Source organism: Lepidochelys olivacea (assembly GCF_965140295.1).
Source record: "Lepidochelys olivacea isolate rLepOli2 genome assembly, chromosome: 28".
In the NCBI taxonomy this organism is placed as follows: Eukaryota; Metazoa; Chordata; order Testudines; family Cheloniidae; genus Lepidochelys; species Lepidochelys olivacea.
Window position 1 is genome coordinate 5965442 of NC_140438.1, and position 134014 is coordinate 6099455.

Sequence of the window (134014 nt, forward strand, 5' to 3'; positions counted from 1 at the left end):
GTTTCAGGACGCCCCCTATGAGTGCTGCGCCGTGGCGGGGAGCGGGGGGATCCTTCATAACAGCAGCTGTGGCCCCGAGATCGACCGGGCCCCGGTCGTCATCAGGTAACGCCGGCTGGCGGGGGAGCGGGGCCGGATGGGACCGGGGGGTGCACAGTGTGGAGATCTGGGGCTGGGGCATCGGGGGCAGTGCGGGTATAGGGTGAGGAAATGAGGGTATGGAGGTTCAGGGAGAGTGGGGCACAGTGGGAGGTAAAGGGAGTGGGGGTGCAGTGGGGGACACGGAGAGTGGGGTGCAGTGGGGGTTTCAGGGAGAGTGGGGTGCAGGGGGGCTCAGGGAGAGTGGGGCGCTATAGGGGGTTTAAGGAGAATGGGGTGCAGGGGGGACACGGAGGGTGGGGCACTACAGGGGCTTTAAAGAGAGTGGGGTGCAGTGGGGGAGTCAGGGAGAGTGGGGTGCAGTGGGTGACACAGGGAGAGTGGGGCACTATAGGGGGTTTAAGGAGAGTGGGGTGCAGGGGGGGCTCAGGGAGAGTGGGGCGCAGTGGGGGTTCAGGGAGAGTGGGGCGCTATAGGGGGTTTAAGGAGAGTGGGGTGCAGGGGGGGCTCAGGGAGAGTGGGGTGCTATAGGAGGGTTCAGGGACAGTGGGTCTCAGTGGGGGGCTCAGGGAGAGTGGGGCACAGTGGGGGCTTCAGGGACAGTGGGGTGCTATAGGGGGTTTAAGGAGAGTGGGGTGCAGGGGGGTTCAGGGACAGTGAGGTGCAGTGGGGGGCTCGGGAGAGTGAGGCAGAGTGGGGGGCTCAGGGAGAGTGGGGTGCAGTGGGGGACACAGGGAGAGTGGGGTGCAGTGGGGGGTTCAGGGAGAGTGGGGCGCTATAGGGGGTTTAAGGAGAGTGGGGCGCAGTGGGGGACACAGGGAGAGTGGGGCGCTATAGGGGGGTCCAGGGAGAGTGGGGTGCTATAGGGGGTTTAAGGAGAATGGGGTGCAGGGGGTCCAGGGACAGTGGGGTGCTATAGGGGGTTTAAGGAGAATGGGGTGCAGGGGGGTCCAGGGAGAGTGGGGTGCTATAGGGGGTTTAAGGAGAATGGGGTGCAGTGGGGTTCAGGGAGAGTGAGGTGCAGTGGGGGGCTTGGGGAGAGTGGGATACAGGGGGGTTCAGGGAGAGTGGGGTGCAGTGGCAGGAGTTCAGGGGGAGTGGGGCACATTGGGGAGGCTCGGACAGTGGGGTGCCGGGTGCGGGGATCGTGGTGCAGGGCAGGGGGTCAGGGAGAGTGGGGCGCAGTGGGGGGTTCAGGGACAGTGGGGTGCTATAGGGGGTTTAAGGAGAATGGGGTGCAGGGGGGTTCAGGGAGAGTGGGGCGCAGTGGGGGGCTCGGGGAGAGTGGGGTACAGGGGGGTTCAGGGAGAGTGGGGTGCTATAGGAGGGTTCAGGGACAGTGGGTCTCAGTGGGGGGCTCAGGGAGAGTGGGGCACAGTAGGGGGTTCAGGGACAGTGGGGTGCTATAGGGGGTTTAAGGAGAGTGGGGTGCAGAGGGGTTCAGGGAGAGTGAGGTGCAGTGGGGGGCTCAGGGAGAGTGGGGTGCAGTGGGGTTCAGGCAGAGTGGGGCGCAGTGGGGGGCTCAGGGAGAGTGGGGTGCAGTGGGAGGTTCAGGGACAGTGGGGTGCTATAGGGGGTTCAGGGAGAGTGAGGTGCAGTGGGGGGCTCGGTGAGAGTGGGGCGCAGTGGGGTTCAGGGAGAGTGAGGTGCAGTGGGGGGCTCGGGGAGAGTGGGGTACAGGGGGGTTCAGGGAGAGGGGTGCAGTGGCAGGGGTTCAGGGGGAGTGGGGCACATTGGGGAGGCTCGGACAGTGGGGTGCCGGGTACGGGGGTCGTGGTGCAGGGCAGGGGGTCAGGGAGAGTGGGGCACATTGGGGGGTTCAGGGACAGTGGGGTGCTATAGGGGGTTTAAGGAGAGTGGGGTGCAGAGGGGTTCAGGGAGAGTGGGGTGCAGGGGGTTCAGGGAGAGTGAGGTGCAGGGGGGGCTCGGGGAGAGTGGGGTACAGGGGGGTTCAGGGAGAGTGAGGTGCAGTGGGGGGTTCAGGGAGAGTGGGGCGCATTGGGGGACACAGGGAGAGTGGGGTGCTATAGGGGGTTTAAGGAGAATGGGGTGCAGGGGGGTTCAGGGAGAGTGGGGCGCAGTGGGGGGTTCAGGGACAGTGGGGTGCTATAGGGGGTTTAAGGAGAATGGGGTGCAGGAGGGTTCAGGGAGAGTGGGGTGCTATAGGAGGGTTCAGGGACAGTGGGTCTCAGTGGGGGGCTCAGGGAGAGTGGGGCACAGTGGGGGGTTCAGGGACAGTGGGGTGCTATAGGGGGTTTAAGGAGAGTGGGGTGCAGAGGGGTTCAGGGAGAGTGAGGTGCAGTGGGGGGTTCGGGGAGAGTGGGGCGCAGTGGGCTCAGGGAGAGTGGGTGCAGTGGGGTTCAGGCAGAGTGGGGCGCAGTGGGGGGCTCAGGGAGAGTGGGGTGCAGTGGGAGGTTCAGGGACAGTGGGGTGCTATAGGGGGTTCAGGGAGAGTGAGGTGCAGTGGGGGGCTCGGGGAGAGTGGGGCGCAGTGGGGTTCAGGGAGAGTGAGGTGCAGTGGGGTTCAGGGAGAGTGGGGTACAGGGGGGTTCAGGGAGAGGGGTGCAGTGGCAGGGGTTCAGGGGGAGTGGGGCACATTGGGGAGGCTCGGACAGTGGGGTGCCGGGTGCGGGGGTCGTGGTGCAGGGCAGGGGGTCAGGGAGAGTGGGGCACATTGGGGGGTTCAGGGACAGTGGGGTGCTATAGGGGGTTTAAGGAGAGTGGGGTGCAGAGGGGTTCAGGGAGAGTGGGGTGCAGGGGGTTCAGGGAGAGTGAGGTGCGGGGGGGGCTCAGGGAGAGTGGGGTACAGGGGGGGTCCAGGGAGTGAGGTGCAGTGGGGGGTTCAGGGAGAGTGGGGCGCAGTGGGGGACACAGGGAGAGTGGGGTGCTATAGGGGGTTTAAGGAGAATGGGGTGCAGGGGGGTCCAGGGAGAGTGAGGTGCAGTGGGGGGCTCGGGGAGAGTGGGGTACAGGGGGGTTCAGGGAGAGTGGGGTGCAGTGGCAGGGGTTCAGGGAGAGTGGGGCGCAGTGGGGGGTTCAGGGACAGTGGGGTGCTATAGGGGGTTTAAGGATAGTGGGGTGCAGGGGGTTCAGGGAGAGTGAGGTGCAGTGGGGGGTTCAGGGAGAGTGGGGTGTTATAGGGGGTTTAAGGAGAATGGGGTGCAGGGGGGTTCAGGGAGAGTGGGGCGCAGTGGGGGGTTCAGGGACAGTGGGGTGCTATAGGGGGTTTAAGGAGAATGGGGTGCAGGGGGGTTCAGGGAGAGTGGGGTGCTATAGGAGGGTTCAGGGACAGTGGGTCTCAGTGGGGGGCTCAGGGAGAGTGGGGCACAGTGGGGGGTTCAGGGACAGTGGGGTGCTATAGGGGGTTTAAGGAGAGTGGGGTGCAGAGGGGTTCAGGGAGAGGGAGGTGCAGTGGGGGGTTCGGGGAGAGTGGGGTGCAGTGGGGTTCAGGCAGAGTGGGGCGCAGTGGGGGGCTCAGGGAGAGTGGGGTGCAGTGGGAGGTTCAGGGACAGTGGGGTGCTATAGGGGGTTCAGGGAGAGTGAGGTGCAGTGGGGGGCTCGGTGAGAGTGGGGCGCAGTGGGGTTCAGGGAGAGTGAGGTGCAGTGGGGGGCTCGGGGAGAGTGGGGTACAGTGGGGTTCAGGGAGAGTGGGGTGCAGTGGCAGAGGTTCAGGGGGAGTGGGGCACATTGGGGAGGCTCGGACAGTGGGGTGCCGGGTGCGGGGGTCGTGGTGCAGGGCAGGGGGTCAGGGAGAGTGGGGCACAGTGGGGGGTTCAGGGACAGTGCGGTGCTATAGGGGGTTTAAGGAGAGTGGGGTGCAGAGGGGTTCAGGGAGAGTGGGGTGCAGGGGGTTCAGGGAGAGTGAGGTGCAGGGGGGGCTCGGGGAGAGTGGGGTACAGGGGGGTTCAGGGAGAGTGGGGTGCAGTGGCAGGGGTTCAGGGGGAGTGGGGCACATTGGGGAGGCTCGGACAGTGGGGTGCTGGGTGCGCCCCCCAGCTCTCCGGTCGGTCATGGGCTCACCGGGGGATCGGGGCAGAGGAGTCCCAGCCCCCCGGCTCTCCGGTCGGCCATGGGCTCACCGGGGGATCAGGGCAGAGGAGTCCCAGCCCCCCGGCTCTCCGGTTGGCCATGGGGTCACCGGGGGATCGGGGCAGAGGAGACTGAGCCACGGGACGGCCGTGGGAGGGAACGGGTCTGGCGCTGGGGGACGGGCCGTGCCAGGACAGCGGCTGACGGGGGCGTCTCCCCTGCCCGCAGGTTCAGGGGTCTGACATCCCTTCGCGGAGGCGGTGGGCACCTACGGGGCCCCGCTGCTCCTCATCCCGGCCTTGAGCTTCGCCGGCATCGGCGCGGTCCCGTTCCAGGCCCTTTGCACCCTGGAGGACTTCGGCTCCCCGGCCTGGGCCCTCTTCATGAACCTTCATGAGATGGGCCAGCACCTCACCCTCCTCGGCTCCTGGCCCTTGCCAGTGACTCCGAGGGGCGGCCCCTACCCCACCACTCCTCCGACAAGCGGCCCCCCAAGTCGGGCTTTCACGCCGTGCCCGCTTCCTCTTTGCTTACGGCGTCCTGCCCTACGTGAAGTGGAGCCAGAGGCCAAGAGCCTCCCGGCGTCGGTGGGGATCCCCCTTTCCTCAGCCCCAGGTCCCCATCAAATCCCCCACCCGCCCGGGGCTGTGGCCACGCTCCAGGGCCACCGGCAGCTATTTGGACTGATCTGCACCCCACAATTCCCCGCCAGCCTCGGCGCCCCAAGGCTCCCGCCCCCAGTGGGGACCAGCCACGGCGGCTGCCCCTCGCCCCTCCGCCCACGCTGGGTGTGCCGGAGACATATCGCGCCGGCTTTGAAAAAACGTGCACGGCCACGGTGAAGCAGAACGCTGTGAGGCATCGACCACCGTCCCCCGGGACACGGGCTAAGGCCGTCTGCAGCCGTTACGGCCGGCGATCACAAGACGGCGGGTGCCGGGAAAGGGAAAGGGCCGTTTTCGGAGCGCTTCGGCCCATCGCAAATACGCAGGTGGGGTGAGCAAAAGGTCACCCCAAAACCTGAAGGGAGGGCAAGCCGGGCTAGAAACCATCCCTAAGTGACGCCTGCAGACGGCTACTCCGCGACCGGGGCTCGTTCGTCGACCTTCCCTAAGTGACGCCTGCGGACGGCTATCCCGCGACCGTGGCTCGTTCGTGGACCTTCCCTAAGTGACGCCTGCGGACGGCTATCCCGCGACTGCGGCTCGCTCGTCGACCTTCCCTAAGTGACGCCTGCGGACGGCTATCCCTTGACCGCGGCTCGCTCGTCGACCTTCCCTAAGTGACGCCTGCGGACGGCTATCCCGCGACCGGAGCTCGTTCGTGGACCTTCCCTAAGTGACGCCTGCGGACAGCTATCCCGCGACCGGAGCTCGTTCGTGGACCTTCCCTAAGTGACGCCTGCGGACGGCTATCCCGTGACCGCGGCTCGCTCGTCGACCTTCCCTAAGTGACGCCTGCGGACGGCTATCCCGTGACCGCGGCTCGCTCGTCGACCTTCCCTAAGTGACGCCTGCGGACGGCTATCCCGTGACCGCGGCTCGCTCGTCGACCTTCCCTAAGTGACGCCTGCGGACGGCTATCCCGCGACCGCGGCTCGTTCGTCGACCTTCCCTAAGTGACGCCTGCGGACGGCTATCCCGCGACCGGAGCTCGTTCGTCGACCTTCCCTAAGTGACGCCTGCGGACGGCTATCCCGCGACCGGAGCTCGTTCGTCGACCTTCCCTAAGTGACGCCTGCGGACGGCTATCCCGTGACCGCGGCTCGCTCGTCGACCTTCCCTAAGTGACGCCTGCGGACGGCTATCCCGCGACCGGGGCTCGTTCGTCGACCTTCCCTAAGTGACGCCTGCGGACGGCTATCCCGTGACCGCGGCTCGCTCGTCGACCTTCCCTAAGTGACGCCTGCGGACGGCTATCCCGCGACCGCGGCTCGTTCGTCGACCTTCCCTAAGTGACGCCTGCGGACGGCTATCCCGCGACCGGAGCTCGTTCGTCGACCTTCCCTAAGTGACGCCTGCGGACGGCTATCCCGCGACCGGAGCTCGTTCGTCGACCTTCCCTAAGTGACGCCTGCGGACGGCTATCCCGTGACCGCGGCTCGTTCGTCGACCTTCCCTAAGTGACGCCTGCGGACGGCTATCCCGCGACCGGAGCTCGTTCGTGGACCTTCCCTAAGTGACGCCTGCGGACGGCTATCCCGCGACCGCGGCTCGTTCGTCGACCTTCCCTAAGTGACGGCTGCGGACGGCTATCCCGCGAACGCGGCTCGTTCGTCGACCTTCCCTAAGTGACGCCTGCGGACGGCTATCCCGCGACCGCGGCTCGTTCGTCGACCTTCCCTAAGTGACTCCTGCGGACGGCTATCCCGCGACCGGAGCTCGTTCGTCGACCTTCCCTAAGTGACGCCTGCGGACGGCTATCCCGCGACCGCGGCTCGTTCGTCGACCTTCCCTAAGTGACGCCTGCGGACGGCTATCCTGCGACCGCGGCTCGTTCGTCGACCTTCCCTAAGTGACTCCTGCGGACGGCTATCCCGCGAACGCAGCTCGTTCGTCGACCTACCCTAAGTGACGCCTGCGGACGGCTATCCCGCGAACGCGGCTCGTTCGTCGACCTACCCTAAGTGACGCCTGCGGACGGCTATCCCGCGACCGCGGCTCGTTCGTCGACCTTCCCTAAGTGACAGTCTCTGATCACCTCCACCTTGGCTGGTTCCGGCTTTAGGCAGCCGCTCCCCACCCGATGGCCCAGGTAAGATACTTCAGCCATCCCCTGTGACGAAGTGGGACTCTTCTTAATGTTTCCTCTGAATAGTGTGGGGGTGCCTCAGTTTCCCCTAGGCAGTTCTTAAGTATCTAGGTGGTGGGGTAAGGGTGTATGATCATTGCAGAGCCCTAGAGGGCCGGTGTGTGCAGGGGTCTGGACACAGAGAATGGCCGACACCCTGTTTCCTGGCAACTGATGGCCTGGGCCCTTCCCCCCTGCGAGGTGAGAGCTAAAGGGTTGGAGAACAAAGGAATCAGGTGACCACCTGGCCCAGGAAAGGAACAAAGCCCAGAGGAGGAGGGGCTGGGGGGAGTTTCAGTTTGGGGCTGGCTGGGACATGGAGTGAAGTGCAGACGTGGTTGTCTGGCTCACTGCCCCCCAGAATGGACCCAGCTGAGGGGTCCCGTTCTCTGCACCTGCAAGCTCTGTTTTAGACCATGTTCCTGTCGTCTAATAAACCTTCTGTTTTCCTGGCTGGCTGAGAGTCCCGTCTGACTGCGAAGTTGGGGTGCAGGACCCTCTGGCTTCCCCAGGACCCCGCCTGGGCGGACTCGCTGTGGGAAGCGCACGGAGGGGCAGAGGAGGCTGAAGGCTCCGAGGTCAGACCCAGGAAGGTGGAGCCGGGGGAGCTGTGTGTCCTGCAGACAGGCTGCTCCCCGAGAGGAGACTTCCCCAGAGTCCTGACTGGCTTCATGGGGAGCAGTTCCAGAGCATCGCCCGGGGACTCCGTGACATCCCCACCTTGCACTTCTCCGCTTTTACAGTCAGCCCAGCCCCCTGGAGTCGGTCCAGCACTTGTCTAACCTGGGACACGTGGTCCTCCCAGGTCTGGCTAAAGACACAGATGTCATCAATATACGCCACGGCAAAACTCTCCATCCCCCTCAGTAGCTGGTCCACCAGGCGCTGGAAGGTGGTCGGTGCTCCCTTGAGGCCGAAAGGCAGGGTCAGGAACTCATAGAGCCCCAGAGGGGTGATAAAGGCCGATTTCAGTCGGGCATCTGCATCCAGCGGCACTTGCCAGTAGCCCTTTGTAAGGTCCATGGTGGTGAGGTACCGAGCGCCTCCCAGCTTGTCTAGGAGCTCGTCCAGCCTGGGCATGGGGTAGGCATCAGACACGGTGATGGCCTTGAGCTTCCGATAGTCCACACAGAACCGGACCGACCCGTCCTTTTTGAGGACCAGCACCACCGGTGAGGCCCAAGGGCTGGCCGACGGCTGGATCACCCCCAAAGCCAGCATGTCCCGGACCTCTCTTTCCAGGTCCTGAGCAGTTTTCCCTGTGACTCGGAAGGGGGAGCATCTTATCGGCGGGTGCGACCTGGTCTGCACCCGGTGGACAGTCAGATTAGCCCTCCCAGGCGGCCTGTAGTTTGTTCTTTCTCACGGGGATGAGAACCATCACCGGATCCCCGGTGGCGTAGGCACGGGCCCGCGCCGTGCGGTCATACCAGACCTTCTGCTTCCTCTGGGCTCTGGCCAGATTCTCCCTGGCCAGGCCCATGAGTTCAGCCAGTCTCTCTCGGAAGATCAGGACATACTCCACCACTGACTCTCCATCGGGAGTGGCCTTCCCCTCCCACTCGTCTCTCATCAGGTCCAGGGGGCCCCTCACCCTCCTGCCATATAACAGTTCGAAAGGCGAAAATCCGGTAGACTCCTGGGGCACCTCCCTGTATGCGAACAGCAGGTGCGGTAAGGACTTGTCCCAGTCCTGCGGGTGCTGGTTCATACAGGTTTTCAGCATCATCTTTAGCGTCCCGTTAAACCTCTCCACCAGCCCGTTGGACTGGGGGTGATAAGCTGAGGCCCAGTCGTGCCGGACCCCACATTTCTCCCACAAGCACCGGAGCAGGGCCGACATGAAGTTGGAGCCTTGGTCTGTCAAGACTTCCTTGGGGAACCCCACTCGGCTGAAAATGGTCAGGAGCGCATCGGCCACGGTGTCGGCTTCAATGGAAGCTAAGGGCACTGCCTCGGGGTAGCGGGTGGCAAAATCTACCACCACCAGAATGTATTTCTTCCCCGACCGGGTCGTCCTGCTGAGAGGCCCCACGATGTCCATGGCCACCTTCTGGAAAGGCTCCTCTATGATGGGCAAAGGTCTCAAAGCCGCTTTCCCCTTGTCCCGGGCCTTCCCCACCCTCTGACAGGGGTCACAGGATCGGCAATACTGCCGGACCGTGGTAAAGACCCCGGGCCAGTAAAAGTTCTGTAGCAACCTCTGCCGGGTGCGCCGGATTCCCTGGTGCCCTGCGAGGGGGATGTCATGGGCCAGGGACAGGAGCCTGCGGCGATACTTCTGGGGGACCCCCAGCTGCCTCCTGATCCCACAGGCCTCCACTTCCCTTGTGGGAGCCCATTCTCGGTACAGGAACCCCTTCTCCCACAGGAACCTCTCCTGGCAGCCTCTCCTCATGGTCCGTCCCACACTGAGGTCGGCCAGGTCCCTGAGCTTCCGCAAGGAGGGACCTTTCCTCAACTCGGCCTGGAACTCAGCAGCTGGGGCAGGGACGGGGCCCGGTTCCCTCTCGCTGGCCAGGTCTGAGGCCTCCGCCTCTCTGAGCCGTGCCCCTCGGCGCTCCCTCCCCACCAGGGTAGGGTCCTGCGCCTCCGGTGTGGTACCCTCCCCAAGGTCAGGGCGCAGTGCCCCTCGCCGGCTCTGGCTACGTGTCACAACCAGGGCGGTCTGGGGCTTGCTTGGCCAGTCCTCTAGGTCTCCCCCCATCAAAACCTCAGTGGGCAAATGGTGGTGTACCCCCACATCCTTGGGGCCCTCCTTGGCCCCCCATTTCAGGTGTACCCTTGCCACGGGCACCTTAAATGGGGTCCCGCCCACCCCTGTCAGGGTCAGATAGGTGTTGGGCACCACCCGATCTGGGGCCACCACCTTGGGCCGGGCCAGCGTCACCTCCGCGCCCGTATCCCAGTATCCACTGACCTTCCTCCCATCCACCTCCAGGGGAACAAGGCACTCTCTCCGGAGGGACAGCCCCACGCCCACCCTGTAAACTGAGCACCCTGAGTCCAGACCCTCCTGCGCAGGTGATAAACTGGCAGCCCCCCTTCCCTGGGTCGTCTGCCCCTCGTCCAGCTGGGTCCCTACCCAGTTAACCCTGGGTAGGTTGGGTCTGCTCAGTCTGTCCCTGAGCCCGGGGCACTGGGTCCGTACGTGGCCTCTCTGGCCACAGTGATAGCAGCTCAGGTCACGTTGGTCCCCTCGAGCGGGTCGGAGGGGCCCGACGCCAGGCGTTCCCCTTGGGAGGGGGTTCTCCCTATTTCCCCGCTGGGAGGCCCCCTGGTGACCCTCTCTCTGCATCGGGGGGGCCTGTTCTTTTGGGGCTCCTCCCGGCTACCCCCTGACCGACTGTTCACAAACTCGTCGGCCAGCTGCCCTGCGTGCTGGGGGTTCTCGAGCTTTTTGTCCCCCAGCCACAGCCTCAGGTCGGACAGGCACTGATCATACAGTTGCTCCAGTACGATTAGGTCCAGCAGGTCCTCTTTAGCTCGGGCCCCAGCTGTCCACTTGCGGGCATACCCCTGCATCCGGTTGGCCTGGTGTAGGTAGGTGACCTCAGGCGTTTTACGCTGACTCCGGAACCTTCTCCGGTACATCTCGGGGGTCAGCCCAAACTCACGGAGCAGGGCCTGCTTGAACAGTTCATAGTCCCCTGCCTCCGCCCCTGTCATCCGGCTGTACACCTCCACGGCTTTGGGGTCCAGTCAGGGGGTGAGAAACTGGAGCCTGTCTGCAGGGTCAACCCTGTGCAGCTCACAGGCATTCTCAAAGGCCGTCAGGAAGCTATCCATGTCCTCCCCCTCCTTCCGCTGGGCCAGGAAGCACTTATCAAAGCTCCTTGCAGTCTTGGGTCCCCCTCACGCACCGCAGCCGGGGCCCCACTGCTCCTCAGCCTGGCCAGCTCCAGTTCATGCTGTCTTTGTTTCTCCTTCTCCTGACGCTCCCTCTCCTTCTCCTGACGCTCCCTCTCCTTCTCCTGACGCTCCCTCTCCTTCTCCTGACGCTCCCTCTCCTTCTCCTCCTGCTCATGTTGACGTTGTTTCTCCTCATGTTGACGTTTTTCATGATCCTCCAGCTCCCTCATTTTCATCTCCCTCTCCCATTCCAGCCGCCTCCGCTCCAGGGATGGGGAGCTCCGCCGGGAGGATCCCCTGCTGGCTGCCGGGGTCAGGGTGCCCTCGGTATTCACTGGGCTTCCCCCAACCCCTCCCCCAGGCATAGGTAGGAAGGGTCTCGGGATGTCCTGGGCAGCAGTCTGACCCCTCCCAGCCCGGTCAGGCCCCAGGGCCCACGCTGCGTCCCCCAGGCGGCTTCCCTCAGGGACAGGGATCGGGTCATCCAAGCGATCCCTCTCCTCCAACTGGGCAATCAGCTGTTCCTTGGTGGACCTCCCGATGCGCAGCCCCCTCTGCCTGCACAGCTCCACCAGGTCGCTCTTCAGGCGTTTAGCGTACATCTCCCTGCTGGCCACTCGCAGGCCGGGCAGCTTCCCACGGTTTCCAGGAAAAGCCCCTCGTGTGCCAGTCCTTCTTGAGGTCACCGACTCTTTGCCAGGGTCGAGCTGCAGACTCCTCCGCCCCTGGGACCGCTCGCTGCAATCCCCCGGGGGACCCTGTTACTGCAAAAGTCTTTCTCTCTGGTCACACATTCCTAGGGGTTAACCGCCCCCCGAAACCGTCTCTCTCTGAATCTTCAGCACGCCTGGTCCCCGTCAATCCCCCTTCGTTTTACTGCTCCCCAGTCACTTACTGCAGGAAGCGCCGTTCACGGGGTGCAGTAGATCCCACCGCTGCCACCAGCTGTCACGGAGTGTGGGGGAGTCCAGGCCCTGCACCCCTCTTCCTGGGATCCACTGAGACTCTCAGCCAGCCAGTAAAACAGAAGGTTTATTGGACAACAGCAACACAGTCCAAAACAGAGCTTGTGGGTACCCCCAGGACCCCTCAGTCACGTCCTTCTGGGGGAGCAGGGAGCTTAGACCCCAGCCCTGGGGTTCCCTGCGTTCCTCCCCCCAGCCCCAAACTGAAACTAAACCCACCCCGCCGGTTCCCTGCTGCAGCCTCCGTCCACATTCCCGGGCAGAGGGGTCAGCCCCCCTCCCCCTCCCGGCTCAGGGGACAGGCTCTCAGGTCTCCCACCCCCACGTCAACACTCCCCCCTCCCTGCTGCGTCACATCCTCACACCTGCGAAGAACTCCATTATGGGTGGAAAGGGTCCGGCCCCCTAAGTGCCCGCTACGACTGCCGCAGCCCCAGGGCAGCCTGCACCCCCAGCCCCCCCGCACCCCGACCCGCTGCCCCAGCCCTGAGCCCCTCCCGCACCCCGAACCCCTCAGCCCCGGCCCCACCCGAGAGCCTGCGCCCCCAGCCGGAGCCCTCAGCCCCCCACCGCACTGCCCCAGCCCTGAGCCCCTCCCCCACCCCGAACCCCTCAGCCCCGGCCCCACCCGAGAGCCTGAACCCCCAGCCAGAGCCCTCAGCCCCCCAACCCGCTGCCCCAGCCCTGAGCCCCTCCCGCACCCCAAACCCCTCATCCCCAGCCCTACCCGAGAGCCTGAACCCCCAGCCAGAGCCCTCAGCCCCCCAACCCGCTGCCCCAGCCCTGAGCCCCTCCCGCACCCCAAACCCCTCATCCCCGGCCCCACCCGAGAGCCTGCGCCCCCAGCCGGAGCCCTCAGCCCCCCACCGCACTGCCCCAGCCCTGAGCCCCTCCCCCACCCCGAACCCCTCAGCCCCAGCCCCACCCGAGAGCCTGAACCCCCAGCCAGAGCCCTCAGCCCCCCAACCCGCTGCCCCAGCCCTGAGCCCCTCCCGCACCCCAAACCCCTCATCCCCGGCCCCACCCGAGAGCCTGAACCCCCAGCGGGAGCCCTCAGCCCCCCACTGCACTGCCCCAGCCCTGAGCCCCTCCCGCACCCCAAACCCCTCATTCCCGGCCCCACCCGAGAGCCTGCGCCCCCAGCCAGAGCCCTCCGCCCCCCCAACCCACTGCCCCAGCCCTGAGCCCCTCCCGCCCCCCTCCCACCCCTTATCCCCGCCCCCCCCACATCCCCTCCATATTGGGGCACAAAACAAAATTCATTCCACACACGGACATAAAACATTAAAGAGAACATGCCCCCCCCCCGCGGGGGGGGTGGTGTCCCTGCCACCAGGGACCGGCCCCGCTCCGGGTGTGCGTCTGCAAGCTTTGTTTCTCTGCGTGTGAACGCAGCCAAGTGAATTGGTTTCGGTCACTATTTCATTTGCCAAAACCAGGCCGTTTGGGGGCCGCCGAACCCCTCCGTGGCCGGGAGCTGGCCCCGCGGGCTCGCCCCCCGCCCGCAGAAACCACCCGGCGAAGAGACGGGGGACAAAGCCGCCCCCTTCCGCCGGGCCGTTCGCAAAGAGCCGAGCGAAGGGTGGATCGCGGTGGGGGGTGCTCGGAGGGGCCCTTGGTTTCCCCTTCCCGACCCGTCCCACACCCAGTGCCCCCCGGCTGTGTGGGGGGTAGGGGGCACGCCTGCCTCGGGGTGGGGTGTTCTTCCCAGTGGGAAGTAAAGGCTGGGGGCCCGCTTAGCACAGACCTGGGTTCCGATCCTGGCTCTGCCACAAACTGATCTTCCGCTGGTCCCTTCGTGCCTCAGTTTCCCCAGTTGTTCCGGGTTTGGCCCACACTGGGAAGGGGCCTGGTAGCGTGTGTGTTGGGCGGGGGGGGGGGTCACCGCCCAGCAGCTAGGCTCCTCCACAGGGGCTGCAGGGCCAGTGGGCTCCCGCTGGAGGGGGGCAGGGGTCACATCCCAGGGGCTACCCCGCTCCCCAGCACGGCTTCGGCTCTGAGCAATCGCTGCTGCCTGCCGCCGGCGGGGACCAGTGCAGAGACCGGGCCAGTAACACCTGGCACTGAGGGCAGGTGGGGTGAGGTGCCCTGGGGCTTGGGATGCAGGACCCCTGGGTTCTCTCCCCAGCTCTGGGAGGGGAGTGGGGTCTAGTGGTCGGGGGGGGGGGAGGGCGCGCTAGGAGCCAGGACTCCTGGGTTCTATCCTCAGCTCTGGGAGGGGAGTGGGGTCTAGTGGTTAAAGCAGGGGGGAAGTGGGATCCAGGAACTACCAGCCCCCCCATGCTCTAACCCCTAGGCCCCACTCCCTTCCACCCACCCTCACGCAGTTCCTGGGGGTACAGCTGGGCCTGAGGGAGGGAAGAAGTTACCCAGCAAGGAGAAGAACCCTGGCACCCTGTGCAGGGCCTCTCCTTGTTGTGGGGGATACCTGAGCTGCCCCTTACTGTGTGCCTCAGTTTCCCCTCCCTCCATGCAACAGCGTGAACTCTCAGTTCTAGGGGGGGAGGATGTATCTGTGCCCCTCCACTTGGATCTAGGCACCCCCCACCCAGTGCACTACGGGGCTGGATCCCTGGCCCACCCCAGTGAGCACAGAGAAAACACACAGGGTCTCGGGGATGGAGAATTTATTGACAGGCAGGCCCAGGGCCCCCCAGGATCAGACCCCCCCCAGGCAGCAGGATAGGGGCCCCCCAAAACAGCAGGATCAGGGGCTCCCCGGGATCAGCCTCCTCCCAGGGCAGCAGGATCAGGGTCCCCAAAGGTTGGGGTGAAGATCCAGGATCCCGGGCAGGGCTAAACCGTCCACTTCAGGCACCTGCACAGAGAGACAGAGATTGGGGGGCGGGGTGAGATGGGGGCGTTGGCCGAGGCCCCCCCAGGGCGGGGTGGGAGCAGCAGAGAGACCAGAGGGGCTGGGGCTCGGCCTAGGGCAAGAAGTAGCATTAACAGAGAGCCCCCCAATACCTCTCCCAGGGACCCCACTGCCCGGCAACCCCCTCCCCAGCCCCGGTGCCTCCCTGAGCACTCACCTGGTCTCCTGGGGGGGGTCTCCCCTGAGAGGTGGCTGAGGGGGGTCACCCCGGTCTCCCAGGAAGTACCTGGGGGGAACAGCAGGGGTCTCCCCTGGGAGGTACAAGGGGTATCACCTGGTGTCCTGGGAGATACCTGGGGACGGTGGGGGTCTCCCCTGGCCTCTGGGGGTTGCGGGGGGCTCCCCGGGGCGGTGGTGAGGTCCCCAGAGTCCCTGGGGGCAGTGAGGGGCTCTCCGGGTCTCCCCGGGGACAGCGGCCGGGGGGGCCCTGGGGGGTGCCCGGGGGGTCCCGGCAGGGTCGGCGCCCTGGGGGGTGCCCGGGGGGTCCTGGCGGGGTCAGCAGCCGGGGGGGGGTCCTGGGGGTCCCGGCGAGGTCGGTGCCCTGGGGGCCCAGCGGGGTCAGCGGCCGGGGGGGGCCCGGGGGGGTCGGCGGCCGGGGGGGCTGCCCGGGGGGGCCCGGCGGGGTCGGCGGCCGGGGGGGCTGCCCGGGGGGGCCCGGCGGGGTCGGCGGCCGGGGGGGCCCTGGGGGTCCCGGCGAGGTCGGTGCCCTGGGGCGTGCCCGGGGGGCCCGGCGGGGTCGGTGCCCTGGGGCGTGCCCGGGGGTGCCCGGCGGGGTCGGCGGCCGGGGGGGCCCTGGGGGTCCCGGCGAGGTCGGTGCCCTGGGGCGTGCCCGGGGGGCCCGGCGGGGTCGGTGCCCTGGGGCGTGCCCGGGGGTGCCCGGCGGGGTCGGCGGCCGGGGGGGCCCTGGGGGTCCCGGCGAGGTCGGTGCCCTGGGGGGGTGCCCGGGGGGCCCGGCGGGGTCGGTGCCCTGGGGGGTGCCCGGGGGGCCCGGCGGGGTCGGTGCCCTGGGGGGTGCCCGGGGGGGCTCACCGGGTCTCCTGGTGGGTGCAGAGGCAGCGCACGGAGCAGTAGCGGGCCCCGCAGCTGACGCAGGTGTAGTGGGAGGGGAGGCCGCAGACGGTGCAGAAGTGGCGCTGGGGCAGGCTGGAGCGGCCCGCGCAGGCCGTCAGGTAGTTGGGGCCCTCGCCGGTGCTCAGGTTCTGGGGGGCAGGGAGAGCGTGAGTCCCCGCCGGCCCCCCACAGACCCCGCCGGCCCCCCACAGCTCCTGGATACACGTCTGCCCCACAGCCACCGCTGGCCCCCCTGTGCCTTCACCACACTGCTCCTACCCCGCAGCCCCCCCATGCTTCCCCCAGCACCCCCTTACTCCTCCTCACGCTCCAGGCCAGACCTCCCTCCCCCACGAACACACAGTCCAGGCCAGGCCGGACGCCCCCCAACCCACACACACTGTGGGGCAGGACCACCCCCCCCACACACACACACTCAATCCATGGGGCTGGGCCAGACCCCCCCACACACACTCCGTGGGGGTTCCCTCTGGGGGTGAAGACATCGTGGGGGGGGCCTTATTCCCTCTGGGGGTGGCGAGATCGAGGGGGGGGCCTGATTCCCTCTGGGGGTGGAGAGATTGAGGGGGGGGGGCCTGATTCCCTCTGGGGGTGGCGAGATCGTGCGGGGGCATTATTCCCTCTGGGGGTGGCGAGATCGTGGGGGGGGCCATTATTCCCTCTGGGGGTGGCGAGATCGTGGGGGGGGCCAGTACTCCCTCTGGGGGTGGCGAGATCGGGGGGGGGCCAGTACTCCCTCTGGGGGTGGCGAGATCGAGGGGGGGGCCAGTACTCCCTCTGGGGGTGGCGAGATCGAGGGGGGGGCCAGTACTCCCTCTGGGGCTGGAGAGATCGAGGGGGGGGCCAGTACTCCCTCTGGGGCTGGAGAGATCGAGGGGGGGGGCCAGTACTCCCTCTGGGGCTGGAGAGATCGAGGGGGGGGCCAGTACTCCCTCTGGGGCTGGAGAGATCGAGGGGGGGGCCAGTACTCCCTCTGGGGCTGGAGAGATCGAGGGGGGGGCCAGTGTTCCCTCTGGGGCTGGAGAGATCGAGGGGGGGGCCAGTGGACCCTCTGGGGCTGGAGAGATCGTGGGGGGGCCAGTACTCCCTCTGGGGCTGGAGAGATCGAGAGCAGGGGCCAGTACTCCCTCTGGGGCTGGAGAGATCGAGAGGGGGGGCCAGTACTCCCTCTGGGGCTGGAGAGATCGAGAGGGGGGGCCAGTACTCCCTCTGGGGCTGGAGAGATCGAGAGGGGGGGCCAGTACTCCCTCTGGGGCTCGAGAGATCGAGAGGGGGGGGCCAGTACTCCCTCTGGGGCTCGAGAGATCGAGGGGGGGGGGCCAGTACTCCCTCTGGGGCTCGAGAGATCGAGGGGGGGGGCCAGTACTCCCTCTGGGGCTCGAGAGATCGAGGGGGGGGGCCAGTACTCCCTCGGGGGCTGGAGAGATCGAGGGGGGGGGGGCCAGTACTCCCTCGGGGGCTGGAGAGATCGAGGGGGGGGGCCAGTACTCCCTCGGGGGCTGGAGAGATCGAGGGGGGGGGGCCAGTACTCCCTCGGGGGCTGGAGAGATCGAGGGGGGGGGCCAGTACTCCCTCGGGGGCTGGAGAGATCGAGGGGGGGGGCCAGTACTCCCTCGGGGGCTGGAGAGATCGAGGGGGGGGGGCCAGTACTCCCTCGGGGGCTGGAGAGATCGAGGGGGGGGGGCCAGTACTCCCTTGGGGGCTGGAGAGATCGAGGGGGGGGGCCAGTACTCCCTCTGGGGCTGGAGAGATCGAGGGGGGGGGCAGTACTCCCTCTGGGGCTGGAGAGATCGAGGGGGGGGGCAGTACTCCCTCTGGGGCTGGAGAGATCGAGGGGGGGGGCAGTACTCCCTCTGGGGCTGGAGAGATCGTGGGGGGGGGCCAGTACTCCCTCTGGGGGTGGAGAGATCGAGGGGGGGGGCCAGTACTCCCTCTGGGGGTGGAGAGATCGAGGGGGGGGGCCAGTACTCCCTCTGGGGCTGGAGAGATCGAGGGGGGGGGCCAGTACTCCCTCTGGGGCTGGAGAGATCGGGGGGGGGGCCAGTACTCCCTCTGGGGCTGGAGAGATCGGGGGGGGGCCAGTACTCCCTCTGGGGCTGGAGAGATCGAGGGGGGGGGGCCAGTACTCCCTCTGGGGCTGGAGAGATCGAGGGGGGGGGCCAGTACTCCCTCTGGGGCTGGAGAGATCGTGGGGGGGGGCCAGTACTCCCTCTGGGGCTGGAGAGATCGAGGGGGGGGGGCCAGTACTCCCTCTGGGGCTGGAGAGATCGAGGGGGGGGGGCCACGGCAGGAGCCAGGCGGGCTAAGGCTCGGAGCGGTGTGGGGCCAGGGGGCGGAGGGGCTGAACCCCCGGGAGAGAGTGGACCCCCCAGAAGGGCGGTCGCTCTGAAGGGGGTGCCCCCCGTGGCCCGCACGGGGCCGAGAGAGAGCACGAGTCCTGAGAGTCCGTGACACCCGCCCCCCCACACACCCGCCCCCCGGCCCCCCCATGCCCCCCCCTTCCAGGGGCCACCCAGCCCCCCGCGCGCGCCCCGGGGCCAGCCCAACCTGCTCCTCCAGCAGCGCCTGGAAGTTTTTCCGGAAGCGGAGTTTGAAGTGATCTCCCCGGGTCTTCTTCTTCTTCTTCCCTGGGGGGGCAGAGCCGCCTTTCGAACCCGCCCCCCCACCGCTGCGGCCCAGCCCCACATTGACAATGAGGCTGAGAACCACTGGGTCAGAGAGAGACCGAGACCCCCACGCCCGGGGCAGAGAGATGAGTGAGCCCCCCAAACCCCAGGATACCATCGTGGGCCCCGTCCCCGGGGTCGCAAGTCCTACAATCTATCCCCCACAGCAGCCCCCACCCCGGCTCTAACCACTAGCCCCCACTGCCCTCCCAGAGCCGGGGAGAGAACCCAGGCGTCCTGGCTCCCAGCCACCACCCCCGGCTCTAACCACTAGCCCCCACTGCCCTCCCAGAACCGGGGAGAGAACCCAGGCGTCCTGGCTCCCAGCCACCACCCCCGGCTCTAACCACTAGCCCCCACTGCCCTTCCAGAGCCGGGGCGAGAACCCAGGCGTCCTGGCTCCCCGCCACCCCCACCCCGGCTCTAACCACTAGCCCCCACTGCCCTCCCAGAGCCGGGGAGAGAACCCAGGCGTCCTGGCTCCCAGCCACCCCCACCCTGGCTCTAACCACTAGCCCCCACTGCCCTCCCAGAGCCAGGACGAGAACCCAGGCGTCCTGGCTCCCCGCCACCCCCACCCCGGCTCTAACCACTAGCCCCCACTGCCCTCCCAGAGCCGGGGCGAGAACCCAGGCGTCCTGGCTCCCAGCCACCCCCACCCCGGCTCTAACCACTAGCCCCCACTGCCCTCCCAGAGCCGGGGAGAGAACCCAGGCGTCCTGGCTCCCAGCCACCCCCACCCTGGCTCTAACCACTAGCCCCCACTGCCCTCCCAGAGCCAGGACGAGAACCCAGGCGTCCTGGCTCCCCGCCACCCCCACCCCGGCTCTAACCACTAGCCCCCACTGCCCTCCCAGGTCCCGGGGCGAGAACCCAGGCGTCCTGGCTCCCAGCCACCCCCCCCGGCTGTAACCACTAGCCCCCGCTCCCCTCCCAGGTCCCGGGGCGAGAACCCAGGCGTCCTGGCTCCCAGCCACCCCCACCCTGGCTCTAACCACTAGCCCCCACTGCCCTCCCAGAGCCGGGGAGAGAACCCAGGCGTCCTGGCTCCCAGCCACCCCCACCCTGGCTCTAACCACTAGCCCCCACTGCCCTCCCAGAACCGGGGAGAGAACCCAGGCGTCCTGGCTCCCAGCCACCCCCACCCTGGCTCTAACCACTAGCCCCCACTGCCCTCCCAGAACCGGGGAGAGAACCCAGGCGTCCTGGCTCCCAGCCACCCCCACCCTGGCTCTAACCACTAGCCCCCACTGCCCTTCCAGAGCCGGGGAGAGAACCCAGGCGTCCTGGCTCCCAGCCACCCCCCCCGGCTCTAACCACTAGCCCCCACTGCCCTCCCAGAGCCATGGAGAGAACCCAGGCGTCCTGGCTCCCCGCCACCCCCACCCCGGCTCTAACCACTAGCCCCCGCTGCCCTCCCAGAGCCATGGAGAGAACCCAGGCGTCCTGGCTCCCCGCCACCCCCACCCCGGCTCTAACCACTAGCCCCCACTGCCCTTCCAGAGCCGGGGAGAGAACCCAGGCGTCCTGGCTCCCAGCCACCACCCCCCGGCTCTAACCACTAGCCCCCACTGCCCTCCCAGAACCGGGGAGAGAACCCAGGCGTCCTGGCTCCCAGCCACCCCCACCCTGGCTCTAACCACTAGCCCCCACTGCCCTTCCAGAGCCGGGGAGAGAACCCAGGCGTCCTGGCTCCCAGCCACCCCCCCCGGCTCTAACCACTAGCCCCCACTGCCCTCCCAGAGCCATGGAGAGAACCCAGGCGTCCTGGCTCCCCGCCACCCCCACCCCGGCTCTAACCACTAGCCCCCGCTGCCCTCCCAGAGCCATGGAGAGAACCCAGGCGTCCTGGCTCCCCGCCACCCCCACCCCGGCTCTAACCACTAGCCCCCACTGCCCTTCCAGAGCCGGGGAGAGAACCCAGGCATCCTGGCTCCCAGCCACCACCCCCCGGCTCTAACCACTAGCCCCCACTGCCCTTCCAGAGCCGGGGAGAGAACCCAGGCGTCCTGGCTCCCAGCCACCCCCCCCGGCTCTAACCACTAGCCCCCACTGCCCTCCCAGAGCCAGGGAGAGAACCCAGGCGTCCTGGCTCCCAGCCACCCCCACCCCGGCTCTAAGCACTAGCCCCCACTGCCCTCCCAGAGCCGGGGCGAGAACCCAGGCGTCCTGGCTCCCAGCCACCCCCACCCGGCTCTAACCACTAGCCCCCGCTCCCCTCCCAGGTCCCGGGGCGAGAACCCAGGCGTCCGGGCCGCTCGGGCGCACCGGTCTCGGCGTCGTCGTCGAAGTGGGGCAGGCGTTTCACCAACTGGGGCAGGTTGGCGTGGGGGTCGTCCTGGAAGTTGTCGTTCTCCAGCGCCTCCAGCTGGCGGTTCAGGCGGCGCTGGCGGGTGGCCCGGTCCAGGATGCGCCGCTGGCCCGGGTCCTGGGACCGCACTGGGGGGGCGGGGGGCAGAGCCACGGGTCAGAACCAGCCCCCCGCCGGCCGAGGGCCTGCCCCCGCCCCCCCTGCCCCGCTCCCCCAGACCCCCTGCCCCCCCACGAACCCCGCCCAGACCCCCTGCCCCCGCCTCGCTCCCCCAGAGCCCCCCAGACCCCCTGGCCCCGCCCCCACAACCCCGCCCAGACCCCCTGCCCCCCGCCCCCCCCTGCAACCCCCTCGGCCGCCCGGCCGGGCGCCCGCCCCGCCCCCACGAACCCCGGCCGGGCCCCCTGCCCCGCTCCCCCAGACCCCCTGCCCCCGCCCCCCCACAAACCCCGCCCAGACCCCCTGCCCCCGCTCCCCCACGAACCCCGCCCAGACCCCCTGCCCCCGCCCCCACGAACCCCGGCCGGGCCCCCTGCCCCCCGCCTCGCTCCCCCAGAGCCCCCCAGAGCCCCTGGCCCCGCCCCCACAACCCCGCCCAGACCCCCTACCCCCGCCCCCGCCCCCACGAACCCCGCCCAGACCCCCTGCCCCCGCCTCGCTCCCCCAGAGCCCCCCAGACCCCCTGGCCCCGCCCCCACAACCCCGCCCAGACCCCCTGCCCCCCGCCTCGCTCCCCCAGAGCCCCCCAGAGCCCCTGCCCCCGCCCCCCCTGCCCCGCTCCCCCAGACCCCCTGCCCCCCCACGAACCCCGCCCAGACCCCCTGCCCCCGCCTCGCTCCCCCAGAGCCCCCCAGACCCCCTGGCCCCGCCCCCACAACCCCGCCCAGACCCCCTGCCCCCCGCCTCGCTCCCCCAGAGCCCCCCAGACCCCCTGGCCCCCGCCCCCCCAAGAACCACGCCCAGACCCCCTGCCCCCCGCCTCCCCACGAACCCCGCCCAGACCCCCTGCCCCCGCCTCGCTCCCCCAGAGCCCCCCAGACCCCCTGGCCCCGCCCCCACAACCCCGCCCAGACCCCCTGCCCCCCGCCTCGCTCCCCCAGAGCCCCCCAGAGCCCCTGGCCCCGCCCCCACAACCCCGCCCAGACCCCCTACCCCCGCCCCCGCCCCCACGAACCCCGCCCAGACCCCCTGCCCCCGCCTCGCTCCCCCAGAGCCCCCCAGAGCCCCTGGCCCCGCCCCCACAACCCCGCCCAGACCCCCTGCCCCCCGCCTCGCTCCCCCAGAGCCCCCCAGAGCCCCTGGCCCCGCCCCCACAACCCCGCCCAGACCCCCTGCCCCCCGCCTCGCTCCCCCAGAGCCCCCCAGACCCCCTGGCCCCCGCCCCCCCAAGAACCACGCCCAGACCCCCTGCCCCCCGCCTCGCTCCCCCAGAGCCCCTGGCCCCGCCCCCACAACCCCGCCCAGACCCCCTGCCCCCCGCCTCCCCACGAACCCCGCCCAGACCCCCTGCCCCCGCCTCCCCACGAACCCCGCCCAGGCCCCCTGCCCCCGCCTCGCTCACCCAGAGCCCCCCAGACCCCCTGGCCCCGCCCCCACAACCCCGCCCAGACCCCCTGCCCCCCGCCTCGCTCCCCCAGAGCCCCCCAGACCCCCTGGCCCCCGCCCCCCCACGAACCCCGCCCAGACCCCCTGCCCCCCGCCTCGCTCCCCCAGAGCCCTCCAGACCCCCTGCCCCCCGCCTCCCCACGAACCCCGCCCAGACCCCCTGCCCCCGCCTCCCCACGAACCCCGCCCAGACCCCCTGCCCCCGCCTCGCTCCCCCAGAGCCCCCCAGACCCCCGCCCCCCCACGAACCCCGCCCAGACCCCCTGCCCCCGCCTCGCTCCCCCAGAGCCCCCCAGACCCCCTGGCCCCCGCCCCCCCAAGAACCCCGCCCAGACCCCCTGCCCCCTGCCTCGCTCCCCCAGAGCCCCCCAGACCCCCTGGCCCCCGCCCCCCCAAGAACCACGCCCAGACCCCCTGCCCCCCGCCTCGCTCCCCCAGAGCCCCTGGCCCCGCCCCCACAACCCCGCCCAGACCCCCTGCCCCCGCCTCCCCACGAACCCCGCCCAGGCCCCCTGCCCCCGCCTCCCCACGAACCCCGCCCAGGCCCCCTGCCCCCGCCTCGCTCCCCCAGAGCCCCCCAGACCCCCTTGCCCCCGCCCCCCCAAGAACCCCGCCCAGACCCCCTGCCCCCGCCTCCCCACGAACCCCGCCCAGACCCCCTGCCCCCGCCTCGCTCCCCCAGAGCCCCCCAGACCCCCTGGCCCCCGCCCCCCCAAGAACCACGCCCAGACCCCCTGCCCCCCGCCTCGCTCCCTCAGAGCCCCTGGCCCCGCCCCCATAACCCCGCCCAGACCCCCTGCCCCCGCCTCGCTCCCCCAGAGCCCCCCAGAGCCCCTGGCCCCGCCCCCACAACCCCGCCCCCACAAACCCCGCCCAGACCCCCTGCCCCCGCCTCGCTCCCCCAGAGCCCCCCAGAGCCCCTGGCCCCGTCCCCACAACCCCGCCCCCACAACCCCGCCCAGACCCCCTGGCCCCCGCCCCCCCAAGAACCCCGCCCAGACCCCCTGCCCCCGCCTCGCTCCCCCAGACCCCCTGGCCCCGCCCCCACAACCCCGCCCAGACCCCCTGCCCCCCGCCTCGCTCCCCCAGAGCCCCCCAGAGCCCCTGGCCCCGCCCCCACAACCCCGCCCAGACCCCCTGCCCCCCGCCTCGCTCCCCAAGAGCCCCCCAGACCCCCTGGCCCCCGCCCCCCCAAGAACCACGCCCAGACCCCCTGCCCCCCGCCTCGCTCCCCCAGAGCCCCTGGCCCCGCCCCCACAACCCCGCCCAGACCCCCTGCCCCCGCCCCCCCAAGAACCCCGCCCAGACCCCCTGCCCCCGCCTCCCCACGAACCCCGCCCAGACCCCCTGCCCCCGCCTCGCTCCCCCAGAGCCCCCCAGAGCCCCTGGCCCCGCCCCCACAACCCCGCCCCCACAAACCCCGCCCAGACCCCCTGCCCCCGCCTCGCTCCCCCAGAGCCCCCCAGACCCCGCCCCCACAACCCCGCCCAGACCCCCTGGCCCCCGCCCCCCCAAGAACCCCGCCCAGACCCCCTGCCCCCGCCTCGCTCCCCCAGAGCCCCCCAGACCCCCTGGCCCCGCCCCCACAACCCCGCCCCCACGAACCCCGCCCAGACCCCCTGCCCCCTGCCTCGCTCCCCCAGACCCCCAAGAACCCCGCCCAGACCCCCTGCCCCCGCCTCGCTCCCCGAAAGCCCCCCAGACCCCGCCCCCACAACCCCGCCCAGACCCCCTGGCCCCGCCTCGCTCCCCCAGGCCCCCTGCCCCCACCTCCTGCCCCGCCCCCCCGAGGACCTCGCCCAGACCCCCTGCCCCCCGCCCCGCTCTCCGAGAACCCCCCAGAGCCCCCCACCATCCCCATCCGCTCCCCGCTACCTGCCACCTTCTTCTCCACCATGCTGGGGCCGGGCTGGGGGGGGCCGGCGTCACTTCTGGGAGCCGCCCCCCGCCGCCATCTTAGGCGGGGCAGCCCCGCTTCCGCTTCCCTCCGCTAGGTCCCGCCCCCTGCCGCCGCCATCTTAGCCAGGGCAGCCCCGCTTCCGCCTCCCCCCGCTAGGCCCCGCCCCCCGCCGCCGCCATCTTAGCCGGGGCAGCCCCGCTTCCGCTTCCCTCCGCTAGGCCCCGCCCCCCGCCGCCGCCATCTTAGCCGGGGCAGCCCCGCTTCCGCTTCCCTCCGCTAGGCCCCGCCCCCCGCCGCCGCCATCTTAGCCGGGGCAGCCCCGCTTCCGCCTGCCGCCGCCATCTTAGGCGGGGCAGCCCTGCTTCCGCCTCCCCCCGCTAGGCCCCGCCCCCCGCCGCCGCCGCCATCTTAGGCGGGGCAGCCCCGCTTCCGCTTCCCTCCGCTAGGCCCCGCCCCCTCGGTGCTGCGGGGGCGGGGATCTGTTCCTGGTCCCCCACCCGCCCCAGCTCCTGTGGGGAGGAGCCAGGGGGGCGGGGGCTCGGTCAGCGGGGGCGGGGCGGGGCGGTGTCTGGACAGGGCCCGTCTACACTGACCTGGGCTGGACGCCCCCGCCTAGTGCCCCCCAGCGCCCCTCCCCCCCAGCACCCGAGTCCCGGCCCCCCCATCCAGAGGGGTCCCCCCTCCCCTGAACTAGCCCAGCCCCCGGGCACCCCCCCCGCAAGGGCTTGTTACAGCCACTGGCCGGGCGTGGGGGGGGGGACGCACCAGGCAGCCCCCCAGCCCAGATCTGCCCCCCCCCGCCCTCCAGGGCGCTTGGGGGCGGCCCCCGGATCTTCCCACGTCCATCCTGGGGCCGGGGCGAGACCCACGTGGACCCAGCTCGGCCCCCCGCCCCGACGGCGTGCGGAAGGGGGGGGTGCAAGCAGGGTCCCCCCCCACACACACACACCCCCGTCAGCGGGGGCACAGATCTCCTCTGGGGCCGGGGCGGGGAGAGCGAACTGCTCCGGCCCCGGGCCCGCGGACCCAGCTCCTGCAGCCGGCGGGGGGGTGGGGGGCACAAACGGGGCCCAGTGATTCTGGCCGTGCCCCCCCCCCGCCCCCCGAGAGGAGACGGAGGGGCGCTGACAGGCGTCAGCAGCCCCCCGGCTTGCCCCGGCCCCGTGAAGGCCCGAAGCCCAAGCATGCCGGCGCGGCGGGCCTTGTCTACACGGCAACGTGCCACTGTGGGGGGAGGGATTTTCACCCCCCGCCCATGAGAGCCCACTCCTTTCCCAGGCCCAGGAGGAGAACCCAGGAGTTCTGGCTCCCAGCCCCCCCACTCTAGCCACTTGCCCCCACTTCCTTCCCAGAGCTGAGGAGAGAACCCCGGAGTCCTGGCTCCCAGCCCTCCCTGCTCTAGCCACTTGCCCCCACTGCCCTCCCAGAGCCGGGGAGAGAACCCAGGAGTCCTGGCTCCCAGCCCCCCCTGCTCTAGCCACTTGCCCCCACTTCCCTCCCAGAGATGGGGAGAGAACCCAGGAGTCCTGGCTCCCAGCCCCCCCTGCTCTAACCACTAGTCCCTGCTCCCCTCCCAGAGCTGGGAAGAGAACCCAGGAGTCCTGGCTCCCAGCCCCCCCTGCTCTAACCACTAGTCCCTCCTCCCCTCCCAGAGCTGGGAAGAGAACCCAGGAGTCCTGGCTCTCAGCCCCTCCCCCAGCCCCCCGCCCCCTCCCAGTACCAAGGAGGGAACCCAGGAGTCCTGGCTCCCAGCCCCCCCTGCTCTAACCACTAGTCCCTCCTCCCCTCCCAGAGCTGGGGAGAGAACCCAGGAGTCCTGGCTCCCAGCCCCCCCCTGCTCTAACCACTAGTCCCTGCTCCCCTCCCAGAGCTGGGAAGAGAACCCAGGAGTCCTGGCTCTCAGCCCCTCCCCCAGCCCCCCACCCCCTCCCAGTACCAAGGAGGGAACCCAGGAGTCCTGGATCCCTGCCCCCCAGCTCTAACCACTAGCCCCTGCTCCCCTCCCAGTGCCAAGGAGGGAACCCAGGAGTCCTGGATCCCTGCCCCCCAGCTCTAACCACTAGCCCCTGCTCCCCTCCCAGTGCCAAGGAGGGAACCCAGGAGTCCTGGATCCCTGCCCCCCAGCTCTAACCACTAGCCCCTGCTCCCCTCCCAGTGCCAAGGAGGGAACCCAGGAGTCCTGGATCCCTGCCCCCCCAGCTCTAACCACTAGCCCCTGCTCCCCTCCCAGTGCCAAGGAGGGAACCCAGGAGTCCTGGATCCCTGCCCCCCAGCTCTAACCACTGGCCCCTGCTCCCCTCCCAGTGCCAAGGAGGGAACCCAGGAGTCCTGGATCCCTGCCCCCCCAGCTCTAACCACGAGCCCCTGCTCCCCTCCCAGTGCCAAGGAGGGAACCCAGGAGTCCTGGATCCCTGCCCCCCAGCTCTAACCACTAGCCCCTGCTCCCCTCCCAGTGCCAAGGAGGGAACCCAGGAGTCCTGGATCCCTGCCCCCCCTTGCTCTCACCCACCAGCCCCACTGCCCCCTCATTCCCCAAGTGCCCCCTTTTCCCACGCTCCCCTCTCTCCCCCTAGGAGTTCCCCCCCCCTCATATTTCCCTCCCTGCCCCCCAAGGGGTCCCCATCCCTCACGGCCCCCCGCCAGACCCCTCCTCCGCCCCGCCCCCACTTTTTGGCAACGTGGCAGCGGGAACCAAAAACTTCCCTTTCTTCTGCCCCCGCTTTTCCAGCGTTTTCTCGGTCGGGAACTTTGCAGGCCGGGGATTGGCCGGCGGGGAGGGGGGCGCGGGGGGGGGGTTGGCTGAGGGCGGGGCTCCTGCTTTTGGGGTGCCCCCCCAGCGCCCCACCCATGCGGGTCCCGGCGGAAGGGGGGAGAGGGGCGGGGGGGGGGCCGCCCCCAGTCTGGGAGGGGCGCAGAACCCGGAGGGGGGGGCAGCTCCCCCCCCACACAGACACTGGGGGGGGGGGCTGGGAGGAGCCGGGCTCGGATCGCGAGAGCTGCGAGCCCGGGCCCCGCTCAGAGCTTCCCCGCCATGGAGCCGAGCCCGGCCGCCCTCCTGCCCCTGGCCGCCCTGCTCCTGGGGGTCCCCGGCAGCGCCCCCCGGGACCGCCCGGCGCTCAACGCGGGTGAGCCCCGGGCAGGGGGGATCGGGGGGCGGGGGATACGCGGGGTTAGGGGGGAGATCGTGGCAGGGGACACGGGGGGGTTAGGGGGAGATGGGGGGCAGGGGACATGGGACATGGGGAGGAGTGCGGGGGGGGAGATTGGGGGTTGGGGACACGGGGAGGGGCGCGGGGGGGAGATCGGTGGTTGTGGACATGGTGACGGACACGGGGGAAGGCGGGGGGATCGTGGCAGGGGACATGGGGGTGTTAGGGGGAGATCGGGGGCAGGGGCCACGGGGAGGGGCGCGGGGGGGAGATGGGGAGTAGGGGACACGGGGAGGGACACGGGAGAAGGCGGGAGGATCGTGGCAGGGGACATGGGGGTCTTAGGGGGAGATGGGGGGCAGGGGACATGGGGAGGAGTGCGGGGGGGGAGATCGGGGGTTGGGGACACGGGGAGGGGCACGGGGAAGGTGGGGGGATCGGGGCAGGGGACACGGGGAGGGGCGCGGGGGGGAGATCGGGAGTTGGGGACACGGGGAGGGGTACGGGGGAAGGCGGGGGGATCGGGTCAGGGGACACGGGGGAGTTGGGGGGGATCGGGGGCAGGGGACGCGGGGAGGGGCATGCGGGGTGGTGGGGGGCCCAGCTGTTGGAGGGGGCTTCCCCGGAGGGCTAGGTCGGCCAGGGAGAAGCGGGGGATCAGGCACACAGAGAACGGGGGGCAGAGGGGGAACCCCATGGCTGCCCCGAGGCCAAGCGCTTGTGTGCCTGGCTGGGGGGGCAGGGGGGGACCCCCCCCCGCTCCATGGGAGTCGTGGGCAGGGCTGGGGGGTTCACTCTGCCCAATCCTTGGGACCCCTGAGTTGCCGGCCATTCTGAACAGAGACCCCACCAGAGACACTGGGGTACGTGGGGTTTTCCTGGCTCCCAGAGCCGGGCAGAGAACCCAGGCGTCCTGGCTCCCAGCCCCCCCTGCTCTAACTCACCAGCCCCCACTCCCCTCCCAGAGCCTGGAGAGAACCCAGGCGTCCTGGCTCCCAGCCCCCCCTGCTCTAACTCACCAGCCCCCACTCCCCTCCCAGAGCCTGGAGAGAACCCAGGAGTCCTGGCTCCCAGCCCCCCCTGCTTTAACTCACCAGCCCCCACTCCCCTCCCAGAGCCTGGAGAGAACCCAGGAGTCCTGGTTCCCAGCCCCGCTGCTCTTTCCCGTGGGGGTCCAGCCTTTCTCGGGGGGCTGTGGGGGGCCCCATGCCGGGACCGAAGGGGGAACGGGGGCCCCCGTCTCTGTCTCAAGCCCAGTCACCAGACCTGGCCCGGGCGCCACCCTCTGCTTCCAATTAGCGGCCTGGCGAGGGCCGGGCGCCGGGAATTTGTCCCTGTTGTTCACGCGTAGGACGGTAACGGCTGGACGCCCTGCCGGAGAGGGGGGCCCCGGCGTGCCAGGGGCCAGGTGGACTCCTCCCCCCACTGAGATCGGGACCCCATCGCGCCGGGTGCTGCAGACGCCCTGAGCCAGTCCCTGCCCCGTGGAGCTCACAGCCTGACCAGACAAAGGGGGATGGGGGAAACTGAGGCAGCGTGTAAGAAAGGGCCTTTTGTGACGTCCCCCGCAGGGCAGCGGCTCACCCAGGACTAGAACCCAGGAGTCCTGGCTCCCAGGGCCCTGCTCTCACTGCTAGGCCCCACTCCCCTCTCAGAGCCAGGGAGAGACCCCAGGAGTCCTGGCTCCCAGCCCCCTGCTCTTTCCTGTGGGCAGCAGGGTCGGGGCGCTGCCCTGGCTAGGATCAGACCCCCCAGGTCCTGCTGCCCAGGCAGCCTGCCCCCCAAAGTCTGGGGGAGCCCCTGCCTGCGGCTCAGGGCCAGCCCCAGAAGAGGGGGTGGGGATTTCACCCAAACCCCCCGGCGCTGGGGACCCTCTGGGAGCCAAGCCCTGCTCAGCTGGTACAGAAGGGGGGGTCCAGTCCTTTTCTGGGGGCCATGCGGCGCCCCATGCCGGGACCGAGGGGGGAACGGGGGCCCCCGTCTCTGTCTCAAGCCCAGTCACCAGACCTGGCCCGGGCGCCGCCCTCTGCTTCCAATTAGCGGCCTGGCGAGGGCCGGGCGCCGGGAATTTGTCCCGTTGTTCACGCGTAGCACGGTAACGGCTGGACGCCCTGCCGGAGAGGGGGGCCCCGGCGTGCCAGGGGCCAGGTGGACTCCTCTCCCCCCCCCATGACCGAGATCGGGGCCCCATCGCGCCGGGCGCTGCCCAGACCCCCCCCGACTGAGATCGGGACCCCGTCGCGCCGGGTGCTGCAGACGCCCTGAGCCAGTCCCTGCCCCGTGGAGCTCACAGCCTGACCAGACAAAGGGCAAGGGGGGAAACTGAGGCAGCGTGCAAGAAAGGGCCTTGTGCGATGTCCCCCGCAGGGCAGCGGCTCAGCCAGGTGCCCAGCCCAGGGTCCGACCCGCTGAGCCATCCGCTTCCTGCCCTCCACTTCTTTACGGGGCAGCCCTCGGGAAAGCCCCTCCCACCCATTGTGCCTCAGTTTCCCCTCCCTTGAGGCATGGCAAGGGGGGTAGAGGGAGGGGCGGGGGGGTGGGAGAGCTGGAATTTCAGGGCCCAGCGCTGTGAGGCCTCATTGGGTGCTGTTGTCTGAGTGGGTGATGTGTGTCCGAGGCCCTGCACGGCTGCCCCTGGAGGGGGATTCTCCAGGATCAGGGAGTCTGCCAGCACCTCCCATTGGCCGCAGCCCCCAGGGCAGGTCCGGGGATCCAGGACTCCTGGGTTCTTCCACTTGAGGGCTGGGGGGGAGTGAATCCAAGGGGAGTGCCGGGGGGCGTGCAGGGCCAAGCAGGGTCTATGGGGGGAACTAACCAGAACCCGGCACCTTTCTGCCCCACAGACAACCTGCTGCTGATCACAGCGGCCACGGAGCAGACGGAGGGGTACGAGCGATTCATGCACACCGCCCGCTACTTCAACTACACCGTCAAGGTGAGACGGACCCGCCCCAGAGCTGGCCGCATCTCGGCGCCGGGACGGGGTCCCTGTGTAACCAGCCGCCCCACCCCAGAGCTGGCCGCATCTCGGCACCGGGACGGGGTACCCGTGTAACCAGCCGCCCCACCCCAGAGCTGGCCGCATCTCGGCGCCGGGACGGGGTACCCGTGTAACCAGCCGCCCCACCCCAGAGCTGGCCGCATCTCGGCACCGGGACGGGGTACCCGTGTAACCAGCCGCCCCGCCCTAGAGCTGGCCGCATCTCGGCGCCGGGACGGGGTACCCGTGTAACCAGCCGCCCCACCCCAGAGCTGGCCGCATCTCGGCACCGGGACGGGGTACCCGTGTAACCAGCCGCCCCACCCCAGAGCTGGCCGCATCTCGGCGCCGCCCCACCCCAGAGCTGGCCGCATCTCGGTGCCGGGACAGGGTCCCCGTGAAACCAGCCGCCCCGCCCCAGAGCTGGCCGCATCTTGGCGCCAGGACAGGGTCCCCGTGTAACCAGCCCCTGCACCCCGCCCCAGAGCTGGCCGCATCTCAGCGCCGGGACGGGGTACCCGTGAAACCAGCCGCCCCACCCCAGAGCTGGCCGCATCTCGGCGCCGGGACGGGGTCCCCGTGAAACCAGCCGCCCCACCCCAGAGCTGGCTGCATCTCGGCGCCGCCCCACCCCAGAGCTGGCCGCATCTCGGTGCCGGGACGGGGTCCCCGTGAAACCAGCCGCCCCACCCCAGAGCTGGCCGCATCTCGACGCCGCCCCACCCCAGAGCTGGCCGCATCTCGGCGCCGGGACGGGGTCCCCGTGGAACCAGCTCCCGCGCCCCACCCCAGAGCTGGCCGCATCTCGACGCCGCCCCACCCCAGAGCTGGCCACATCTCGGCCCCGGGACGGGGTCCCCGTGGAACCAGCCCCCGCGCCCCGTCCCAGAGCTGGCCGCATCTCGGCGCCGGGACGGGGTCCCCGTGAAACCAGCCGCCCCACCCCAGAGCTGGCCGCATCTCGGCCACGGGACGGGGTCCCCGTGGAACCAGCCCCCGCGCCCCGCCCCAGAGCTGGCCGCGTCTGGGCGCCGGGACGGGGGTCTCTCTCACGCCCCCTGTCCCCGCAGACCCTGGGCCTGGGCGAGGAGTGGCGTGGGGGGGACGTGGCCCGCACGGTGGGGGGCGGGCAGAAGGTGCGCTGGCTGAAGGAGGAGATGGCGAAGCACGCAGAGCGCGAGGACCTCGTCGTCATGTTCGTCGACAGGTACGGCGGGGGGGTGCCCTGCTCTCCCTGACGTCTGGGGGTCCCCAGCTCCGGGGTGCATCCGTCCCCCTGCTCTGCTCCCGGCCCCCGGGTCCCGCTGGGCTGGAAGCAGCATTTGGGGGGCCAGTCTGGGCAGGGAGGGGGATTTTGAGGGTGCACTGGGCGGGGGGGTGACGCTACAATTCCCAGCCCCCGTGGGGAAGGAGGGCAGAGAGAGCGGGCCAGGGGGTCGCTGTGACCTGTACGCATCCCCCCACACCCCCGTTATGAAGTGGGCCCCGTGGGGCTGGGGGGGTACTCTGGGGGGGTGCAGTAGGGGCTCTGGCCTGGTCCATTCCCCATTGTATGCCCCCCTGCCCCCCAGTTATGACGTGGTCCTGGCCGGGGGCCCCGTGGGGCTGGGGGGGGCTCTGGGGGTGCAGTGGGGGGCTCTGGCCCGGTCCATTCCCCATCGTGTGCCCCCCCGCCCCCCAGTTACGACGTGGGGCTGGCCGGGGGCCCCGTGGGGCGGGGGGGGCTCTGGGGGTGCAGTGGGGGGCTCTGGCCCGGTCCATTCCCCATCGTGTGCCCCCCCGGCCCCAGTTACGACGTGGTGCTGGCCGGGGGCCCCGTGGGGCTGGGGGGGGCTCTGGGGGTGCAGTGGGGGGCTCTGGCCCAGTCCATTCCCCATCGTGTGCCCCCCCCGCCCCCCAGTTACGACGTGGGGCTGGCCGGGGGCCCCGTGGGGCTGGGGGGGGCTCTGGGGGTGCAGTGGGGGGCTCTGGCCCGGTCCATTCCCCATCGTGTGCCCCCCCGGCCCCAGTTACGACGTGGTGCTGGCCGGGGGCCCCGTGGGGCTGGGGAGGGCTCTGGGGGTGCAGTGGGGGGCTCTGGGGGTGCAGTGGGGGGCTCTGGCCCGGTCCATTCCCCATCGTGTGCCCCCCCGCCCCCCAGTTACGACGTGGTGCTGGCCGGGGGCCCCGTGGGGCTGGGGGGGGCTCTGGGGGTGCAGTGGGGGGCTCTGGGGGTGCAGTGGGGGGCTCTGGCCCAGTCCATTCCCCATCGTGTGCCCCCCCCGCCCCCCAGTTACGACGTGGGGCTGGCCGGGGGCCCCGTGGGGCGGGGGGGGGCTCTGGGGGTGCAGTGGGGGGCTCTGGCCCGGTCCATTCCCCATCGTGTGCCCCCCCCCGCCCCCCAGTTACGACGTGGTGCTGGCCGGGGGCCCCGTGGGGCTGGGGAGGGCTCTGGGGGTGCAGGGGGGGCTCTGGGGGTGCAGTGGGGGGCTCTGGCCCGGTCCATTCCCCATCGTGTGCCCCCCCCGCCCCCCAGTTACGACGTGGTGCTGGCCGGGGGCCCCGTGGGGCTGGGGGGGGCTCTGGGGGTGCAGGGGGGGGCTCTGGGGGTGCAGTGGGGGGCTCTGGCCCGGTCCATTCCCCATCGTGTGCCCCCCCCGCCCCCCAGTTACGACGTGGTGCTGGCCGGGGGCCCCGTGGGGCTGCTGCGGAAGTTCCTGGCGTTCGAGAGCCGGGTCGTCTTCTCGGCCGAGGGCTTCTGCTGGCCCGAGTGGGGCCTGGCCGAGCGTTACCCCCCCGTCAGCACCGGCAAGCGGTTCCTCAACTCCGGCGGTGAGTGCTGGGGGGCCGGGGCCGGGCCTCGGGGGGCCGGGGGGGACAGCGCGGGTACGTGCCGGAGGGGGGTGGGGGTCCCCGGCGGGGCAGGGTATCAATGGTATACGGCGGCAGGGGGGCGGAGGGGAGGGCATTTGCGGGGTGGGGGGGGGCGTGCAGGGGGGCAGCCCCCCGGGGGCGGGGGGGGCCTGACCTCTCCGCCCGCCCCCCCCCAGGATTCATCGGCTTCGCCCCGGCCGTCCACCGCGTGGTCCAGCGCTGGAAATACAAGGACGACGACGACGACCAGCTCTTCTACACCCACATCTACCTGGACCCCGGCCTGCGGGTGGGTCCCCGGCCCCCCCCGTCTCCCGCCGGCCGGCCCCCCCCGAGCCCGGGGGGGACCCCGGTTCCCTGGTGGCCTTTTGGCGTCCAAACTGGGGGGGGGGGAGGGCGCGCGGGACGGGACTTGTGCGGCCTGGAAACAAAGGAGCCGCGTGGGCCAAACCCGACCCACATCTGTGGGCTGAAAACCAGGGAGAAGCGGGCAAAAGCCCGGCTGCAAATTGGGGCGGGGGAATTAAACCCCTCCAGAATCCCGGGCCTCTAAATGATTTAATGAGGGGGGGGCTTCGCCCCATTGTACCTCCCCTCCCGCCCCCTCCCAGTCACGACGTGGGGCTGGCCGGGGGCCCTGTGGGGCTGGGGGGTGCAGTGGAGGGATCTGGGGGGTGCAGTAGGGGCTCTGGCCCGGTCCATTCCCCATTGTGTGTCCCCCCCCCGCCCGCCCCAGTCACGACGTGGGGCTGGCCGGGGGCCCTGTGGGGCTGGGGGGTGCAGTGGAGGGATCTGGGGGGTGCAGTAGGGGCTCTGGCCCGGTCCATTCCCCATTGTGTGTCCCCCCCCCGCCCCCTCCCAGTCACGACGTGGGGCTGGCCGGGGGCCCTGAGGGGCTGGGGGGTGCAGTGGAGGGATCTGGCCCGGTCCATTCCCCATTGTGTGTCCCCCCCCGCCCCCTCCCAGTCACGACGTGGGGCTGGCCGGGGGCCCTGTGGGGCTGGGGGGTGCAGTGGAGGGATCTGGCCCGGTCCATTCCCCATTGTGTGTCCCCCCCCGCCCCCTCCCAGTCACGACGTGGGGCTGGCCGGGGGCCCTGTGGGGCTGGGGGGTGCAGTAGGGGCTCTGGCCCGGTCCATTCCCCATTGTGTGTCCCCCCCGCCCCCTCCCAGTCACGACGTGGGGCTGGCCGGGGGCCCTGTGGGGCTGGGGGGTGCAGTGGAGGGATCTGGGGGGTGCAGTAGGGGCTCTGGCCCGGTCCATTCCCCATTGTGTGTCCCCCCCGCCCGCCCCAGTCACGACGTGGGGCTGGCCGGGGGCCCTGAGGGGCTGGGGGGTGCAGTGGAGGGATCTGGCCCGGTCCATTCCCCATTGTGTGTCCCCCCCCGCCCCCTCCCAGTCACGACGTGGGGCTGGCCGGGGGCCCTGTGGGGCTGGGGGGTGCAGTAGGGGCTCTGGCCCGGTCCATTCCCCATTGTGTGTCCCCCCCGCCCCCTCCCAGTCACGACGTGGGGCTGGCCGGGGGCCCTGTGGGGCTGGGGGGTGCAGTGGAGGGATCTGGGGGGTGCAGTAGGGGCTCTGGCCCGGTCCATTCCCCATTGTGTGTCCCCCCCGCCCGCCCCAGTCACGACGTGGGGCTGGCCGGGGGCCCTGAGGGGCTGGGGGGTGCAGTGGAGGGATCTGGCTCGGTCCATTCCCCATTGTGTGTCCCCCCCGCCCGCCCCAGTTACGACGTGGGGCTGGCCGGGGGTACTGGGGGGTGCTGGCGGGGCGGGGGGGGAAGGGCCTGACGCCGACACCGGGGTTGGAAATGCGCGACGCGGCCAGCCCAGGGCGGGGGGCGGGGGTGACGAGTTCGGGCTGGAAACGAGGGTATCGGGTTTTGCTCCCAAGCCCCCCCCCCACCAAATTTGGACAGGAATCTGCCACAAGCTGGAGTTCGAGGGGCACCAACAGAGGTTAGATTGGGGGGGGCTGGGAGCCAGGACTCCTGGGTTCTCCCCCCGGCTCTGGGAGGGGCGTGGGGGCTGGTGGGTCAGAGCAGGGGGGGCTGAGAGCCAGGACTCCTGGGTTCTCTCCCCGGCTCTGGGAGGGGAGTGGGGGCTGGTGGGTTAGAGCAGGGGGGCTGAGAGCCAGGACTCCTGGGTTCTCCCCCTGGCTCTGGGAGGGGCGTGGGGGCTGGTGGGTTAGAGCAGGGGGGCTGGGTGCCAGGACTCCTGGGTTCTCCCCCCGGCTCCGGGAGGGGAGTGGGGGCTGGTGGGTCAGAGCAGGGGGGGCTGAGAGCCAGGACTCCTGGGTTCTCTCCCCAGCTCTGGGAGGGGAGTGGGGTCCAGTGGTTAGAGCAGGGGGGGACTGGGAGCCAGGACTCCTGGGTTCTCTCCCTGGCTCTGGGAGGGGAGTGGGGGCTGGTGGGTCAGAGCAGGGGGGCTGGGTGCCAGGACTCCTGGGTTCTCTCCCTGGCTCTGGGAGGGGAGTGGGGGCTGGTGGGTCAGAGCAGGGGGGCTGGGAGCCAGGACTCCTGGGTTCTCCCCCTGGCTCTGGGAGGGGAGTGGGGGCTGGTGGGTCAGAGCAGGGTGGGCTGGGTGCCAGGACTCCTGGGTTCTGTGATGGGGGGCTGGGATTGGCTCTGGGATGCGGCTGACTCTGGGGGCTGGGGGGGGGAGCCAAGTTCCAGGAGCCCAGTGGAGAAGACCCAAGGGGAAGTTGGGGAATCGGCCCCTGCTCATGGCTGGTTTTGGGGTGCGCAGCAGGGAGACACCCCCCCTTCCACCCCAACACACCCACACAATTTCCACCAGCCGTGGACCCTGGCTCCCATTGGGGGGCGTTCCGATTGGGAGTTCAGGGCCGGGGGGACATTTGAGGGAGATATTCCCCCCCAAAGGTGAAGGCCCCCCCCCATTAAATCATTTCTGCTCCTGTCAGGCTTCTGGGCTGCTTCCCTCGGGGGTCTCGGCCCCAGGCCGAGGTGGGGCACTGCAGGAGGGGGCAGGCGGGGTGCTCTGGGGGGGGGGGGGGGCATGGGGACTGCAGTGTTGGGGAAGGGCTGGGGGGGTGGGATTGGAGGCAGGGTAGGGGGTTTGGGGCTGGGGGGGAGCAGTGGAGGGAAGGGATTTCTGGGGGTGGGGGGGGAGGGGGGCAGCCTCTGGGCGCAGGTCCCTCCCCGCTCTGAAGCCCCCTCTCCCCCCCAGGAGAAGTTTGGACTGGCGCTCGACCACAAGTCGAAAATCTTCCAGAACCTCAATGGGGCCATTGGTGAGAGATGGGGGGGCACCCCATAAGGGTCAGGACGCCTGGGTTCTATCCCAGCTCCGGGTGGGGCAGGGGCAGGACGCCTGGGTTCTCCCCCTGGCTCTGGGAGGGGACTGGGGGCTGGTGGGTTAGAGCAGGGGGGCGGGGAGCCAGGACTCCTGGGTTCTCTGCCCAGCTCTGGGAGGGGACTGGGGGCCGGTGGGTTAGAGCAGGGGGGGTCTGGGAGCCAGGACTCCTGGGTTCTCCCCCTGGCTCTGGGAGGGGAGTGGGGGCCGGTGGGTTAGAGCAGGGGGTCTGGGAGCCAGGACGCCTGGGTTCTCCCCCTGGCTCTGGGAGGGGAGTGGGGGACTGGTGGGTTAGAGCAGGGGGGCTGGGAGCCAGGACTCCTGGGTTCTCTGCCCAGCTCTGGGAGGGGAGTGGGGGCTGGTGGGTCAGAGCAGGGGGGCTGGGAGCCAGGACTCCTGGGTTCTCTCCCCGGCTCTGGGAGGGGAGTGGGGCCTGGTGGGTTAGAGCAGGGGGGCTGGGAGCCAGGACTCCTGGGTTCTCTCCCCGGCTCTGGGAGGGGAGTGGGGCCTGGTGGGTTAGAGCAGGGGGGCTGGGAGCCATGACTCCTGGGTTCTCCCCCTGGCTCTGGTGGGGGAGTGGGGGCTGGTGGGTTAGAGCAGGGGGGCTGGGAGCCAGGACTCCTGGGTTCTCCCCCTGGCTCTGGGAGGGGAGTGGGGGCTGGTGGGTTAGAGCAGGGGGCTGGGAGCCAGGACTCCTGGGTTCTCTCCCCGGCTCTGGGAGGGGAGTGGGGGCCGGTGGGTTAGAGCAGGGGGGCTGGGAGCCAGGACTCCTGGGTTCTCTCCTCGGCTCTGGGAGGGGCGGGGGGCTGGGCCCCTCTATCCCCACGTCTCCCTCTCTCTCCCAGACGAGGTGGTGCTGAAGTTCGAGAGGAACCGGGTCCGTGCCCGGAACGTGGCCTATGACACCCTCCCTGTGGTGATCCACGGCAACGGGCCCACCAAGGTACCCCGAGATCCCCCATCTCCCCCCGAGATCCCCCCTGGGACACTGGGATCCCCCCGGGACCCCCTCAACCCCCCATTTCCCCCAGGTACCCACGAGATCCCCCCGGGACCCCCACAACCCCCCATCTCCCCCAGGTACCCCCGAGAGCCCCACAACCCCCTAGCTACCCCCGAGATCCCCCCTGGGACCCCCACAACCCCTCAGGTACCCCCAAGATACCCCCTGGGACCTCCCGACAACCCACCTCCTCCCCAGGTACCCCCGAGATACCCCCTGGGACCCCCCGACAACCCACCTCCTCCCCAGGTACCCCCGAGATACCCCCTGGGACCCCCCGACAACCCACCTCCTCCCCCAGGTACCCCTGAGATCCCCCCTCCCCTCTGGGACCCCAACAACCCCCCATCTCCCCCAGGTACCCCCGAGATCCCCCCTGGGACCCCCACAACCCCCTAGATCCCCCCGAGATCCCCCCTGGGACCCCCACAACCCCTCAGGTACCCCCGAGATACCCCCTGGGACCCCCCGACAACCCACCTCCTCCCCCAGGTACCCCTGAGATCCCCGCTCCCCTCTGGGACCCCCTCAACCCCCCATTTCCCCCAGGTACCCCCGAGATCCCCCCGGGACCCCCACAACCCCCCATCTCCCCCAGGTACCCCCGAGAGCCCCACAACCCCCTAGCTACCCCCGAGATCCCCCCTGGGACCCCCACAACCCCTCAGGTACCCCCGAGATACCCCCTGGGACCCCCCGACAACCCACCTCCTCCCCCAGGTACCCCTGAGATCCCCCCTCCCCTCTGGGACCCCAACAACCCCCCATCTCCCCCAGGCACCGCCGAGATCCCCCCTGGGACCCCCACAACCCCTCAGGTACCCCCGGGAGCCCCCCTTCTGACTTCCTCCGCCGTCGCTCAGGCTGCCCTTGGCCGGGGGCTCCCCCGGCAGGTGCCCCCCGCCCTCGCAGTTGCGGGGAGGGGGGGGGCGGCTGGGGTGGGATGGGGGGGCCCCGTATCTCACCCTTTCCCGCCCCCCCACAGCTGCAGCTGAACTACCTGGGTAACTACATTCCGAACCGATGGACCTACGAGGGGGGCTGGGGGGGCCGCGACCTGTCGGGGCCCCCGGTGAGTGCGGGGGCAGGACCCCCAGGCAGAGCCCCAGGGGTGGGGGGCCGGAGGGGCTCTCTGAGGTGGGGGGGGGCATGCTGGACACTGGAGGGTGGTGGGGAGTGTGGGGGCGGGTTTGGGGGGTGGGTCTCAAATTGGGGGAGCCTGGGGGTGGGGGGTAGCTGGAATTGTGGGGGTCTGAGAGGCAGGTTTGTGGGCTTCTGGGTTTGGGATGGGTTTTGGGGGTCCTGAATTTCTGGGGGCAGGGGCGGGTTTGGGAGTGATCCCATCTCTCCCCAGGAGTGGCTGGGTTTGGGGGGCTGGCGGTGGCAGGGTTTGGGGTGCAGGGAGGGGCTGGGTTTGGGGGGCTGGCAGTGGCTGGGTTTGGGGTGCAGGGAGTGGCTGGTTTGGGGGGTGCAGGGAGTGGCTGGTTTGGGGGTGCAGGGAGTGGCTGGGTTTGGGGGGCTGGCCGTGGCTGGGTTTGGGGGTGCAGGCAGTGGCTGAGTTTGGGGGGCTGACAGTGGCTGGGTTTGGGGGTGCAGGCCGTGGCTGGGTTTGGGGGGCTGACAGTGGCTGGGTTTAGGGGTGCAGGCAGTGGCTGGGTTTGGGGGGCTGGCCGTGGCTGGGTTTGGGGGTGCAGGCAGTGGCTGGGTTTGGGGGGCTGGCCGTGGATGGGTTTGGGGTGCAGTGAGTGGCTGGTTTGGGGGGCTGGCCGTGGCTGGGTTTGGGGGTGCAGGCAGTGGCTGGGTTTGGGGGGCTGACAGTGGCTGGGTTTAGGGGTGCAGGCAGTGGCTGGGTTTGGGGGGCTGGCCGTGGCTGGGTTTAGGGGTGCAGGCAGTGGCTGGGTTTGGGGGGCTGGCCGTGGCTGGGTTTGGGGGTGCAGGCAGTGGCTGGGTTTGGGGGCTGGCCGTGGATGGGTTTGGGGTGCAGGGAGTGGCTGGTTTGGGGGGCTGGCCGTGGCTGGGTTTGGGGGTGCAGGCAGTGGCTGGGTTTGGGGGGCTGACAGTGGCTGGGTTTAGGGGTGCAGGCAGTGGCTGGGTTTGGGGGGCTGGCCGTGGCTGGGTTGGGGGGGGCTGGCAGTGGCTGGGTTTAGGGGTGCAGGCAGTGGCTGGGTTTGGGGGGCTGGCCGTGGCTGGGTTTGGGGGTGCAGGCAGTGGCTGGGTTTGGGGGCTGGCCGTGGATGGGTTTGGGGTGCAGGGAGTGGCTGGTTTGGGGGGCTGGCCGTGGCTGGGTTTGGGGGTGCAGGCAGTGGCTGGGTTTGGGGGGCTGACAGTGGCTGGGTTTAGGGGTGCAGGCAGTGGCTGGGTTTGGGGGGCTGGCCGTGGCTGGGTTTGGGGGTGCAGGCAGTGGCTGGGTTTGGGGGGCTGACAGTGGCTGGGTTTAGGGGTGCAGGCAGTGGCTGGGTTTGGGGGGCTGGCCGTGGCTGGGTTTGGGGGTGCAGGCAGTGGCTGGGTTTGGGGGGCTGACAGTGGCTGGGTTTAGGGGTGCAGGCAGTGGCTGGGTTTGGGGGGCTGGCCGTGGCTGGGTTGGGGGGGGCTGGCAGTGGCTGGGTTTAGGGGTGCAGGCAGTGGCTGGGTTTGGGGGCTGGCCGTGGATGGGTTTGGGGTGCAGGCAGTGGCTGGGTTTGGGGGGCTGACAGTGGCTGGGTTTAGGGGTGCAGGCAGTGGCTGGGTTTGGGGGGCTGGCCGTGGCTGGGTTGGGGGGTGCAGGCAGTGGCTGGGTTTGGGGGTGCCTGACCCCCGTCTCTCCCCAGGAGGCGGCGCTGCCCCGGGTGCTGGTGGGGGTGTTCATCGAGCAGCCCACCCCCTTCCTGCCCCAGTTCCTGCAACGCCTGCTGGGCTGGGCCTATCCCTACGCCCGCCTCGGCCTCTTCCTGCACAACCGGGTGAGTCCCCCGGCTGCCCCCCGGCTGCCCCCGTGACCCCCCGTAAGCCCCAGCTGCCCCCACGACCCCCGGATGCCCCTGTGACCCCCCATGACCCTCGGCCGCCCCCGTGACCCCCCGTAAACCCCAGCTACCCCCGTGACCCCCCATGACCCCCAGCTGCCCCCGTGACCCCCCATGACCCTCGGCCGCCCCCGTGACCCCCCGTAAACCCCAGCTACCCCCGTGACCCCCCATGACCCCCAGCTGCCCCTGTGACCCCCCATGACCCTCGGCCGCCCCCGTGACCCCCCGTAAACCCCAGCTACCCCCGTGACCCCCCATGACCCCCGGCTGCCCCCGTGACCCCCCGTAAACCCCAGCTACCCCCGTGACCCCCCATGACCCCCAGCTGCCCCTGTGACCCCCCATGACCCTCGGCCGCCCCCGTGACCCCCCGTAAACCCCAGCTACCCCCGTGACCCCCCATGACCCCCGGCTGCCCCCGTGACACCCCGTAAGCCCCAGCTGCCCCCACGACCCCCCATGACCCCTGGCCGCCCCCGTGACACCCCGTAAGCCCCAGCTGCCCCCACGACCCCCCATGACCCCCGGCTGCCCCTGTGACCCCCCATGACCCCTGGCCGCCCCTGTGACCCCCCGTAAACCCCAGCTACCCCCGCGACCCCCCATGACCCCCGGCTGCCCCTGTGACCCCCCATGACCCCCGGCTGCCCCTGAAACCCCCAGCTACCCCCATGATGACCCGTGACCGCCTGTTGCCCCACGACCCCCCCCATGACCACCTCGACCTCCAGCTGCCCTCATGACCCCCAGAGATCCCATTCCCTGGACCCCTCCAGATCCCCCCAGGTACCCCCATCTCCAGCACTCACCCCCAGATCCCCCCATGACCCCCGGCTGAGCCCCGGGGCCACCCATAGATCCCCATCACCACCACTCGCCCCCAGATCCCCCCTAGATTCCCTCTCATCCCCTCCGCCCCCAGCACCGACCCCCGTAATCCCCGGCTGCCCCCGCCACCTCCCATGAGCCCCCGCCAACCCCCGGCTGCCACCGCGACCCCCCGGCTGCCCCCCTCAGGGGCTCCCTAGAGTCCCCCCCACAGAGGCCCCCCGGCCCTGCCACCCCCCAGTGACCCCCAAATACCCCCAACCCAGCAGGGGCCCCCCCACCCGGAGATCTCTCATTACTTGGAGACACCGCAGCCCGCCCCCCCCCCAGGCCCCCCCATCCCGCATGGGGGATCCCCCCAGCTGACCCCCGCCCCTCCTCCCCCCAGGAGGTCTTCCACGAGCCCCACGTGCAGGAGGCCTGGGAGCGGCTCCGTGGGGCCTTCGCCCACATCAAGCTGGTGGGGCCGGAGGAGGAGCTGAGCCAGGGGGAGGCCCGGGACATGGCCATGTGAGTGGGCGGGGCCCTGGGGACGGGGGCGGGGCCACGCCGGAGGGCGTGGGCGGGGCAATGGGAGTGTGGGCGGGGGGGGCTACAGGGGAGGGATTCAGAGTGGGCGGAGCTGTGGGGATGGGGGCGGGGCAATGGGACTGCGGGCCGGCCCCATGAGAATGGGGTGGGGGCGACGGGAGGCATTAGGAGTGGGCGGAGCTGTGGGGATGGGGGCGGGGCAATGGGTGAGGGGGCGGGGCTGAGCAGTGGGGGGCAGGACCGAGGGGTGGAGGGGGCATGTGGGGGTGGAGGGGTTAGAGAGGGGCACAGAGGAGGGGTGGGGGGGCCGTGGGGGTCCCGAGGTGGGGCTGGGGGTGGGGGGGAATAGGAACCGGGTTCATGGGGCTTGTCTGACCTCCGCCCCCCCCCCCGTTTTCCGCCCCCTAGGGACATCTGCCGGCAGGACCCCGACTGTGACTATTACTTCACCCTCGACGCGGACGTCGCCCTGACCAACCCGGGGACCCTGCGCGCCCTGATCCGCCAGAACCGGTGAGACCCCCCGAAACCCCACGCCCTGCCCCCCGCCGCTCCCCACCGCCCCCCTGCCCCCCACCGTCCCCCCAGCCCGGGGGCCCCGCGCGCCCCGACCCGCCAGAACCGGTGAGACCCCCCGAAACCCGCCTCCCTGCCCCCCTGCCCCCCAGCCCGGGGGCCCCGTGCGCCCCGATCCGCCAGAACCGGTGAGACCCCCCGAAACCCCACGCCCTGCCCCCCGCCGCTCCCCACCGCCCCCCTGCCCCCCACCGTCCCCCCAGCCCGGGGGCCCCGCGCGCCCTGATCCGCCAGAACCGGTGAGACCCCCCGAAACCCCACGCCCTGCCCCCCGCCGCTCCCCACCGCCCCCCTGCCCCCCACCGTCCCCCCAGCCCGGGGGCCCCGCGCGCCCCGATCCGCCAGAACCGGTGAGACCCCCCGAAACCCCACACGCTGCCCCTGTATAGGGCCCCTTTCATTGTGGCTCCGCCCCCTTGTTTAGCTCCGCCCCTTCTGTCTCCGCCCCCTTGCAGGAAGGTCATCGCCCCCATGGTGTCGCGCCCAGGCAAGCTCTGGTCGAATTTCTGGGGGGCGCTAAGCCCAGAGGGCTACTATGCCCGCTCCGAGGACTACGTCGAGCTGGTGCAGGGCAAGCGCACGTGAGTCACCCCCAGGGACCCGCCCCCCCAGCTCCGCCCCCTTCCCTGGGGAGGGGCCTAGACCACGTCTCCGACCGGAGCTCCGCCCCCTTCCCTGGGGAGGGGCCTAGACCACGTCTCCAACTGGAGCTCCGCCCCCTTCCCTGGGGAGGGGCCTAGACCACGTCTCTGACCGGAGCTCCGCCCCCTTCCCTGGGGAGGGGCCTAGACCACGTCTCCAACTGGAGCTCCGCCCCCTTCCCTGGGGAGGGGCCTAGACCACGTCTCCGACTTGAGCTCCGCCCCCTTCCCTGTGGAGGGGCCTAGACCCCCCCTCCGACCGGAGCTCCGCCCCCTTCCCTGGGGAGGGGCCTGCCTCTTCCCCCGCTGACGCCATGTCCGTGTGTCCGTCCCGCAGTGGGGTGTGGAACGTGCCCTATATCAGCCAGGCCTACCTGGTGCGCGGGGAGACGCTGCGCTCGGAGCTGCACGACCGGAGCGTCTTCACCCTGGAGGAGACCGACCCCGACATGGCCTTCTGCAAGAACGTCCGCGAGAGGGTACGGGGCCCCCGCCCCCCTGAACCGCCCCGGCCCCCCAAACCCCTGCAGTCCCCCTGAACCCCTCCACAGCCCCCCAAAATCCCTGCAGTCCCCCTGAACCCTACACAGCCCCCCCAAAACACCCGCAGTCCCCCTGAACCCTCCGCAGCCCCCCCAAAACACCCGCAGTCCGCCTGAACCCCTCCACACCCCCCCAAAATCCCCGCAGTCCCCCTGAACCCCTCCACAGCCCCCCAAAATCCCCGCAGTCCCCCTGAACCCTACACAGCACCCCCAAAACCCCCACAGTCCTCCTGAACCCTCCGCAGCCCCCCTAAAACACCCGCAGTCTGCCTGAACCCCCCCACAGCCCTCCCAAAACCCCCACAGTCCTCCCTGAACCCTCCACAACCCCCAAAACCCCCGCAGTCCCCCTGAACCCCTCCACAACCCCCCAAAATCCCCGCAGTCCCCCTGAACCCTCCACAGCCCCCCAAAATCCCTGCAGTCCCCCTGAACCCTACACAGCCCCCCCAAAACCCCCACAGTCCTCCTGAACGCTACACAGCCCCCCAAAATCCCCGCAGTCCCCCTGAACCCTACACAGCACCCCCAAAATCCCCGCAGTCCCCCTGAACCCTACACAGCCCCCCCAACCCCCCCCCAACCCCCTCGCTCGACCCCTCCCCGCCCGGGGGGTCCCTGACGGCCCGTCTCCCGCAGGGGATTTTCCTGCACATCACGAACCTGGAGGAGTTTGGGCACCTGGTCTCCACGGCCCCGTATAACACGTCCCGCCGGCACCCCGACCTCTGGCAGATCTCGGAGAACCCCCTGGTGAGTGACCCCCAGCCCGCCCCACGGCCCGCCGGCCCCCCGGCCTCTGGCAGATCTCGGAGAGCCCCCCGGTGAGTGACCCCCAGCCCGCCCCACGGCCCGCCGGCCCCCCGGCCTCTGGCAAATCTCGGAGAACCCCCTGGTGAGTGACCCCCAGCCCGCCCCACGGCCCGCCGGCCCCCCGGCCTCTGGCAGATCTCGGAGAGCCCCCCCGGTGAGTGACCCCCACGGCCCGCCGGCCCCCCGGCCTCTGGCAGATCTCGGGGAGCCCCCCCGGTGAGTGACAGCCCACAGCATGTCCCGCCCCAGGCCGTGCCCCTCTGCTGTGTGTCCTAGCCCCAACGCTGCTGCGGCGGCTGGGCTGGCCCATGGGGTACAGGGGCTTCTAGGGGTCTGTCTCCAGGGCTGGCGGGGCAGGAAGCCCTGGGGAAAACTCATCCCTCCGAATAGGGGAGGGGAGATGGGGGGCAGAGGGCTGGCTGGGGTAGGGGAAGGTGAGGTGGGGGGCAGGGGGCTGGCTGGGGGAGAGACGGGGGGCAGGGGGCCGGCTGGGGGAGGGGAGATGGGGGGCAGGGGGCCAGCTGGGGGAGGTGACGGAGAGACGGGGGCAGGGGGCCGGCCGGGGGGGAGACGGGGGGCAGGGGGCTGGCTGGGGGAGGTGACGGAGAGACGGGGGGCAGGGGGCCGGCTGGGGGAGGGGAAGGAGAGACGGGGGGCAGGGGGCCGGCTGGGGGAGGGGAAGGAGAGATGGGGGGCGGGGGGCTGGCCAGGGGGGAGACGGGGGGCAGGGGGCCAGCTGGGGGAGGCGAAGGAGAGACGGGGGGCAGGGGTGTCCCGGGGTCCCCGGGCGATGCTCTGGGACTGCTCCCCAGGAAGCCAGGCAGGACTCTGGGGGAGTCTCCTCTCGGGGAGCAGCCTGTCTGCAGGACACACAGCTCACCCGGCTTCCCCCTTCCTGGCTCTGACCTCGGAGCCTTCAGCCTCCTCTGCCCCTCCCTGCGCTTCCCACAGCCAGTCCGCCCAGGCGGGGTCCTGGGGGGGGCAGAGGGTCCTGCCCCCCAACTCCGCAGTCAGACGGGACTCTCAGCCAGCCAGGAAAACAGAGGTTTATTAGACCACAGGGACATGGTCTAACACAGAGCTTGTAGGTGCAGAGACCGGGACCCCTCAGCTGGGTCCATTTTGGGGGGCAGTGAGCCAGACAACCCCGTCTGCCCTTCACTCCATGTCCCAGCCAGCCCCCAACTGACACTCCCCCCAGCCCCCCCTGCTCTGGGCTTTGTCCCTGTCCCCGGCCAGGAGGGCACCCGATTCCTTTGTTCTCCAACCCTTTAGCTCTCACCTCGCAGGGGGGAAGGGCCCAGGGCATCAGGTGCCAGGAAACAGGGTGTCGGCCATTCTCTGTGTCCAGACCCCTGCACACACCGGCCCTCTAGGGCTCTGCAACGATCATACACCCTTACCCCACCCCCTAGATCCTTAAGAACTGCATAGGGGAAACTGAGGCACCCCCACACAATTCAGAGGAAACATTAAGAACAGGCCCACTTCGTCACAAGGGGGCCGGCTGGGGGGGAGACGGGGGGCGGGGGGCCGGCTGGGGGAGGCGAAGGAGAGACAGGGGCGGGGGGCCGGCCGGGGGGGAGACGGGGGGCAGGGGGCCGCCTGGGGGAGGGGAAGGAGAGACGGGGGCAGGGGGCTGGCCGGGGGGGAGACGGGGGGCAGGGGGCCGGCTGGGGGAGGTGACGGAGAGATGGGGGCGGGGGGCCGGCCGGGGGGGAGACGGGGGGCAGGGGGCCGGCTGGGGGAGGCGAAGGAGAGACGGGGGCGGGGGGTCGGCCGGGGGGGAGACGGGGGGCGGGGGGCCGGCCGGGGGGGAGACGGGGGCAGGGGGCCGGCTGGGGGAGGCGAAGGAGAGACAGGGGCGGGGGGCCGGCCGGGGGGGAGACGGGGGGCAGGGGGCCGGCCGGGGGGGAGACAGGGGGCAAGAGGCCGGGTGGGGGGGAGACGGGGGGCAGGGGGCCGGCTGGGGGAGGCGAAGGAGAGACGGGGGCGGGGGGTCGGCCGGGGGGGAGACGGGGGGCGGGGGGCCGGCCGGGGGGGAGACGGGGGCAGGGGGCCGGCTGGGGGAGGCGAAGGAGAGACAGGGGCGGGGGGCCGGCCGGGGGGGAGACGGGGGGCAGGGGGCCGGCCGGGGGGGAGACGGGGGGCAGGGGGCCGGCTGGGGGAGGCGAAGGAGAGACGGGGGGCAGGGGGCCGGCTGGGAGGGAGACAGGGGGCGGGGGCCCGGCCGGGGGGGAGACGGGGGGCGGGGGGCCAGCTGGGGGAGGCGAAGGAGAGACGGGGGGCAGGGGGCCAGCCGGGGGGGAGACGGGGGGCAGGGGGTGTCTCTCACGCAGTCTTTGTGCCCCCCAGGACTGGCAGGAGAAATACATCCACGAGAACTACTCCCGAGTGCTGCGGGGGGAGCTGGTGCAGCAGGTGAAAGCCCCCCCCCCGCCCCCACCTTCCCCCAGCCCCCCATCGCCCCCCGCTCACCCCCCAGGACGGCTCACGGGGCGTCCGCCCCGCCCCCGAAACTCCCACCGCACCCCCCGGGAATCCCCTCCCCGTCTCCTCCCCCCGCCCGCCCCTTCACGTGCCCCGCCGGGGAGGCTGCCCCACGGCGGCCCCCCCGGTAACCCCCCGTCCCCCCGCAGCCCTGCCCCGACGTCTACTGGTTCCCCGTCCTCGCCGAGCCGGCCTGCGACGAACTCGTGCAGGAAGTCGAGCATTATGGGATATGGTCCGGAGGCCAGCACAAGGTGAGTGGGGTGCGGCCCCCCAAGCTGAGCCCCCCAGCTCCCCGCAGCCCAGCGCCCCCCTGCGGCCCCCCAGCTCCCCGCAGCCCAGCGCCCCCTGCGGCCCCCCAGCTCCCCGCAGCCCAGCGCCCCCCTGCGGCCCTCCAGCTCCCCGCAGCCCAGCGCCCCCCTACGGCCCCCCAGCTCCCCGCAGCCCAGCGCCCCCTGCGGCCCCCCCACCTGAGCCCCCCAACTCCCCGCAGCCCAGCGCCCCCTGCGGCCCCCCAGCTCCCCGCAGCCCAGCGCCCCCCTGCGGCCCCCCAGCTCCCCGCAGCCCAGCGCCCCCTGCGGCCCCCCCACCTGAGCCCCCCAGCTCCCCGCAGCCCAACGCCCCCCTGCGGCCCCCCAGCTCCCCGCAGCCCAGCGCCCCCTGCGGCCCCCCAGCTCCCCGCAGCCCAGCGCCCCCCTGCGGCCCCCCAGCTCCCCGCAGCCCAACACCCCCCTGCGGCCCCCCAGCTCCCCGCAGCCCAGCGCCCCCTGCGGCCCCCCAGCTCCCCGCAGCCCAGCGCCCCCTGCGGCCCCCCAGCTCCCCGCAGCCCAGCGCCCCCCTGCGGCCCCCCAGCTCCCCGCAGCCCAGCGCCCCCCTGCGGCCCCCCAGCTCCCCGCAGCCCAGCGCCCCCTGCGGCCCCCCCAAGCTGAGCCCCCCAGCTCCCCGCAGCCCAGCGCCCCCCTGCGGCCCCCCAGCTCCCCGCAGCCCAGCGCCCCCCTGCGGCCCCCCAGCTCCCTGCAGCCCAACGCCCCCCTGCGGCCCCCCAGCTCCCCGCAGCCCAGTGCCCCCTGCGGCCCCCCAGCTCCCCGCAGCCCAGCGCCCCCTGCGGCCCCCCAGCTCCCCGCAGCCCAGCGCCCCCTGCGGCCCCCCCACCTGAGCCCCCCAACTCCCCGCAGCCCAGCGCCCCCCTGCGGCCCCCCAGCTCCCCACAGCCCAGCGCCCCCTGCGGCCCCCCAGCTCCCCGCAGCCCAGCGCCCGCCTGCGGCCCCCCAGCTCCCCGCAGCCCAGCGCCCCCCTGCGGCCCCCCAGCTCCCCGCAGCCCAACGCCCCCCTGCGGCCCCCCAGCTCCCCGCAGCCCAGCGCCCCCTGCGGCCCCCCAGCTCCCCGCAGCCCAGCGCCCCCCTGCGGCCCCCCAACTCCCCGCAGCCCAGCGCCCCCTGCGGCCCCCCAGTTCCCCGCAGCCCAGCGCCCCCTGCGGCCCCCCAGCTCCCCGCAGCCCAGCGCCCCCTGTGGCCCCCCAAGCTGAGCCCCCCAGCTCCCCGCAGCCCAGCGCCCCCTGCAGCCCCCCAGCTCCCCGCAGCCCAGCGCCCGCCTGCGGCCCCCCAGCTCCCCGCAGCCCAGCGCCCCCCTGCGGCCCCCCAGCTCCCCGCAGCCCAACGCCCCCCTGCGGCCCCCCAGCTCCCCGCAGCCCAGCGCCCCCTGCGGCCCCCCAGCTCCCCGCAGCCCAGCGCCCCCCTGCGGCCCCCCAGCTCCCCGCAGCCCAGCGCCCCCTGCGGCCCCCCAGCTCCCCGCAGCCCAGCGCCCCCCTGCGGCCCCCCAACTCCCCGCAGCCCAGCGCCCCCTGCGGCCCCCCAGTTCCCCGCAGCCCAGCGCCCCCTGCGGCCCCCCAGCTCCCCGCAGCCCAGCGCCCCCTGTGGCCCCCCAAGCTGAGCCCCCCAGCTCCCCGCAGCCCAGCGCCCCCTGCAGCCCCCCAGCTCCCCGCAGCCCAGAGCCCCCCTGCGGCCCCCCAGCTCCCCGCAGCCCAGCGCCCCCTGCGGCCCCCCAGCTCCCCGCAGCCCAGCGCCCCCTGCGGCCCCCCAGCTCCCCGCAGCCCAGCGCCCCCTGTGGCCCCCCAAGCTGAGCCCCCCAGCTCCCCGCAGCCCAGCGCCCCCTGCAGCCCCCCAGCTCCCCGCAGCCCAGAGCCCCCCGCGGCCCCCCAGCTCCCCGCAGCCCAGCGCCCCCTGCGGCCCCCCAGCTCCCCGCAGCCCAGCGCCCCCCTGCGGCCCCCCAACTCCCCGCAGCCCAGCGCCCCCTGCGGCCCCCCAGCTCCCCGCAGCCCAGCGCCCCCTGCGGACCCCCCACCTGAGCCCCCCAACTCCCCGCACCCCAGCGCCCCCTGTGGCTCCCCAGCTCCCCGCAGCCCAGCGCCCCCTGCGGCCCCCAGCGCAGACCCCCCCTGACCCGGCGCTCGCCCCCAGGACGCCCGCCTGGCCGGGGGCTACGAGAACGTCCCGACCGACGACGTCCACCTGCAGCAGGTCGGGCTGGAGGGCGCGTGGCTGGTCTTCCTGCGGGAATTCATCGCGCCCGTCGCCGAGGCCCTGTACCCCGGCTACGCCACCCAGGTACCCCGGGGGCCCCCACCCTGTACCCCGGCTACGCCACCCAGGTACCCCGGGGACCCCCTCCCCGTACCCCGGCTACGCCACCCAGGTACCCCGGGGGGCCCCTCCCCGTACCCCGGCTACGCCACCCAGGTACCCCGGGGGGCCCCTCCCTGTACCCCGGCTATGCCACCCAGGTACCCCGGGGGGCCCCTCCCTGTACCCCGGCTCCTCCCCGAGGGACCCCCCGGGGTCCCCTCCCCGCACCCCGGCTACGCCACCCAGGTACCACGGGGGGCCCCCTCCCTGTACCCCGGCTACACCACCCAGGTACCCCGGGGACCCCCTCCCCGTACCCCGGCTACGCCACCCAGGTACCCCGGGGGGCCCCTCCCTGTACCCCGGCTACGCCACCCAGGTACCCCGGGGGGCCCCTCCCCGTACCCCGGCTACGCCACCCAGGTACCCTGGGGGGCCCCTCCCCGTACCCCGGCTCCTCCCCGAGGGACCCCCCGGGGGCCCCCTCCCTGTACCCCGGCTACGCCACCCAGGTACCCCGGGGGGCCCCCTCCCTGTACCCCGGCTACGCCACCCAGGTACCCCACGGGGGGCCCCCTCCCTGTACCCCGGCTACGCCACACAGGTACCCCGGGGGGCCCCCTCCCTGTACCCCGGCTACGCCACCCAGGTACCCCGGGGGACCCCCTCCCTGTACCCCGGCTCCTCCCCGAGGGACCCCCCGGGGGCCCCCACCCTGTACCCCGGCTACGCCACCCAGGTACCCCACGGGGGGCCCCCTCCCTGTACCCCGGCTACGCCACAGAGGTACCCCGGGGGGCCCCCTCCCTGCTCCCTGGCTCCTCCCCGAGGGACCCCCCGGGGGACCCCCACCCTGTACCCCGGCTACGCCACCCAGGTACCCCCAGGGGGCCCCACCCCGCTCCCCGGCTCCTCCCCGAGGCACCCGCCCGTCTCCCACCCTGCAGCCCGGCTCCTGCCCCGAGGTACCGGCCGGGTGGGGTCGGGTGGCCCTGCGGGGGTGGAGCCGGGCTCTCTGGGCCCCCCCACGGACCTCCAGCCTCGGGGAGCGCTCCCCCGGCCGCGCTGGCAGGGGCTGTCGGGCCGTTACCCACCGCTGGGTCGCCCCACAGGGGTGCCCTCCCCCTGCCCCCCCCGGCTCTGATTGCTTCTCCCCCCACCCGCCCTGACTGCCCCTCCCCCCAGGCCCGGGCCCTGCTGAACTTCGTGGTTCGGTACCGACCCGAGCAGCAGCCGGCGTTGAGACCCCACCACGACTCGTCCACCTTCACCATCAACATCGCGCTCAACAGCAAGGGCACCGACTACGAGGTGAGACCCGGGGGCTGCGGGCCGGGAGCTGCGGGCCGGCGCTGGGGGGCGCCGGGGGCTGGGTCACGGGGCTGCGGGCCGGGAGCTGCGGGCCGGCGCTGAGGGGCGCCGGGGGCCGGGTCACGGGGCTGCGGGCCGGGGGCTGCGGGCCGGGAGCTGCGGGCCGGCGCTGAGGGGCGCCGGGGGCTGGGTCACGGGGCTGCGGGCCGGGAGCTGAGGGGCGCCGGGGGCTGGGTCACGGGGCTGCGGGCCGGGAGCTGCGGGCCGGCGCTGGGGGGCGCCGGGGGCTGGGTCACGGGGCTGCGGGCCGGGAGCTGCGGGCCGGCGCTGAGGGGCGCCGGGGGCTGGGTCACGGGGCTGCGGGCCGGGAGCTGAGGGGCGCCGGGGGCTGGGTCACGGGGCTGCGGGCCGGGAGCTGCGGGCCGGGAGCTGCGGGGCACCGGGGGCTGGGTCACGGGGCTGCGGGCCGGGAGCTGCGGGCCGGCGCTGAGGGGCGCCGGGGGCCGGGTCACGGGGCTGCGGGCCGGGAGCTGCGGGCCGGCGCTGAGGGGCACCGGGGGCTGGGTCACGGGGCTGCGGGCCGGGAGCTGCGGGGCGCCGGGGGCTGGGTCACGGGGCTGCGGGCCGGGGGCTGCGGGGCGCCGGGGGCTGGGTCACGGGGCTGCGGGCCGGGAGCTGCGGGGCGCCGGGGGCTGGGTCACGGGGCTGCGGGCCGGGAGCTGCGGGCCGGCGCTGGGGGGCGCCGGGGGCTGGGTCACGGGGCTGCGGGCCGGGAGCTGCGGGCCGGCGCTGAGGGGCGCCGGGGGCTGGGTCACGGGGCTGCGGGCCGGCGCTGAGGGGCGCCGGGGGCTGGGTCACGGGGCTGCGGGCCGGGAGCTGCGGGCCGGGAGCTGCGGGCCGGCGCTGAGGGGCGCCGGGGGCCGGGTCACGGGGCTGCGGGCCGGGAGCTGCGGGCCGGCGCTGAGGGGCGCCGGGGGCCGGGTCACGGGGCTGCGGGCCGGGAGCTGCGGGCCGGCGCTGAGGGGCACCGGGGGCTGGGTCACGGGGCTGCGGGCCGGGAGCTGCGGGACGGCGCCTGGGTCACGGGGCTGCGGGCCGGGAGCTGCGGGCCGGCGCTGAGGGGCACCGGGGGCTGGGTCACGGGGCTGCGGGCCGGGAGCTGCGGGCCGGCGCTGAGGGGCGCCGGGGGCTGGGTCACGGGGCTGCGGGCCGGGGGCTGCGGGGCGCCGGGGGCTGGGTCACGGGGCTGCGGGCCGGGAGCTGCGGGGCGCCGGGGGCTGGGTCACGGGGCTGCGGGCCGGGAGCTGCGGGGCGCCGGGGGCTGGGTCACGGGGCTGCGGGCCGGGAGCTGCGGGGCGCCGGGGGCTGGGTCACGGGGCTGCGGGCCGGGAGCTGCGGGACGGCGCCTGGGTCACGGGGCTGCGGGCCGGGAGCTGCGGGCCGGCGCTGAGGGGCACCGGGGGCTGGGTCACGGGGCTGCGGGCCGGGAGCTGCGGGCCGGCGCTGAGGGGCGCCGGGGGCTGGGTCACGGGGCTGCGGGCCGGGGGCTGCGGGGCGCCGGGGGCTGGGTCACGGGGCTGCGGGCCGGGAGCTGCGGGGCGCCGGGGGCTGGGTCACGGGGCTGCGGGCCGGGAGCTGCGGGGCGCCGGGGGCTGGGTCACGGGGCTGCGGGCCGGGAGCTGCGGGGCGCCGGGGGCTGGGTCACGGGGCTGCGGGCCGGGAGCTGCGGGCCGGCGCTGAGGGGCACCAGGGGCTGGGTCACGGGGCTGCGGGCCGGGAGCTGCGGGCCGGCGCTGAGGGGCGCCGGGGGCTGGGTCACGGGGCTGCGGGCCGGGGGCTGCGGGGCGCCGGGGGCTGGGTCACGGGGCTGCGGGCCGGGAGCTGCGGGGCGCCGGGGGCTGGGTCACGGGGCTGCGGGCCGGGAGCTGCGGGGCGCCGGGGGCTGGGTCACGGGGCTGCGGGCCGGGAGCTGCGGGCCGGCGCTGAGGGGCACCGGGGGCTGGGTCACGGGGCTGCGGGCCGGGAGCTGCGGGCCGGCGCTGAGGGGCACCGGGGGCTGGGTCACGGGGCTGCGGGCCGGGAGCTGCGGGCCGGCGCTGAGGGGCGCTGGGTCACGGGGGTGCGGGCCGGGAGCTGCGGGCCGGGAGCTGCGGGGCGCCGGGGGCTGGGTCACGGGGCTGCGGGCCGGGAGCTGCGGGCCGGCGCTGAGGGGCACCGGGGGCTGGGTCACGGGGCTGCGGGCCGGGAGCTGCGGGCCGGCGCTGAGGGGCACCGGGGGCTGGGTCACGGGGCTGCGGGCCGGGAGCTGCGGGGCGCCGGGGGCTGGGTCACGGGGCTGCGGGCCGGGAGCTGCGGGCCGGCGCTGAGGGGCGCCGGGGGCTGGGTCACGGGGCTGCGGGCCGGGAGCTGCGGGGCGCCGGGGGCTGGGTCACGGGGCTGCGGGCCGGGAGCTGCGGGCCGGCGCTGAGGGGCGCCGGGGGCTGGGTCACGGGGCTGCGGGCCGGGGGCTGCGGGGCGCCGGGGGCTGGGTCACGGGGCTGCGGGCCGGGAGCTGCGGGGCGCCGGGGGCTGGGTCACGGGGCTGCGGGCCGGGAGCTGCGGGGCGCCGGGGGCTGGGTCACGGGGCTGCGGGCCGGGAGCTGCGGGCCGGCACTGAGGGGCACCAGGGGCTGGGTCACGGGGCTGCGGGCCAGGAGCTGCGGGCCGGCGCTGAGGGGCACCGGGGGCTGGGTCACGGGGCTGCGGGCCGGGAGCTGCGGGCCGGCGCTGAGGGGCGCCGGGGGCTGGGTCACGGGGCTGCGGGCCGGGAGCTGCGGGGCGCCGGGGGCTGGGTCACGGGGCTGCGGGCCGGGAGCTGCGGGCCGGCGCTGAGGGGCACCGGGGGCTGGGTCACGGGGCTGCGGGCCGGGAGCTGCGGGCCGGCGCTGAGGGGCACCGGGGGCTGGGTCACGGGGCTGCGGGCCGGGAGCTGCGGGCCGGCGCTGAGGGGCGCCGGGTCACGGGGCTGCGGGCCGGGGGCTGCGGGCCGGGAGCTGCGGGGCGCCGGGGGCTGGGTCACGGGGGTGCGGGCCGGGAGCTGCGGGCCGGCGCTGAGGGGCGCCGGGGGCTGGGTCACGGGGGTGCGGGCCGGGAGCTGCGGGCCGGCGCTGAGGGGCACCGGGGGCTGGGTCACGGGGCTGCGGGCCGGGAGCTGCGGGCCGGCGCTGAGGGGCACCGGGTCACGGGGCTGCGGGCCGGGGGCTGCGGGCCGGGAGCTGCGGGGCGCCGGGGGCTGGGTCACGGGGCTGCGGGCCGGGAGCTGCGGGCCGGCGCTGAGGGGCACCGGGGGCTGGGTCACGGGGCTGCGGGCCGGGAGCTGCGGGCCGGCGCTGAGGGGCACCGGGGGCTGGGTCACGGGGCTGCGGGCCGGGAGCTGCGGGCCGGCGCTGAGGGGCACCGCTCAGGCCCGTCTCCCCCACAGGGCGGCGGGTGCCGATTCCTGCGTTACTCTTGCTCGGTGACGGCGCCCCGCAAGGGCTGGAGCCTGATGCACCCCGGGCGCCTGACCCACTTCCACGAGGGGCTGCCCACCACCCGCGGCACCCGCTACATCATGGTGTCCTTCGTCGACCCCTAGCCCTGGCCGGCGCCGCCCCCCCCACCCCCCACCACTCAGGGAATTCCCCCAGCCCCTCCCCTGCTGGGCACTGGGGTCGCTCCCCCTCCCCCAACCCTGGGGGCCCCCCGTGTGCCCAGCCTCTGCCCTCGGTCCCCTCCACCCCCTCGGGCCAGGGCGCAGCGGGGGGAAGGCCCCCCCCCGTGGGTCTCGCCTCCCGTGGGGCAAGAGCTGCGCCCTGGGGGCTGGGAGCGGGGGGGGGGGCAGGAGCCTGTGGGGCTGGAGGATCTGGGGGCTGGTGGTGCTGGGGGGGGGGACGTGGCTGCTGTGTATAAAGTGTGTTAAATTATTGGGGTTCCTCCCCCCCATAAATGTGTATTTTTAACCAGAGCCTCTGATGTGTCTCTGCGTCATGCTGGTCAGTGGGGCTGGGAGCCAGGACTCCTGGGTTCTCTCCCCGGCTCTGGGAGGGGCGTGGGGGCTGGTGGTTAGAGCAGGGGGTCTGGGGGCCAGGACTCCTGGGTTCTCTCCCCGGCTCTGGGAGGGGAGTGGGGGCTGGTGGTTAGAGGAGGGGGCGCTGTGGGTCAGGACTCCTGGGTTCTCTCCCCAGCTCTGGGAGGGGAGTGGGGGGACTGGTGGTTAGAGCAGGGGGGGCTGGGGGTCAGGACTCCTGGGTTCTCTCCCCGGCTCTGGGAGGGGAGTGGGGGGACTGGTGGTTAGAGCAGGGGGGGCTGGGGGTCAGGACTCCTGGGTTCTCTCCCCGGCTCTGGGAGGGGAGTTGGGGGACTGGTGGTTAGAGCAGGGGGGGCTGGGGGTCAGGACTCCTGGGTTCTCTCCCCGGCTCTGGGAGGGGAGTGGGGGGACTGGTGGTTAGAGCAGGGGGGGCTGGGGGTCAGGACTCCTGGATTCTCTCCCCAGCTCTGGGAGGGGAGTGGGGGCTGGTGATGAGAGCAGGGGGGGCTGGGAGCCAGGACTCCTGGGTTCTCTCCCCGGCTCTGGATGGGTTGGAGGGGGGGCTGCACCCCGAGGGGCTAATACCCCAGCTCTCATGTGGAACGTGCTTCGGGGGGAGGGGCGCTCGGGGTGCCGGCCGCCCGCCGTGGGGCGCCCCCGGTGCCAGGGCCGAGCCAGGCACCCACCAGGCCGGAAACCGTGGGGGGGCAGTTGACAGCTGGAGCGTAAGTCCCTGCCCAGCATCTGTGGGGTGGGGGTGGTCTGTGACGCAGCCCCCCCAGGAGAAAGCATGTGACCCCCCAAAACGCCTCCCCCCACACACACACACGGCGCCCCCCCCCCGTCAATCATAGGGCCACACGTTCCTTTCACTTTCTGTTTATAAAAACCAGCCCTGGCATGACACCGTCGTCCCCCCCGCGAGCCCTAATAAATTAATACGGGGGGGGCACCAGCCAGGCCAAGAAACAGCAGCTGAACCCGCCAGCCCCACGCTGCCCCCCATGCCCGGATCCCTGCTGAGAGCTGCCAGGGAGGGGCCGGGCTGGGGGGGGGGGTCACAGCTCCAGGGACGCGTGGTGGAGGGGTGCTGGTTCACGGAGGGGGGGGGACAGGTGAGGTAGCTTGTCCTGGAGCCGCCCCCCTCCAACACCGCTGGCTGCGGGTAGGGGTGGGGGGCCCTGGCCTGCACCCCCCCCCCCAACTTAGCCCAATATCCCGGCCCCGGTGGATCAGGGCACGTCCCAGTCCAGGCCCCCCCGACGGATCAGGGCGCGGGCCCCGGCGGATCAGGGCGCGTCCCGTGTCCGGCCCCGGTGGATCGGCGCGGGGCCCGGCCCGGCTCAGGTGGATCAGGGCACGTCCCGTGTCCGGGCCCCGGCGGACCAGGGCACGTCCCGTGTCCGGGCCCCGGCGGACCAGGGCACGTCCCGTGTCCGGGCCCCGGCGGATCAGGGCACGTCCCGTGTCCGGCCTCGGTGGATCAGGGCGTGGGGCCCGGCCCGGCTCAGGTGGATCAGGGCACGTCCCGTGTCCGGGCCCCGGCGGACCAGGGCACGTCCCGTGTCCGGGCCCCGGCGGATCAGGGCACGTCCCGTGTCCGGCCTCGGTGGATCAGGGCGCGGGGCCCGGCCCGGCTCAGGTGGATCAGGGCACGTCCCGTGTCCGGGCCCCGGCGGATCAGGGCGCGGACCCTGGCGGATCAGGGCACGTCCCGTGTCCGGCCCCGGTGGATCAGGGCGCGGGGCCCGGCCCAGCTCAGGTGGATCAGGGCGCGGGGCCCGGCCCGGCTCAGGTGGAGCCGGCCTTGGCGGCGGCGAGGCGGCTGACCTGCAGCTGGCGGGCGGCCTGGAGGAGCCGGTGTCTCTCACGCAGGTTGCGCCGGCGGACGTGCTCGTTGGTGATCTCTTGCACGTGGCTGGCTGGGAACCAGCCCTTGCGCCCGTCGGCCAGTCGTTGGCCCTGGCACCAGCCTGCCGGGGCGAGGGGAGGGGTGAGCGCGGCCGGCCTGGGGCACCGCCAACGAGCCTGCCCTCGGCACCCTCCCGCCACGGGGGGAAAAGACCCACGCCAGCGCCTGGGGGAGGGGCTGTGGATGCATGGGGGGGGACAGCGGTGGGGCAAGAGGGCCCAGGGATTTGGGGCCCACAGGGGGGAGGGTTGGGGGGACCCCAATGGGTGGGGGACCGGGGGGCGGGGCAAAGCATGGAGCAGGGAGAGCCAGCAGGTGCCTGGGTTTGATCCAGCTCCTTCCACCGTGGGGCAGCACTGGGGCTCCCGGCCTGGGCACTGGGCTCTGGGGGGGGCTGCACCCCGCAGCGACGCCCCCCCCCATCCCCGGCGCTCACCCTCGCTCGTTTTCCGCAGCACGTTGACCACGTCGGCCGGCTCCAGGCTCAGCTCATCGGCCTGCCTGGCCACGTAGGGCTCCACGCACTGCACCTGGGGGCAGTCTGGGGGGAGAGGGGGGCAGGTGAGAGCCAGGAGAGAACCCAGGAGTCCTGGCTCCCAGCCCCCCTGCTCTAACCCACCAGCCCCCACTCCCCTCCCAGAGCCAGGGAGAGAACCCAGGAGTCCTGGCTCCCAGCCCCCCTGCTCTAACCACAAGCCCCCACTCCCCTCCCAGAGCCGGGGAGAGAACCCAGGAGTCCTGGCTCCCAGCCCCCCTGCTCTAACCCACCAGCCCCCACTCCCCTCCCAGAGCCGGGGAGAGAACCCAGGAGTCCTGGCTCCCAGCCCCCCTGCTCTAACCACAAGCCCCCACTCCCCTCCCAGAGCCAGGGAGAGAACCCAGGCGTCCTGGCTCCAAGGCCCCCCCCCCCCAACCACTAGACCCTCCTCCCCTCCCAGAGCCGGGTAGGACCCAGGCGTCCGGGCGGCGAGTACCCACCCCAGTCCTCGTAGATGATCTCCTGGGGCAGGCTGGGGGGGGCGCCGTGCTGGGGGAAGGCCTCCATCCATCGGTGCATGTCCGACCTGGGGGGGGGGGGGTAAGGGGGAGGAAGACTGTGAAAGGGGGAGCGCCATTGCCCCCCCATCCTCGGTGTGTGTGGGGGGGGGTTTCCCGTCCTTACACCCACCTCCCCTCCCCAAAACAGCTACAGGGCCCCCTCAGGGACAGGGAGGGGGGCCAACCAACCCCCCCCCCGGGACTCCCCCTTGGCCTCCAGCCCCGATCCCTGCTCCCCCGGGGCCCCTCCACCTCCCCGCGGCCCCCCACTCACTGGCTGGGGGCCCGGCAGAGACGCTCGCAGGCTTGGCCCCGGTGGTTCTCCAGCAGGGTGAGGTAAAAGGCCTGGCCCAGGCCGGGCGCCGGGGGGGGCTGGCCCACCCCCTGCACCGAGACCAGCGAGCGGTGCCCGTAATCCCGCACCACGAAGCGCCCCGTGCTGGGGGGGGACACGGGGCGTCAGGGTGCGGCCGGAGCCCCCCCAGCCCCTGCCCAAACCGGCCCCCCTGCCTGGAGCCCCCCACAGCCCCCCCAGCCCCTGCCCAAACCGGCCCCCCTGCCTGGACCCCCCCAGCCCCTGCCCAAACCGGCCCCCCTGCCTGGAGCCCCCCCAGCCCCCCAGCCCCTGCCCAAACCGGCCCCCCTGCCTGGACCCCCCCAGCCCCTGCCCAAACCGGCCCCCCTGCCTGGACCCCCCCAGCCCCTGCCCAAACCGGCCCCCCTGCCTGGAGCCCCCCCAGCCCCCCAGCCCCTGCCCAAACCGGCCCCCCTGCCTGGACCCCCCCAGCCCCTGCCCAAACCGGCCCCCCTGCCTGGAGCCCCCCAGCCCCTGCCCAAACCGGCCCCCCTGGCTGGACCCCCCCAGCCCCTGCCCAAACCGGCCCCCCTGCCTGGAGCCCCCGCAGCCCCTGCCCAAACCGGCCCCCCTGCCTGGAGCCCCCCAGCCCCTGCCCAAACCAGCCCCCCTGGCTAGACCCCCCCGGCCCCTGCCCAAACCGGCCCCCCTGCCTGGACCCCCCCAGCCCCTGCCCAAACCAGCCCCCCTGGCTAGACCCCCCCAGCCCCTGCCCAAACCAGCCCCCCTGCCTGGAGCCCCCCAGCCCCTGCCCAAACCAGCCCCCCTGCCTGGAGCCCCCCTGCCTGGACCCCCCCAGCCCCTGCCCAAACCGGCCCCCCTGCCTGGAGCCCCCCCAGCCCCTGCCCAAACCGGCCCCCCTGCCTGGACCCCCCCAGCCCCTGCCCAAACCGGCCCCCCTGCCTGGAGCCCCCCAGCCCCTGCCCAAACCAGCCCCCCTGCCTGGAGCCCCCCACAGCCCCCACAGCCCCTGCCCAAACCGGCCCCCCTGCCTGGAGCCCCCCCAGCCCCTGCCCAAACCAGCCCCCCTACCTGGAGCCCCCCCAGCCCCCCAGCCCCTGCCCAAACCGGCCCCCCTGCCTGGAGCCCCCGCAGCCCCTGCCCAAACCGGCCCCCCTGCCTGGAGCCCCCGCAGCCCCTGCCCAAACCGGCCCCCCTGCCTGGACCCCCCCAGCCCCTGCCTAAACCAGCCCCCCTAGCTAGACCCCCCCAGCCCCTGCCCAAACCGGCCCCCCTGCCTGGAGCCCCCCAGCCCCTGCCCAAACCAGCCCCCCTGCCTGGAGCCCCCCACAGCCCCCACAGCCCCTGCCCAAACCGGCCCCCCTGCCTGGAGCCCCCCCAGCCCCTGCCCAAACCAGCCCCCCTACCTGGAGCCCCCCCAGCCCCCCAGCCCCTGCCCAAACCGGCCCCCCTGCCTGGAGCCCCCGCAGCCCCTGCCCAAACCGGCCCCCCTGCCTGGACCCCCCCAGCCCCTGCCTAAACCAGCCCCCCTAGCTAGACCCCCCCAGCCCCTGCCCAAACCAGCCCCCCTGCCTGGAGCCCCCCAGCCCCTGCCTAAACCAGCCCCCCTAGCTAGACCCCCCCAGCCCCTGCCCAAACCAGCCCCCCTGCCTGGAGCCCCCCCAGCCCCTGCCCAAACCGGCCCCCCTGCCTGGAGCCCCCCACAGCCCCCCGGCCCCTGCCCAAACCGGCCCCCCTGCCTGGACCCCCCCAGCCCCTGCCCAAACCAGCCCCCCTGGCTAGACCCCCAGCCCCCCAGCCCCTGCCCAAACCAGCCTCCCTGCCTGGAGCCCCCCACAGCCCCCCAGCCCCTGCCCAAACCAGCCCCCCTGCCTGGAGCCCCCCACAGCCCCCCGGCCCCTGCCCAAACCAGCCCCCCTGCCTGGAGCCCCCCAGCCCCTGCCCAAACCAGCCCCCCTGCCTGGAGCCCCCCACAGCCCCCCGGCCTGGAGCCCCCCAGCCCCCCGGCCTGCCCCCCAGCCCCACCTCTTGCGGCGGGTGAGCAGCAGCAGGTCGCTGAAGAGGAAGAGGTAGATGGGAACCGTCCGGGGCTTGGTGCCGAACAGGGACCCCCGGGGCAGCACCTCGGCCAGGCCCCCCTGCTTCTCCAGCCGCCGGCTCTGCGAGACGATGGGCACCGCCTGGGGGGCGGAGGGGTCAGCGCCGCCGGGGGGGCGGGACCCCCAGCACAGGGCGGGGGGGACAGAGACGCCGGGAGAGGGGCGGGACCCCCAGCACAGGGCGGGGGGGCAGAGACGCCGGGGGGGGCGGGACCCCCAGCACAGGGCGGGGGGGGGCAGAGCCGCCGGGGGAGGGGCGGGACCCCCAGCACAGGGCGGGGGGGCAGAGACGCCGGGGGGGGCGGGACCCCCAGCACAGGGCGGGGGGGGGGCAGAGATGCCGGGGGAGGGGCAGAGACGCCGGGAGAGGGGCGGGACCCCCAGCACAGGGCGGGGGGGGGCAGAGACGCCGGGGGAGGGGCGGGACCCCCAGCACAGGGCGGGGGGGGTCAGAGACGCCGGGGGGGGCGGGACCCCCAGCACAGGGCGGGGGGGACAGAGACGCCGGGAGAGGGGCGGGACCCCCAGCACAGGGCGAGGGGGGCAGAGACGCCGGGAGAGGGGCGGGACCCCCAGCACAGGGCGGGGGGGGGCAGAGACGCCGGGGGAGGGGCGGGACCCCCAGCACAGGGCAGGGGGGGCAGAGATGCCGGGGGAGGGGCAGAGACGCCGGGAGAGGGGCGGGACCCCCAGCACAGGGCGGGGGGGCAGAGACGCCGGGGGGCGGCGGGACCCCCAGCACAGGGCGGGGGGGACAGAGACGCCGGGAGAGGGGCGGGACCCCCAGCACAGGGCGAGGGGGGCAGAGACGCCGGGAGAGGGGCGGGACCCCCAGCACAGGGCGGGGGGGGGCAGAGACGCCGGGGGAGGGGCGGGACCCCCAGCACAGGGCAGGGGGGGCAGAGATGCCGGGGGAGGGGCAGAGACGCCGGGAGAGGGGCGGGACCCCCAGCACAGGGCGGGGGGGCAGAGACGCCGGGGGGCGGCGGGACCCCCAGCACAGGGCGGGGGGGGCAGAGATGTCCGGGAGAGGGGCGGGACCCCCAGCACAGGGCGAGGGGGGCAGAGATGCCCGGGAGAGGGGCGGGACCCCCAGCACAGGGCGAGGGGGGCAGAGATGTCCGGGAGAAGGGCGGGACCCCCAGCACAGGGCGAGGGGGGCAGAGATGCCCGGGAGAGGGGCGGGACCCCCAGCACAGGGCGAGGGGGGCAGAGATGTCCGGGAGAAGGGCGGGACCCCCAGCACAGGGCGAGGGGGGCAGAGACGCCGGGGGAGGGGCGGGACCCCCAGCACAGGGCGGGGGGGGCAGAGACGCCGGGGGAGGGGCGGGACCCCCAGCACAGGGCGGGGGGGGGCAGAGACGCCGGGGGAGGGGCGGGACCCCCAGCATGTGGGCGGGGGCAGCACCAGACCCATGGGGGGCAGGACCTCCGGGCCCACACCGGGGATGGGGGCCACCGTCCGGGGGGGGCGCGAGCTGCCAGGGGCCTGGCCACAGGCCCAGACTCCGAGGGGCCTGGGGGGGGCCTGGGGGGGGCCCGGGGGGCACCTTGAGCTGGTCGAAGTCGATGCGCCCGGCGATCTCGATGAGCTCCTCCGTCTGCCGCATGCGCCCCACCTCCGAGTTGCACTCCTCAATGATCTGGGGGGCAGAGGGGGGCGAGTGAGGGGGGGCAGCCCCCAGCCCCCCACCAGCCCCCCCCAGCCTCTCCCCCCCCGACTCACCTGGGAGACGCAGGCCAGTGCGTCCAGCGCGTTTCGCTCCCGCTCCGAGCCCTCCTCCGCCCGGTGCAGGATGTTCTGGGGCACAGGGGGGACCCGGGTGAGGCGGGGAGAGAACCCAGGCGTCCTGGCCCCCAGCCCCGCCCTGCTCTCACCCAGCAGCCCCCACGCCCCTCCCAGAGCCGGGCAGAGAACCCAGGCGTCCTGACTCCCAGACCCCCCACTCTATCCACCAGCCCCCTCCCCCTCCTAGAGCCAGGCAGAGAACCCAGGAGTCCTGACCCCCAGCCCCCCCTGTTCTAAGCACCACGCCCCCCTCCCCCTCCCAGAGCTGGGGAGAGAACCCAGGAGTCCTGACCCCCAGTCCCCCCACTCTATCCACCAGCCCCCCTCCCCCTCCCAGAGCCGGGGAGAGAACCCAGGAGTCCTGACCCCCAGTCCCCCCACTCTATCCACCAGCCCCCCTCCCCCTCCCAGAGCCGGGGAGAGAACCCAGGAGTCCTGACCCCCAGTCCCCCCTGTTCTAAGCACCAGGCCCCCCACGCCCCTCCCAGAGCCAGGGAGAGAACCCAGGCGTCCTGGCCCCCAGCCCCTGCTCTGGGCCGCGGGGCGCAGGCCGTCCCGGACGCCGGGGTCCCTACCTCCAGGAGCATCTTGAGGCGGGTGATGCGCTGGAAGGGGAGCAGCAGGAAGGAGAGGAGGGGGAGGCCTTGGCACAGGGGGTGCTCCTGCAGCCGGCCCAGCGCCGCCCCGAAGGGCCCGTTTCGCTCCCTGGGGCGGGGGGGGGGGGGAGAGGGGTGAGACGGGGCCGCCCCCCAAGTCCCAGCCAGGGCGCCCGGGCCTCGGCCCGGCCACCAGCCCGCCCCCGGCCTCTGTGCCCCCGTCCCCCTCGGCCCCCCCTCCCCCTCCCCCGCCGCCCCCGCCCTCTGTGCCCCCGTCCCCCTCCCGCTCGGCCCCCCGTCCCCGCCCTCTGTGCCCCCGTCCCCCTCCTCCTCGGCCCCCCGGCCCCGGCCTCTGTGCCCCCGTCCCCCTCGGCCCCCCCTCCCCCTCCCCCGCCGCCCCCGCCCTCTGTGCCCCCGTCCCCCTCCCGCTCGGCCCCCCGTCCCCGCCCTCTGTGCCCCCGTCCCCCTCCTCCTCGGCCCCCCGGCCCCGGCCTCTGTGCCCCCGTCCCCCTCGGCCCCCCGTCCCCCTCCCCCGCCGCCCCCGCCCTCTGTGCCCCCGTCCCCCTCCCGCTCGGCCCCCCGGCCCCGGCCTCTGTGCCCCCGTCCCCCTTGGCCCCCCCTCCCCCTCCCCCGCCGCCCCCGCCCTCTGTGCCCCCGTCTCCCTCCCGCTCGGCCCCCCGTCCCCGACCTCTGTGCCCCCGTCCCCCTCCTCCTCGGCCCCCCATACGCCTCTCCTGTCACCCCCGTCCCTGTCCCCCCTGGCCCCACCCCACACCCCATGGTTCCGCCCCAACGGCCCATGGCCCCGCCCCGTCTCCCATGGCCCCACCCCCTCTGCCCATGGCCCCGCCCCCATTCCCCATGGCCCCGCCCCTCTTCCCATAGCCCCGCCCCCGTCTCCCGTGGCCCCGCCCCCTCTCCCCATGGCCCCTCCCCTCTCCCCATCGCCCCGCCCCCGTCTCCCATGGCCCCACCCCCTCTCCCCATGGCCCCGCCCCCATTCCCCATAGCCCCACCTCTCTCCCCATCACCCCGCCCCCGTCTCCCGTGGCCCCGCCCCCTCTCCCCGTGGCCCCGCCCCTCTCCCCGTGGCCCCTCCCCTCTCCCCATCGCCCCGCCCCCGTCTCCCATGGCCCCACCCCCTCTCCCCATGGCCCCGCCCCCATTCCCCATAGCCCCACCCCTCTCCCCATCGCCCCGCCCCCGTCTCCCGTGGCCCCGCCCCCATTCCCCATGGCCCCGCCCCTCTCCCCATGGCCCCGCCCCCATTCCCCATAGCCCCACCCCTCTCCCCATCGCCCCGCCCCCGTCTCCCGTGGCCCCGCCCCCTCTCCCCGTGGCCCCGCCCCCGTCCCCATGGCCCCGCCCCTCTCCCCATGGCCCCGCCCCCATTCCCCATAGCCCCACCCCTCTCCCCATCGCCCCGCCCCCATCTCCCGTGGCCCCGCCCCCTCTCCCCATGGCCCCTCCCCTCTCCCCATCGCCCCGCCCCCGTCTCCCATGGCCCCACCCCCTCTCCCCATGGCCCCGCCCCCATTCCCCATAGCCCCACCCCTCTCCCCATCGCCCCGCCCCCGTCTCCCATGGCCCCGCCCCCTCTCCCCGTGGCCCCGCCCCCATTCCCCATAGCCCCGCCCCTCTCCACATCGCCCCGCCCCCGTCTCCCGTGGCCCCGCCCCCTCTCCCCGTGGCCCCGCCCCCGTCCCCATGGCCCCGCCCCTCTCCCCATGGCCCCGCCCCCATTCCCCATAGCCCCACCCCTCTCCCCATCGCCCCGCCCCCATCTCCCGTGGCCCCGCCCCCTCTCCCCATGGCCCCTCCCCTCTCCCCATCGCCCCGCCCCCGTCTCCCATGGCCCCACCCCCTCTCCCCATGGCCCCGCCCCCATTCCCCATAGCCCCACCCCTCTCCCCATCGCCCCGCCCCCGTCTCCCGTGGCCCCGCCCCCTCTCCCCGTGGCCCCGCCCCCGTCCCCATGGCCCCGCCCGCACATGAGGGCGCTGTACTCCTTCTCCTGGTAGGGCTGGTTGCGGACGTAGTCCACGTAGGCGGGGAAGTCGCGCCGGGCGTGGGCGGCCACCACGTCGCTCACGTCGCGGATCTGCAGGCTCTCGGCCACGCGTCCCTCCAGCGCCGCCAGGAACCTGCCGCGGGCGGGGGGGGGCATCAGGGCGGGGGGCGGCACGAGGGGTGCGCTGGGGGGGGCTGGGGGTGGAACTGGAGGGGGTCCGGGGGGACATGAGGGGACATACGGGGGGCGGGCTGGGGGGGACATGCTGGGGATACATGGGGGGGCAAGCCGGGGGACATGCCGTGGGGCACACCAGGGTATGGGGGGGCAGGCCCGAGGCACATGGGGGGGCAGCCTAGAGGGAACGTGGGGGCAGGGGGCATGCCGTGGGGCACGCAGGGGGCAGGGAGCAGGCCGTGGGGCACGCCAGGGGGCAGGCGGGGGAGCGGGTGCAGGCGAGGGGCCAGGGTGAAGGCGGGGGGCCGGCGGGGGCCGGTGGGGAACACGCGGGGGACCGGCGGAGGGCATGCGGGGGCCAGGGGGAAGGAGGGGGGCATGCGGGGGCACACGGGGGCCGGCAGGGGGCCAGGGGGAAGGCGGGGGGCACGCAGGGGGGACGCGCGGGACGGCGGGGGGCCAGGGGGCAGGCGGGGGGCCGGCGGTGAGCCGGCGGGGGGCCAGGGGGAAGGCGAGGGGCCGGCGGGGGGCCAGGGGGAAAGCGGGGGGCAGGCGGGGGGCACGCGGGGGCCGGCGGGGGGGCTGACCTGGCGCTGATCTCCTTGACCCGCAGGACGCTGGAGAAGAGGGCCTGGCGGGGGGCAGGCGGGGGGCCGGCGGGGGGCCAGGGGGAAGGCGGGGGGCAGGCGGGGGGCGGCGGGGGGCACGCGGGGGCCAGCGGGGGGGCCTGACCTGGCGCTGATCTCCTTGACCCGCAGGACGCTGGAGAAGAGGGCCTGGCGGGGGGCAGGCGGGGGGCCGGCGGGGGGCCAGGGGGAAGGCGGGGGGCACGCAGGGGCAAGCGGGGGGCACGCGGGGGCCGGCGGGGGGGCCTGAACTGGCGCTGATCTCCTTGACCTGCAGGACGCTGGAGAAGAGGGCCTGGCGGGGGGCAGGCGGGGGGCCAGCGGGGGGCCGGCGGGGGGCCAGGGGGAAGGCGGGGGGCAGGCGGGGGGCGGCGGGGGGCACGCGGGGGCCGGCGGGGGGGCTGACCTGGCGCTGATCTCCTTGACCCGCAGGACACTGGAGAAGAGGGCCTGGCGGGGGGCAGGCGGGGGGCCGGCGGGGGGCCAGGGGGAAGGCGGGGGGCGGCGGGGGGCACGCGGGGGCCGGCGGGGGGGCTTGACCTGGCGCTGATCTCCTTGACCCGCAGGACGCTGGAGAAGAGGGCCTGGCGGGGGGCAGGCGGGGGGCCGGCGGGGGGCCAGGGGGAAGGCGGGGGGCAGGCGGGGGCGGCGGGGGGCACGCGGGGGCCGGCGGGGGGGGCCTGACCTGGCACTGATCTCCTTGACCCGCAGGACGCTGGAGAAGAGGGCCTGGCGGGGGGCACGCGGGGGGCCGGTGGGGGGCCAGGGGGAAGGCGGGGGGCGGCGGGGGGTGGCGGGGGGCACGCGGGGGCCGGCGGGGGGGCTGACCTGGCGCTGATCTCCTTGACCCGCAGGACGCTGGAGAAGAGGGCCTGGCGGGGGGCGGCGGGGGGCCAGGGGAAGGTGGGGGGCGGCGGGGGGCGGCGGGGGGCACGCGGGGGCCGGCGGGGGGGCTGACCTGGCGCTGATCTCCTTGACCCGCAGGACGCTGGAGAAGAGGGCCTGGCGGGGGGCGGCGGGGGGCCAGGGGAAGGCGGGGGGCGGCGGGGGGCGGCGGGGGGCACGCGGGGGCCGGCGGGGGGGCTGACCTGGCGCTGATCTCCTTGACCCGCAGGACGCTGGAGAAGAGGGCCTGGCGGGGGGCGGCGGGGGGCACGCGGGGGGCCGGTGGGGGGCGAGGGGGAAGGCGGGGGGCGGCGGGGGCGGCAGGGGGCACGCGGGGGCCGGCGGGGGGGCTGACCTGGCGCTGATCTCCTTGACCCGCAGGACGCTGGAGAAGAGGGCCTGGCGGGGGGCACGCGGGGGGCCGGTGGGGGGCCAGGGGGAAGGCGGGGGGCGGCGGGGGGCGGCGGGGGGCACGCGGGGGCCGGCGGGGGGGCTGACCTGGCGCTGATCTCCTTGACCCGCAGGACGCTGGAGAAGAGGGCCTGGCGGGGGGCGGCGGGGCGCCGGTGGGGGGCCAGGGGGAAGGCGGGGGGCGGCGGGGGGCGGCGCGGGGCACGCGGGGGCCGGCGGGGGGGCTGACCTGGCGCTGATCTCCTTGACCCGCAGGACGCTGGAGAAGAGGGCCTGGCGGGGGGCGGCGGGGGGCACGCGGGGGGCCGGTGGGGGGCCAGGGGGAAGGCGGGGGGCGGCGGGGGGCGGCGGGGGGCACGCGGGGGCCGGCGGGGGGGCTGACCTGGCGCTGATCTCCTTGACCCGCAGGACGCTGGAGAAGAGGGCCTGGCGGGGGGCACGCGGGGGGCCGGTGGGGGGCCAGGGGGAAGGCAGGGGGCGGCGGGGGGCACGCGGGGGCCGGCGGTGGGGCTGACCTGGCGCTGATCTCCTTGACCCGCAGGACGCTGGAGAAGGGGGCCTGGCGGGGGGCGGCGGGGGGCACACGGGGGGCCGGTGGGGGGCCAGGGGGAAGGCGGGGGGCGGCGGGGGCGGCGGGGGGCACGCGGGGGCCGGCGGGGGGGCTGACCTGGCGCTGATCTCCTTGACCCGCAGGACGCTGGAGAAGAGGGCCTGGCGGGGGGCAGGCGGGGGGCCGGTGGGGGGCGAGGGGGAAGGCGGGGGGCAGGCGGGGGGCGGCGGGGGGCACGCGGGGGCCGGCGGGGGGGCTGACCTGGCGCTGATCTCCTTGACCCGCAGGACGCTGGAGAAGAGGGCCTGGCGGGGGGCGGCGGGGGGCCAGGGGGAAGGCGGGGGGCGGCGGGGGGCGGCGGGGGGCACGCGGGGGCCGGCGGGGGGGCTGACCTGGCGCTGATCTCCTTGACCCGCAGGACGCTGGAGAAGAGGGCCTGGCGGGGGGCGGCGGGGGGACAGGGGGAAGGCGGGGGGCGGCGGGGGGCGGCGGGGGGCACGCGGGGGGCACGCGGGGGGGCTGACCTGGCGCTGATCTCCTTGACCCGCAGGACGCTGGAGAAGAGGGCCTGGCGGGGGGCACGCGGGGGGCCGGTGGGGGGCCAGGGGGAAGGCGGGGGGCGGCGGGGGGTGGTGGGGGGCACGCGGGGGCCGGCGGGGGGGCTGACCTGGCGCTGATCTCCTTGACCCGCAGGACGCTGGAGAAGAGGGCCTGGCGGGGGGCGGCGGGGGGCCGGTGGGGGGCCAGGGGGAAGGCGGGGGGCGGCGGGGGGCACGCGGGGGCCGGCGGGGGGGCTGACCTGGCGCTGATCTCCTTGACCCGCAGGACGCTGGAGAAGAGGGCCTGGCGGGGGGCACGCGGGGGGCCGGTGGGGGGCCAGGGGGAAGGCGGGGGGCGGCGGGGGGTGGCGGGGGGCACGCGGGGGCCGGCGGGGGGGCTGACCTGGCGCTGATCTCCTTGACCCGCAGGACGCTGGAGAAGAGGGCCTGGCGGGGGGCGGCGGGGGGCCGGTGGGGGGCCAGGGGGAAGGCGGGGGGCGGCGGGGGGCCGGCGGGGGGGCTGACCTGGCGCTGATCTCCTTGACCCGCAGGACGCTGGAGAAGAGGGCCTGGCGGGGGGCGGCGGGGGGCCAGGGGAAGGTGGGGGGCGGCGGGGGGCGGCGGGGGACACGCGGGGGCCGGCGGGGGGGCTGACCTGGCGCTGATCTCCTTGACCCGCAGGACGCTGGAGAAGAGGGCCTGGCGGGGGGCACGCGGGGGGCCGGTGGGGGGCCAGGGGGAAGGCGGGGGGCGGCGGGGGGTGGCGGGGGGCACGCGGGGGCCGGCGGGGGGGCTGACCTGGCGCTGATCTCCTTGACCCGCAGGACGCTGGAGAAGAGGGCCTGGCGGGGGGCGACGGGGGGCAGGCGGGGGGCCGGTGGGGGGCCAGGGGGAAGGCGGGGGGCAGGCGGGGGGCGGCGGGGGGCACGCGGGGGCCGGCGGGGGGGCTGACCTGGCGCTGATCTCCTTGACCCGCAGGACGCTGGAGAAGAGGGCCTGGCGGGGGGCGGCGGGGGGCAGGCGGGGGGCCGGTGGGGGGCCAGGGGGAAGGCGGGGGGCAGGCGGGGGGCGGCGGGGGGCACGCGGGGGCCGGCGGGGGGGCTGACCTGGCGCTGATCTCCTTGACCCGCAGGACGCTGGAGAAGAGGGCCTGGCGGGGGGCCGCGGGGGGCCAGGGGGAAGGCGGGGGGCGGCGGGGGGCGGCGGGGGGCGGCGGGGGGCACGCGGGGGCCGGCGGGGGGGCTGACCTGGCGCTGATCTCCTTGACCCGCAGGACGCTGGAGAAGAGGGCCTGGCGGGGGGCGGCGGGGGGCAGGCGGGGGGCCGGTGGGGGGCCAGGGGGAAGGCGGGGGGCAGGCGGGGGGCGGCGGGGGGCACGCGGGGGCCGGCGGGGGGGCTGACCTGGCGCTGATCTCCTTGACCCGCAGGACGCTGGAGAAGAGGGCCTGGCGGGGGGCACGCGGGGGGCCGGTGGGGGGCCAGGGGGAAGGCGGGGGGCGGCGGGGGGTGGCGGGGGGCACGCGGGGGCTGGCGGGGGGGCTGACCTGGCGCTGATCTCCTTGACCCGCAGGACGCTGGAGAAGAGGGCCTGGCGGGGGGCACGCGGGGGGCCGGTGGGGGGCCAGGGGGAAGGCGGGGGGCGGCGGGGGGCGGCGGGGGGCACACGGGGGCCGGCGGGGGGGCTGACCTGGCGCTGATCTCCTTGACCCGCAGGACGCTGGAGAAGAGGGCCTGGCGGGGGGCGGCGGGGGGCAGGCGGGGGGCCGGCGGGGGGCCAGGGGGATGGCGGGGGGCAGGCGGGGGGCGGCAGGGGGCACGCGGGGGCCGGCGGGGGGGCTGACCTGGCGCTGATCTCCTTGACCCGCAGGACGCTGGAGAAGAGGGCCTGGCGGGGGGCGGCGGGGGGCAGGCGGGGGGCCGGCGGGGGGCCAGGGGGATGGCGGGGGGCAGGCGGGGGGCGGCAGGGGGCACGCGGGGGCCGGCGGGGGGGCTGACCTGGCGCTGATCTCCTTGACCCGCAGGACGCTGGAGAAGAGGGCCTGGCGGGGGGCGGCGGGGGGCAGGCGGGGGGCCGGTGGGGGGCCAGGGGGAAGGCGGGGGGCGGCGGGGGGCGGCGGGGGGCAGGCGGGGGGCCAGGGGGAAGGCGGGGGGCGGCGGGGGGTGGCGGGGGGCACGCGGGGGCCGGCGGGGGGGCTGACCTGGCGCTGATCTCCTTGACCCGCAGGACGCTGGAGAAGAGGGCCTGGCGGGGGGCGGCGGGGGGCAGGCGGGGGGCCGGTGGGGGGCCAGGGGGAAGGCGGGGGGCAGGCGGGGGGCGGCGGGGGGCCGGCGGGGGGGCTGACCTGGCGCTGATCTCCTTGACCCGCAGGACGCTGGAGAAGAGGGCCTGGCGGGGGGCGGCGGGGGGCAGGCGGGGGGCCGGTGGGGGGCCAGGGGGAAGGCGGGGGGCAGGCGGGGGGCGGCGGGGGGCAGGCGGGGGGCCGGTGGGGGGCCAGGGGGAAGGCGGGGGGCAGGCGGGGGGTGGCGGGGGGCACGCGGGGGCTGGCGGGGGGGCTGACCTGGCGCTGATCTCCTTGACCCGCAGGACGCTGGAGAAGAGGGCCTGGCGGGGGGCGGCGGGGGGCAGGCGGGGGGCCGGTGGGGGGCCAGGGGGAAGGCGGGGGGGCTGACCTGGCGCTGATCTCCTTGACCCGCAGGACGCTGGAGAAGAGGGCCTGGCGGGGGGCGGCGGGGGGCCAGGGGAAGGTGGGGGGCGGCGGGGGGCGGCGGGGGGCACGCGGGGGCCGGCGGGGGGGCTGACCTGGCGCTGATCTCCTTGACCCGCAGGACGCTGGAGAAGAGGGCCTGGCGGGGGGCGGCGGGGGGCCGGTGGGGGGCCAGGGGGAAGGCGGGGGGCGGCGGGGGGTGGCGGGGGGCACGCGGGGGCTGGCGGGGGGGCTGACCTGGCGCTGATCTCCTTGACCCGCAGGACGCTGGAGAAGAGGGCCTGGCGCTCCCGGGGCCCCAGGGTCTCGCCCAGCTCCCGCGAGCCCACGAAGTGCTGGGCCAGCAGCCGCAGCGAGCGCTGGTAGGAGGCCTCCGACGTCAGCACCTCGAACAGGCTCTGCCGGGACAGGCGGGGGTCAGGCCGGGGGCCCCGGGGGGCGCGCGAGGTCCCCGGGCCCCTCCCCTGGCCTCGCCGTCGCTCGGGAGCCCGGGGCCTGGCGGGGAGGCCGGGGGCAGAGGGGACCGGGGGGCACGGCGGGGGGGGCAGGGGGCACAGCCAGTGGGGCGTGGCAGGGGTACCGGGGGGCAAGGTGCTGGGGGGGCAGGAGGAAGCGGGGGACATGGCGCGGGGGGGCAGGGGAATCAGGGGGGCAGGAGGAACCAGGGGACATGGCGCTGGAGGGGCAAGGGAATTGGGGGGCCAGGAGGAAGTGGGGGACATGTTGCTGGTGGGGCAGTGGAATTGGGGGGCCAGGAGGAAGTGGGGGACATGGTGCTGGGGGGGCAGGGGAATTGGGGGGCCAGGAGGAAGTGGGAGACATGGCGCTGGGGGGAAGGGGAATTGGGGGGCCAGGAGGAAGTGGGGGACATGTCGCTGGGGGGGCAGGGGAATTGGGAGGCCAGGAGGAAGTGGGGGACATGTCGCTGGTGGGGGCAGGGGAATTGGGGGGCCAGCAGGAACCAGGGGACATGGTGCTGGGGGGACAGGGGAATTGGGGGGCAGGGGAATTGGGGGGCCAGGAGGAACCAGGGGACATGGCGCTGGGGGGGCAGGGGAATCGGGGGGGCAGGAGGAAGCGGGGGATATGGCGCTGGGGGGGCAGGGGAACCGGGGGGGCAGGGGAAGCGGGGGGGCGGCGGGGGGCCCAACCCACCTCCTGCATCTTGCGCTCCTGGGGGCTGATGTGCCGGAGGAGGCCGCTCTCCCGCACGGCCGGCAGGTCCTGCCAGAGGGTGCTGCGGGGGGCGCCGGGGGGGCCCGGGGGGGGCGCCGGGGCCTCGTCCCAGCTGCTCGGGCTGGCGCTATGGGGCAGGGTCTGGCGCTGGATCTCCTTGCGGATGACGGCCTGCCGGTAGGTCTGGTACAGGGGCTCTGGGGGGGGGGAGAAAGGGGTCAGGCTGCCCCCCATTCACCCCCACCCCACCCCGGGGCCCCAATCCCCTCCCCCAGCCCCGTGCCCTTGCCCCAGGACCCTTCCTGCCCCGATCCCCATACCCGGGAATCCCCCCCCCCCGTCCCGCAGCCCCTGCTCCCCCCCCTCCGCCAGCGCCCCCCCGGCACAGCCCCCCCTTACCGTCCTGCAGGGGCAGCCCCCAGCCGGGGCCCTTCGGGGATGGGCAGCACCTGTGGGGGGAGGGGGAGCGAGGTCAGAGCCGCATGGACAGACGAGGGGCTGCGGGGGGGGGGGCGGACAGAGGGGCTGGGGGGCAGAGACACAAACGGGGGGGCTGGAGGGCAGACGGACGGAGAGGTGGCGGGGGGCAGGGGGACAGACAGGGGGCTGCGGGGGGGCGGACAGAGGGGCTGGGGGGCAGAGAGACAAACAGGGGGGCTGGAGGGCAGACGGAGGGAGAGGTGGCAGGGGGCAGGGGGACAGACAGGGGGCTGCGGGGGGGCGGACAGAGGGGCTGGGGGGCAGAGACACAAACGGGGGGGCTGGAGGGCAGACGGACGGAGAGGTGGCGGGGGGCAGGGGGACAGACAGGGGGCTGCGGGGGGGCGGACAGAGGGGCTGGGGGGCAGAGAGACAAACAGGGGGGCTGGAGGGCAGACGGAGGGAGAGGTGGCAGGGGGCAGGGGGACAGACAGGGGGCTGCGGGGGGGCAGACAGAGGGGCTGGGGGGCAGAGAGACAAACCGGGGGGCTGGAGGGCAGACGGAGGGAGAGGTGGCGGGGGGCAGGGGGACAGACAGGGGGCTGCGGGGGGGCGGACAGAGGGGCTGGGGGGCAGAGACACAAACGGGGGGGCTGGAGGGCAGACGGACGGAGAGGTGGCGGGGGGCAGGGGGACAGACAGGGGGCTGCGGGGGGGCGGACAGAGGGGCTGGGGGGCAGAGAGACAAACAGGGGGGCTGGAGGGCAGACGGAGGGAGAGGTGGCAGGGGGCAGGGGGACAGACAGGGGGCTGCGGGGGGCGGACAGAGGGGCTGGGGGGCAGAGACACAAACGGGGGGGCTGGAGGGCAGACGGACGGAGAGGTGGCGGGGGGCAGGGGGACAGACAGGGGGCTGCGGGGGGCGGACAGAGGGGCTGGGGGGCAGAGACACAAACGGGGGGGCTGGAGGGCAGATGGACGGAGAGGTGGTGGGGGGGCAGGGGGACAGACAGGGGGCTGCGGGGGGGCGGACAGAGGGGCTGGGGGGCAGAGACACAAACGGGGGGGCTGGAGGGCAGATGGACGGAGAGGGGGGGGCAGGGGGACAGACAGGGGGCTGCGGGGGGGCGGACAGAGGGGCTGGGGGGCAGAGAGACAAACGGGGGGGCTGGAGGGCAGATGGAGGGAGAGGTGGCGGGGGGCAGGGGGACAGACAGGGGGCTGCGGGGGGGCGGACAGAGGGGCTGGGGGGCAGAGAGACAAACAGGGGGGCTGGAGGGCAGACGGAGGGAGAGGTGGGGGGGGCAGGGGGACAGATGGGGGGCTGGGGGGGACACAGACCTGTCCCTCGGCGGCTCTGGCTCCGGACTGTGGCCATCCGAGTCTCCTGGGGACACGGAGTGTGGGGTCAGTGGGGCTGGGGGGACCTGCCCCCCCGAGCCAGCCCCGCTCCTGGCTCCCCCCCCCCCACTCCAAACCCACACCCCCTTGGGGAACCCTGATCCCCTCCCCCCCAGCCTCCCCCAGCCGGGGAACCCCGATCCCAGCCTCCCCACAACGAGGAAATGCAGCCCCCCCCTCTCCAGTCCGGACCCCCCCACCCCCCTCCCATGGGGCAGCCGGGACCCAGCCCCAGGATTCGGGGCGTGGATGGACCCTGGTCCCCGGGCCGTACCTTGGCGGGGTTCGTCCCCCGGCGCCGGGGCGTGCTCCTTCTGCGGGGGGGCGGGCGGCGGGGGGCAGAGCTTGGCGGGGGGCGGGGGAGGCTGGGTGGGGGGCGGCGGTAGGGAACATGTCTTGGCAGGGACTTGGGGGCCTGGGGCAGGCTGGGCAGGGGGCGGGGTTGGGGGGCGCGCTTTGGCAGCGATTGGGGGTTCGTGGGGGGGCTGGGCAGGCGGGGGTGGGGGGCAGGGTTTGGCAGGGACTGGAGGGGCTTGGCAGGGGGCAGAGGATGGGGGGCAGCTGTCCCCCCGCTCTGGCTGCCAGGAGCCGAGCCCTGTGCCCTGTGTCCCGCGCAGGGGCTTCGCCGGGGTCTTGGGGGGCACGGCCGGGGGGGGCCGGGCCGCCTCGGGCGCCCCCCCCTTGGCCCGCCGGGGGGGCTTGGCCAGCGCCGGGCCCCCGTTGAGCTGGGCCGTGGGGCGGTAGCTGGTGAGAACCACGCTGCCGTCCTCGGGGGGCGGGGCAGGGGGCTTGAGGGGGGACCAGCGGGACTGGGGGGCGGGGGTGACCTCCAGGAGGCGCCGGAAGAGGGGGCCCCCCTCGTCGGTGGAGGCGGAGCCGTCCGAGCCTGGCTCCTCCCCCTCGGGGGCCGGCACCCAGGCCAGCACCATGCCGGGCCGGTGCCGATGGCAGCCGCAGGGGCAGCGTGGGGGGCAGGCGGCCGGGGGCTCCGGGATGGGGGGCTCCCCCACGGCGTCCGGGCACCGACCTGCAGGGGGAGAGAGAGAGAGACGGGGTGAGGGGGGGGGCCTGTCACGCGATGCCCCACACGCCCCAGGGGCGCCCCAAGCCAGACTCACCGAGCTCCGTCCCCGGGGGGGGCCGGGCCCCATTCTCCAGCGGGGGGCTGGGGGCCCGGCCCCCACCCGCCCGGTGCTCAAAGCGCCCCACGATCTTGCGGACGTTGCCCGGGCGCTGCGCCCTGCCGGGGGGCGCATCCAGGCAGGGGGCCGGCAGGGGGGCGGCCTCTGGGCTCGGCAGCCCCAGGTCCTGCTGGGGGGCCAGGCAGGGCCGCGACCGGGAGGGGGGCCGTGGCTTGATGATGCGGGTGGGCTTCTGGGTGGGGGGCAGGGCGGGGGGCAGGGGGTCCATCGACGACATGGTCACCTGCAGGGGGGAGAGAGACGTGCTCAGGAGATGATGCAGCTGCCTCTGGGGCGGGGCGCAGGGGGCCCGGGGACCCCGAGACGTGGCCGCCTCTGGGGCGGGGCGCAGGGGACCCGGGGACCCCGAGATGCGGCCTCCTCTGGGGCGGGGCGCAGGGGGCCCGGGGACCCCGAGACGTGGCCGCCTCTGGGGCGGGGCGCAGGGGACCCGGGGACCCCGAGATGCGGCCTCCTCTGGGGCAGGGCGCAGGGGGCCCGGGGACCCCGAGACGCGGTCTCCTCTGGGGCGGGGCGCAGGAGACCCGGGGACCCCGAGACGCGGCCTCCTCTGGGGCGGGGCGCAGGGGACCCGGGGCCCCCTCGCCCGGCCCCGAGACGCGGCCACCTCTGGGGCGGGGCACAGGGGGCCCGGGGACCCCGAGACGCGGTCTCCTCTGGGGCGGGGCGCAGGGGACCCGGGGACCCCTCGCCCGGCCCCGAGACGTGGCCACCTCTGGGGCGGGGCGCAGGGGGCCTGGGGCCCCCTCGCCCGGCCCTGAGACGCGGCCACCTCTGGGGCGGGGCGCACAAGTCAGCAAACAAATTTGGAACAGGAAACGCAGGGAAAAGGACCAAGGCAGCTGCAGGGGGGGAGGGAACCTGGGTAGGACGCCTGGGTCCACACCCAGCTGATCCCAGAAAAAGCAAGAGTAGCCCCGGCCGCTCCCGCACTCTACCCCATAGCCCCCACTCCCCTCCCAGAGCCAGGGAGAGAACCCAGGAGTCCGGGCTCCCAGCCCCCCCGCTCTCACCCACCAGCCCCCACTCCCCTCCCAGAGCCAGGGAGAGAACCCAGGAGTCCGGGCTCCCAGCCCCCCCTGCTCTGACCCACCAGCCCCCACTCCCCTCCCAGAGCCAGGGAGAGAACCCAGGAGTCCTGACCCCCAGTCCCCCCACTCTATCCACCAGCCCCCCTCCCCCTCCCAGAGCCAGGGAGAGAACCCAGGAGTCCGGGCTCCCAGCCCACCCTGCTCTAACCCCCCACTCCCCTCCCAGAGCTGGGGGGAGAACCCAGGAGTCCTGGCTCCCAGCCCCCCCTGCTGTAACCCACCAGCCACCACTGCCCTCCCAGAGCCAGGGAGAGAACCCAGGAGTCCTGGCTCCCAGCCCCCCTGCTCTAACCACCAGCCCCCACTCCCCTCCCCTAGCCAGGGAGAGAACCCAGGAGTCCTGGCTCCCAGCCCCCCTGCTCTAACCACCAGCCCCCACTCCCCTCCCAGAGCCAGGGAGAGAACCCAGGAGTCCTGGCTCCCAGCCCTGCCCGCCCCCATATTTCCATGTGGCTCACCGGGGCCGGCCTCTTGGCACAGCCCAGGGCAGGGGGGGAGGGACGGTGCCAAGGGAGAAGCAGGTGCCCGCCCCCCCCGGACACAGAGAAAGGAGCACCGGGGGGGGGGGAGGGCTCAGCGGGGAGCGGAGGGGGGATCTCCCCTCACACCCAGTGCATCTGTCTCCGCCCCACACCCTTCCTCCCCGGCCCCGCCCCACCCCGGCTAGTCCCGGCCCAGCTGCCAGGGTTAAATTTGGCCTGGATTCCCCAGTTGCTGGCCCAGCCAGGGGCCCTCCCCACCCCCACCCTGGCCCACCCCCCACCAGCCCCCCTTCCCCTCCCAGAACCAGGGAGAGAACCCAGGAGTCCTGGCTCCCAGCCCCCCTGCTCTAACCCACCAGCCCCCCCTCCCCTCCCAGAGCCGGGGAGAGAACCCAGGAGTCCTGGCTCTCCCCATCCTCATCCTCTCTCCCACATTCTCCCGGGGGGGGACGGGGGGGTGAACTCAGGGCTGGTGCAGCTGTTGGGATATTTCTAGCCGACCATGTGAGTGGGGGGTTGTGGGGCTGAGCTGGATAATATAGATGGGGAGTGGCAGTGGGGGCTCGTGGCTGGAATGGCGGGGAGGGGCGGGGGGTGGGCTTGGGAGCCAGGACTCCTGGGTTCTGTCCCTCTTCCATTCCCTGGGGACATCTGTCCATCTGTCAGTGCCTCAGTTTCCCAGATATCAGTCCCCACATCGGGGAGAATCACCCCTGGGGGCCAGCAGCGCGGGGCCCATGACACACGGCGGGGCGCTCGACTCTGTGGGAAGCAGGGGGGCTAGGAATCGTTGGTCTGCAATGCGGAGGGGGCTTGCCCCCCCTTCAGGCTATACACAGAGTGGGCGGTGAACCGGGCTAGTGGTTGGAAAAGGCTGCTCCCCCCCACACACACAGTCCCCCCCAAAGCTGCTCCCCCCCAGCTCAGAGCCAGGGCCCCCGTAGTCCCCCCAACCCCCTCCCGGCTCTGGGCCCACCCCCTCTCTCAAAGGCCCTTTGTGCAGGCGGCCGGCCGGGAACTCCAGCCAAGCCGCCGGCTCCCCACCGGCCCCGGTGACTCAGCGGGGCTCGCACAGGGCCCCTTTGTACCAGGAGAGCCGCCCTCAGCAGCCGGGCGCGCGGAGAATCGCCCTCAGCCTGGGGCAGTACGGGGCCAAGGTGCCACACAGCCCCAGTGCCACCCCGGCAGGACAGCCACGGGCTGATGGGAGCCAGGACTCCTGGGTTCTCCCCACTGAAGCCTGCCAAAGCAAAGCCCCCCCCCCCGTCCCAGTAGGGAGGAGAGGGAGCCCTGGGGGGTGTAGATTGCCAGCTGGGGGGGAGGATGCAGGGACACCCCCCATGCCCTGGCCCAGCGGGGAGGGGAAGTGCGTCTTTCCGCAGCCAGGAAATGGTAAATCCAGAGGAAGGGCAGGAATTTCCGAGGGGGGTGAGGGGAAGAGTTGCCCTGGCCTCTCCCAGCTCCACGTTATACGAGCGCTACGGAACCCATTCAGGGAAACTGAGGCAGGGGGAGGGGAGGGGACCGAGCTAAGTACACAGAGCTGGGGATAGAACCCAGGAGTCCGAGCACCCAGCTGTCCTCCCCGCCTCCCCGGCTCTAATCACTAGACCTCAATCCCCGCCCAGAGCCAGGAATAGAACCCAGGAGTCCTGGCTCCCAGCCCCGCCCCCGCCCCCCGCTCTAACCGCTAGACCTCGCTCGTTCTCTGCCCGCAGGGGGCTGCGGTGTCTCACTGAGCTTCCTGGCGGGACTAATTTATCCCTGCTGCGCCCCCTGCCCCCCCGCCACATCCTCCCGCCCCCCCCAGCTACATCCTCTCCCCCCCTTCCCCCCCACACACTCCACACACGCAGCTTTGGGTCCCCCGGCTCCTACAGAGGCCCTCCGCGCTCGTGGCTGCCCCCTGCCGGCCGCGCTCGAGGCTGCACGGTGTGTATCTTAGACCCCGTAATGCCTGAGGGGGATTCCCCGCCTGCTCTCTGGGAGCTGCGCTGGGGCTGTCTGGGCCCTGTTATCCCCGGTCAGGCTGTGGGGAGCCCTGAGGAAGGGGCACCGCTCCGGCACTGGGCTGCTGGGGGTCAGTCAGCTGGAGGGGGGAACGTCGCCCTGTCCCGTAGGCTGAGACCCGGAGCGGGGAACCCACAGCCCCAAGCCTAGTGCTGCTGTGAGTGTCTGGAGAACAGGGGAGCAGTGGGGGGCCTAGGAGCCCGGATGCCTGGGTTCCATCCCCTGGTCTGGGAAGGGAGGGGGGGTCTAGTGGTTACTGCGGGGGAGGGCCCTGGGACCAGGACTCCTGGGTTCTGCCCCCAGCTCTTGGAGGGAAGTGGGTTCCAGTGTTTAGAGCGGGGGGGCTGGGAGCAGGACTCCTGGGTTCTCTCCCCAGCTCTGGGAGGGGTGTGGGGCCTAGTGGTCAGAGCAGGGGGAAGGGGGCTGGGAGCCTGGGTTCTATTCCTGGCTGGCATAAGATTTCCTCCCTACCAATCGGGACTGCCAGTCCCGCCCCCCACTTTCCTGTGGGGCACGGCCCCAGGGGGCAGCTTCACTTACTGCCTGGGGGGATCCGTGCCTGGAGGCTCAGGGGGTCACTGCCAGGAGAAGGGGGGAGGCCTGGCCCTTGGGGGCAGAGACCCAGGAACTGACTAGGATACAAAGGCTGGAAGGGGAATGTGTGGGGAGAGAACCCAGGTGTCCGGCCTCCCAGACCCCCCCTGCTCTGACCCACCAGACCCCACTCCCCTCCCAGAGCCCTGGAGAGAACCCAGGCGTCCTGGCTCCCAGCCCCCCCTGCTCTGACCCACCAGGCCCCACTCTCCTCCCAGAGCCCTGGAGAGAACCCAGGCGTCCTGGCTCCCAGCCCCCCCTGCTCTGACCCACCAGGCCCCACTCTCCTCCCAGAGCCCTGAAGAGAACCCAGGCGTCCTGGCTCCCAGCCCCCCCTGCTCTGACCCACCAGGCCCCACTCCCCTCCCAGAGCCCTGGAGAGAACCCAGGCGTCCTGGCTCCCAGCCCCCCCTGCTCTGACCCACCAGGCCCCACTCCCCTCCCAGAGCCCTGGAGAGAACCCAGGCGTCCTGGCTCCCAGCCCCCCCTGCTCTGACCCACCAGGCCCACTCCCCTCCCAGAGCCCTGGAGAGAACCCAGGAGTCCTGGCTCCCAGCCCCCCCTGCTCTGACCCACCAGCCCCCACTCCCCTCCCAGAGCCCTGGAGGGAACCCAGGCATCCTGGCTCCCAGCCCCCCCTGCTCTGACCCACCAGGCCCCACTCCCCTCCCAGAGCCCTGGAGAGAACCCAGGCGTCCTGGCTCCCAGCCCCCCCTGCTCTGACCCACCAGGCCCCACTCCCCTCCCAGAGCCCTGGAGAGAACCCAGGCGTCCTGGCTCCCAGCCCCCCCTGCTCTGACCCACCAGGCCCACTCCCCTCCCAGAGCCCTGGAGAGAACCCAGGAGTCCTGGCTCCCAGCCCCCCCTGCTCTGACCCACCAGCCCCCACTCCCCTCCCAGAGCCCTGGAGGGAACCCAGGCGTCCTGGCTCCCAGCCCCCCCTGCTCTGACCCACCAGGCCCCACTCCCCTCCCAGAGCCCTGGAGAGAACCCAGGCGTCCTGGCTCCCAGCCCCCCCTGCTCTGACCCACCAGGCCCCACTCCCCTCCCAGAGCCCTGGAGAGAACCCAGGAGTCCTGGCTCCCAGCCCCCCCTGCTCTGACCCACCAGGCCCCACTCCCCTCCCAGAGCCCTGGAGGGAACCCAGGCGTCCTGGCTCCCAGCCCCCCTGCTCTGACCCACCAGGCCCACTCCCCTCCCAGAGCCCTGGAGAGAACCCAGGCGTCCTGGCTCCCAGCCCCCCCTGCTCTGACCCACCAGGCCCACTCCCCTCCCAGAGCCCTGGAGAGAACCCAGGAGTCCTGGCTCCCAGCCCCCCCTGCTCTGACCCACCAGGCCCCACTCCCCTCCCAGAGCCCTGGAGAGAACCCAGGCGTCCTGGCTCCCAGCCCCCCCTGCTCTAACCACCAGGCCCCACTCCCCTCCCAGAGCCCTGGAGAGAACCCAGGCGTCCTGGCTCCCAGCCCCCCCTGCTCTGACCCACCAGGCCCCACTCCCCTCCCAGAGCCCTGGAGAGAACCCAGGAGTCCTGGCTCCCAGCCCCCGCTGCTCTGACCCACCAGGCCCCACTCCCCTCCCAGAGCCCTGGAGAGAACCCAGGCGTCCTGGCTCCCAGCCCCCCCTGCTCTGACCCACCAGGCCCCACTCCCCTCCCAGAGCCCTGGAGAGAACCCAGGAGTCCTGGCTCCCAGCCCCCGCTGCTCTGACCCACCAGGCCCCACTCCCCTCCCAGAGCCCTGGAGAGAACCCAGGCGTCCTGGCTCCCAGCCCCCCCTGCTCTGACCCACCAGGCCCACTCCCCTCCCGGAGCCCTGGAGGGAACCCAGGCGTCCTGGCTCCCAGCCCCCCCTGCTCTAACCACCAGGCCCCACTCCCCTCCCAGAGCCCTGGAGAGAACCCAGGCGTCCTGGCTCCCAGCCCCCCCTGCTCTAACCACCAGGCCCCACTCCCCTCCCAGAGCCCTGGAGAGAACCCAGGCGTCCTGGCTCCCAGCCCCCCCTGCTCTAACCACCAGGCCCCACTCCCCTCCCAGAGCCCTGGAGAGAACCCAGGCGTCCTGGCTCCCAGCCCCCCCTGCTCTAACCACCAGGCCCCACTCCCCTCCCAGAGCCCTGGAGAGAACCCAGGAGTCCTGGCTCCCAGCCCCCCCTGCTCTGACCCACCAGGCCCCACTCCCCTCCCAGAGCCCTGGAGAGAACCCAGGCGTCCTGGCTCCCAGCCCCCCCTGCTCTGACCCACCAGGCCCCACTCCCCTCCCGGAGCCCTGGAGGGAACCCAGGCGTCCTGGCTCCCAGCTAAGCTAATCCCCAAGGCAACTAGATCTACAAACCTTCCCAATGCCCCCCAGCACCAGGATTCCCCCAGCCTGCCCCCCCCACGCCTGCCTCTGGCTCCCCTCCCCCACCCCTGTACAGAGGGCCACCCCCCCCCCCGGTTTCCAACACCCCTTTCCCCTCCCCCCGCAGCTCACCCCAAGCCAGCGGCTGCTTCAGTCCCTCCCCGACTGATGCTGCAGCTCTGGCTCTGCGGGGCCCCCCCATACGCTGGCTCCTTCCGCCCCTATTTCCTGCCCCTGCCCCTCGCGGTGGGGTGGGGCTGGGAGCCAGGACTCCTGGGTTCTCTCCAGGGCTCTGGGAGGCCTAGTGGGTCAGAGCAGGGGGGGCTGGGAGCCAGGACTCCTGGGTTCTCTCCCCGGCTCTGGGAGGCCTAGTGGGTTAGAGCAGGGGGGGCTGGGAGCCAGGACTCCTGGGTTCTCTCCCCGGCTCTGGGAGGCCTAGTGGGTTAGAGCAGGGGGGGCTGGGAGCCAGGACTCCTGGGTTCTCTCCCCGGCTCTGGGAGGCCTAGTGGGTTAGAGCAGGGGGGGCTGGGAGCCAGGACTCCTGGGTTCTCTCCCCGGCTCTGGGAGGGGAGTGGGGCCTAGTGGGTTGCAGCAGGGGGGGCTGGGAGCCAGGACTCCTGGGTTCTCTCCCCGGCTTTGGGAGGGGAGTGGGCCTGGTGGGTCAGAGCAGGGGGGACTGGGAGCCAGGACTCCTGGGTTCTCTCCCCAGCTCTGGGAGGGGAGTGGGGCCTAGTGGGTTGCGGCAGGGGGGCTGGGAGCCAGGACTCCTGGGTTCTCTCCCTGGCTCTGGGAGGGGTACGGGGGCTGGTGGTTAGAGCAAGGGGGGTTGGCCTGGCCGTCTCCCTGTCTCCAGCCCACAGCCCTCTCCGGGCTGAGGGAATCGGTCTCCGGCCTCGCTGGGTGCCAGGACTCCTGGGTTCTCTCTCTGCCCCTCCAGTGCATCTGGTCTCCAGCAGAGACGGGGGAAGTTGGAGACCCAGAGACCCCAGCCAGCCAGTGAGACCCCCGCCCCCACTTCCCAGCCAGCACCATCACTTAGAGCCCGGCCTCCCTGGGGGACCCCGGTGTCCGACTGGAGAGGGGCGCCTGGCATGGGGCAGTGTGGCACGGAGGGGCCTGGCTCCTTCCAGGGGGGCGTTGGGGGAAAGCACATATAATGAGGGGGGTGCACGGGATGGGGGGGACAGGAATACACCCCCTCTAGCCTTCGGTCCTCCCACTCACAGCTGGCAGGGCCCGTCTGAACCACCGGGCCCAGACCCGCTCCCAGCGCTCCTGAAATGCGGCCACCTCTGGGGTGGAGAAGGACAGGGCTGGGACAGCCCACAGCAACACTGGGGGTGGAGAGAGGAGACTGCCAGGGCGCCCCACAGCACAGCCCCCCCACCCCGCCCCCAGCGCGGCACCTGGGGCCTCGGGGCCAGCCCTGAAACACAGGAAGAAACTTTCCTTCCTGTGTCAACACCTGAGGTCCTGAGACACCTTCTGCTCCCGGAGCCAGGTGTGCCAGCCCGAGAGCCCCACACCCACTTGGCGCGGGCCTCCCTTCCCTTACTGCCGGGGAGGTTATTTCGGCCTTGCCAGCCCTGGGGTGAGAACGCCACCCTGGTGACCTCCGGGCTGGAGAGGGAGAGGATAGAACCCAGGAGTCCTGGCTCCCGCCCCCCCTGCTCTAACCCACTAGGCCCCACTCCCCTCCCAGAGCCAGGGAGAGAACCCAGGAGTCCTGGCTCCCGCCCCCCCTGCTCTAACCCACTAGGCCCCACTTCCCTCCCAGAGCCAGGGAGAGAACCCAGGAGTCCTGGCTCCCAGCCCCCCCTGCTCTAACCCACCAGCCCCCACTCCCCTCCCAGAGCTGGGGAGAGAACCCAGGAGTCCTGGCTCCCAGCCCCCCCTGCTCTAACCCACTAGGCCCCACTTCCCTCCCAGAGCCGGGGAGAGAACCCAGGAGTCCTGGCTCCCAGCCCCCCCTGCTCTAACCCACTAGGCCCCACTCCCCTCCCAGAGCCGGGGAGAGAACCCAGGAGTCCTGGCTCCCAGCCCCACTTCGTGCAAAGGTACCTGCCCCCAGACGAAGCTCCTTCCCCATTCCCTGAACACTGAGATCCCCGACTCATTTCATGTCTCTCACTTCCTCGTTCACCGGCTCTGGTGACCCCCAGACGCTGACGCTGTGGGGCTGGCTCGGGCGAGCCCCATCCCGTTAGGAGCCGGCATGCCTGGGTGCTCCCCGAGAGGAAACGCAGAGAAGGCCTGGGGACCCCTAATGACAGGGCCAGCAGCTGCCCCCCTCCCCGCCCCCTGCAGCCCAGTGCCCCCTGCCGAGCCCCCCTGCTCCCCACAGCCTAGCCCCCCCTACTGCCCCCTCCCTGCCCCCCGCAGCCCAGCCCACCTTTTGCCCCCCACCCTGCTCCCCACAGCCCAGCGCCCCCTGCAGAGCCCCTGCCCCGCTCCCTGCAACCCAGTGCCCCCTGCTGCCCCCCACCCTGCCCCCCACAGCCCAGCGGCCCCTGCCGAGCCCCCGCTGCTCCCCACAGCCTAGCCCCCCCTACTGCCCCCTCCCTGCCCCCCGCAGCCCAGCCCCCCTTTTGCCCCCCACCCTGCTCCCCACAGCCCAGCGCCCCCTGCAGAGCCCCTGCCCCGCTCCCTGCAACCCAGTGCCCCCTGCTGCCCCCCTCCCTGCCCCCCGCAGCCCAGCGCCCCCACCCCGCTCCCCACAGCCCAGCGCCCCCTGCTGCCCCCCACCTCACCCCCTGCAGCCCGGCGCCCCCTAGCGATTCCCTGGCTGCCCGGGGAGACCCCACCTCTGGAGGGGAGCCCCAGGACCCCTCAGCCCACAGGGACCCACGGGAGCAATGGGGCGGGCTGGGGGGCAGCTAGGGACATCTGCTGAGCCGTGCTGGGGGCCCGGGCTGGATGCTGGGTCCGGGGGGCTGGGCAGGAAACAGCCCCCGCCCAGCAGCGCACTGCGGACGCGTCCCCGCCGCCCCCCTCGTCCCCCGGGGCTCGGGCTGCGGCTGCAGACCCGGCTCTGCGGCGCCACCCACCTTCGGTCGCCTTCACGGGCGCACGGTCCCCTCCGGGGCGCAGGATCCGGGGCGCACGGTCCCCCCTGGGGCGCAGGATCCGGGGCGCACGGTCCCTCCCTGGGGCGCAGGATCCGGGGCGCACGGTCCCCCCCGGGGCGCAGGATCCGGGGCGCACGGTCCCTCCCTGGGGAGCAGGATCCGGGGCGCACGGTCCCTCCCTGGGCGCAGGATCCGGGGCGCACGGTCCCCCCTGGGGCGCAGGATCCGGGGCGCACGGTCCCTCCCTGGGGCGCAGGATCCGGGGCGCACGGTCCCTCCCTGGGGAGCAGGATCCGGGGCGCACGGTCCCACCCTGGGGAGCAGGATCCGGAGCGCACGGTCCCTCCCTGGGGATGTAGGATCCGGAGCGCACGGTCCCTCCCTGGGCGCAGGATCCGGGGCGCACGGTCCCCCCCGGGATGTAGGATCCGGGGCGCTCCGGGCCTGGGCCCGGGCCGCTGGGTCCCGCCCGAGGATCCGGGCTCAGCCGCCCTTTGTCCCGCACACGCCGCCGGGCTGCTGCAGGCGGCCGCTGCCTGCGCTCGGGGCTGGCGCCGCCGCCTCCATGTGACCGGCCCGGGATGGGGGGCGGAGCCGGGATGTGGGGGGCCGGGGGACCGGGGGCGGGGTGAACATGACTGGAGTCCCGGCTCCCGGCCTGGGACGGAACCGGCAGCGCCCCCAGACTGGCAGCAAGACCCCCACCGCATCCTGGCACGGCGCCCCCCCCAGCCTGGCACCGCGCCCCCCATCCTGGCACTGCGCCCCCAATCTGGCACCGCGCCCCCCAGCCTGGCACCGCGCCCCCTGCCTTGTACCGCGCCCCCCACCTACCACTGCACCCCCATCCTGGCACCGTGCCCCCCACCTGGCACCGCGCCCCCACCTAGCACTGCACCCCCATCCTGGCACCTTGCCCCCACCTGGCACCGCACCCCCAGCCTGGTACTGCGCCCCCATTCTGGCACTGCACCCCTAGCCTGGCACCGTGCCCCCATCCTGGCACCGTGCCCCCCACCTGGCACCGCCCCCGCAGCCTGGCATGGCACCCTCATGCTGGCACCGCGCCCCCATCCTGGCATCGCACCCCCAGCCTGGCACCGTGCCCCCCAGCCTGGCACCGTGCCCCAGCCTGACACCGCGCCCCCCACCTATCACTGCACCCCCATCCTGGCACCGCGCCCCCCAGCCTGGCACCGCGCCCCCTGCCTGGTTCCGCGCCCCCCACCTAGCATTGCACCCCCATCCTGGCACCGCACCCCCCCACCTGGCACCGTGACCCCAGCCTGGCACAGCCCCCCCAGCCTGGCACCGTGCCCCCACCTGGCACCGCGCCCCCAGCCTGTCATTTCTGGTGAGCCGCCAACCACACCCCAGGCCCTCTGCTCCCCGGCCGGCCTTTGCCCCCGTTATCTCCGGGTGTGGCTGGCCGGGAAGGCGGCTGAAGCGCTCACCCATGTGTCCTAGGCCCCACACTGCACCCAGACCAGCGATTCTCCTCCCTCCCAAGGGCTTCCCCAGCTCCCTCCCCGGCCTGGTGGGGAGCCCAGCAGGGGGCGCTCTCCCCTAGGCGCCAGGGCGGCGCTAGGGGGCGCTGTTGCTAAAGGGGGCCCGGAGCTGCAGGAGCCACGTGACTGTCCCCCCCCCCCCCGCGGGCCTGGGGCGCCTGTGGCCACACTGAGCATGCGCACGCGGGCCGAGCCTGCGCAGCGACCTCGGCTGACGTCACTGCCCTTCTCCCTGCCCGCCCTTGCGCCCGGGGCTGGGCGGGGGGAGGGGTCCGGCAGCCGGAGGCGGGGTCAGGAGGGGGCAAACTCCGGGTGTGGGGGGGGGCATTCCCTCTGTGCCACGTCCAGTCGCCAGGGGGCGCTGGGCTGCAGGGACCGGGGGGGGGCAGCAGGGGGCGCTGGGCTGCAGGGACCGGGGGGGGCAGCAGGGGGCGCTGGGCTGCAGGGACCGGGGGGGGGCAGCAGGGGGCGCTGGGCTGCAGGGACCGGGGGGGGGCAGCAGGGGGCGCTGGGCTGCAGGGACCGGGGGGGGGGCAGCAGGGGACGCTGGGCTGCAGGGACCGGGGGGGGGCAGCAGGGGGCGCTGGGCTGCAGGGACCGGGGGGGGGCAGCAGGGGGCGCTGGGCTGCAGGGACCGGGGGGGGGCAGCAGGGGGCGCTGGGCTGCAGGGACCGGGGGGGGCAGCAGGGGGCGCTGGGCTGCAGGGACCGGGGGGGGGCAGCAGGGGGCGCTGGGCTGCAGGGACCGGGGGGGGGCAGCAGGGGACGCTGGGCTGGGCTGCAGGGACCGGGGGGGGGGGCAGCAGGGGACGCTGGGCTGGGCTGCAGGGACCGGGGGGGGCAGCAGGGGGCGCTGGGCTGCAGGGACCGGGGGGGGGCAGCAGGGGGCGCTGGGCTGCAGGGACCGGGGGGGGGGCAGCAGGGGGCGCTGGGCTGCAGGGACCGGGGGGGGGGCAGCAGGGGACGCTGGGCTGGGCTGCAGGGACCGGGGGGGGGCAGCAGGGGGGCGCTGGGCTGCAGGGACTGGGGGGGGCAGCAGGGGGCGCTGGGCTGCAGGGACTGGGGGGGCAGCAGGGGGCGCTGGGCTGCAGGGACCGGGGGGGGGGCAGCAGGGGGCGCTGGGCTGCAGGGACGGGGGGGGGAGCAGGGGGCGCTGGGCTGCAGGGACCGGGGGGGCAGCAGGGGGGCGCTGGGCTGCAGGGACGGGGGTGGCAGCAGGGGGGCGCTGGGCTGCAGGGACCGGGGGGGGCAGCAGGGGGGCGCTGGGCTGCAGGGACTGGGGGGGGCAGCAGGGGGCGCTGGGCTGCAGGGACCGGGGGGGGCAGCAGGGGGCGCTGGGCTGCAGGGACCGGGGGGGGCAGCAGGGGGCGCTGGGCTGCAGGGACTGGGGGGGGCAGCAGGGGGATGCTGGGCCCCGGGGGGGGCTGGTCGAATGAGCCCTGTCCTAACAGCCGGAAGCCCTGGACAGACCCCGGTGCTGGTTGCCTCCAGTCCCTTTATTCGGCCCCCGGGGGCGGATCCGCCGCGCTGCCCACGGGGGCTGAGCTGTGGGTCACACGCAGGGCTTGGCCACCCCCAAGCTGGGGGGGGAGGGATGTGCTTCAGGAGCAATAGCAGCCCCCACCCCAGAGGTGGCCGCATCTCCGCCGCGGGTGAGGGATTCCCCCGCCCCTCCCCAGAGGCAGCCGTGGCTTGGATCTGGGAGCAGGGGAAGCCCCACGGAGAGCGTGGGGCGGCGGGGCAGGCAGTGGGGAGGAGTTGAGACTGGGTGGGGCTCGGCTGCCACACGCCCACAGAGCATCTGGCCTGCGGCGTTAGGTGGACCAGCAAGGAAACAGGGCACACGTGGAATTGGCTTCCTGAGTCTGCAGAGAGCCTGAGGCCATTGCTCCCTGGGGCATGACCTGCCCTGGATGAGACCCCACGGTGCCCTCGGTGTGGTGGGTGCGAGGACCAGGCGCTGTGCAGCAGACCCCGCCGCGGGGGGGGGGGGGCTGTGTGTGACAAAGTGGGAGTGTCCTCCATGTTTTGTCTGAAGACTGGGTGGGTGCCTCAGTTTCCCCCCGGTGTCACTCAAGCGTTCGCGACCCGTCTGGCCGCAGGGGCTGCCAGTTCCTGAGCTCACCAGCTCCGGTCTAGGCTGTGCCCCCCCCCCCCGTCTCCGGAACCGGCCACGCTGGCTGAGAGTCGCGGCCGACTGCGGGGTCGGGGTGCAGGGCCCCTTGGGGGGAGCAGCCAGTGACACCCCCGCTCAAGGAAGAGGACTGCAGAGCGGCCCAGGGCCAAAGCAGGGCTGGTCGGGGGAAGGAAGCGCCAGTCTGGCGGGAGGGGAATGGGAGACAGGCAGGGGCAGTGGGGGGGCTGACAGTTCTCCCCACGCGCACGGGGCGGGCGAGCCCCAGGAAGGGAAGAGCTGGTGACCCCAAAGGCCAGCGTCGGCCCAAGGACCCGCCTGTCCCTCACACGTAGGTCCGCAGCCAGTCCCTCGCCTGGCACTCGGGGCCCGGCGGTTGCCCGCAGCCGGCTGCGGAAGAGGAAGTGCCAGTAGGTCTTCCCGCGCCCCGGCAGGCAGCGCTCCTGGAGCCGGGCCGGCACCGCTGGCAGGAGCCCGCAGCCCCCGGCTCCCTTTATCCCCGCGCGCCGGTGACTCAGGGCAGGCCCCGGGCAGGCAGGGGGCGTGGGCCGGGGGCAACTCACCCCTCCCGTGACGGGCGCCCCGCGAGCTGCTGCCCGGGCGCTTCCCACGCCGGCAGGGTGCACGTGGGAGAACCGCCCCGGGTACCCCTGCCCCCAATCCAGAGGGAGGGGAGGAGGAAGTGGGTGGAGCCATGGGGAAGGAAGGGAGACGGGGGGCCAGGGAACACGGGGGTGAGGTTGAGGGCATCGGCCAGGGCTGAGGCCCTTGGTAGCCGCTGGACTTGTTGTCTGGGCCCAGGCTGCCGGCGTTGAGTCTCCCCCTACCCTGAGGAGCCCGTCCCTGAGCCCTGTGGGATGAGCAAGGCTGCGCCCTGGGAGGCTGGCTCCTTTCTGCCCCTGGGGCGCAGCCGTGGGCTCTGCGCTCCAGCTCACTCGTCCCTGGCAGGGAGGCCCCCCGAGGGGGTGCTGAGCCCAACCCCTCCCATCTCAGACAGGAGGGTTGTGGGGAGACCCCCCGGCCGGTGGGCCACGGAGAGGATGGGGAGACGGTTACACCATGTAGTCTGCACATGGGAGGAAATAAACCTTCCTGACCCCTGCAGCCCTGAAGCATGAGAGTGGAGGGGAGCCAGGCAGCGCTGGGCAGGCGTCTCACTGGCCCCTGGCTGGCCGGCCTGGCAAGGAGCAGAATAATAATTGCTCGGGGTGGAACCAGGCGCTTCTGAATTTTGGGGGACTCAAAATGGCCGGAAAAGGTTCGTTTCGGGTCCAATACAATGGGTTCAAGGGAGGCGACGCGAGCCGTTTGAAGGAAAGTGAAGGAGAGGAAGGGCTCACGTCACATACCCGAGAGGGCTGGGGCAAGTGTCCAGCTTGTAGCCACTCGGGCAGGACGCCCAGCTCAGACACCGGTTTGAATCCCCACTCTGGAGCCGACCCATGTCTGACCATTCCCAACTAAGTGCTCCAACCATGGGGGTCTGGGTTATTCTGGGGTGGGCGACCCTCCATCTTTCCTCTTGAGTCAGGACTCCTGGGTTCTCTCCCTGGCTCTGGGAGGGAAGTCGGGGGCTAGTGGTTAGAGCAGGGGGGGCTGGGAGCCAGGTCTCCTGGGTTCTAGCTTCAGCTCTACTGGGTGACATTGGGCAAGTCACTTCCCCTTTTGTGCCTCAGTTTGCCTGTCCATAAAATGGAGCCAATGACCCCCACTGATCGATTTTAAGGCCAGAGGACACATGGGGCTCCCCCCTTCTCTGTCCCCCTGTGCTCATGCAGCGCCTGGCCCCAAAGGGCACCAGGGCAGGGACTGGGATGCTGAGCAGCAACTGCAATAGAATGAAATAATCAGAAATCTAACCCCCCCCCCGTCATTATCTCTACCAAGACCCCCGATTTCCCGGCTCACCTCCCAGTTGTTACAGGTGGGCAGCTGGCAAAGCGGCAGCCCCCAGGCCAGGATTTTGACAACAGGGAAACTGAGGCAGTGGGAGGGGAATTGACCAGGGACAGCAGCAGTGCTGGGAAGGGAATCCAGGCGCCCGGGACGCCGCTCCTGGGCTCCGTCCGCTAGGCCGGGCGCCATCCCTGGCGCACAATTGGCGCGTAGGGTATGTGCGGGGCAGGCCCAGCCGTGGGGTTGCTGCTCGGGCCCAGGAACCTGCAAGTGACTCTGGGGTGAGGCAAACGCCCGTCCCCTCCCCTGTGCAAGCCCCTCCCCCTGACCCCTCCCCTGTGCAAGCCCCGCCTCCTGACCCCTCCCCTCCCCTGTGCAAGCCCCTCCCCATCTCGCTGCCAGGCAGAAACAGGAAACAGGTGCCCCCAGGCAAATGGGGGAAATGCATGGCTAGTGGCTGACGGCAAGCAGCAGGCTCAGGGCAAGTCTCACTCGGGCTGCGGGCACCAGCCCACGGCTGAAATCCTCCAGCTGTCTGGCAACGCGGCCCGGGACAAGAAACCCCCGATTACCCCCCCAGCCACTCGCAATGGCAAAGAGCTCAACAGGCGGCTGGGCAAGGGGTCCTGCCCAACATCCAGGCCATGCTGCTGCCCCACGAAAGTGAAACCCACAAAGCCACAGCGAAGCGACGGGTGGGGGCCGATGGCTCCAACCCCAAAGGCTGAGCCCCGCTCTCCGAGGGAGGGTGGAAGCCCGGCTCAGTGCGATGCTGGAAGTGGAGGACAGGTCAGCCTGTTACATGGCTTTGGGGGGTGCTGGGGGGAGCGTGGAAGGATCCCTTTGATGGGACCAACCAGTTAAGAGTGACACACACAAACTGGCCTCCACTTAAGGCCGAGCTGCTGCCAGCTAATGAACAAATACTTCCCTGAATATTGTTACCCAAACAGTCACATGAATCTCCCCCCGACTAAGGAGAAAAACCCTGAGGGCAGGCGTCTGCAGAGGACAGTTTCCGTGAGAGCTGCAGCTCCGTGATTGCTACGGGGGAGAGCTGAGGCCGGCAGCTGGGGCTGGCAACGGGAGTGCAGATGGAAATAGGACCAGGAGATAAATCACACAGAACTGGAAAGAGCCCAGCAGAAGGCTTTCCTCCAACCAATCCCTGCCCAGAGCAGGGGATTCAAACTCCCCCGCCACTCCCCGCAGGCCCCAGCTCGGTTCCAGGCACTGCAGACTCACAGCGAGATCGAGACCCCGCTGGGCAGATCTCGGAGGATACGGACACCAGGGTGGATATGTCCTCCAGTTCCCTGAGCCTGTGCTACCTAAACCCCCGGCCCAACCCTTCCGAACCTGCCCCACCTCCTCCCGCTTCCCTGCGGGGCTCCAGGGAGCAGGGGTGGGGTGAGAAATTCCAACCTCCCCCTTGGGCCCTGGCTGGGATCGTCTCCAGCTGGCCAGTCCCACCACCGAGGAGACCCAGCCTCAGCTCTGGGCTCTTCCACTCTCCCTGCCTCGGAGCCAAAGTCCAGTTCAAAAAACCAGTTTTTCCTTTCCACAAATTGAGGAGCAGCAGCATCTCTGTGTCTCTTGTCCAGCCGGGGTTTGCTCCCCTCGGGATGCGGCTGCGAGCTCATGGCAGGCTGGGGAGGGAGGGTGGCGGAGTTCGTTCCAGGGTGGGGAAAGAGAGGAAATACCCCGGTGCGCCAGGGAAGACCTGACGCCCCGCCACACACGATTCATCACTGAGGTGCTGGGGACACAAAAGGGCCTGGCTGGATTGTCACGGCGAGGAATGAACCACCACCCACAGCAGTGGGGCTTGGACGGTTTTACTGGCGACCCTGTTCACACAGCAACCTCGGAGTGCCCCCCAAACAAACATTAAACAGTTTTTAACATATTTAACAACAATGTAAATACTGGAGGCAAGCGGGTTTGGGGTGGAGGTTGAGAGCTCGCAGCCAACCACATAATGACCTCGCGACCCCCAGTTTGAGAAGCCCCGATCTACAGCAACGGCATTAGCTGTCCTCCACTGCCCCCTGCAACTCTGCCCCATCTGCCGTCCCCTCTGAGTCACTCTCTTCCTCACCCCCCAGTCTCCCCCAGGCCTTTCAGATATCTGTGGCCTCTTTGTGGGGGTTCCACACCCCGTTCCCTGGATCTGGTGTGGGGGCACAGGTCCACCCTCTCCTCTGGGCTCCAGCCCCCCAGACCCATTAACCAGCAAGCAGGGGCTGCTCAGACAGCCGCTCCCCACTCACCAGGCCCACCACTAAACCCCACCAACTTCCTCTTGGGCCTGTCCTCGCCCCCAGCCGCCCAGCTCAATACCCCCAACGAACCCCTCCCCAGGTTCTCTCCAAAACTGCCTCTCCCACAACGCCCCCCCCAACTTTATTCCCCACTGAACCCCTCACACCCCTGCTTTTGTTCCTCTTCAAGTCTGTCCCAGTGGCCAGGAGGGGAACTGCTGACAGGTCTCCAGGCTGGGGGTGGCTGGCCCTGTAGGGATCAGGGCTAAGGACCTTCTGGGAACAGTGTGGACCCGCCTCCTCTCATGTGACCCCGCCCCCATTCAACCTCTCTCACACAAACCCCGCCCCCTCCAACATGACCTCACCCCACATGCCCGTGCACAGACGGTCACACTGCAGGAGGGGGCATTTTTAAGAGCGCACCGTCCAGCCCCCACCAGCAGGACCTCATATGCACGGTGCCTAGGAGGTCACGGCGGAGGGGGCGGGGCCATGTGCTCCTGAAATAGCCCCGCCTCCCCAGTCGACACGGAGAAAACCAGGGCGGGTTTTGTGCCGGTCCGGCCCGGGGACAAACCTTGGGATACGAGACCGGCTGGCGAGGGGCTCCGCAGTCAGGACTCCCCCTCGGGGTGCTCCAGGCACCACTCGCAGGCGTTCTGGAACATGCGCAGCCAGGGCGAGACCTCCATGGTGCGGCGCCAGTCGGGCGGCATCCAGGCCCACTGCCAGGGCAGGACGCAGCGCTCAGGGTGGGGCATCATGGCCAGATGGCGCCCGTCGGGCGAGCAGAGCCCGGCGATGCCCAGCGGGGAGCCGTTGGGGTTCAGGGGGTACTCCTGGGTGGGCTGGCCCTGGTCATCCACGTAGCGCAGCGGGGCCAAGCCCCCCGATGTCACTGCAGCCAGCACGTCGGGTGAGCGGAACCGCATCCGACCTGGGGCAGGAGAAAAGAAGGGGGGAGATGGGCAGAGAGCCCCAGCGGGACACCCCCCACAACAGGCCCACCGCCTCCATACCCCGATGTTGCCTCGGGAGTGTGAAACCGCATGCGAGCTGGGGAGGGCGTGGGAGGGAGACAGATAAAGCCCCCCCGCACATTCTCTCACTGTCATGATGGCCAGCAGGGCAGGGAGTGGGGAGCCCAGTTGCTTGCCCTGTACAGCAACGGGGGTTCTCCTGGTTGTGCGGACCCCGACGTGCTCCACTTGAGCTGGGCAGGCCCTTCACGTGCTGAGACGGGGGGATTTTCCTTAGCTGTGGCCAGCGCCTGCGCCCTTCTCCTCCTGCACCGGACCGAGGCCCTGAGCACAGAGCTCTCCAGTTCCTTCTGCTTGGCAAACACCCTCTGGGGGAAGGACCCGCGGGGGCGGGGAAGGAGAGCGGGGGGGACACACTCAGGAATCGCCCTCTCCAAGAGCTCCAGCTACTGTATGAGCCAGGGAACCAGACTCCAAAAGAGACACACCCCGGAGCCGACCTGCCATGACCGTCCAGGGACGGGTCGAGCAGGCAGGACGCAGCCTGAGATTCACTGCAAGTCTCTACGAGGAGCTCGCTTCCCCTCTCCTATGTCTCGTTCTCTGCAGAGGGGACACTAAGGCTCGTCAGACATCCAGAGAGTGGAGCTCTCTGGTGGCACGTGGCTTGGCTAGAAGGCAGGTGTGCCAAAGCTGGAATATTTGGCAATCTTTTGGAAGCCACTGTGTGCCTCAGTTTCCCCTGTTTGCTGCTTGGTGACCCAGTGGGGTGGGAAAGGGCTGTTTGCTCTTGGGGCCGGCTGAGGAACATAGGTGGGGGTGTCACCGAGCTGTAGGAGCCTCAGCCCCTGTATCAATGGAGCATCTCAGAAGATGACGGCAAATACAATGGCCCGGACAGTGACACCAAGCTACCAACAACCCAGAGGGAGATGCACCCCTCCACCTCTCCTCGGGGAGGCTACACAGCATTTCCCCAGCCGGAGAACAAAGGACGGGACAGGCTGGGGGTGGGGAAATAAGAGTCGGGGGCTGGAAGGCGTCGGGGCTCTCAGCTGGAGCCAGACAGAGAGACAGACGGAGCTTGAGCCCAGGGGTTCACCACAGCCTGGCTGGGCTCTGGGCTAACCAGGATGGACGATGCTTTAACTTCAGCGCTCGATGCTGCCTGGAGGCCTGCAACCCCGCTGGCTCCTCGCTGACCCCTCTGCAATCGACTCAGGCCTTCTTGAGCTGAGGGCACCAGAACTGGATGCCAGGATCCCAGCAATGGTCGCACCAGAGTCCAATCCAGAGGCACCTCTCTCGAGGTGCCCCCCGTTTGCTGAAGGGGACCCCAATGCTCGGAAAGGAGTACTCTACCACTGACGGTTAAGCAGGAACAATTTACCCTCCCCCACCCCCACCACGTCGGCTGGAGGACCCGTCTCCGACCACGGGTGCTGCAAAGGAACCGGAGAGACGGTCGGGCCGGGCCGCACCGTGCTCCACGCTCTTGGGGAGCAGCTTGAGGGGGAGAAGGGGGCAGGTACGGCCCAGCGGAGCCTGCTGGGGAAAAGCCTTCCCGTCTCAGGCGCACGGACACCTCGAGAGCCACACACACAGGACCATGGCTCGACGGAGAGACGCACCCGACGGGGGGGGAGCCCAGGGCAAGGACCCCTCCCACCATATTAGGGAAGGACCCCCCAGCCACTCCTCTGGGGTAGGACGCAGAGGCTGGTTATACAGGGACCCCTCACCCAGCGCTGGGGTGGGGCGCGGAGCTGTGTATATGGGACGGAGCGAGCAGCCCCCCAGAGCTGTTACCTTCTCCGTGAGCCACCCAGATTCCCAGGGTGGAGCCAGCCATGCCCCGCAGCATCACCGCTGGGCTCTGCTCGACGGCCAGCGCCACGAAACGCGACTCGAACCGGCCCGAATCGTTGGGGGCCAGCAGCACCCCGGGACGGACGGCCCCACCTGCGGACAGACAGGCTGAGTGAGCCCTGCCCTAGACTCCCCCACCCAGACACCTCCCCAAACCCTCCAGCCCACCCACAGGCCCCAGCCCCACTCACCCGGGGGGTCGCTCGTGGGGCTCCCGCCCCCCACCCAGCCCAGCCGCGCCATCAGCTGGCAGCCGTTGCAGACACCCAGGCTGAACGTGTCCCTGCGCCGGTGAAAGGCCGCAAACTGGGCTCGCGCCCGGGGGTTGAAGGTCACCGAAGCTGCCCAGCCTGGGGACAAAAAGGCACACTGGGGGTCAATCACCTGGGGGGCATGGGGTGCGGGGCCTTTCCCTTCTAGGGGCCACTGGCTCCAACCTGGCCCCCGACGGGGACTGGCTGGCTCAGAGGGGTGGGGAACGGGGCTCGGAGCCTGTCCCTTCTAGGGGGTGCCAGCTTCCAGCTAGCCCCAGGGTGGGGACTCGCTGGCTTGGCGGGGGGTGACGGGAGTGGACTCGCTGGCTCGGCGGGGGATGACGGGAGTGGACACGCTGGCTGGGTGGGGGGGCGAGGGGAGTGGACACGCTGGCTGGGCGGGGGGCGATGGGGAGTGGACACGCTGGCTGGGCGGGGGGCGAGGGGGAGTGGACACGCTGGCTGGGCGGGGGGCGAGGGGGAGTGGACACGCTGGCTGGGCGGGGGGCGAGGGGGAGTGGACACGCTGGCTGGGTCGGGAGGGGAGTGGACACGCTGGCTGGGTCGGGAGGGGAGGGGGGCGCTGGCCGGGTCGGGAGGGGAGGGGGGCGCTGGCCGGGGCGGGAGGCGAGGGGGGCGCTGGCCGGGGCGGGAGGCGAGGGGGGCGCTGGCCGGGGCGGGCGGCGAGGGGGGCGCTGGCCGGGGCGGGCGGCGAGGGGGGCGCTGGCCGGGTCGGGCGGCGAGGGGGGCGCTGGCCGGGTCGGGCGGCGAGGGGGGCGCTGGCCAGGCGGGAGGCGAGGGGGGCACTGGCTGGGTCCCGGGCAGGGCTCTCACCTTTGGCAGACCCGAGGACGTCCGCGTAGCTGAAGCCCCCCACAAAGACCAGGCCCCGGAACGACTCCAGAGTCACCTGCCCTGTGTACAGGTCCTGCATGGTCACGTCCCAGGCCTGGGGAGAGAGGGGGGTGGGGCCGAGGGGTTAGAGTCGGGGGGTGGGGGGCAGGACGCCAGGGTTCGGAGTGGGGGTGGGGAGGTCTCACCTGGAACCCCGCCATGATGAAGGCTGCCACCATCTCGCGGTCCCCGTTGCTGCCCTCCTCGCGCAGGACGGCCACGCGCGGGCCCGGCTGGGCTGCGGGCAAAGGGGGGGTGAGAGACCAGGGCCGGCTGGGCTCAGTGCACCCCCACTGGCAGAGACCCCCCTCCCGCCACGGGGACCTGGGGACACCCCACACACACCCCTCCCTCCCAGAGAGCTCCTTTCTCCACAGCCATCTGGGGACACCCCCCCCACACCCCTCCTCCCCCCAGTGAGCCCCCCCCCGGGGCCCCGGCCCTCACCCATCTGGCACAGCAGTGGGGGCTCAATCTTGGGGTCGAAGGTCAGGGTGAAGCTGGGGCCCTGGCGCTGTGCCAGCCCCCTCTCCTCCTGCCCCACGCAGTGGGGTGACGCTTGCAGCCGCTCCAGCTGGACACTCGTGGCCTCCCAGAGGGCGCGCAGCTCACCCACGGGCCGCACCAGCTCCTCTCGCCCGTTCACCCGCAGCCGCACCTAGGGGGCACGCAGGGGGTGGGCCGGGGGGCTGCAGCACTGGGGCCCTCGCTCCAGACCCACAGCCCTGCTCGCCCAGCCCTGCCCCCCAGCTCTGCCGGGTGCCCCTCACTCCCAACCCGCAGCCCCTGCTAGCCCAGCCCTGGGCTCCCCCCAGCTCTGCCGGGTGCCCCCCACTCCCGACCCACAGCCCTGCTAGCCCAGCCCTGGGCCCCCCCAGCACTGCCGGGTGCCCCTCACTCCCGACCCACAGCCCTGCTAGCCCAGCCCTGCCCCCCAGCTCTGCCGGGTGCCCCTCACTCCCGACCCGCAGCCCTGCTAGCCCAGCCCTGGGCCCCCCAGCTCTGCCGGGTGCCCCTCACTCCCGACCCGCAGCCCTGCTAGCCCAGCCCTGGGCTCCCCAGCTCTGCCGGGTGCCCCTCACTCCCGACCCGCAGCCCCTGCTAGCCCAGCCCTGGGCCCCCCCAGCTCTGCCGGGTGCCCCTCACTCCCGACCCGCAGCCCCTGCTAGCCCAGCCCTGGGGCCCCCCAGCTCTGCCGGGTGCCCCTCACTCCCGACCCGCAGCCCCTGCTAGCCCAGCCCTGGGCTCCCCCCAGCTCTGCAGTGCCCCCCAGTCCTGACCTGCAGCCCCCTGCTACCTGCCCTCTGCTCCCCCCAGCTCTCCGGTGCCCCTCACTCCCGACCCGCAGCCCCACTCACCATGGACTGGGGGCCCAGGGGTCCCGTGTGCCCGATGGGCAGGCATCGCACTCCAGCCTCCTCGTACCGTCTGCAGACGTCTCCTGCCACAGCGCTGGGCACCTCCAGCACCAGGCCCAGCTCCTCGGCAAACAGCACCTCCAGGGCTGGGGGGGAGGGGAGTCAGCTTGGGGGGGAAATGGGGGATCGGGGGGGGCGGGGGGGCTCGTGTGAGGTGGTCGGTGAGGTTGGCCTTGTGGGGGAGGGGTCCAGGCTCTCCCCACTGGGCTACGGGAGGGCTCAGGACAGAGGGTTGGGGAGGGGTTATGGGACAGGATCCCCCGTTCCCTGCTGGGCTGTGGGGTTCAGGGCGGGATTTGGGGAGGGGGTTTGTGGTGGGGTTTTTCATTCACCGCTGGGCTCTGGGGCTCGGGACAGGGGTTCGGGGCGAAGTCCCCCATCTACCCGCAGGTTGTGGGGTTCGGGGCAGGGCCCCCCACTCACCGCTGGCCCCCGGTGCCACCATCTCGGCCTGCAGCCCACAGTTCCCGGCGAAGGCCATCTCCAGCAGGCAGGTCACCAGCCCCCCGTCACTCACGTCATGCCCTGCGCTCACCACCGACTCTGGGGGGACAGCACCGGGTGGGACAGCTCCCCCCCAGCACCCCAGCTCCCCCCAGCCCCAGGGGCACCCAGGCCAGCTTCACTCCACCCCCCAGCCCCGCCCCTCAGACCCTGGGGGTGCCCACCTCAGCTCCCCCCCAGCCCCAGGGGCACCCAGGCCAGCTTCACTCCACCCCCCAGCCCCGCCCCTCAGACCCTGGGGGTGCCCACATCAGCTCCGCCCCAGCCCCAGGGGCACCCAGGCCAGCTTCACTCCACTCCTGGGGGTGCCCACATCAGCTCCCCCCCAGCCCCGAGGGGCACCCAGGCCAGCTTCACTCCACCCCCCAGCCCCGCCCCTCAGATCCTGGGGGTGCCCACATCAGCTCCGCCCCAGCCCCAGGGGCACCCAGGCCAGCTTCACTCCACTCCTGGGGGTGCCCACATCCAGCTCCTCCCCCAGCCCCAGGGGCACCCTCCAGGCCTGGGGAGGCCACCTGGCCAGCCCCCCTCACACCTCCCCCAGAGCAGGGCTCACCCCCCCAGCAGGGACGGACAGACGGACGGACACACCTTGCAGCAATTGCTGGGTGACGCGGAAGCAGGCTGCCAGGCTGTCCGGGTTCTCCAGGTCTGGGCAGCGATCCCCCAGCTGGGCGTAGCACTGCGCCAGGGCACTGCCCCCCAGCCGGTGCCGCTCGGGGCACAGCTCCACGTACAGTAGGGCCCCTGCAGGGCAAGAGAGATGGGGTCAGAGCCAGACACCAGGGTCCCCGAGCCAGCCAGTCCCTGGCCTGTGGCACATCAGAGCCAGCGCCCCGGAGAGGGGAAAGGCCCCATGCCCCACCCCTCTGAGCCAGCCAGTCCGTGCCCTGGGGCCACATGGGAGCTGGTGCCCCCTAAAAGGGAAAGAGCCTGTGCCCCATTCCCCACTCCCCTGAGCCAACCAGCCCCCGCCCCTCACCTTTGCCATCGGGGCACTTGAGGTCAGGTGTGACGGTGGCCGTGATGTCCGGACACACGGCGTAGGCGGAGACGACCAAGGTCCCTGTGGGGAGATGGGATGGGGTCAGTGGGGAGTCCAGCTAGCCTAGGGGGGTGGGGAAGCGGAGGAAAGAGCCAGTCTGGGGGGCCAGGATAGCGGACTCCCGGGGGCCAGAAAGCCAGGGCCCCTGCAGGGGATGAATTGGGGACCCTTTACGGGGTGGACAGGGGAGTGAGGACTGGCTGCAGTGGGGGCAGAGGGGGCATGGGGCAGTAGCTTTGGGGATGGACATGGGGCGGCCCTGGTGTGCACACCCCTCTAACAGAGGAGGTTTGTGGGAGATGAGCCATCTGGTGGTGTGCCTCAGTTTCCCTATGGACAGATGCCCGGCCTGCTGAGCGTGGAGAGGTTACGTAGCTGGCATGGGACGAGGGAGGGTGGAGGCCTGTCAGAGGGGGACCCGGGGACTCATGGGGGCTGGAGACAGCGGAGCGAGGGGGCCCACAGAATCTGGGATGGGGGGCTGCTGGGGCAGGGTGAAGGGGCAGAGCCCACCCCCCACACTCACCGGGCGCCATGACGATGTCCGTGCCCACGCGGGCCGCCATGCTGAGCGAGTCCTTGCCCCCGTCCACGGCCACCCCCAGCTGGGCCATGACGGCGCACATGGCCCCACAGGCGTCCACCAGCGCCGCGCCCTCGCCCGCCTGCTTGGCCGCCCACATCCAGTTCCCGCTGCACTTCACGTCCTGGGGGGAGAGGGGGGTCAGCCACGGGGCCCCGGCCAGCCCCATGCCTCCTGCACTGCCCCATAGCCCCCCCACACCGCCCCACAGCCCCCACGTCCAGTTCCCGCTGCACTTCACGTCCTGGGGGGAGAGGGGGGTCAGCCACGGGGCCCCGGCCAGCCCCATGCCTCCTGCACTGCCCCATAGCCCCTCCACACCGCCCCACAGCCCCCACATCCAGTCCCCGCTGCACTTCACGTCCTGGGGGGAGAGGGGGGTCAGCCACGGGGCCCCGGCCAGCCCCATGCCTCCTGCACTGCCCCATAGTCCCCCCACTGCACCACAGCCCCCCCAGTTCCTGCTGCACTTCACGTCCCAGAGGGGAAGGGGGGAGAGAATCAGCCACATGAGCCCACAACCCCATACCCCCCGCCCCCAGCCAGGTCCAGTTGCACTTCATATCCTGGGAAGAAAGCGGGGTGAGACACGGGACCCCCATACAGCCCCAATCTCCCCCCCACACACACACAGCCCCATGGGCCCCCTGCACCTCCAATACCCATTGCACTTCACATCCGGAGGGAGCGGGGGTCAAGAGGAGGAGGATTAGCCATAGGGGGGAAAATGTCAGACACAGACAAGCCCTTCCCCACTCAGCCCCCCCCAGCCTGTCCCCTCCCCAAGCAGACCCCCCCCAGCACCCCAAACTCCCCTCCCCAAGCAGACCCCCCATGGCTCACAGGGCGACTCACCCGCAGGTCGGTGACGCGGGCAAAGACCAGGTTGGTGAGCGCCTCCCCCACGGCCAGCCGGGCCCCCGCGCCCGGGTCGATCAGCCCCTTGAGTGGCTGCTCCCCGAGGGCCGTGGCTGCCCCCACCGTCTCAAAGGGGGACAGAGCCACCACGGCAACGTCGGCCAAGGGGGTGTGCAGGGGACCCACGCACTGCTGCTGGGCCACCAGCCCCGTCACCGACCGGTCCACCTGCCACAGGGACACACGGCTCAGGGTGGCAGTACTCCTCTGCGGTGGGGGGCAGAGAGCTGGGGCCAGGGACGACGACAGAGACATGGGGTCAGGGGGTGCAGGATGTGACACAGGTGGGGGTTCTCCCTTGTTATGTTGTATGTGAGCCTTTGAGAGTCTTACTGTTTTCATGGATGCTGTGTGTGCCTCAGTTTCCCTGTGTATTGCACCAATGCCTAGGCGGTGGGAATAAGCGTGTGTGACTTTTCCGGGGGCTGCTCCAGCTGCCTGCACTGATGCTGTGGCTGCCACTTTGTCACTGAAACCCAGGAGGGGGATGTGACAGGCGACTCTGGGCCCGGGAAGCGAGACAAAGGCCAGAGGAGCAGCAAGGGGCAGGGCAGGGGCCAGGCGCAGCTGGAAGGAGTCAGTCTCGGCTGGCTTGGGGCGCCGGGGAGGGCGGGGCGCCGGGGAGGGCAGGGCCCTGGCTCTGGGCCCCCCTCCCCACAAGATGGACTTGGCTGAAAGTCACTGATTTCTGTGCTAACAAGTTCTGCCCTACGCTGTGTTCCTGTCGACGAATAAACCTCCTGTTTTCCCAGCTGGCTGAGTCCCGTCTGACTACGGAGTTGGGGGGCAGGGCCCTCTGGCTTCCCCAGGACCCACCCCGGGCAGACGGACGCGCTGTGGGAAGCGCACGGTGGGGCAGGGGAGGCTGAAGGCTCCAAGGTCAGACCCAGGAAGGTGGAAGCTGTGGGAGCTTCTGCCCTGGGGACCATCTGCTCCCAGAGAGGAGGCTCCTCAGAGCCCTGCCTGGCTTCATAGGGAGCAGCTCCAGAGCATGACCCGGGGACCCCGTGACACAGGGCACTTTCCCCTCCGGGAGGGCAGAGACACAGGATCAGGAGGTGTGGGGGTACTGCCACGCGGGGGCAGAGGTACAGGGTTGGGGGCACTACCCTCTGAATCGTCACGAGCTCACTTGGGCCACACGGTACCTTGTTGGTCAGGTAGCGTTTGCTGGCCACGGCCGGCAGCCGCAGGACCCGCTCCAGGGCGTCCCCCACACTCAGCCCAGGGGGCAGGCACAGGCGGTGGAGGGCTGGGCTGCTGTGGGACAAGACAAATTCCTGGAGAAAAGATGGGACATTCATGAGTTAATCCAGCAGGGGACGCTGTGGGGAGCAAGCGGGGGGCACCATCTGTCTGGGGAGCTCCCCGCTACTCCAGCCCTGGCCTCTCCCAGATGGGGCGCCGTGGGGGGGCAGTCTGGGGGGATCTGTGGGTGCGACCCCAGGGCCCCCCCCCCCGTACCTTTTGTGGCATCTTGCCCAGCACCCACTCCAGCTGCAGGTCGACTGGCGTCTTCTTCCCACTGGGCTTCACTGGCGCCACGTCCGTCACTGGGGCCTCCAGGTCGTCCACCAGCACAATCTGAGGGGGGGTAACCCATGGGGGGGTGTCAGTGACGAGTCACAGCCCCCCCAATCTATGCCCCGGTGCGCTGGGGTGTGGAGGGCCAGGGGGCCCAGCGGTTAGCACCCCACCCTCCAGCCCCACAGAGATGCCTGCTTCCTGCCCCTGGGCTGGGCGTTTGGGCTTCGCCCAAGGGGCTGGGGCAGAGCCGGGACCGTGCCTGGCCTTGGGCCTACAACTAGCCAGGTAGTCGCGGGGCTCGGGCTGGAGCCTGGCTCTGGAACCCTCCCCCCAGTCTGAGCCCTACCGCTACGCTGCAATTCTGGGGCCCGAGTCAGAGCCAGCTGCCCTGGCCCGTAGCTCCGTGGGACCTCCCTTGTGTTAAGGAAAAGTTAGCACATGTGACTCCACTTTGATTTGGGGCCCACCATTGTCTAAAAGCAAGCACATCATACACCAGGAGGAGTGATCCTTAGATACTGAATCCCTGTGAAAATCCTCCTCCTCGTCTCCAGCCTGCCTTGACTCCCGGTATCTGTTTTTTGTCAGTCTCTAACTCCCTGTCTCTTGGCCTTTGATGTGAGGCCTCCCATCCTGACAATAAAGGCTACTGATGCATGGCTTTAGGACCATGCTGTGTAATCAACATACTGGTTTAGCACGAGGAATGCACCAAGCAGGGACAGGTGCTAGATAAGAAAAGGGTTTGTTTATTGGCTAAGGTTTCCGATGATGCACGAGGGCAACATGCTTTGCTAAAAAGTATATAACCTTTGTATAATCTGTACTCAGGGTCCCCTCCTGGCTAGCAGGGGGGCACCACGCTCGCGTAATAAACTAAGTGTCTTTTGGGAACTCTGCAGTTGTGGACTTTGTTTATGTGCCTCAGCCTAGATTCGAACTGTGCGTGTCCTACCAGGTGTAATTCGCAGCAGTTGTGTGCGTGTCCTACCAGGTGTAATTCATAACACTTGCAGGGGGGTCGCCCCCCAAGTATCCAGACGTGCAGGACCCTGCTGGAGCCAGGGGTTCTCCAACAGGGAGCCTGGGAAAGGCGCTGCCTGGGGGTCACCCCCGCCCCACTGCCAGCCCCCTCTCACGGCAACCAGCCTGTGCCCAGCCCTGCCCTCTCCGGTGTCCTGTGCCCACCCGCTCCTCTGCCCCCAGTGATATCCCATCCTATGGCACCCTCTTCTCCCAGCCCCATCTCTGCTACCAGGATCCCCATCTCATCCTTTGTGCTACACCCCCGTTTCCTCTCCACAGAGCCCCCCAGTGCCCCTCCCCAGTTCCAGCCAACCCCACCCCCGGCACTGCTCCACAGACCCAGACGCCTCATGACCCCCCCCCACGAACTCCATCAGGCCCAGCCACCCGTGCCCTGCCCCCCCCCGGCACAGAACGGACACCCCTCCAGTCGCCCATGTGCCCTGTCTGCCTCTATTTTCACACAGCTTTATATCAAATCCTTATAACTTTGTAGTGAGCCCTGGCATAACGTTATAGCCCCTAAGGAGAGTTAAGGCAGAAGGAAAATGTTTTTTCGCTCGGAGTAGAACAAGATCTCCCCCTTTTAACCGCCTGCCCTGGTGAAGGAGCGAGGCGTGGAAGGCAGCGCCTCCGGACAGCTGCAACCCTTGGAAGGGGACGGGAGCCAGAGCCAAGCACGATAAAACTTGCCAGGTGGGCTCACTACGGAAGATCAGATATACTGACGGCCTTGGGGGTGAGAAGCCAGCACCTTCTTTTGAAAACACCCTCTCTGGAACAAAACGGGGCATCCCGAAGGAAGCGCCGCCGGAGGCAGATTTTGCATCTGCATGAGAGGGAAGCGGCTCTACTTGGGAGGTGTCGTGCAGAGGACCCCAGGTCTCGGCTTGTCAACGTGGGAGCATCGCTCCGGATCGGATCCACCTCTCCCCCATCTAACGCACCTGGCCAGTGAAGTGAAGGGGAGCACCTCGATGGGAACAACAAGACGGAGTGTGCGTGTGTGTGGGAGTGTAATATCGATCGTATGCGTATGATCCAGGGTATGATTGATACGTGGATTACCAATAAATGCGGCGTTTGCCTTATCCCCTCTGAACAGATCCTGTGCAGTACTTTAAGTATAACACAGGCCCCACCCCGACCCCCACGTGAAACCCAATTATTCCCCAGGCCCAGCTCACACCAGGCCTGCCCCTCCACTCCCAGCCTCCCCACACACAAGTCCTGGCCCCGGGCCCATCTCCCACGCGCCAGTCCCCCCTCAGCTGCCTGTCCCTAGGCTCAAGCCATCATCACATGCAGCTCCTGGCTGCCCGTCCCTCGGCCCGGTGCCCCCAGTCGCCCCGCCAGCCACAGCCCGGCTCCCCCACACCGGCGCCCGTACCCGTCCGTCCCTGGCGATGGTGCCCACGATGTTCACGGGGCAGCGTTCGCGCTGGCCCAGGCGTTGCAGCAGCGCGGCATCGGTGGGGCGCAGCAGGAGGGCGTTGGACTCCTGGTACTCGGCCCCCCAGATCTCCAGCACGCTCAGCGTGGGGTCACCCAGCTGGGAGGTACATGGGTGTCAGGGAGGGGGGAGGGGAGGAGGTTGGGGGCCTGGCGCAGGGTCCCACACACCCAGAAGGGGCCAGAGGGGGAGGGATGTGGGGGGTCCCACATACTCAGGAGTGATGGACAGGGGTGGGGTCAGGGGCTGAGAGCAGCCCTATGGCGAGGCTGGGGGCTGGGGGGAAATCAGGGGTCCCACACACCCTGGAGTCACTAGCTGGGGGCCGGGAGCATCCCTGCTTGGCAGCCCCACACCACAGCACTGCTGGGGGCAGGGTTGCAGCCAGCCCCATGGGGGTGAGTCGAATATTGAACTGAATATTGGGGATGGGGGGGCTACGGCTGGGCCCAGCCTCAGAGAGGGGAGACTCCTGGTACATTGCGGGGGGTTGTAGCCTCACCTCTACTATGGAGTGGGGGAGCCATGGGGTCATGCCCAGCTACCCTGAAGCTGGGACAGGCCCACACACCTGGGAGTGGCTGGTATGACGGGGCAGGCTCGGGGGGAAGGGGAAACCCACACACCTGGAAGTGGATGGCGTGGGGGGCAGAGGGGCAGGGGGTCCCCACACACCTGGAAACGGCTGGCGTAGATCACAGCCCCGGCTGGGTCACTCAGCTCCTTCAGCACGTTCCCTGGAGCGAGACAGGAAGAGTCACCCACTGCTGGGGCACTGGGCCCCCCCAACTACGCCCCCCCAGGCACTGATTCCCCCCCCCCGGCTCTGCCCCCCCTCACCGTTGCCCCCGGCCCCCTGGTCGTGGAGGCTGCAGATGGGGTTGGCCTTCCTTCTCTCCACACAGCCCCGCAGCACCCGGTTCATCTTCTGCTCCATCTCGGGGTCTCCCCGCTGCACCGCCCTGAAATCCAGCTCACTCGTGTTGTCCCCCTGCACCTGGTGGGAGATGTGGGGTACCACCCGACACAAACCTTCTGATACAGAGCTGACCACCACCCCAACCAATCCTCCCAACAGCACCCCCAAATCCAGCTCGCCAGTGTTCTCCCCCTGCATATGGGAGAAGACTGGGGGGAGTCAGGGGTAGCGACACCGATCGCCCTATGCGGACCCTCTGATACAGTCCAAACCCTGTCAACCTAATCTCCTCACATCACCCCCAAATCCATCTTACTGGCATTGTCCCCCTGCAGCTGGGGAGAGACGGGGGGTCACCCTGACACCGTCCCTTTGAAACAGCCCTGATCCCGCAGCAGTACCCCCAAATCCAGCTCACAGGTACTGTCCCCTGAATCTGGTGGGGAGAACAATGGGGGGTCACCATGACACAGGTCTGACCCCCGCCTTGCTCCCCCAACAAAGATCCCTCCGCCCCCCCTGAAATCCAGCTTACTGGCATTGTCTCCCTGCATCCAGGGGGCACAGGGCTCACCCAAACACAGCCCCAATGCCCCCCATTGCTCCCTGCTCTCAGGCTGGGGGGAGCATGTAGGGGCACTGCCCAGGCAGCGCTGGGCACAGAGGACTGTGGGCCTTGTTGGGAAGTGAGTTGGGGGCATCCTGGAGGTCACATAGGGATAGGAGGCCGGGGAGGCCCCACTACAGACATGGGGGAGAGGGCTGCGTGGGCCCCACTGTTGAGGGGTGTGTGTAGCAGGATGGGGGTAACACAAGGTCAGGGCTGAGGGGGGCAGGCCCCACTGTGAGAGGGGGCCAAGTGAGATGCACTGTGGCGGGGGGAAGAGAAGGTGGATGACATGGGGGCAGTGAGGGGGCGGGGTGCCCCTATGGGGGGGAAGATAGAGGGAGTCACGTTAGAGATGTAAGTCGAGCAGTACGGGCAGTGGGTGGGGCATTGCCCAGGGCTCTGCTGAGATCCCTCCCCCTCCAGCACCCACAGGGAAACCCCCTGTCCCTGCCCCCCAGGTCCCCTCCTCACTCACCTGGATGGAGGAGGCTGAACTCCCGCCGACTCCGATCCGGTACACGGGGCCCCCCACTTTCACCACCAGCATCCCTGGAGGACGAGCAAACAGTATGACCCCATAAAACCCACCCCAGCCCCATGACGGGGCACTGCCTCTCCCTTGCCCCCCTCTCCCCTTCGCAAAGGGGAAGACCTGGGGCCAGATGGCTGCTCCCAGCCAACATGGGGTCTGGGGGAGGCAGTTCTTAGGCTATAGGGGAACTGCAATATGTGGGTGGGGTGGGGGAGGAGGCTGGGGGGTTTACTAGGGAGTGGCTTGGGGTGGGGGCGTACTCACCAGGCTCGGGGGGCTCCTTGTGCACGTGAATGTCCTCCATGGCGCCGATCCCCCCGCTGAACATGATGGGCTTGATCCATTCGCGCCGCTGCCCGTTGGGGAGCCGCTGGCCGAAGGAACGGGCGAACCCTGCCCGAGATTGGCGGGGGTTAGAGCAGAGACACCCCCCCCCAGCCTCTCCCCACTGGGCACCACAGCCCTTTACTGCTTGGCATTTCTCCTGCTCAGGTTGTTATATCCCCCCCACCAGAGCAAGACGCATCCCCTTCCTCCGCTGCCCAGTGTTCCCCAAGGCCGCCCTAGAGCCGGATGCGTCCCCCCTGCCAGGCGCTCCCCAACCCCACCCCAGAGCCAGGCACATCCTCCCTGCCAGGCGCTCCCCAAGCCCGCCGCGTCCCCAACCATCGAAGGACAGACTAGAACCCACAGCCTCCTGGCCGCCCCAGAAGGGCGGGCGAGGGCCAGGCAGGTGCCCCTTCTGAGGGGGGAGCAACAGGGCAGCTGATGGGGTGACTCTCGGGAGCAGGCCCCTGTGAAGATTCAGCTCAGCCCCCACCCGCCAGGATGGGTCCCCCCAACCCCCAGAATGGCCCCTCCAACACTCACCAGCCAGGACAGGTTCCCCAAACTTATTGCCGTAGTCAGAGGCGCCATCGCTGGCCCTGAGGGCCACCTGCAGGGGCTGGGCGTAGTTCTTGGGGTAGGGCAATGCCGGGTCCTCCCAGGGCAGAGGGTAGCCTGGGGGCAGGGAGAGACGGTCAGGGGGTGCCAGCCTGGATGCCGGGCTCCCCAACCCCAAGGGGCGCAAAAGGCAGCCGGACGGCTCAGTTGGCGGCAGGAAAGACGTCTTCTGAACCCAGGCGAAGCCGGGGAGTGGACGAGCCGCAGCGCCCTGGGACCAGGACCAGAGCAGGGAGCCCAGCAGGCAGTGCCCCGCGGGGACGGCGGGAGGGGAGACGGAGGGGGTGGGGAGTAACCCGGGAAGACCCTGCCTCGCAACCGCAGGGTTAGAAGGAGATTGATGGGGGGGGGGTGAATCCTTTTGAGTCAGCAAACAGACCCCCCCGCAAGCCAGGAGACCCTGGGGTGGGTGCAGGGAGCGTGGAAAGCCAGGCCCTGTGGCAGAGCCATGCAGGTCCCGGGCACGCTCCGGTCGCAGCCCTTGGGGAGCAGGCCTGGCACAGGGGTGGGCGGCTATGGCTAGGCACGCAGGCGGGGCGGGGGGGGAGTGTCTCGTTATCTGGGGTGTGAAGATGAGGTCAAGGGAGGTCCAAGGGTGGGAAGTGGAGGGTCCTGTGGCTCATGGCCAGGTGGAGGAGGGGCTCACGGTTTGGGGGAAGAGTGTCCTGGGGCCTGGTCCCAGGGGCAGGAGGGCCCTGTGACTTCAGTTGGGGGCAGGGTGGGCCTGAGGAAGGGGTCCCAGGGCCTGGCAGAGGAAGGGGAGGAGGAGGTGGCTGGGGGGAAGTGGGGCCCCCCTACTCTCACCAGGGATGTGCAGGTTTCCGAAGCTGTACCCCGCCGTGCCGGCGATGACGTGGGCCCCACGCCCCGTGCACTGCACGTCCCGGATCCGCCCGCCTGTTCCCGTTGCGGCGCCGCTGAATGGGGCCACCCCTGGGGAGCACACGGGGGTGAGAGCGAGGAGACACCCCTCCTAGGTACCCCCCAAAACACACACCCCAGAGTGCCAGGCCCACAGCCGCCCCACACAGGAGGCCCCTGCACCTCATGGCCTGGGGCATGCGCACGGAGAGCAGGGAAAGCGTGTAGCATCCACCCCTCCACAGCCCATAACCCCACGTACTGCCACCCGCCCCCCCACAGACCCCTGACCCATGGACACCCTCTCACCCCCCCACATTCACTCTGCCCCCCCTGGATTTCCCCCAATGTCCCCCCTGCAGACTGCCACACAACCCCCTGGCCACGCCGCCATGCCACCCCATGGATAGAAGCCCCCCATACATATATATTCCCCTGCACACACACAGCCCCCCTGCCCCCCGCACTGACCCGTGGGGAAGTTGTGGGTCTCTGCAGTGAAGATGACATGCCGGGTCGACTTTCTCTTCTCGAAGCGGCTGGGGCGGGACGGGTCGCGGGGCCAGAGGGAACACACGGCCCTGCCCTGGATGGCACTGGGGGGAGAGAACCGGCCACGTCGTCACCATGGAGCCCCACCCCCATCCCTGCCCCAAGGGGGCGGGGGGAGAGCATCCCAGCCATGGCCACCAGCCACAAAGCCCCACCTAGCCCAGAGGAAGTGAGAGTTTGAATCCAACCCTGGCCATGAGCTCGAGCCCCATTCCCATCCCCACGGATGGGGGTCCCAGGCAGGCACCTGCTGTTGTCCGAGAACTTGATGACGTTGTTGGGGTTGCTCTTCTCCTGGGTCCGCATGATGGACTCGAACAGCGACTCCGAGACCTCCTTCCCGTCCACCAGGAGGCGCCCTTTGAAGAACCAGTGTCGGCTGTGCTCGCTGGGGGGCAGGGATAGGGGGTGAGACACGCACATAGGGGGGCCTTTCCCTCAAGATGGGTGTGGCTCCCATCCGGCCTCAGGGCAGGGGCTGGCAGAGGCAGGGAATGGGGTGCCCGCTCCTATCCGGCCCCAGGGCAGGGACTGGCTGGCTCAGAGGGGCAGGGAATGGGGCACGGGGCCTTTCCCTCTAGGCAACGCTGGCTCCCCTGGAGGGTGAGACAGGAAGAGTCACCCACTGCTGGGGCACCGGGCCCAGAGTCAGAGGGATCAGAGGGGCGGGGAATGGGACTTGGAGTCTTTCCCCTCCAGGGGATGTTGACTCCGATCCAGCCGCAGGCTGGCTCAGGGGTGCTGGGAATGGGACACGGGGCCTCTCCCCTCGTGGGGGCGCCGGCTCCCATCCGGCCCCAGGACAGGGGACTGGCTGGCTGGGGGGACTGGCTGGCTCAGGGGTGCTGGGAATGGGACACGGGGCCTCTCCCCTCGAGGGGGCGCAGGCTCCCATCCGGCCCCAGGGCAGGGGACTGGCTGGCTGGGGGGACTGGCTGGCTCAGGGGTGCTGGGAATGGGACACGGGGCCTCTCCCCTCGAGGGGGCGCCGGCTCCCATCCGGCCCCAGGGTAGGGGACTGGCTGGCTGGGGGGACTCGGTGCCGGTACCTGTTGGACTGGGCCAGGTCGAAGCACTCCACGCTGGTCGGGTTGCGCCCGTATTTCTTGAAGAGCTCAGTGTAGAAATCCAGGTCCCAGGAGTCGAAGGCCAGGCCTGCGGGGGAAAGGGTGGAATGGGGGGGGGAGAAGAGACCTTTGACCCCCAGCTCTCTCCATGGTGGGCAGAACCCTCCCCCCACACAGGACATTGAGGGGCTTGGGACATTGCGTCAGCCACAGCTCCCACCCCACCCCAGTCATTCATCTTGCAGAGCCCCAGCTTCAACCCCTGGGTGTCCATCTCCTCCCCCCCACACGCCCCACCCCAACCTCTGCAGTGTGCTCAGCCGCTCCCCACCCCCCCGCCATACCCAGCTCCCCATGCCCAGCCCCCCAAGCCTGACTCCCATGATACCCAACCACCCCCATTAGTCCAGGTACTCAGCACCCCGCCCCCCATACCCAGCTCCTGGTTGGCTCGCTCCAGCTCGGTGCGGCCCCCCCCCAGCACATCCACATGCCAGGTGGGGGCACGGCGGGTGGCCAAGGCGAAGCTGCGGATTGGCTCCTCATAGCGCTGCTCCGTCATCCGGTCACTGAGCACCGCCACCAGGGCGGCCTCCTCAGGGGGTGTGGGGTGTCGGGCACACTGCCAGGGAGGATGGGGGTGAGAATGGGGAGCTGTCTCTCCTCCCCTTGGGTGAGAAAGGGGACCCAGCGCCCGCCCCGAGAGGGTGACAACAGGAACCTCCTGCCCCTCCCCGCTGTGGATAGGCACTGGGGGTGGAGGGGGGCTGAGAACTAGGATCCCCCCCATCACCAGGAGCAGGAAGGGGAGACAGACAGACCAAGGCCCCCCATACCCCCACCTGTAGATCTGGGCATCGGGGGGGGGGGGAGCAAGCAGCCCAGAAACTGCCTCCCACCCCAGAGCCCCATTAACCCCACAATGCCGGAACCTCCCCACCCGCAGGCCTCCCCACCCATCCCCCAGGGGTCATCCCCTCCGTTCCCAGGGGTCCCACATCCCCCCTCACCTGCAGCAGGTAGCGGCGGGAGCACTCGACACGGTCAACACAGCCCAGCCCCGCGGCCCGGCACACGGACACCACGTTGGTGGAGAACGGCGTGGAGAAGTTCAGCCTGCGCCAGGAAAGGGTTAACAGTCCCGGGAGACACAGCCCCAGCCCCACAGCTGCCCCTCCACGCCACAGCACCCTCCACTAAGCCTCTCACCCCTCTCCCTGCGGCACAGCGCCCCCTAGCCCTCACTGGGGCCAGCCCTGTCTGCCAGGGGAGAGCACCCCTTACTGAGCCCCTGGCCCGCTCCCTGCGGCACAGCACCCCCGATTCAACTCCCGGCCCCCAAGGCACGGAGCCCCCTGCTGAGCCCTGAGACGCACCGTGGCCCGATCTCCACCAGCAGGTCGGTGGGCCCTGGGCACAGGAAGGACTCCGTGGCAACGTCTCCGGATTCAAAGGGGCAGCCGAAGAGCCAGTGCAGCAGCTGGGTCTCCTGGGGATTGGGGGGCGACGCACCTGCAGGGGAGAAATGGGGCTGATACCCAGCAGGCAAGGGGGCTGAGGGTCCTGCCAGGTAGGGGAGCCCCCATGGGACATGATGCCCACTCCCAGCCTCATAAGAACGGCCAGACTGGGTCAGACCAATGGTGCGTCTAGCCCAGTGTCCTGTCTCTGACAGCGGCCGGCACCAGATGCTTCAGAGGGAATGACCAGAACAGGGCGATCAGCAAGTGACCCACCCTGTCGTCCAGACCCAGCTTCTGGCAGGCAGAGGCTAGGGACACTCAGTGCGTGGGGTTGTGACCCTGATCACCTGGGTAACAGCCATCGATGGGCCTGTCCTCCAGGAACGTAGCTAATTCCTTGTTGAACCCAGTTATACTTTTGGCCTTCACAACACCCCCGACAAAGAGGTCCACAGGTTGACAGGGTGTTGGGGGAAGAAATACTTCCTTTGGTTTGTTTTAAACCTGCTGCCTGTTAATTTGATTGGGTGATCCCTGGTTCTTGTGTTAAGTGAACAGGTAAATGACACTTCTCCAGTCACGTTCTCTATACCAGTCATGAGTTTATAGCCCTCTACCATATCCCTCCTTAGTCGTCTCTTTTCCAAGATGAACAGTCCCGGTCTTTTTAATCTCCCCTTGTACGGATGCTGTTCTGTAGCCTTCATCATTGTTGCTGCCCTTCTCTGTACCTTTTCCAGTTCCAATTTTTTTACCTTTTTTAAGATGGGGCAACCAGAACCGCACGCAATACTCAAGGTGTGGGCATACCATGGATTTATAGAGAGGAAATACAATATTTTCTGTCCTATTATTTATCACTTTCCTAGCAGTTCCTAACGTTCTGTTCGCTTTTTGATGGCCGCGGCACATCGAGGGGATGTTTTCAGAGAACTCGCCACAATGGCTCCGCGATCTCTTTCTCGAGTGGTAACAGCTAATTTAGACCCCGTCATTTTGCGTGCAGAGTTGGGGTGATGTTTTCCAGCGTGCATTACTTTGCATTTATCAACACTGAAATTCACCTGCCATTTTGAGGCTCAGTCACCCACTTTAGGCCTTGCTGGAGCCCTGGGCTTAACTAACAGTGTGACCCAAAGGCTGTGAACCAGAGGAGGCCGGGCCTTGGCAAAACAACACCACACTAGGCATTGGCTATCCAAGAAAGCACAGGCCTGACCAGAGAGGATGGAACAAGAACACCCAGAGTTCTCAAGGAGCGACGCAAACACATTCCTAAGAGACGGGAGAGGAACACCCCTCCGAAGATAAGGGGGGGCTGACAGGAGAATGGTATGACGTTGCACTCCATATGCTTCATAAATATATGTTTGTAAGTGTGAATATGTTGTAACTGGAATATACTTTATGTAAAAGGTCTCTTGTAAGGTATCATTACAAACCTTATAATCTACTGAGTATGACAGGTTTCAGAGTAACAGCCGTGCTAGTCTGTATTCGCAAAAAGAAAAGGAGGACTTGTGGCACCTTAGAGACTAACCAATTTATTTGAGCATGAGCTTTCGTGAGCAGCTCACGAAAGCTCATGCTCAAATAAATTGGTTAGTCTCTAAGGTGCCACAAGTCCTCCTTTTCTTTCTACTGAGTATGGTCATCCTATTTGTATGCATGTATCATTCTTGGATCTGAAATCTAACTCTCAGGTCCTACTGTAGTTATGCAAAGTGTGGGTCATTAACGGTGATTCAGAATCTTGATGGCTCCCATTGACTAGGACAATTGGTTGTAAATGGCATCCGAGGAAGTGAGCTGTAGCCCATGAAAGCTCATGCTCAAATAAACTGGCTCATCTCTAAGGTGCCACAAGTCCTCCTTTCCTTTTTGCGAATACAGACTAACACGGCTGCTACTCTGAAATCTGTTTACGTGTAAGCCTTCCTGTGTAAGTGTGCCAGCCAGTGGGTAATGAAGAATGAGGTTTCACAGGACACGTGAACATGTCACATGATACTGGAATCCATCTTAAACCTGGTGCTTTTCCATTTAGGAGGGGGTGGGAACCCCCTTGTGCCAAAGATATAAAAGGGGATGGAAGAGAACAAAGGGGGTCCCAGTCACGTGGAATCCCCTGCTTTTCACCTAAGATGTCTGCTGGAACTAACAAGGTCTGTACCAAGGGTATTGGGCCGGAGGGGGCGGGGCTGGCTTGTGGGGCATGGGGGGGAACCGCTCCCCAGCACTCACCGGCAGTGCGTCTAGGGCCGGGTCGCTGCACTTTCCACCGCCGGTGAGTGCAGGCCCAGTCCTGTGGCAGTCCTCAGCGGAGGGGGGGTGAGGCTGGGGCGGAGCAGGGGTGGAGCACGCCAGAGGTTTTGGGGAAGGGGTGGACTGGGGGCGGAGCGGGGTGCGAAGAGGTGGGGCTGGGGCAACATGCAGCTGCTCAGGGCACCACGAAATTTGGTGCCCCAAATTTCTCAGTGCCCTATGCAGCTGCATGCTTTGCATATGGGTAGGGATGGCCCTGTATTGGGCCCAGATGAGGAAGGAGGCTAGTCTGAGAAAGAAGCTGATTGGAACATCTCTAAAAGTGAGATTTACCTGTATTCAGTTTCTTAATGTATTAGGCTTAGACTTGAGTGTTTTGTTTGGTAATTTACTTTGTTCTGTCTGTTATTACTTGAAACCACTTAAACGCTACTTTTTATACGTAATAAACTCACTTTTGTTTATTAATGAACCCAGAGTAAGTGATGAATACCTGGGGGAACAAGCAGCTGTGCATCTCTCTCTGTCAGTGTTAGAGGGGGCGGACAATAGGTAACCTGCTGAGCAGTTTTTAGTTAAAGTCTGTAGCTTTGGGGGCGTGGACCAGACCTGGCTCTATGTTGCAGCAGGCTTGTGCGTCTGGCTCAGCAAGGCAGGGTTCAGGAGGCCCAAGCTGGCAGGGAAAACGGGCTCAGAGGCAAATTCAGCACATCAGGTAACAGTCCCAAGGGGGGCTCTGGGACCGAATCAGTCACCAATGGTTTGTTCAAAGCAGCAGGTACGAGGAGAAGGGTGGTAACTAACAACGTCTGGAGTGTAATGTGTAACTTGTTTGTACCGAAGTCACCGGAACGGCCTCTTTGTCCAGCCGAGGGGACAGTGTCCGGACTGAGCTGGTACCATTGTCGCGGGCACACCTGGGTTAGTGCACTTGTCACCACAGAGCGAGGGCACTAGTACTGCGCTTCGTCGACAAGAAACCTACCTGAGCGCCTTGGCCACTGAACCGAGCCGGTGGTCTTTCTCGCAGGTGACGCATGGGTGGGGAGGCATGCAGGGTTACGTCCCCCCCCCACACACACACAAAAGATTGCTCGATCACATGATGTGGGTGGGCTCCCTCCTAGCAGAGCAGTTGAGCCATGAGCTGCCCCAGGTAGGGAGAGGCAGAGGAACAGCTGGGAGCTGCACTGAGGGGCTGCTGCTTTCCGGGAGTGGGAGGCTACGGGGTGAGGTGTGGAAGCTGTTTGGGGTCGTGCCCCTCCACTGTCAGCAGGCACTGGTCGTCTCTGCTCTCTCTTATGCCTAACACCGAGCTCGGCTGAATTAACAAGCTGCACAGTCTGCTAGCTCAGCTGACATCGGGGTTCCAAGAATAGCCGCAACGGCAGCTCTAACAACTTTCCACAGCACTAACCACATCCAGTTCAGTGAGATCCCTTTGTCACGCCTCACACTCAGCTTTGGGCTTGACTATTCTGAATAATTTTGTATCACTTGCACATCTTGCCACCTCCCGGATTATCCCTTTTTCCAGATCATTTACGAATATGTTGCACAGAACTGGTCCCAGGAGAAACCCCTGGGGGACCACCACTATTTACCTCTCTCCAGTCTGAAAACTGACCGTTTATTCCTACCCTCTGTTTCCTCTCTCCAGTTATTGAGTCATGAGAGGATCCCATGACTTATCCCGTGACTGCTTGCTTCACTTAAGAGCCTTTGGTGAGGGACCTTGTCAAAAGCTTTCTGAATGTCCAAACACTGTATCTGCTGGATCCCCCTTGGCCATGTTTGCTGACACTCTCAAAGAATTCTAGTAGATTGGTGAGGTAGGATTTCCCTGTACAACCCATGTTGACTCTTCCCCAACAAATTGGGTTAGTCTCTGTCTGATAATTCTGTTCTTTACTGTAGTTTCAACCAATCTGCCTGGTGCTGAAGTTAGGCTTGCCAGCCTGTAATTGCCAGGATCGCCGCCGGAGCCTTTTTTAAAAATCAGCATCCCATCAGCTACCCTCCAGTCATCTGGTACAGAGACTAATTCAAGCGATAAGTTACATACCACAGTTAGTAGCTGTGCAATTTCATATTTGAGTTTCTTCAAAACTTTTGGGTGAATACCGGCTGGTCCAGGTGACTTATTACCGTTTGAGGTATCAGCAGAGGAGGTTTCTGATCAATTAATCAGGGGCAGTTCCTCAGATCTGTCACCTAAAGAAGAATGGCTCAAGTGTGGGCATCTCCCTCACATACTCCGCAGTCAAGACCAACGCAAAGAATTCATTTAGCTTCTCCGCAACGGCCTCATCCTTTTTGAGTGCTTCTGCAGCACCTGCAGCAGCCACAGATTGTTTGGTCTTCTTCCTGCTTCTGAGGTACTTCCCTCTTTTTTTTTTGCTGTTAGTTTGTGTCTTTTGCTCGTTGCTCTTCAAATTCTCTTTTGGTCTCCCTAATTATACGTTTACATGTGACATGCTAGAGTTTATTCACCTTTCTATTTCCCTCCGTAGGATTTGACTTTCAGTTTTTAAACGATGCCTTTTTGCCTCTAATCGCTTCTTTTACTTTGTTGTTTAGCCATGGTGGCACTTTTTGGGTCCTCTTATGATTTTTTTTAATTTGGGGCTCTACGTTTAGTCTGAGTCTTTGCAGGCATTTCTCTTTTGGGACGGCACCTTCTCATTTCCTTGGCACTATTAGCCCGGCTGGGCAGGGATGCAGCCCCACGCTCTGGGTGTCCCTAAACCCCTGAGTGCCAGACGCTGGGAGTGGCCGAGGCGGGATGGACCATTGGATCATGGCCCTGCCCCGTCCGCTCCCCCGGGGGCGCCCGGCTCTGGCCGCTGCCGGAAGACAGGACGCTGGGCTGGACGCCCCTTTGGCTCTGACCCAGCCTGGCCCCACCCTTTGGGGGTCCCGGGACCAGCGGCTCCAAGAGGCCTCGTTGCCCCCCCCGCCCGTACCTGTCCAGCTGACGCTGTAGCACAGCTCCCTGTGCAGGGCGCGGACGCCCCCCAGCACCGCCTGGGCCGAGCGCAGCAGGGAGACAGGGCCACCCTCCGCCCCGGGGCGCTGGAAGTAGTGCAGCACCGCCATGGCGGGGTCCTGGGGGGGGGGGAAGAACAGGGTCAGTGTCCAGCCAGAGGGCAGCCCCCCACTGCGTCCCCCCACAGCGCCCACCCCCCACAGCGCCCACAGAGACCCCCCACTGTAACCCCCACAGGACCCCTACACAGCCACACAGTGCCCCCCACTGCACCCCCCCACTCTAACCCCATATACCCCCCACTGCACCCCCCCACTCTAACCCCATATGCCCCCCACAGCGACCCCCCACTGCACCCCCCCCCACTCTAACCCCATATACCCCCCCACAGCGACCCCCCCACTGCACCCCCCCCACTCTAACCCCATATACCCCCCACAGCGACCCCCCCACTGCACCCCCCCCACTCTAACCCCATATACCCCCCCACAGCGACCCCCCCACTGCACCCCCCCCACTCTAACCCCATATACCCCCCACAGCGACCCCCCCACTGCACCCCCCCCACTCTAACCCCATATACCCCCCCACAGCGACCCCCCCACTGCACCCCCCTACACCGCGCCCCCCCACACCAGCCCCACGGTGACCCCCACAGCGCCCCCCCATCCCGGCCCTGTCCCCACGCCGCCCCGCGGCTCTGGGGCGGGCCAGGGAAGGAGGGGTGCGGGGGGGGGGGTCGGGGCAGCGGCGCCTCAGAGCCCCGCCCCCGAGCCCGCGCTCCAACCGGCGCTAACGGTTGCAAACCGTCGCTCGCTCGCGCGCCCCCACGTGCAGCGGCCCGGCCTCGCGGTGGGGGGGGAGTGGGGGCTCCTACGTCACCACCTCAGGTCAGACACGGCTCTTGCGCAGCAATGTGCTCCTTCGGGCGCACTGAGCATGCGCGCACACCGAGCATGCGCAGTCCCCTCGGCTGAAGCCGCCGCCCTTCCCCCTGCCCGTCCTTACCCAGCAGCTGGAGGGGGGCGGGGCACAGTCAGGGCTGGGGCGGGGCGAGGCGCTGGCAGAGGGGAAAACCCGGCCCAGGCGGGGGGGGGGGCAGTCACCGTGGTGGGGCTGAGCCCCCCCCCGTGTTGGCAATAATGGGGGGGGGCAGAGGGGCTTTTTTATGACCCCTCCCCCAGAGGGCACCTCTCAGCCCGGGCTGCCCAGGGCGGGTGCTTCAAGGCCCGGGCCCCCCCCCCCCGGCCAGTCACCGCCCGGGGGGCCCTGCCCCCCCCCCACAACGAGGGCCGCACCCCGCGGTGGAGATGCGGCCACCTCTGGGGTGGGGGCCGCTGTGGCTCCTGAACCACATCAGGGCCTTCTGTGACCCTGCTGCCCACCCCCGCTGCCTCGCCCAGGGCCCAGCGGCCCCCTGCCCCCGCCCCAGCTCGGGGGTGGCCAAGCCCTGCGTGGGAGCCACGGCTCAGCCCCCGTGGGCAGCGCGGCGGATCCGCCCCCGGGGGCCGAATAAAGAGACTGCAGACAACCAGCACCGGGGTCTGTCCATTGCCCGGGCCCGGGCCTCCAGCTGTTAGGACAGGGCTCATTCAACCCGCCCCCCCCGGGGCCCAGCATCCCCCTGCTGCCCTGCACCCCCTGCTGGGCCCCCGCCCCGCTCCCTCCAGCCCAGCACCCCCGGGTGCCGTCTTGGGGCCAGCCCGGCCTCTCCCCCGACGCTGGCCCCGATTCCCCTAACCTGGGAGAGGTTGAGGATGGCGGGAACCGGCCCCTCCCGTGGCTCGCCTTGGGGCTGCCGACCGGGTCCTGCATGGCTGGTTCACCGGAGCTGCTGCTTCCTGGCACGGCCCGGGGGTGATTTCCCTGGAGCTCTCCAGGACCCCCTCATGGGGCTCCAGCTCCATCCCAGGCCCAGAGCTACCCCGCATCTGCCCGGCTCGCCTGCTTTTAAACCCTTTCTCTGCCCCTGCCATGACGGACAGGGCCAGCTGCACCCCACACGGCCGAGGAAGGGGACTCAATCTTGGCTGGCCAGTTCCTGCCAATCTAACCTGGGGGGAAATCGCTGGGGGATCACGTATGGTGATCAATTAGACCCACAGCATGTGAGCAAGGACCAGCCAGCCCCAGGAGATAACGGTGAATAACCGTACGGCCAGTGCAACCGCTTGGCTGACCGGTGCGACACCGTTCAGCGTTCCAGGATATCCATCCTTAACTGATCATGTCCCGTGTGGGGCCGTGCCTAAAGCTTTACTGAAGCCCCAGGATATTAGATTTACTGCACTCCCCTCAGCTGAAAAGCCAGTTACTTCCTCAAAGAAGGAAATCGGTTTAGTGTGGGACAATCATATGCAAGAACAATAAAGTCCAGACCAGTAATGTATATATACACATGTGGTGCTTTAATCAGGCCAATTTCACAAAGCTGAAAACAATTATGAGCCAAATCAGCTGGAAGGAAGAATTTAATCCCAAAAATGTCAGCCACAATCCTCCACTTGAGGAAGAAGGCTGTGCTTTTAAAACCAAACCAAACCAAACCAAACCAACAATCTGGTTTAGAAAAGCGAAGACAGTGGTAAAAAAAATACAAAATAAAAAAAAAAAAGATAAGAAAGGGGAAGTTGATAGCAATGAATATAAATCAGAAGTTAGGAATTGTAGAAAACTGATAAGGGAAGACAAGGGACACAAGGAGAAATCTGTGGCTAGCAGAGTTAAGGACAAAATATATTAGTGGGGGAAACAATCCTGACCAATGTATTGGCCCATTAGTAGATGGGACTGGTAGATTTATCAATAATAACGCAGAAAAGGCAGACATGTTCAATAAATATTCTTGTTCCATATTTGGGGGGGGTGGCGGGGGGGGGGGTGGAGATGAGCCAGTCTCATCATACAGTGGTGATAATACACTTTCCTTTCTAATAGCAACTCTGGAGGATGTTACAAAGAATTTACTGAAGTTAGACATTTGAAAAATCAGCAGGTCCAGATAACTTGCATCCAAGAGTTTTAAAAGAGCTGGCAGAAGGGCTCCTTGGACCATTAATGTTGATTTTCAATAGGTCTTGGCACACTGGGGAAGTTCCAAAAGTCTGGAAGAAAGCTGATGTGCCAATTTACAAAAGGATAAATGGGATGCCTTGGGTAATTTATAGGCCTCTCAGCCCAACATGGATCCCGGACAAGATAATGGAGTGGCTGATAGGGGACTCGATGAATAAAGTACTAAAGGAGGTCAATGTAATTAATGTCAATCAACATGGGTTTATGGAAAACAGATCCGTCAATCTAACTTGGTATCTTTTTTGCGGAGAGGACAAGTTTAGTTGAGAAAGGTAATAGCATTAGGACAATAGACAGACTTGTGTACAGTGTCTGAGAGGTGATTTTGCCTCTGCATTTGGCCCTGGTGCGACCGCTGCTGGAATCCCGTGTACGGTTCTGGGCCCACGAGACAAGACGGACGTTGGTAAGTTGCAGAGGGGTCAGAGAAGAGCCACAGGAATGATGAAAGGCTCAGACACCCTGCCTGAGAGCGAGAGACTCAAAGAGGCTCAAGGAATGAGTTGATCACAGTCCATAAGTACCTACATGGGTGCCACGGTGGCAGGGGTCTGGTGCTCTGGAGCAGTCCCAGGGAGGACCCCTTCAGGATGCCAGCCTGCCCCCTTAGGGGCTCTCGCTGTCACGCAGGGAAGCCACTTGGCTTCACCACCTCCTGGGATCAAACCTCAGAGCCTTCAGCCCCCCAGCTGCTCAAATCCAGCTGGCATCCTGGAGAGGGGTGGCCATCCCTGGGCATTAGTTGCTAGGTATCAAGTATCCAGGCAATTAGAGCGACCATGATCTTCTCGGACTCCCATGGCCATGGGGCCCAGACCCCACACAGACAGCCGCCTGTTACCCCTGTATCTCTGCAGACAGTGAATAACCTTTCCCCACCACCTTGCTATCCATGCACCACACAGGGGAAACTGAGGCACACACACTATTCATACAAAATATTATGGAAAATCCCCACTCCGTCACAATAGGGAACAGATATTTAATAATGGGCTTCTCAATCTTGCAGGGAATGGTCTGACACCACCCAATGGCTGGCAGTTGAGACTGGACGAATTCAGACTGGAAAGAAGGCGGCAGTTGTGAACAGTGGGAGTAATTAGCCATGAAAACAGTTTCCCAGCCGTCGGGGTGGATTCTCCATCCCTGGCCATTTTTCAAGCAAGACTGGACGTAGTTCTAAGAGCTCTGCTCTGGGAAGGGGTTGGGGCCGACGGGCCGTTCTCCAGCCTGCGGGATACTGGGGGTCAGAGGAGACATTCACAATGGTCCCCTCTGGCCTTCGAAGCGCTGGAGCTATGAAGGTCTGTGAGGATGTGACGCAGCAGGGAGCGGGGAGTGTTGACCTGGGAATGTGCCCTGGGGAGGGGAGACCTGAGAGCCTGTCCCCTGAGCCGGGAGGGGGAGGGGGGCTGACCCCTCTGCCGGGAATGTGGACGGAGGCTGCAGCAGGGAACCGGCGGGGGGGGTTTAGTTGTTCAGTTTGGGGCTGGGTGGAGGAACTCAGGGAACCCCAGGGCTGGGGTCTAAGCTCCCTGCTCCCCCAGAAGGACTTGACTGAGGGGTCCAGGTTGTACCCACAAGCTCTGTTGTGGACTGTGTTCCTGTTGTCCAATAAACCTTCTGTTTTACTGGCTGGCTGAGAGTCGCAGTGGATCCCAGGAAGAGGGGTGCAGGGCCTGGACTCCCCCACATTCCATGTGTGACGAAGTGGGACTCTTCTTAATGTTTCCTCTGAATAGTGTGGGGGTGCCTCAGTTTCCCCTAGGCAGTTCTTAAGTATCTAGGTGGTGGGGTAAGGGTGTATGATCATTGCAGAGCCCTAGAGGGCAGGTGTGTGCAGGGGTCTGGACACAGTGAATGGCCAACACCCTGTTTCCTGGCAACTGATGGCCTGGGCCCTTCCCCCCTGCGAGGTGAGAGCTAAAGGGTTGGAGAACAAAGGAATCAGGTGACCACCTGGCCCAGGAAAGGAACAAAGCCCAGAGGAGGAGGGGCTGGGGGGAGTTTCCGTTTGGGGCTGGCTGGGACATGGAGTGAAGTGCAGACGTGGTTGTCTGGCTCACTGCCCCCAGAATGGACCCAGCTGAGGGGTCCCGTTCTCTGCACCTGCAAGCTCTGTTTTAGACCATGTTCCTGTCGTCTAATAAACCTTCTGTTTTACTGGCTGGCTGAGAGTCCCGTCTGACTGCGAAGTTGGGGTGCAGGACCCTCTGGCTTCCCCAGGAGCCCCGCCTGAGCGGACTCGCTGGGGGAAGCGCACGGAGGGGCAGAGGAGGCTGAATGCTCCGAGGTCAGACCCAGGAAGGTGGAAGCTGTGTGAGCTGTGTGTCCTGAAGACAGGCTGCTCACAGAAAGGCGACTACCCCAGAGTCCTGACTGGCTTCATGGGGAGCAGTTCCAGAGCATCGCCCGGGGACTCCGTGACACCATGACAGCTGGTGGCAGCGGTGGGATGTTCTGCACCCCGTGAACGGCGCTTCCTGCAGTAAGTGACTGGGGAGCAGTAAAACGAAGGGGGATTGACGGGGACCAGGCGTGCTGAAGATTCAGAGAGAGACGGTTTCGGGGGGCGGTTAACCCCTGGGAATGTGTGACCAGAGAGAAGGACTTTTGCAGTAACAGGGTCCCCCGGGGGATTGCAGCGAGCGGTCCCAGGGGCGGAGGAGTCTGCAGCTCGACCCTGCCAAAGAGGTGGTGACCTCAAGAAGGACCGGCACACGAGGGGCTTTTCCTGGAAACCGTGGGAAGCTGCCCGGCCTGCGAGTGGCCAGCAGGGAGATGTACGCTAAACGCCTGAAGAGCGACCTGGTGGAGCTGTGCAGGCAGAGGGGGCTGCGCATCGGGAGGTCCACCAAGGAACAGCTGATTGCCCAGTTGGAGGAGAGGGATCGCTTGGATGACCCGATCCCTGTCCCTGAGGGAAGCTGCCTGGGGGACGCAGCGTGGGCCCTGGGGCCTGACCGGGCTGGGAGGGGTCAGACTGCTGCCGAGGACATCCCGAGACCCTCCCTACCTATGCCCGGGGAAGGGGTTGGGGGAAGCCCAGCGAATACCGAGGGCACCCTGACCCCGGCAGCCAGCAGGGGATCCTCCCGGCGGAGCTCCCCATCCCTGGAGCGGAGGCGGCTGGAATGGGAGAGGGAGATGAAAATGAGGGAGCTGGAGGATCATGAAAAACAACGTCAACATGAGGAGAAACAACATCCACATGAACAGGAGGAGAAGGAGAGGGAGCGTCAGGAGAAGGAGAGGGAGCGTCAGGAGAAGGAGAGGGAGCGTCAGGAGAAGGAGAAACAAAGACAGCATGAACTGGAGCTGGCCAGGCTGAGGAGCAGTGGGGCCCCGGCTGCGGCTGCGGTGAGTGCGGGGGGACCCAAGACTGCAAGGAGCTTTGATAAGTGCTTCCTGGCCCAGCGGAAGGAGGGGGAGGACATGGATAGCTTCCTGACGGCCTTTGAGAATGCCTGTGAGCTGCACAGGGTTGACCCCGCAGACAGGCTCCAATTTCTCACCCCCTTATTGGACCCCAAAGCCGTGGAGGTGCACAGCCGAATGACAGGGGCGGAGGCAGGGGACTATGAACTGTTCAAACAGGCCCTGCTCCGTGAGTTTGGGCTGACCCCCGAGATGTACCGGAGAAGGTTCCGGAGTCAGCGTAAAACGCCTGAGGTCACCTACCTACAACTGGCCAACCGGATGCAGGGGTATGCCCGCAAGTGGACAGCTGGGGCCCGAGCTAAAGAGGACCTGCTTGACCTAATCGTACTGGAGCAGCTGTATGATCAGTGCCCTTCCGACCTGAGGCTGTGGCTGGTGGACAAAAAGCTCGAGAACCCCCAGCACGCAGGGCAGCTGGCCGACAAGTTTGTGAACAGTCGGTCAGGGGGTAGCCGGGAGGAGCCCCAAAAGAACAGGCCCCCCCGATGCAGAGAGAGGGTCACCAGGGGGCCTCCCAGCGGGGAAATAGGGAGAACCCCCTCCCAAGGGGAACGCCTAGCGTCGAGCCCCTCCGACCCGCTCGAGGGGACCAACGTGACCTGAGCTGCTATCACTGTGGCCAGAGAGGCCACGTACGGTCCCAGTGCCCCGGGCTCAGGGACAGACTGAACAGACCCAACCTACCCAGGGTTAACTGGGTAGGGACCCAGCTGGACGAGGGGCAGACGACCCAGGGAAGGGGGGCTGCCAGTTTACCACCTGCCCCGGAGGGAAGAGTACCCCAGGCCAGCTCCGCCAGAGGGCTGGAGGCTCTGGACTCAGGGTGCTCAGTTTACAGGGTGGGCGCGGGGCTGTCCCTCCGGAGAGAGTGCCTTGTTCCCCTGGAGGTGGATGGGAGGAAGGTCAATGGATACTGGGATACGGGCGCGGAGGTGACGCTGGCCCGGCCCGAGGTGGTGGCCCCAGATCGGGTGGTGCCCAACACCTACCTGACCCTGACAGGGGTGGGTGGGACCCCATTTAAGGTGCCCGTGGCAAGGGTACACCTGAAATGGGGGGCCAAGGAGGGCCCCAAGGATGTGGGGGTACACCACCATTTGCCCACTGAGGTTTTGATGGGGGGAGACCTAGAGGACTGGCCAAGCAAGCCCCAGGCCGCCCTGGTTCTGACCCGTAGCCAGAGCCGGCGAGGGGCACTGCACCCCGACCATGGGGAGGGTACCACACCGGAGGCGCAGGACCCTACCCTGGTGGGGAGGGAGCACCGAGGGGCACGGCTCAGAGAGGCGGAGGCCTCGGACCTGGCCAGCGAGAGGGAACCGGGCCCCGTCCCTTCCCCAGCCGCTGAGTTCCAGGCCGAGTTGAGGAAAGATCCCTCCTTGCGGAAGCTCAGGGACATGGCCGACCTCAGGGTGGGACGGACCATGAGGAGAGGCTGCCAGGAGAGGTTCCTGTGGGAGAAGGGGTTCCTGTACCGAGAATGGGCTCCCACAAGGGAAGTGGAGGCCTGTGGGATCAGGAGGCAGCTGGTCGTCCCCCAGAAGTATCGCCGCAGGCTCCTGTCCCTGGCCCATGACATCCCCCTCGCAGGGCACCAGGGAATCCGGCGCACCCGGCAGAGGTTGCTACAGAACTTTTACTGGCCCGGGGTCTTTACCACGGTCCGGCAGTACTGCCGATCCTGTGACCCCTGTCAGAGGGTGGGGAAGGCCCGGGACAAGGGGAAAGCGGCTTTGAGACCTTTGCCCATCATAGAGGAGCCTTTCCAGAAGGTGGCCATGGACATCGTGGGGCCTCTCAGCAGGACGACCCGGTCGGGGAAGAAATACATTCTGGGGGTGGTAGATTTTGCCACCCGCTACCCCGAGGCAGTGCCCTTAGCTTCCATTGAAGCAGACACCGTGGCCGACGCGCTCCTGACCATTTTCAGCCGAGTGGGGTTCCCCAAGGAAGTCTTGACAGACCAAGGCTCCAACTTCATGTCGGCCCTGCTCCGGTGCTTGTGGGAGAAATGTGGGGTCCGGCACGACTGGGCCTCAGCTTATCACCCCCAGTCCAACGGGCTGGTGGAGAGGTTCAACGGGACGCTAAAGATGATGCTGAAAACCTTTATGGACCAGCACCCGCAGGATTGGGACAAGTCCTTACCGCACCTGCTGTTCGCGTACAGGGAGGTGCCCCAGGAGTCGACCGGATTTTCGCCTTTCGAACTGTTGGGAACACTGGGGCATGGCCACTAGGTAACTCGAGGGGATGGAAGACGATGAAGCCCCCTCGCACTAGGCCCCAGTGTCCTTGCCCCCCCCTCCTGCCTGGAGGCACTCACAGCAGCTCTGCGTGCTAGGCCCAAGTGTCCTTGGCCCCCCCGCCTGGAGGCACACACAGCCGTTATGCTGAGAATCTGCAACAGTATGCTGCAGAGTCAGACTGCCTGAAACTAAGCAAGGCCAAACAGGGGAGATATGGAAGAACAATGCTGAATAAAGCAGCTTTATGTAGAGTTTAACAAATGATACAGAGAATCAGGGAACTAGCTGGGAACTGGATTGGCTGGCTATATGGATACTTGGAGCAGCTTGCTATTGGATAAGTATGCTGGGAAAAAGGATGTATAAAAGCCTGTGTCAACTTCCTGCTCTGTTGTGCAGGATTTGAGATTTTATTCTCCCTGTACCTTTTTGAAGCTTCAAATAAACTTTTCTGCTTCTCCACCCCGTTGTGATTATTGGGTGAAGCACACCGGGTAACGAACCACTCAAGCTGTTGTTCAGCCTCTCGGCACTGGGTGCCGGCAACAGCTTTTGGCGTCCCTGGGTGGGCTCGAGGCTGCAATTTAGCCTTGCCCGGACCCCTCCTGGAGGTCGAGGATTGCGGCGAGAACCGATGCCCAGCGCGCACCGGTGAGTTCATCGGGGGCCTCGGAGGAGACGCGATTTGCTCGACCCCAGAGGGCACAACGGTGCAACGCACTCATATAGTGGAGAAGCTGTTGTGGACCACGGTGAAGAACCGGTTCCTTGGATAAGGTAGGATCCTTTAAAATCCGGATTATATGCTCTGTTGGAACCTGGGGACGCCCAGAGTTACCCTGTAGGTATGGGACAGGGACAGAGCTCAGAGGTTAGGGCACGGTGTACGCCCCTAGAGTGCATTCTAGCAAACTGGAAGGTATTTGGTGCGGATCCGATGACTAAGAGCCAATTAAAACGATTCTGTACAGTTGACTGGCCTCAATATCAACTCGAGGACCAGGAGTGGTGGCCACCAGGAGGGTCAATTAATTACAACACGATCCTTCAGTTACTCCTGTTCTGTCAGAGAACAAGGAAATGGAATGAACATATGTATGCGCATTTGTTTCTGACTTTATGTACTCGACCAGATATTTTACAGCGCTGTAATCTGACTCCGACTGGTTCGGTAGCAGCTAATGTTAGTCCCCAGACCCCCACCCCCACTGTAATGGCAGAGCCGGTGTCCCCTTCGGCCCCTACACCCACACCTTGTAAGTCCCCAATGGTTGGCCTATACCCCTTAATCACCGAAACTAAAGTCGCCCGGTCTGGATCAGACAGGCGTCCGGCCACGACTATGCAGGTTTATACCCATGTGCCCTTTAATCCTGTGGATTTGGCTGCTTTCAAAGCACAGGCAGGAGAGTTTTCCACCAACCCAAGCAGGTTTATATCAGTCTTTGAGGGGTGCCTCAGTAGTCACAAGCTGGACTGGGATGATTGTAACGTCCTCCTGCGAACCCTATTGTCTGAGGTTGAAAGACAACAGGTTGTGTCCAAGGCAAGGGAGGAGGCACAGAGACGGTACGACCGGGATCGTATTAATGTCCCTGACCCGGATGCACAAGTCCCCCGAGCAGACCCCAGGTGGGATCCAAATGATCATGGGGATATGACCCACCTTACCTCCTATAAGGAGTTGCTTTTGCATGGACTCCGTCACTCGGCTGTCCGACATAATAATTGGGCAAAGCCATATGAAGTAATGCAGGATTTAAAAGAAAGCCCAGGGGCCTTTCTATAGCGTATTCGGGACACCGTTCGACAGAACACTAATGCAGACCCCGATGATCAGGCAACTGAGTCAATTATTAAGGGAATTTTTACAAGCAGAGCAGCCCCTGATATTAAGAGAAAGTTACAGAAAAAGGAGGATTTAATGGGTATGACCATGGCACAAATTTTAGAGACTGCAAACCGAGCTTATAGTCTGAGAGAGACAGAGAAGGAGAGAAAGCAAGTGAGATTGATGGTAACAGCGGTACAGGCCGGCACTAAGAGAAGTGGCCGGGGAGGAAGGGGCCGTGGACGCGACCGTCCGGGCCTGCAGGAGAGACGACTGGGTCGCAACCAGTGTGCCCTGTGTCGACAGGAGGGACACTGGAAAAATGAGTGCCCAAAGAGGAAAGAAAAGGGGGGTGCCCCTATGATGGCGATGGTGGAGCAGGAATAGGGGTGTCAGGGGAGACGGACCACCCTACCCCCGGAACCCCGAGTAAAGATGCGGGTGGGAAGCTCAGAAATAGATTTTTTAGTGGACTCTGGAGCGGCCCGAACTGCCGTAAATCAGCCTCTTCAGTTGCCAGTAGCAGATTCCCTTACTGTGGTGGAAGCCACAGGCAGGGACACCAAGTGCCCAGTGTATGCCCCAGCGGAATGTGCTTTGGGAGACAGGACTATATCCCACAAGCTGGTATACCTCCCTGAGTGTCCAACCCCTCTGCTGGGACGGGATCTACTTTGTCGCCTCGGTGCCACCCTGCATTTTACTGAGGACGAAATAACCCTTACCTTACCCCCTGAGAATGCCTGGATCATGACCCTTGCAGTTGAGCCCTCAGCCATGCAAGCCCCAGAATGGAGCCCGTGGGAAGACCAGGTGTACCCCCTCGTGTGGGCATCAGGGATTCCAGGAAAGGCCACCCACCAGACCCCTATTACTATTCAGCTCATACCAGGGAAAGCCCCAGTGCAAGTAAAACAGTATCCAATCAAGAGGGAAGCCAGAGAAGGTTTACAGGAAACTATAGATCGATTCCTAATGTATGGTATTCTCCGGGAATGTCAGTCAGCCTGGAACACTCCCATTCTACCCGTACAGAAGCCTGATGGCACATATCGGCTGGTACAGGACCTAAGGGCAGTCAATGAACGGGTTAAGACTCTGCACCCTCTTGTCCCTAACCCGTACACCTTATTGGCTTCTATAGGGGGACAGTATACCCATTTTTCAGTCCTTGATCTGAAAGATGCTTTCTTTACCATCCCAGTTGCCACCCCATCACAGGAGATCTTCTCCTTCGAGTGGGAGGACCGAAAAAGGGTTAAAAAGCAACTTTGCTGGACAGTGTTGGCCCAGGGATTTAAAAACTCTCCCACCCTTTTTGGCCAGGCTCTGGCCAGGGACCTACAGGAGTGGGATAATGAGGAGGCTCTCCTTCTGCAGTATGTAGATGATTTGTTAATTGCCACTGTGGGCCAAAAACCCTGTCTTAAAGCCACCGTGAGCCTCCTGAATTTTATTGGACTCCGGGGATATCGGGTAGCACGGAGTAAGGCTCAGATTGCCCTCCCAGAAGTACGGTACCTCGGGTTTCACATACGGCAAGGGGAGAGTCAGCTTTCAAGCGAAAGAAAGGAAGCTGTCTGTCAAGTTCCTACCCCAAGTAACCGTAAGCGGCTCAGGGCATTTCCGGGTATGGCAGGCTTTTGCAGGATATGGATCCCAGAGTTTGGACTGTGGGCTAAACCCCTGTACGACTGTGTAAAAGGAGCAGATCATGACCCCTTCTATTGGACCCCAGAGGCTGACAGGGCATTTAAAATCCTGAAAAGAAAATTGATGGAAGCCCCGGCTCTGGGCCTGCCAGATCTCTCTAAGCCGTTTCAGTTGTATGTACATGAACGAAGGGGGGTGGCCCTAGGAGTGCTTACACAGCTGTTAGGAGCATGGAAGCGTCCTGTGGCTTATTTTTCTAAGCAATTGGATCAGGTTGCAAAGGGTTGGCCGGCATGTTTACGGGCGGTCGCAGCTACTGCCCTATTGCTTGAGGAAGCGGAGAAGCTAACATTGGGAGGGGTTATGCAAATCTATACTCCCCATATGGTCCGAGCCTTATTGGCTGCAAAGGGAGGGCTTTGGCTCACCCAGGCTCGGATTGCTCGGTACCAGGCTAAGCTGTTAGAGAACTCTGAAGTCACCCTACAGCCTTGCCCCTCCCTTAACCCAGCCACCCTCTTGCCAGAAACAGAGGAACAGAAACATGACTGTTTAGAGATCATAGATGCCCAGTACTCCAGCCGTCCGGATTTAAAGGATGTACCCCTCCCAAATGCAGATTATGAGTGGTACACGGATGGTAGCAGTACTGTAATAGATGGGCAAAGGAGGGCGGGTTATGCTGTTGTGACCCTCCATGACACTGTGGAAGCCGAAGGTTTGCCTGCGGGGACCTCTGCCCAGCTTGCCGAACTAATAGCCCTGACCCGTGCACTTGAACTGTCAAAAGGAAAGCGGGTCAACATTTTTACTGATTCAAAGTATGCTTTTGGTGTGCTGCATGCTCATGCTGGCCTATGGAAGCAAAGGGGAATGCTGACAGCCCAAGGCTCCCCAGTCAAGTACGGGCCCCAAATCCTCCGGCTCCTAGAAGCCGTACAACTCCCCTCGGAAGTGGTGGTCGTACACTGTAAAGCCCATCAAAGGGAGGATCAAGATGTGGCCAGAGGTAACGCCCGGGCAGATAGAGAGGCTAAGCATGCTGCCACCCTGCCATCCCCTCAGACTGAGACCGCCCATATGCATGCCCTTATCCCATCAGTAGGGGAGCTTCCAACCCCTCAGTACTCTGGGGAGGAGAGACAGCTAACTGACAAACTCGGTCTCCGGGAAAAGGAGGGATGGCTCCATTCCCCAGAAGGGAAGGTCCTCTTCCCAAAGGGCCTGATCCGGCCGGTGCTGCAGAAACTACATCAAACCACTCATGCTGGCAGGGAAGCACTTATCCAGCTAATGGGAAAATACTTTATCACTTCCGGACTCCGACCCCTGGCTGCCCAGGTACAAGCGGACTGCTTAGTCTGCCAAAAGAATAACCCCCGACCGGGACATCCTGTGCCACCAGTTGCCCTGGAACCCACTCCGGGCCCCGGACAAGTGTGGCAAATAGACTTTACTGAGTTTCCCCGGACCCCAGGGTTCAAATATCTCCTTGTCATAGTGGATCGGTTCAGCGGATGGCCAGAAGCCTTCCCATGCCGTAACTGCACTGCCAGGACAGTGGCCCTCAAGTTTGTTAAGGAGATCATTCCTCGCTTTGGACTCCCCCTGTGGATGGAATCTGACAACAGGACACACTTCACGTCAAAAATCATCCAAAGCATCTCACATGCCTTACAGATCCCCTGGAAACTCCATACGCCCTGGAGACCGCAAGCCAGTGGGGTAGTGGAGCGTATCAATCAGACCCTTAAACGGCATCTCTCAAAAGTGTGCCAAGAAGCCTCACTGCGATGGCCTGATGCTTTGCCCCTCGTCCTACTCCGTACCCGCGTTCTCCCAAAGGGTAGATTAGGGCTCAGTCCCTTTGAAATTATGTTTGGAAGGGCATGGCCTATGAATGGCACCCCGGTTCTGTCAGGGGAATGGGAGTTGGGTAATGTTTTTTGGTCACAGTATATGTGTTCCCTGTCTGCTGTTCTCTTGTCTCTTCACAGGTAAACCAAGGATTCCCAGCCTGTCCCCTTGGACTCTCCCGTTCACTCCTTACAGCCCGGTGACTCTGTGCTTGTTCGCACCTGGAAAGACAAGCCTCTCCAGGAAAAGTGGAAAGGACCCTATACCGTCCTGCTGGTCTCCCATACAGCGGCAAAGATCGAGGGACACAAGAACTGGATCCATCACTCTCGTCTGAAGGCAGTACCCGCCCCCTCGTCAGCAGAACCGTGGACCGTCCAACCTGCTGACTCCTCATCTAGTGACGATCTCGGGCTAAAGCTACTGTTTAAAAGACACAAATAGCGGGCACCTTAACGCTAAAATGGGCCCACCCAGGTACTGGAGGCCCTGGGTTGGGAAGACTCTGGTGATAATTAATTGGGTAACATTGTTATTCTCTGTATTGGTATTTCCAAATTGTGCATATCGGGAGCATAACTCCTTTGTTTCGCTTGCGCACCATGTTGCTACTTTAACAAACCAGACTGATTGCTGGGTATGTGCTCCGGCTCCACTGTCCCCAAAACGGGAATGCCCCTTGACATGCTGCCCCTGACCCTAGCAGAATTAGCCACCACCAAAGAGCAGGAAAGAACGGACTCACCGTTCTGGAACAAGACCTCTTTACAGCAGGCCACCTATCAGGACCAGGAGTATTCGGTTGCAGTACTCACTGAGGGAGTGTTGTGTTTTACCCGAAACCAATCTGATCCCTATGGGCGTCCTGTGGGAAAGAGCTCCTGTGTTATTACACAGTGGGCTGATGGGTATTAAATAAAGACCAACAGGGGAGGCCAACGGTGTGGGTGTAATGGTTCCTCCCCTTTTAGGGAAACACTTACAAATAATCTTACCGCAAAAAAAGGGGTTTGGAAATGTACCTTGCCGTCCAGTTAATATCTCCAATGTAGCAAGCCAATGGTGGGTTTGTAGTGGTCCCTATGGCGAGTGTAATTTGAACGGCACAATTAGAAATGCCCCCACTTGTACCCAATCAGGAGGATGGGATGCCCCCCTTAGGGGCATATAAACTGTTTGGAAAAGCAGCCTTAAATATCCCAGGAATCCCCTTAAGAAACAGTCCTTATTGGGCCCTACAGGGTCACTATTTTGTATGTGGCCGAAAGGCTTACAAGGTGCTGCCAGTCAACTGGACAGATAGCTGTTATATAGCTCATGGAGTTCCTCATCTTTCCATAACTGCCACACTGCCCAAAGGAAAGATTAGAAATGCCCGAGACACCTCTGTTGAGTCACGAGAAAAGACCCTGCGGCGACTGACTAAGGCATTGGCGGACAATATGAAGAATCCCCTCACAACCGAGAAGCTGGTCGGGTGCTCTGTACTGGGAATAGCGCCACTGTTTACTGGGCCAGCCATGGCAGGCATAGGCCGCTATACTGTAAGGCTGCAGATGGTACTTGAGAAAGTGGCCTTAGAGTTAGAGGACTCGGTTAGTGATTTAGGGTCAGCAGTAAAAACATTAAATGAAGAGGTTCAGCAGCTCAGGACGTTTTCCCTCCAAAACAGGCTGGCTTTGGACTATCTCTTGGCATCCCAAGGAGGGGTTTGTGCCCTTAGCGGGCCCCGATGTTGTGTATATGTAAATGATAGCAGTTATGAGATCTATGAAAAGGTGGTACAGGCTGAAGCCCATGCCCGAGCCGGAGCACAGGTTGCCTATACTGCCCCAGAGAACGACTGGTTGCAAACCTTGTTTTCAGGCTGGGGTTTGTCGTCTCGGCTTGGTGGTTTATTTAGCCTGCTATTGAAACTTCTCTTTCCTGTACTGCTTGTATTACTGGTATTATGCTGTGCGGTATCATGTGTCAGGGCCCTTTTGCAAAAGTTAATAAGTCATTCTCTTCAGGGCGATCACAAAGTGCTTATGCAAAGTCCTATTGTAAAGAAATAAGTAGCCCAAGTGAGAAAACTCAGAGCCAAGGCTGTTGAGTGTTCTCAAAGGGGGGAGTTGTTGGGAACACTGGGGCATGGCCACTAGGTAACTCGAGGGGATGGAAGACGATGAAGCCCCCTCGCACTAGGCCCGTGTCCTTGCCCCCCCCCCGCCCCGCCTGGAGGCACTCGCAGCAGCTCTGCGTACTAGGCCCAAGTGTCCTTGGCCCCCCCGCCTGGAGGCACACACAGCAGTTATGCTGAGAATCTGCAACAGTATGCTGCAGAGTCAGACTGCCTGAAACTAAGCAAGGCCAAACAGGGGAGATATGGAAGACCAATGCTGAATAAAGCAGCTTTATGTATAGTTTAACAAATGATACAGAGAATCAGGGAACTAGCTGGGAACTGGATTGGCTGGCTAGATGGATACTTGGAGCAGCTTGCTATTGGATAAGTATGCTGGGAAAAAGGATGTATAAAAGCCTGTGTAACTTCCTGCTCTGTTGTGCAGGATTTGAGATTTTATTCTCCCTGTACCTTTTTGAAGCTTCAAATAAACTTTTCTGCTTCTCCACCCCGTTGTGATTATTGGGTGTAGCACACCGGGTAACGAACCAACTCAAGCTGTTTTCAGCCTCTCGGCACTGGGTGCCGGCAACAGAACTGTTATATGGCAGGAGGGTGAGGGGCCCCCTGGACCTGAAGAGAGACGAGTGGGAGGGGAAGGCCACTCCCGATGGAGAGTCAGTGGTGGAGTATGTCCTGATCTTCCGAGAGAGACTGGCTGAACTCATGGGCCTGGCCAGGGAGAATCTGGCCAGAGCGCAGAGGAAGCAGAAGGTCTGGTATGACCACACGGCACGGGCCCGTGCCTACGCCACCGGGGATCCGGTGATGGTTCTCATCCCCGTGAGAAAGAACAAACTACAGGCCGCCTGGGAGGGCCCTTTCAAGGTCGTCAAGCAGCTCAGTGAGGTAAACTATGTGGTGGAGCTGTCGAACCGGGCGCACCACCGCCGGGTGTACCATGTGAATATGATGAAGCCATATTATGCCAGGGGGAATGTGGTGTTTGCCGT

The 134014-nt window shown here is 69.2% G+C and overlaps 4 protein-coding genes across 11 annotated transcripts; 1 reads left to right on the forward strand and 3 right to left on the reverse strand.

The window, feature by feature from the left end:
• Positions 1-14345: 14345 nt before the first annotated feature.
• ZNHIT1 (zinc finger HIT-type containing 1) lies at positions 14346-24277 on the reverse strand. Of its 4 annotated transcripts, none has more exons than XM_084616560.1 (5): positions 24139-24277; positions 20616-20786; positions 18229-18389; positions 15640-15809; positions 14346-14553 (listed from the first exon to the last, which is right to left on the reverse strand). In XM_084616560.1, the coding sequence occupies exons 1-5, from the start codon at positions 24158-24160 to the stop codon at positions 14532-14534; spliced, it is 546 nt and encodes a 181-aa protein (XP_084472686.1). In that variant the 5' UTR covers positions 24161-24277; the 3' UTR covers positions 14346-14531. The 4 variants fall into 4 exon arrangements, with proteins under 4 accessions (XP_084472686.1, XP_084472688.1, XP_084472685.1 ...); XM_084616562.1 differs by having other exon boundaries at positions 18229-18308; positions 24139-24276; XM_084616559.1 differs by having other exon boundaries at positions 24136-24250.
• A 2852-nt stretch (positions 24278-27129) lies between these two features.
• PLOD3 (procollagen-lysine,2-oxoglutarate 5-dioxygenase 3) lies at positions 27130-54806 on the forward strand. 3 transcript variants are annotated; one of them, XM_084616473.1, is made up of 19 exons: positions 27130-27288; positions 30156-30247; positions 31363-31499; positions 32940-33103; positions 33322-33434; positions 36337-36400; positions 37308-37405; positions 38451-38537; positions 40273-40404; positions 41687-41808; positions 42238-42342; positions 42861-42986; positions 43384-43525; positions 44231-44344; positions 46760-46825; positions 47044-47148; positions 49351-49497; positions 50701-50826; positions 54287-54806. In XM_084616473.1, exons 1-19 carry the CDS (start codon positions 27195-27197, stop codon positions 54440-54442), a joined length of 2190 nt encoding a protein of 729 aa, XP_084472599.1. In that variant the 5' UTR covers positions 27130-27194; the 3' UTR covers positions 54443-54806. The 3 variants fall into 3 exon arrangements, with proteins under 3 accessions (XP_084472599.1, XP_084472601.1, XP_084472600.1); XM_084616474.1 differs by lacking the exon at positions 27130-27288 and adding an exon at positions 28516-28850; XM_084616475.1 differs by lacking the exons at positions 38451-38537; positions 40273-40404.
• A 931-nt stretch (positions 54807-55737) lies between these two features.
• Positions 55738-84425, reverse strand: LOC311513973 (rho guanine nucleotide exchange factor 15-like). The gene is made up of 17 exons (XM_084616189.1): positions 84290-84425; positions 74644-74950; positions 73981-74552; positions 73800-73869; positions 73466-73511; positions 72104-72153; positions 71684-71901; positions 70766-70926; positions 64616-64768; positions 62604-62733; positions 61966-62040; positions 61790-61882; positions 60166-60320; positions 58099-58263; positions 57765-57850; positions 57223-57327; positions 55738-56847 (listed from the first exon to the last, which is right to left on the reverse strand). Exons 2-17 carry the CDS (start codon positions 74942-74944, stop codon positions 56666-56668), a joined length of 2562 nt encoding a protein of 853 aa, XP_084472315.1. The 5' UTR covers positions 74945-74950; positions 84290-84425; the 3' UTR covers positions 55738-56665.
• Positions 84426-91669: 7244 nt separating this feature from the next.
• Positions 91670-117764, reverse strand: LOC311514094 (phosphoribosylformylglycinamidine synthase-like). Of its 3 annotated transcripts, none has more exons than XM_084616438.1 (29): positions 117674-117764; positions 116766-116907; positions 111448-111583; positions 111082-111187; positions 110507-110693; positions 110054-110159; positions 109252-109392; positions 108924-109048; positions 108396-108524; positions 107517-107648; positions 106911-107039; positions 106590-106663; positions 105426-105582; positions 105261-105322; positions 104523-104684; positions 102044-102163; positions 101728-101859; positions 100517-100747; positions 99605-99785; positions 99016-99099; positions 98625-98780; positions 97953-98072; positions 97470-97615; positions 96559-96769; positions 96258-96349; positions 96052-96166; positions 95155-95313; positions 94904-95056; positions 91670-93051 (listed from the first exon to the last, which is right to left on the reverse strand). In XM_084616438.1, exons 2-29 carry the CDS (start codon positions 116896-116898, stop codon positions 92729-92731), a joined length of 4002 nt encoding a protein of 1333 aa, XP_084472564.1. In that variant the 5' UTR covers positions 116899-116907; positions 117674-117764; the 3' UTR covers positions 91670-92728. The 3 variants fall into 3 exon arrangements, with proteins under 3 accessions (XP_084472564.1, XP_084472565.1, XP_084472563.1); XM_084616439.1 differs by having other exon boundaries at positions 105426-105576; positions 117596-117727; XM_084616437.1 differs by having other exon boundaries at positions 117596-117727.
• Between the last annotated feature and the right edge of the window lie 16250 nt (positions 117765-134014).

Coding starts and splice junctions, on each gene's coding strand:
- ZNHIT1 (XM_084616559.1), bottom strand. CDS start 24,160: ATGGTGGAGAAGAAGGTGGCAGGTA. Junction 18,390..20,615: donor CGACGACGACGCCGAGACCG/GTGCGCCCGAGC, acceptor TCTCTGACCCAG/TGGTTCTCAGCCTCATTGTC. Junction 14,554..15,639: donor TGCACCCACCAGGAGACCCG/GTGAGCCCCCCC, acceptor CTCTCTGTGCAG/GTGCCTGAAGTGGACGGTTT.
- PLOD3 (XM_084616473.1), top strand. CDS start 27,195: ATGGAGCCGAGCCCGGCCGCCCTCCTGCCCCTGGCCGCCCTGCTCCTG. Junction 27,289..30,155: donor CCGCCCGGCGCTCAACGCGG/GTGAGCCCCGGG, acceptor TCTGCCCCACAG/ACAACCTGCTGCTGATCACA. Junction 37,406..38,450: donor ACGGCAACGGGCCCACCAAG/GTACCCCGAGAT, acceptor GCCCCCCCACAG/CTGCAGCTGAACTACCTGGG.
- LOC311513973 (XM_084616189.1), bottom strand. CDS start 74,944: ATGTCGTCGATGGACCCCCTGCCCCCCGCCCTGCCCCCCACCCAGAAG. Junction 64,769..70,765: donor GTCAAGGAGATCAGCGCCAG/GTCAGCCCCCCC, acceptor CGCCCGCGGCAG/GTTCCTGGCGGCGCTGGAGG. Junction 60,321..61,789: donor TCGACTTCGACCAGCTCAAG/GTGCCCCCCGGG, acceptor TCCGCCCCCCAG/GCGGTGCCCATCGTCTCGCA.
- LOC311514094 (XM_084616438.1), bottom strand. CDS start 116,898: ATGGCGGTGCTGCACTACTTCCAGCGCCCCGGGGCGGAGGGTGGCCCT. Junction 107,649..108,395: donor CGGAAACCTGCACATCCCTG/GTGAGAGTAGGG, acceptor CCCTGCCCCCAG/GCTACCCTCTGCCCTGGGAG. Junction 93,052..94,903: donor CTGGGTGGCTCACGGAGAAG/GTAACAGCTCTG, acceptor CTCCTGCCCCAG/GTCGGATGCGGTTCCGCTCA.